We start from the raw sequence: 144,179 nt of genomic DNA on the forward strand, positions 1-144,179 counted from the left end.
CCGAGCCTGCTGAAGTAAATAAAGAGAAACACACACACACACCCCTGAAAAACAAAAGCAGCACCAGAGACATGTCACTGCAAGACATTAATGCGGACATTTGTTTGCTTTCATGCGTCTCCAGAACCCGTAAAACCAAACATTTTAGAAGACCAGCAGAATATCCGAACGTTTGAAGATGTGCAACATTTTGCCTGATTGTAATTTCAACAAACAGAACACAGAGAGGGGATAAAAAAAAAGAATTCATCTATTTTTCAGGGAGGAAAAAATGTGCTAAAGATTTGTTTGTTCCTGAGTTTGTCTCTGAGAGCCTCTCTGACAAAATGAGAAATGTTTAACCTCCAATTCTATCCATTATTTAACCTAAACTAGAAGTTTGGGTTAAATAATGGATAGAAACTGCAGGAAAGGTAACAGACAGGAAAGCGAAATGAAAATAAACCCACTTACTTTTTCCGATAAATGTTTCACACCCTGCCTTTGACAACAGATTATGTTCTGCCGTTTGCAGGCTGGTTCTGAGGTTTTCATGAACCGCTGAAGTGTGCGCGCGTGTGCGTGTGCACGTTTAAGGTCTGATGGTAATAAGTCTCATTATGACCAACCTCTAATCAGTAAAAACAGCAGTGTAGGTCAGTGTTTAGTCTGCACGGACATGCGCGAAAGCGCGACACATGCACATTTTTTATGTTTCACATGATCATTAGATTTCAACACGCACACATGTGTATGTGGGTCATTACACCATGTTGGGGTCTCGGAGGCCACCTCCTCCCCACGGCCGTGGAGGGCCTCACGAGCATGCACACACTCACAGTGAGGTCATTGGAGAAAGAGTGACAGCTCCAGGAAATGAAATACACCTCAAATTACAGCTAAACAACATTAACTAACACGTGAAACATGTGGCTTCGAATGACTCGGCCTCTCCATCAGAGCAGGGCGTTTTCTTGATTGAACCTTTCGCTCTTCTGTCGACTGCTTTGAGTCGAAAACAGCAGAGCGCCAAGGAGTCGAAACAAAAAGGACATTCTCCACACGTTAAGTGCTGCAGTGTTTCCACTGAAATGTTGTTTTCCCCTTTGCTTTCTTGTTGTTCCTGTCGGTGTCTGCACATATCGGCATAGTAGGAGATATCAGGGCATGTTTTTCTTGTTTTCTTCCCTCCGGAAGACGCCATCTGCTCCTGTTTAATATTAAAATGGAGTTTCACCATTAAGAAAAGCATCTGAACACGCAGGTTTCTGCTGGGTGTTTTCATATCAACACATGCATTAAGTTACTCTTTGACTGCTGTCAGTTTCTTGACATCACAGCAGCATGCTCCATCTGGAAATAATCTTCAAAAACATTATAGTCCCTCGCACACTTTAGTGTTACACACATGCAGTTCTTGGGCTGGGAGATAAAAGCTGTCTGCTGGAGTAAGAAAGTGCCTTGCGCATGGGAACTGGCTGGGAAGCAGCTGTTTCTCCACATGGATGGCATGTGAGCATGTCTACCGTCTCCTCGTAGAAACAGCACAAACACATCCAGCTTCTCTTGGTGTAAAACTATAGCAACGTTCAACCCCCCTCATGTCTGCATGTTGGGTTCGGCCCATTATTGTCAGGGATCTTAGGTCTGAACTCGCGGTTGGTTTCTGCTGCAGTGTTATTTGCCATCTCACTTCATATGGAGGTAGATTTGTGTCTTAATTATTTAATTAAAAAAAAGATAGCTTCAATCAAAAAATATATTTTCAATCAATAAAATTCACTTCAATCAAAAAAAAAAGATTTAAATCAAAGAAAAAAAGTGTTTGAATGCAAAAATTTATTTGAGACTCAAAAAAACGCATTTGAACACTGTTTTTCTTTGACGGAAATGTTTTCTTTGATAGTGAAGCAACTTTTTTGATTGAAGTAGTGTTTTTTGTGTTTGGGCCATATTATGGGTAGGACATTTGTGTCTTTATCATTTAATCAAAAATAAGTTGCTTCAAAAAGCAAAAAATATTTTCAATAAAAAAAAATCACTTCAATAAAAAAATATTTGATTGAAGTGAATTTTTTTTTTGATCGAATAATTAAGACACAAATCTACCTCCATAACTTCAGCAGTTACATTTTGTGTCATTGTCACGGTGCAAAAATAGTTTCCAACCATTTATCAAGCAAAATGCAACTCAGCTTTGTATCAATTAACTGCTGTGGAGGAAGTAAATAACTAGGCCAAGTGTCATTCAAGGGTTTCCAGACAAAAAAGACTAACCAATTAAAATCAGATAAATGAGGTGAAAATGAGGGGATCGCTGAGGGAATCTTTTCAACTGTTTACCTCGTGCTTATTCTTTCATATCAGAGATAATGTTTGTTTTTTAGAAGCAAAATACCCTTAAGTGACATATTTGTTTTGTCAGGCCTTATCAATAAAGCTGTTTCTGTCTCTCCAGAGACGAGTCAACCCTAGTCTTGTGGCCATTGGTCTGTTTCGGTTTGCATACAAAGATAACCGATTGACGGAGGACATATATCGCTCTTCACCTGGCATTCCAGCTGTCAGGGTTTGACACTTCCCCCCCAGTTTGAGTTTCAGTTCTGTCCCTCCTGTTTCCCCTTTGCCCTGATTGTGTCTGCACCTGTGTCTCGTCGTGTCTCGTTATCCCCTGTGTATATCTGGTCTTGTCATTCCTTTGTTGCCTGTCGGTCCGTACTGTTTGTTCCCTCCATGTGCTCCTGGTTTTTACGTGAGTTTATCTTGATCCTGCCAAGCAGTGCTTTTGTTTTTTTGCCTTTTGGAATAAACCCTTGTGTTTTTTTGAGAACTCCTGCCTCCAGCCTCCCTCTCTCTCCTTGCGTTTGGGTCCTCAACACCACGCCTTGTGACAGAACGGACCGACCAGCATGGACCCAGCAGGAGAGAGTGCATCAGCCCCTGCTCCGGTGATGGTCCCGGACCCCCCGCAGCCAGCGCCTCGGACCCGGGTACCCCCGCAGCCAGCACCCCGGACCCGGGTACCCCCGCAGCCAGCACCACGAACCGGGGTCCCCACTCGGGCAGCTCCGGGGATCCTCTGCCCCCCGACGCCGGCTTCCCGCATCCTGTCTGCCCCTGTTCCGGCTCCCCGCGTCCTGTCTGCTCCTGTTCCGGCTCCCCGCATCCTGTCTGCTCCTGTTCCGGCGCCCCGCATCCTGTCTGCCCCTGTTCCGGCGCCCCGCATCCTGTCTGCCCCTGTTCCGGCGCCCCGCATCCTGTCTGCCCCTGTTCCGGCGCCCCGCATCCTGTCTGCCCCGGTTCCGGCGCCCCGCATCCTGTCTGCCCCTGTTCCGGCGCCCCGCATCCTGTCTGCCCCTGTTCCGGCGCCCCGCATCCTGTCTGCCCCTGTTCCGGCGCCCCGCATCCTGTCTGCCCCGGTTCTGGCTCCCCGCATCCTGTCTGCCCCTGTTCCGGCGCCCCGCATCCTGTCTGCCCCTGTTCCGGCGCCCCGCATCCTGTCTGCCCCTGTTCCGGCGCCCCGCATCCTGTCTGCCCCTGTTCCGGCGCCCCGCATCCTGTCTGCCCCTGTTCCGGCTCCCCGCATCCTGTCGGCCCCAGTTCCTGAGGCGATCCTGGATGGATCGGTCAAGCCCCCAGACCGACCCCCTGACCAGCCTGCTGCAGTCCCAGACCGACCCCCTGACCAGCCTGCTGCAGTCCCAGACCGACCCCCTGACCAGCCTGCTGCAGTCCCAGACCGACCCCCTGACCAGCCTGCCGCAGTCCCAGACCGACCCCCTGACCAGCCTGCCGCAGTCCCAGACCGACCCCCTGACCAGCCTGCCAAGCCCCCAGACCGACCCCCTGACCAGCCTGCCGCAGTCCCAGACCGACCCCCTGACCAGCCTGCCGCAGTCCCAGACCGACCCCCTGACCAGCTTACCAAGCCCCGAGACCGACCCCCGGATCCGCCTGTTACGCCCCAAGGGCGACCCCCCGAACTGCCTCGCCGGTCTGCTCGGTCCCGAGGACGGCCCCCGGAACATTGGCCGTGTATGGTTTGGGCCCTCCTTCGGGCCCCCTCCGCCTGCCTTGGGTGTGGACTGTTGGGACATCTGGGATCTGTCCCATGAGGGGGGGGTACTGTCAGGGTTTGACACTTCCCCCCCAGTTTGAGTTTCAGTTCTGTCCCTCCTGTTTCCCCTTTGCCCTGATTGTGTCTGCACCTGTGTCTCGTCGTGTCTCGTTATCCCCTGTGTATATCTGGTCTTGTCATTCCTTTGTTGCCTGTCGGTCCGTACTGTTTGTTCCCTCCATGTGCTCCTGGTTTTTACGTGAGTTTATCTTGATCCTGCCAAGCAGTGCTTTTGTTTTTTTGCCTTTTGGAATAAACCCTTGTGTTTTTTTGAGAACTCCTGCCTCCAGCCTCCCTCTCTCTCCTTGCGTTTGGGTCCTCAACACCACGCCTTGTGACACCAGCACTTGTAAAGGCTGGATTATGTTTCTGCGTTATAAGGGACCTATTATGAAAAACACGTTTTTTTTTGTTTTAACATATATAAAGTGGTCTCCCCTCACCCTGACAACTCAGGGAAGGAGGAATGCAACTAAATTCTGCAGGGTCTGTTCACCCCGCCCGGAAGATCCTTCCAGTGTCATGTGGTTTCTACGAGCCGTTCAGATTTGTGCATTTTCGTTACGTAAGCAAAACGCAAACCACGTCTCGGTCTCCCCCGCTGCTGAAACCACGCCCAAAACTAACTCCGTCAGACGGAGCGTCCGCCATTGTTCAGCAGCGGTGGCTGCTGAACAGCGAGGGACTGTAGAAATTAGGTTTTGCATCGACACTTACCCTCATAAAAGGATCAGTACCAACAGCACGGACCCGGCAACTGCACACGAGTCAGCGGTAAGTGACGTTATTTTTTATGTTATTTATATTTGTCTACAAGTATGATCTTTGCATGGGCTAAGTATTTAGCTTAGCTCCGGGATCACTGCGTGTTACGGAGCTCTATTAATACCGTAATATATTTTTCAGTTTATGGTTTCAGATCTAGGCAGCATGGTGGCTTAGTGGTTAGCACTGTTGCCTCACAGCAAGAAGGTTCCCGGTTCGACTCCCAGGCCCGGCAGGGTCTTTCTGTGTGGAGTTTGCATGTTCTCCCCGTGCTTGCGTGGGTTTTCTCCGGGTACTCCAGCTTCCTCCCACAGTCCAAAAACATGCATATTAGGTTAATTGGTAATTCTAAATTGCCCGTAGGTGTGAGCGTGAGTGTGGTAGTGAGCATTGTTTGTGTGTTTATATGTGGCCCTGTGATGGACTGGTGACCTGTCCAGGGTGTAACCCCCGCCTCTCACCTAAAATGAGCTGGCATAGGCTCCAGCAGACCCCCGTGACCCCGCAAGGGATAAAGTGGGTATAGATAATGGATGGATGGTTTCAGATCTTCCAAGCACCTGAAGCTGTTCAACGACATCTTCAGAAGACGCACGGTCCTTCCTTGAGCCAGCAATAGTGCATACATGTTATTTATATACCATTTCTTTTTTTTTTTAACAATAAAGTGGCCATTTGTGAACCTTCAGTGTTGTGATTTCTTTACAGTTAACATGATTCATTTGTCTTGTAACATAAGAAATGAAATGATGAGGAATCGGATTAATAACTGTGGTGTACCTGTTTAGAATTCAATTAAATCTTCCTGTGTGAATTAGTGTGAAGACGAGGTGACCCGTTCCCCCTTCAGGTGACTAAAGGCTGATTTATGGTTCCGCGTTTCACCAACGCAGAGCCTACGGCGTAGGGTACGCGTTGATTTAATGCAGAACTGTAAATCAGGCTTTAAGATCCGTTTACACCGTGTCTTACTGCATGCGAGAGTCCGACTATCGCGTCGAGCTGCGTGACATCGGACGCTCTCTGTCCACACTGAAACCATTAAACTCGCGGCCAGTTAGGACAGTCCAATAGAAAATAAAGCAATGGAATTGATTTTGTCACTTAAGTTCGATCGCATCGCATGGGACACGCTTTAATAGTGTACGGAGCTGCTGCTCTTCTGCCCGGAGAGGCTTTGTTCCCTCCCCTGCTACACGTCATTCAAGCAGCCAATCAGTGCAGAGCCCCATTATCATAACCTCCCCTCCCCTCAGAATCACTCACAGAAAAGGAAGCTAGAAGCGGTAAAAATAGAGACATGGCCCACAGGCTGAATTTCTGATTTATGTAGAAAAAACAAGCTTTTGATTGTTTTTAAGACATTCAAGGCCTGTTTAAAATATACCATATGCCATAATAGGTCTCCTTTAAATCGACGCCGAGTGTGCGCCACAGGTTGCGCCGCAATGAGCACCCCACGGTGCACGCCACGCTGTGCCTGACGTGCACCTCCCAAAAATTGTAACTACGCGTCGAGAGGTCGCAGACCCAACACAGACCGAGAGGGCTGTGATTGGTTCGCTTGGTAGCAACGCATTTCCAGTTCCGGTTTGTGAAGCAGTAGTGAACGTTCAGCGCTCTTTTCTTCGTGTGTGTGTGATTTATTTTGTTTTGTTTTTTTGCACAATAGTTGTCCTTATTTCTTTCATTCACTGTGACCAGAAAAGTCGGATAAACCATTCAGGAAAAGATCGCGCTCCCCTAGCGCTCTTGGAGGGTACTGCACCGCGTCAAAATGGAGTGACAGAGAAGTCCGAAGGATTCACAACGGCGTCACGGCAGCGGCGTGTGCTCTGCGTTGGTGTAACGCAGAACCATAATCCAGGCTTAACACAATGGGTCCCAAATGCTCTGGTGGTTACAGTTCAGCATTTTAACGCCATCATACTGATCAACCAACTGCTTCACCTCGGCCCTGATGTTTATCTCTACTTCTGGATCATGGACTTTCTCACAGACCACTCTCAGACTTGTCAAGCTCGGCCCTCCTCCACTGTCACACTCCGGCCCCGGCCCCAGCACCGGCCCGGCTCCCCCAGGACAGCATGCTGAGTCCACTCCTGTACTCTGTCTAAAACCGTGACACCAGACCAATCCACTCCTCCAACTCCTCAATTTCGCAGACGACACAACTTTTTTGTTGCACGTAACACTTTCCTGTTTCTAACCAGTGCGAAATTAGCTTGAGAGACTATTAATGTTAAAAAAGAAGAATGTTTGGGCGGGTAAAGAGCTTGATAGATAGCCTAACCCTTGAATTTGTATGCAGTTTGTGTCCATTTACGGTAAAAATCTGAAGTAATTTAACTTGATTCATGCTTGTAAATCCATTGACAGATTTGGACAGGGCAGCAAGGTGGTGCAGCGGTTGGCATCACTACCTCACAGCTGGCAGGTTCCAGGTTTGAATCTCGCCCCAGGAGTTTCTGTATGGAGTTTGCATGGTCTCTCTGTGCTTGCGTTGGCTTTCTCCGGGCACTCCCGTTTCCCCTGAGCAGGAGCAGCATTTTTCTCTGTTGAAGGACAAAAAGTGAAGTAAAATATCTGCCTAACAAAACAAACAGAAACATCCTTAAAATTCAGAAACATGATGTGGTACGCCAATGGAAACAAGACAAGACAAGAAACTATTCAGTCATGGAAAAAAATCAATTAGGGTTTGGAGTGTAGTCATAGTTGTTTTGCACTTAAAAAAATACAGTGAAAACGTTGTAGTTTGCTCCAGCAGTTAAGCTAGAGACTGACATCTGTTCGCAGTGGGAAAACTGGATCCGATCAGCGACATGCTTTTATGTTGGAGACGGTTTTGGAACCAGTCTTTCAGCATAATCCTCTTCTCCGCCACTCAAATGCACACTCATTATGTTCAAAAGACGCTCTTATTTTTGCCAAGATTCAACTAAACACACCTAATTTGTCTCAGTTTGCATACAAGACCCTGCAGCTCAGTTACTGATTGAACTGCGAAGCAGACAGAAACAGATGGAAGTGGGTCTCTGACAGTAAATGGCACCACGATTCCCTTTTGAAATGAATATTTGCCGTCTTGACCACAAACTTAATCATAAATCAACACTGGAGTCACTGGGAGAAAAATTAGAAACGCAATCTTGAAAAGAAGAAAAAACATTGACATCAAATCACTTACTTAGAAAGTGGAGTTGAAGGGTTTTGGCACAAAAACTTCAGCTAAGATGAACTATCTTGAACAGAATCTGGGCTCAGATCCAAAGTTTTTGCCTTTTTCCTTTTTTTCATCCCTAATTTCTACACGCACATTAATATTCTGAGAGGTGAGTGCTGGCACATGGAGTAATCCTATTATTTACATAAAAAATGAATATCAACTAGTCTTAAGTTACCCTCTAAATCCTAATAAAAAATAAACCAAATGTGTTTTTTTTAAACGTATATCCCTTGAGCAGGTGCAGAGGGCATTTAGTATTCCTTACAAAAAATGTTGACTACACTGGCTGTGTGAAAATGAGACTTACTGTGAACCAAGTCATGAATATTAGTCTCAAACCTTCACACTTTTTTGTCTGGGACTAATGAGAATTTTTCTGTTTTTCCAGAGTTGGCACACTACTGTGTTTAAACTTACAAGTGTTGCTGCACAGCAAGCTTATCATCAGGAAATGTAAAGGAAGAGACTGAGGATCACAATGAGATATGTAAATCATAAAGTGAAAAAAATCATTAGTGTCTGTGTGCTTGTGTCAGTGTCTCAGCTTTTCATCTCAAAACCCTTCCTCACCTCGTCTATGTCCCTGCACACACATGCATAAGCATGTCTGGTCACCATAAGACATGATGTAGATAAATGTGAGACCCTACACACAAAACTAAAGCACACAGGAAAATATTAGCGCTGAAACACGGATGCACTGATAGAGATTCCAGTTCTGCCTTTCAGCAGCTTCGCATCTGTTGTGATGATAACAAGCGACTGCGACATGCAACCAAATTATACATACAGATACCTCCTCTACCTGCTTGCAGATTTTTTTCATCTAAAAATATGCCACAATGAAAAATAGATGTATTCAACCCCACTCAAGTCGAGAACTAACAGCCAGTCTCCCTGTTTACCTTCTTTCAAAGGCTATTGAATGGGCCGTTTCATAAAAAGTCACCGACTTCCTCACATAATAACCTTCTCAATATGAATCAGTCTGGGTTCAAAAGGTACCATACCACTTACGTCTCTCTGATTCTTTTGACGTTAGCCCAAAGAGCAGCAGCGAGAGCAGCGGGCACTCCTTTAAAGTGGCATGGCAAGAAAAAAACGTCATTATCTCATCGTCTCTCCACAGGGGTGCCCCAAGGATTGGTGCTTGGGCCCCTTCTCTTTGCCATCCATCACCTTCCTGGGCTAGTTAATCCACTCACACACCGTCTGATTTCACTGTTTGTTTATTTGTTTATTTATTGAGATCCCCATTAGCTGCAGCAGAAACTGCAGCTATTCTTCCTGGGGTCTTAACAAGAAAATGCAATACAAAAGAAAACAACATAGAAAAAAACTTAAAAAAATAAAAACACAGAAAGAGCAAGAAGAAAAAAAAAAATATGTATACAAAATCAAGATATCTTAAGGATCAAGACAAGAACAGAAACCAAGTCAACTATATCCTCCCCACATATACCTAATATATACCTCATATATATACATACACACATATACACACACACATATACCCATCATATAATACTCTATCATATTCAACATTCCAAGTCAAATTCTATATTATATTCACAGACATATATATATCTATATATATATATATATATATATATATATATATATATATATATATATATATACACATACATACACAAACACATCCACACATAAACAGTTATGCAGATGATACACAACTTTACCTGTTATTCATGTCAGATGGCCCCATGATCTCTGCATGAATCTCATGAAGCTTGTATGTGAAGGAGAACCAGCTTCAGTTTAACCTAAACTAAGACTGAAGCCCTGGTTATCCCTGTCCATCATTCCATCAACCACAATATCAACAAAATCTTCACCACTACTACTGTCACTCCTGTAATGGTTAAAAAAAAGCCTGAGTTTCATGATTGATGACCAGTTATCCTTGTCTGACCACATTGCTCATGTCTCTCAGTCTTCCTGTGTTGTGCTTCTGAACAAATAAAAAAATCAGGCCTTAGCTGACGTGCCACTCAACTCCTGCTACAGGCCATGACCACCTTGATTACTTCAAGGGCGCTCTAGCTGGCCGACCAACTTGTGCATCAAAACCTCGGCAAAAGGTCCAGTATGTGGCAGTACGTCTGATCTTTAATCAACCCAGTGGGCACGTCATACCTCATGTCAATGTTCTACACTGGCTACCTCAATCAAATCACAATCGCTGACTCTCAGAAGGTGAATTTGGGTTCCACACCTGCCTATATGAACTCAATTTCAAAGGCTTATGCCCTGTCCCAGGTGTTGTGCTCACTAGAAGATCAACCGGCCTACCACTCTCTTCACACACAATGATCTCAGTCTAGAGTGTTCACCTACCTCAACGGTGGAAGAAGCTACCAGTTGCTACAAGAGCAGAACCATCCATCCCTCTCTCTGCTGAAGAAGATCTAATCTACCGAGAGTACCTTCTGTTGTAAATTGTCTTAAACGCCTTAACCCGCACCTGAATGCTGTCTTAACTGCACTTACTCTAAAATTTGCCAAGTTAACTTTGACTTGGTTGCTTTCCTCTGTTGTAACCTCTTTGGATAAAAGCATCTGCTAAATGTAGTGCGATGTAGTGTAATGTAATGTAAAAATAGAAACCTGTTTCCTTGAGGAGAAGCAAGTGAGGTGTGTCTTTATGAGGTTGTGTGGTTGAGGTTTTTCTCTTGTTTAACAGAACACAGACTGTTTTATATTAAAGGAGACATCAACTGTATTCTGTGGTGTTTTGATTTATAGGTGGTGAAAGTATTTCCCTCACAGTTTCTGATCCAAATTCATAATCTCATTATTTTTGCAGTTTCATTTTTCTCAGGCCCTGTGTGGACCGATGACCCATCCCCGCCTCTTACAGCTTTCACTGCTTGGATTGGCTTCAATCCTCCGTTAGACTCGAGAAAAAAGGATGACATTAAAATGGATCAGCTTGCCTTAAAAGGATTTGGTCGGGGAATCTAATAACAGACAAATCAAGATTGGTCAATAGTCAAATATGAGAGGTGGAGATGTCTTCGCTTTTCAGGTCTAATTCACAGGCTCAAAACAAAAACGGATATTTCCAACAATTCATAGCATGTTCCGACTTGTCGAAATCTTTTAAATCCCATTTTGTAATGGCAGCTAAATCTCAACCAAAGGCTGAGATAATCCTTTTTACTTTAGAGAGCTTCCCGCAGAGAGGAAAATATATATTATTAAGCTGTTTTTCCATGCAGTGCAGCATTCATGGCAAATAAAATTAAAAAAAAATGGTTTGTGTATAATCAGCGAATTGATCCTTTAACCTTAAAGACAACTACTTTACATTCAGACTAAAGAAATTTCAGGAAAATAGCCCAGGGGATTGTAGGGATTTAGTCTGTATTTTCACAGAATGATAAATGTGTGTAATTAATGAGCTGCTTGATTTGTATTTATTTTCTTGGCCCATTCTGAAGTGAAGTATCTTTCACAGAGAAAACATATATTTTGTCTTTGCTGAGTGAAAATGGTAGCCTGCTAATAGTTTCTGTTTTCTTGCCACAAGAGTGTAACATGAGCAGAGAAAGGCTGGGTTTCCTGCGGCATTGTACTGCCACCGAGTCACAGCAAAGTGGTGGGAAATCACAGAGAACGTCGGGTACTCTGTCACATTTTATTTTGTAAAGTCGGCCGCTCAACCTCAGTGATTTTTTTTTTTCCCTTTTTTTTCCCCCAAGGTTGTTCTGATTTTGTCACGTAAAGACGTAATGTAGACAGATTTTTCAGTGTGTGGGTAGGTCACACTCACACAAACCCACAGGCCCTCGGCTCAGTCTCAGTCTCTTCCCGCCTACGGCGCCCCAAACGCTGAAGCTGCCTCGGTGCTTTGACACCTGAGAAGTCATGCTGATCCAGTTTATGAGAATGAGATTAGACATAAACTGGATCAGTACCAGAAAAGACATATTGCATTGGTTTTATAAGATCTTTTTTTTAAAAGTGCACGATTTTCAAACATATGCAGCTCACCCACCCACCAGATGCAATTAAACTCAAAAAACAATCCTCTCTCCCTGACTTTCTCTTAGTCTAGATTATGAATCATCATTCACTCTGACGATCAAACTGCGTAATTACCAGCCTCCAGCCACATTATCTAATCTGACACTTCACATCACAGCTTATGCACAGATGCATATTCACACCCTTGAACGCATGCAAAAGTTTTAATGCATTTCGACACCTTCCTTCACACACATACACACACAAACACACACCTATGATTGTATCATATTATTATAGCAGACACCTTTATCTGAAGTGACTTGTAAGAGAGGAACAGATCGAGAGGATACGTGAGGTTCAGTGTCCTGCAGGACCACTTGAAAATAAGGCTGGGAATTGAACTGGCAACCTTTAAATTGAAGGATGCTCACAATGCTGTCAGAGCTGCATCTGTTGTAATGTGCACCCATCTTTGTAACGAGGAGTGTTATCTCTGTATCTGAAAACTGGAGGAAAAAAGCCTGAAATTCAAAGTACATTTCTTGAGTAAGTAATTCAGATTTTCATTTTTTTAATTATATATCGAATTTATTATATATTGTACAAATTGCACTTACTTTAATTGTAACACTGCATGATTCAAAAGCTTCATCCATTTGAATGTCCCCAGTTTTTTTTCTCTTTTTTTTTTTGCATTTTGTTGCATCATCTCACAGCATCCATCAAGAATTACAATCAGTGCAACCAGCTGTACTACAGGGTGGCGGTCACCGCCGTCCACTGCAATGAAAGCAAGAGCCAGAAAACTGTAGCTTAATCTCATTAAATAGGAAGTAAGAGCTCAGCAAATTCTTCTCTTCTCTTTTTTTTCTTTTTTTTCTTTTCTTTAATCAATACATATAAACCCCCAGGAAACAAGTAGTCAGTAGTAAAAACAGCAGATGCCCTTCCGAGCATGTGTTACTGTCACCACATCCCATTTTTTTAATACATGAAATTAGCCAGAGCTGAGAAGCAAATAAAAATGTTTCCTGAACCCAAATAGGGTCCTCCAAATTTGCTGCAATCAGCGGACCAGTGAGCAGTGAAAGTGCTGCAGATGTGAGGCACTTCTGCAGCTACATGCTGCCCCCTACTGGACACGTCTGCTCATTACAAGGTTCAGCTGTCATACTCAATGACCCCGTTTTGTTTATGTCTGTACTCTATTTTTCTAAAATAAAATAAAGATTTTAAGACAATTTGAGTAATTTAGAATATTAGGAGAACATTTTTTAAAATTTCAATGAATATACACAACATAAATACATCTATACCCAATGTGCACACACACATATATACATGCACACGCAAGACTAAACTTTACACATAAATCCTGTTTAACATGTCTGAAAAGGCGCAAGTAAAACTTATTTAATCCTACCCCCTTCTCCATAATTACACTTTACATTCATCCGGTTTTCTGAGTCTTATTCATTTATGAAACAAAAAATTAAAAAAAAAAACAACATATAAAGTAATGCAGAAAGTAATCTCATATTAGTTTAATGCTACATTTTTTGATTTGATTTGATTTATTTTATTTTTGTACGTGTAAAAAAACAACACTTCAAGAGAAGTTTAAGAAAACAAAACAACAAAACAAAGAATTTCATCCTTTAGCACTTGATATCTTAATTTACATGTGCAAAACAGGAGTAGGAAGAAGTGTAAACTTATTTAATCCTTTCCCCATTCACTAATCATTTAACCCATATTTATAAATACTCACACACTGTACTCACACTGCTAAATAACAGTATTATTATTATTATTATTATTATTATTATTATTTTATACTGTAATTATACTCACACACATACCTTTACATAGTTTAATATTTCTATATATTTGTACACACATGCCCATATTAATATTTATATAAATATACTTATTAAGTTAGCCTCTATTAACTGCATCTGCTCTAATATATATATAATGTAATATATATATGTATGTATATATATGTATTTGTATATATATATATATATATATATATACAAATATATATATATATATATATATATATATATATATATATATATATATATATATATATATATATATATATATATATATATATATTTGAATATATATATATACATACCTACATATATACATACACATGCATACACACACATATAATTAGCTGCCCATTTCTGTACTTAAATATAAACAAATCTACCCATTACCCAATAGTGTTATATCAGGCCCCAAAAACTGGTTAATGTTTGGACATTGTTTTAATTCTGAATCCATTCTTTTCCATAGTTTAACTCCACTGACTGATATAGAAAATCTTTTCATTGTTGTTTGTGCAAGTCTTAAAATTTAGAGAACCCCTTAAATTATATCCCCCCTCTCTGTCATAAAACATTTCCTGCAAGTGAGATGGTAATAAGTTGTTCCTAGCTTTATACATGAATTGTGCGGTTTGAAATACCACTATGTCAAAAAATGTGATTATTTTAGAATTGAAGAATAAGGAATTGGTGTGTTCACGAAAACCAGCCTTATGAATTATCCTGATGGCTCTTTTCTGCAGTATGAATAGTGGTTGCAGTGAACTTTTATACCTATTTCCCCAAACCTCTAAGCAGTAAGTCAGATAAGGCAAAACTAGGGAACAGAACAGAATGCGGAGTGATTTGCTATCCAGGAATTGCTTTGCTGTGGCCAGAACTGAGATGCCTCTAGATACTTTGTTGTGGATGTGTTTAATATGAGATTTCCAGCAAATCTTGTCATCGATAATTACCCCAAGAAATGTAGTTTCATGTACTCTTTCAATGTTTACACCCTCAATCTGTACCTGTGCTTGATTGTTTTCATTGTTTCCAAATACCATCATTTTTGTTTTGTTTAAGTTTAATGATAACTTGTTATTGTCAAACCATTTTTTAATTTAGCCAAATTCTGAAGTAATATTGTCCAAAGGTTGCTGTAAATTCTCACCAGAATAAAATATGTTTGTGTATTTTAGAGTTGTAAATTCAAATCTAGACAGCCTTTCACATCCAACCACACCCACATACACAGTGCACCCCTCCAGCCCTCCAGCCCTCCAGCCCTCCACCCCCAACTGAAGCATCCCTGCCCCCCTGGGGCAGCAGGGGGCATGCCTGCCAGCCCACCCCAGCACAGGCAGACCCCCACCAGGCAGAGGAGACGGAGCAACAGGAGGCACCACCAGCCCCCTGTAACCATAACCCCCCATCTCTCTCTATCAGTAAAGAGTTTCTGTATATCTGCTATGTTTGTTTCTGGCTTCATACATCAGCTGAGCTGTTTGAAATTCTACCAGATGTGTGAGTTTTAGTAGGCAGGAGTTTCTAAATAACTCATTAGTGGGGTCCTGGAAACCTGCCTTATGAACCGTTCTGACGGTCGGGGTGAGGATTTGAAGGTGTTGCCCCAAACTTCCACACAATAATATTTGTATTTGATGATGATATTTGTATCATCAGCAAGCAGAACAAATTGGCGGCCAAAGATAAAGCCCAAGGTATAAAAGGAACCTCTTGCTATTTTAAATCTGGTCAATAAATGTAATATAAGAGTTGAAAATAGAAATAATTAAGAAAAAAATGTTGAAATAAATTAAACTTAAAAGGCAGTAAATATACAAACAACCAAGGTAATACAGAATGCAAACACATAAAAGTGTACCCGTACCAGAGTACCCTAAATACGACAGAAAATGACTCCAAAGGAGCCACAAGACCAAAACGTAACAAAAGCATCTTTAATAAGATAAAAGTACAGACATGCAAAATAACCATGAGACGAGGTATGAACTGACCCCCCAGAAACAGGGGGTAGGGGGGGATTTATGTCCAAATTCAAAATCACCACAACGTCATACCTTTGCACAGGAGCCTGGTGCATCATCTAACCATGATTACCATTTAACAAACCCAGATCCTGCAGGCTGCTTCATATCCCCCAGGACAGCTGGCTCCCTGCATGTTGGGGGTCCTCTAAAACGAGAGCTTGGACAGACCTTGGAAATTCCAGCAATAGCTGCTTAAAGCAGCTGTAAAGAGCACATAAGGTCAAAGAATCACAAAACGATCCTGCTTCAGCACAAATGACTGCGTCATCATCAGACTTGTGCAGACCTGGATGACAAGCTGATGGAGACCATTAATTAGAATCAGGAAACATCTAAAACATGCAGGACAGTGACATCCCTGCTTTACGGGGTTCAGTGTCCTGCGTTTCCCTGCAGGGGAGCAAGATAGAAAACAAGTCCATCTCTGAAACAGGCCACAATCTCCAGTCTTCTTTGAACAAAACAAATCTAATTTAACTACAAATCATCTGTGGGCAATTATTGGCTCTTCTCTTTAGCTGATACTTAAAACATGAGGTTTAAAAAGGTTTTTTGTGTTCAGATTTGATTTCAAGAAGTCATTTTGAAATAAAATCTTTAAGAATGAACCCTATAAACAAATTGTGGCTGTTTTTTCTTCATCAAAGGAAAAAAAGTATTCTTAGAATAGTGTTTCCATCTCATAAGCTTGTAGGGTTCATTCAAATGTTTTTTGTTTTTTTTGTTTTTTTTTAAAGAGTTTAAATACTTAATTTGATACTGAATGCAGCATTATATGGATATATAAATACAGGACTGTCTCAGAAAATTAGAATATTGTGATAAAGTTCTTTATTTTCTACAATGCAATTAAAAAAACAAAAATGTCATACATTCTGGATTCATTACAAATCAACTGAAATATTGCAAGCCTTTTATTATTTTAATATTGCTGATTATGGTTTACAGTTTAAGATTAAGGTTCCCAGAATATTCTAATTTTTATTTGAGTTTTCTTAAGTTGTAAACCATGATCAGCAATATTAAAATAATAAAAGGCTTGCAATATTTCAGTTGATTTGTAATGAATCCAGAATGTATGACATTTTTGTTTTTGTAATTGCATTACAGAAAATCACAATATTCTAATTTTCTGAGACAGTCCTGTATATCGGGGGCAGCAGGGGCTCAGGTGTTGGAGTTGGTCGTCCATTGATCCAAGGATCAAACCCTGCTCCCCCCAGTCATCTGTCGTTGTGTCTTAGGGCAAGACACTTCACCCTCCTTGCCTCCAGTGAGGCGTCGCTGGTGTGTGAATGTGTATGTGGTGGTTGGAGAGGCCGCTGGCACGGATTGGCTGCCACGTTTCTGTCAGTCTGCCCCAGGGCAGCTGTGGCTACACATGTAATTCACCAGGTATGAATGGAGTGAATGAATAATACACAACCATTGTAATGTGACCTTGGGTTCCTAGAAATGTGCTATATAAATGCAAGATATTATTATATAGATCTCGGATGTATGTGGTCTGAAGATCCACCAAATGGTGGCAGACTGGACTTCTCTTCTTCAAACCGATGTTGTGTTTATTTCTCTGTCTGCTGTCCGGCTCGTGACCTCCATTTGGGCAGCGTTTGGTCACTGCAGGTCATCACTCATGATGTCACAGCTCCCGGAAGTTCACAGGTCAAAGCCCGACCTCACAGGAAACCTGGAAGACAGACATTGGTTCTGTCTGTCTGTTTCTCCCTCACACACACACACATAACCTGAGCAACGCCAGGGCACGCAGAGGTGATCAGACATTTCCACTGAGCTTGCATGAGACCCGGAGGGCAAAACACAGTCAAGTGTGCGGAGCCAGCAGCCCACGGAGACCCTAAAATTGTAAAGTCAAACAATCAAACTAGTGGATGTGCACAGCTCTCTCGTAAAACATCAAAGAATCAACTTCATGATCAAGTCAGACTTTTTAATGGGGGAGACAGAACCTCTTCTGTGCTAAGTGTCTTAATACAGAGGCACTTTACATTAACACAAAGTAACGTGGAAAAACTTAGAAGTAAATCACATCTTCATCATTATGTTCATGTTTTTTTTTTACACATTAAAGCTCTGGATTTCAAAGATATACCCACACGTTTATAGATTTCTTACGAGCCTGCGAGTCCTCAGGAAGAACAACACTACTTGCCATTTGACCTCTGACCCGGGTCAAGTGGAGTTCTGCCTTCTGGATGGCGGCCGTGTCACACAGCTGGGAAATCCATACTGAGCCTCCGGAGAGTGTGGGTGATTGGAAACGCACCATTGTATATGGAAAAGGAGACCGCTTTCCAGGGGAAGAGAGTGCAAATTACGGAAAAGTACAGAATAAACAAATTCATCGATGTCTCTGTTTCATGAAAGGCTCCTCCTGCTGATGTGCCCTTGAGCACGACACGTAATCTCCGCAAGCTTTGGCAGTCGTGTTCAGGGGGTTAATTAACTGCTTGTACTTTTGATCTTCTGCTACTCATTTACTGGCGTTTCAGCTGACGCGTGTGTGTGTACGTCGCATGTTCTCGTAATGACCCCCCAAAAATGTGTTTATCGTAGCTGTTTTAGATACATAAATATGCAGATAATCACTCTTAGTTGTGGCATTTACAGAGATTTTACGGTACTGTGATCCCAATCATGTGCTGTTGGCACAGCTTGATTCCTCGAGTGTCAGCAGCTGCACGCAACAATGTACAAGCAAGAAGCAAGCGGAGAGGAGGGGGACTCGGGGAGGGGGGGGTTAGTGGATGGACATGTTTTCAGCTCCTCTGCGCTACAACAAGGGGAATGAGAGAAAGAAATGCAGAATGTACAAGGTGAGAAGACAAGAGAAGGTATGTTCAGTCCTTCAGGAGCTTTTGTCTTCAAAGTAGGTCTGCTCGATGCGCCTGCAGAAGGACAGCAGGTTGCTGTTGCTCTTGATCCTCTCGGCCAGCTCGGGGCTGGTCAGTCTGGTGGTCAGTATGGTGAAGAGGTGGCCGAACACCAGCGCGTCCAGCTCCGTGGGCCTAAAGCACACAAACACACCGCTGAGAACAACCGTCTCATTAACCATGCGTACCAAAGCCGCAGGGTACCAAGTCACTCAGGTGAACCCAGATCAGATCAATAAGACATCACATTTATAATCATAATCTGATTACATAAACACGGCTAATTGAAGACATTTACACATCAATCACATTAAGCTAAAGCCAACAGCAGTGATACAACGTGGCCTCTCTGCTTCAGATGAATAAACCTTGTTACAACCAAAAACGTAATAACGGCCAATAACGTAATAACTGCCAATAATGTAATATTTTGGCCATTTCAAATGTAATAAAGCCAATAGTGTAATAATGTGCCAATAATGTAATAAAACTTTTGAGTCAATAACGTAATAACTTTTTGCCGATAATGTAATAAGGCATTACATTATGAAAGGTTTTTTTTAATACCAGGCCAATAACGTAATAACCAGCAAATAATGTAATGCCATATTACATATATTCATCATTCATCAGTCATATTATCGGCAAAAAGTTATTACGTTATTGACTCAAAAGTTTTATTACATTATTGGCGCCAAAATTATTACATTATTGGCAGTTATTACGTTATTGGCCGTTATTACGTTTTTGGTTGTAACAAACCTCTTCCAACTGTTTTCCTTCGCACTAAACTACATAACACCAAACAGACTAATGCCTAGATCGAACTTCCAGTTTTCAGTCGGTCAAGACATTATTTATTTACATTTACAATTTTAAAAGAGGACTAAAAACCTTTTTTAGCAGAGCATTTTATGACTAAACAATGCTGTTGTTTTTTTTCCCTAGTTGCTGTTTTTAATTGTTTTATTCTCTTTTCTGCCATATCTTGACTTTTTATCCCTTTTATCTCTTATCTTGATTTTATTATTTCTGTTTGCTTTTAATTATCAAACTGTAGCACTTTGAGATTTTCAATAATGTAAAGTGCATTAAAAATAAAATGTATTATTATTATTATTTAACCACAAGGTGGCGCTCAGGTAAAAAGCCTCACATATAACAGCCAGGAGAAACCAATATCCACACATCTATCATGTTGCTGAACTGCTTCAGTTTTCTTTCTGTCACCGGACGTCACCGTACTGTTTTACTTTTATTACTCAGGCTCCTTCAGACAGAATACGTACTGTTTATTAAAGAAGAAGGGTTGTGTTCCCAGCCTCTGGGAAAGAGCCTGGCAGCACTGACTCACATCTTCATAAACCTGGAGCAGGAAAAAAAAGAAAACACAGTCAAGAGTCTGATGGAAACTGTATCCTGCTGTTTGTGTTGGGGAGACAAAAGAAAACAAACACAATAACCAAACTGGAACGTGAGATTAACAAAACATCTCGACCCGCTCTTAAAACGCAGTTTGTGGTGGCATTAAGTGGTTTGGAAAATTAGCTTCACATCAGACGGTCGTTGTTTGTTGCCACTAACTTGGTCGAGCGTTTTCCCTCCCCAGCCGATGGCGTTCATCTTCCTGCGAATGTCCCACTGCTTCTGATAGGCCAGGATGCTGCTGAGAGGCCACGAGTAAGGGCTGCTGTATCTGGGACGAGAGATCTACGCAACAAACACACATACAGAGGTGTCTTCAGTATTCACATTCATTACTCAGGTAGAAGTATAGATACTAGAGTTTAAAAATACTCCTGTAGACGTTTTTTACTCAAGTAAAAGTATAAAAGTACTGGTTTCAAAACTACTTAAAGTATAAAAGTAAAAGTAATGTAAGGGGGAAAAAAGCCATTGAAAATGAATGCATCTTAGTATAATGCAAATATATTAAAGAACCATATATATGTACTATTGAGCATTAACATGTGTTTCAGAGAGCAGAAGATATGATGACTAGTTGCCTATAAGTATTGTAATGGTGCAAAAAGTCAAACTTCAGAGGCATGTTATCATTTATCCTAACCTTTATTGGAATGTACATCCAAGTTTAGTTGCAGGAATCTGAGGGAACGGATGTAAGAACAAAACTGGACAAGAACATCTGAAACAACCACAACCAAATTCACTCTATCCGGATGGAGCAATTTAACTGGATAGTTTTTATTTAAAGGCTGAAATGAAATAGAGTAACAAGGCTGTTTTTTAAATGTAAGGAGTAAAAAGTACAGATAATTGCGTGAAAATGTAAGGAGTAAAAGTAAAAAGTCGTCTGAAAAATAATTACTCCAGTGAAGTATAGATAACCAAAATTTCTACTTAAGTAAGGTAACGAAGTATTTGTACTTCGTTACTTGACACATCTGCACACATATGAAGACCATCAGGAGTTCCTGTTTTAAAAAAAACAAACAAAAAAAACTTGAGTACAAACCTCAGTAGCCGTGGCATCATCGCACCACTGGATGTAAAGCTGCAGAGAGGACAGAGGACTTGAATGTTGTGGTTGCTGATGTCAGTTGGTGCAACACAAATGCAGGGTCTCATAAATCAGAGAGAAGCTTTTATACGGCGTTTAGGTTTTGTTCTTTCAGGCAGAGAATTTAGCTTCACATATTTGTACCTCGGCAGTGAGCAGCATGTTGTTGACCAGCTCCATGTACGCTTTCATCTCAGCTCTCTGGACGTCGTCCAAGCCGTCGCTCAGAGAGTGGCCCTGCCGACCCAAAACCAATAAAGACGGACAGAAAGGGTTAATTTTAACACTTTTAGAGTGTATCAGCCGTATTTACAACAACGTTGATGTCTGTTACGTCACCTTAGCTTTGGTGAACTGCACTATCGGCCCCAGCTCGGACACCACCTGGTTCCCCACATGAATGAAGGGAATCTTACCTAAAAAAAGAAGAAATAAAGGCAACTGTAAAAATGTGTTTCAGTAGCTGGCCCTTTCAGGAGCAGCTACAGAAAGGTCAGTGTGCAGAGAGGAGATTTTTGTCTCTTTGGGAGTGAGTACTGACCAGATGGTGACATGTACTCAGCATTTGATCTGTAAACCACCTGCACGGGAAGACCACACATCCTGAGGTAAGTCTGCAGGAGACAAGCAGAGAGTCCTAAAGCTGCTGCGCCAAAACAACTGGGATGCAGTGTAACATGGAAATAAAAACACAACGCAACGATATGCAAATGATATATGTTGAGTATGATAAACATGAACCACATGCTTCATTTGAAAGTGGAAAAAAAGGACTGTTGATTTAATGTTAGAAAAAGCATTTACTATCACGTACAATGTGCATCCTCTTCCCCCCTCCTCAACCTTGACTCTGTCGTTTTTCTGCTGAGTCAATGGAGTCAACAGTGACTGTAAGGGCTTTAGTGGCCTTTAAGGTGTCATAGTCTGAGAGTTGAAGTCCACAACTTTGCCCCCAGATGTCACCACAGCCATGTGGAGCTGTGTGCATACACAACCAGAGGCTTGATTTGCTGCCGTTTTGCACTTCTTCTAAGTCCGTCTTAGAGAAGTCTGTACGACTGCAGAATGCTATATGATTATTATTGTTATTATCACTGCGTGATAGTTTTCAGCCTCTTCCGTGGATCCAACACTGAGGTCTGTTCATTGACTGGTTTTCCAAAGTGGTCAAGAGGCAACGCTGTGATTTTCACTCTGGCGTTGAACCTGCTATTTCATCACGGTGCTAATAAATGTTTTCTTTATACATATTAGTAGAAATATTTCTAAATGAAACCCTTTACCATATTTACTTTAGAAAGACCAGGTCTGCTTAATTACCACACAGGTGTTGGCTTCAGGCGTAAAACCCCCCCCACACCGCCCACTGAAATGGTCTCGGGTGCAAATATAAATAAATAACATTTTGGACAAATGTGAAACACCTAAGGTGCTTTATAGGAACTAGATGAGGTTAAAGAGGACACTATATAACTGAATCATTTACCTTTCACCAAAGAAATTTCAAAAATGTCAGATATCCCACTAAAGACTAGCTATAAATTCAACAGGCTCGCCCATTTAATCCAAAAAGATAGCAAAATAAAGTATATTCATTCAGTTTTTTCTCCACAATCCTCCATCCATAATCCATACTTTGCATGCTCGTACATAAATACCAGCTACCATTGTATATAGTATTGTATTTCATCTTATATTATTTTTTATATTATATTTTTGCTTACTCTTCTGTTTTTTGTGCTGCATAACACTGCATAACTTTCTACATTCTTTCATTGTCTCCGTCCCAACTGCTGCGACACATGTTGCTCACATCAAAGTCAGAATAAGCATATATTTGACATCTTTTACAAATATCAATATAATATCTTATATTTCCACACAAGATAGATATTTGCCAAACAATGAAAATGAATGAGGAACATCACCTGAACAGCGAGCGATGAGGCGCAGTCTGAGAGCAGGACCTGATCCTCTGAGAACGACAGTCAAGAAACAGTGGTGTAAAAAAACACTGAGAACTCAGGTCTGTGTTTGTCCCCGAATAGTCTGACTTACCTTTAAGGGGTTGGTACAAGGTTGCAGTTTCTGGCCAAGGTTCAGCAGCTGTTAGTGTCAGAATCAGACACACACACACACACACACACACACACAAAACATTACAGCTCGTTAGCTGGTTTAATTCCGTTAACTATCTGCAGTTTGACCTGTGAAATGTAATCAATATTCTATCACAGTGACCTTAATTGTAAAGTAACTGCACAAACAGACGTGGTATCACACACTAAATGTAGCTTCTCCTTGGTCAAATGCTTATTCAATATAATATATTAATAAAAGATTTTTAAACCATTCAGGGAGCTTAGTTTAATGTCATTAGAGAGACTGTATTTCAGTACAGTCCAGATTAGTGCATTTAACTACTTTTTTTCCCCTTTTTACATCTATACTTTATACTGACTTTATTTAGAAATTAAGGAGATTATCCATATATATATATATATATATATATATCACTTTTTCTACTACTTTTAAATGAATTTTCCTACTCTTCCATCAGGAGTGACTGGGATTTACTGGATTTACTTATCCAAGCTGTCATTAGGTGAAAGATGGGGTTCATACCGAAGAAGTCACACATTCGTCGTAGAATTTTGCTAATTTAGTTCTAGTTTATTCACTCGCGCACAGATGTGCTGGAGACAGCATGAGCAAAATTAAACTTTGCTGAACGAGTCTGAAATGTGGTCATAAAACTTTGTACAGAATATAACTTCTCTTTTGCTCAGTAGATCTGACAAAATTACCAATTAACCATGAATCACTGTTATTTGAGTGTCATTTTCATGCCTGCATAATTGTCTCCAGCCATCAGAACAGTGAACACACATAAACTGCAATAAGACGGCGCAAAGCCATCTGCAAATTTCCACTACCGACATGTGTGCAATCTGTACACTTTTCCAGTGCAGCTATTACTCTTGTGTTTGTTATTCCAGGGTATATTTACTTAGTTTTCTCTGTATGTTTGTCTTCCTCAGGTGTGGGTGTGTATGTGAGCATGCGTGTCAATTTCAGGGTTGGTTTTTTTTTTTACATTACTAACATAGTTAATTTTTTAAGCACAATTTAATGATGCACATCAATTTCATAGTACTTCTCTATGCAATGATAATAAAGGCTTTCTTCCACACTTGTATGTTAACAGCTGAGTGAAAGTATTTCCATATTGTTTCTCACCGTTTGAAATTAGTTTGAAGAGTGATAAGAGTTCGCACATTGTCAATGGAATAATTTCCTTGCAGTACTCTTTTCAGTCTTTCTTTTTTGCCTTAAGGTCTAGCATATTTTATTATTATTATTATTATTATAAATATCATAACAGTGACATAAAAATGAAAAACCAGAGGTAATTAATCTAAATTATTTTTATAATGACGGATGAAGGTCCCTCAGTTGGACTTTCAAAAACCCTACACATATATATGTATATGTATATATTACATATATATATATATATATATATATATATATATATATATATATATATAATATATACATATACATATATACATATATGTAATATCAACATATATACATGTGTAATATATACATATATATATGTAATATATATATATATATATATATATATATATATATATATATATATATATATATATATTATGTAATATATACATATACATATATATACATATATGTAATATCAACATATATACATGTGTAATATATACATATATATATATGTAATATATACATATATACACATATATATGTAATATATACATATATACATATATACACATATATATGTAATATATACATATATACACATATACATATATATATATATATATATATATATATACATATATATGTAATATATACATATATACACACACACACACACACACACACACACACACACACACACACATACATATATCCATACATACATAAATATATGGATGATAACATGTATGTATGGGATCTTATCGATTGTTATTGATTTTTATTGGTTGTCATGCAGCTCCGGCTCCTGCTGCGTGTATGAGAGACCCTGTGTGTTCTCGTCTTTCATTTCATGTTGGACTGAGTTTAACATCATCTACAGCTGCACTTCAGGAACAGAGGTCATGGGGTTCACACTGAGCTGTTACATGAACATCCTTCAACACATAACACTGTTACTGAGCCACTTAGGACGCAGAAAATCACACGGTGCTTCACCAGAGATGGTGTTTGCTCAAAGGAAGTAAAGAGGTCGACATGACCGCTCTTGTTACAGTTTCAGCGTCCTTAAATCGCTCTGTTCACTTCTAACATATTGACCTGAGCTAACTGGCTAAAGTTAGCTGAATTTACCCCATAAACGCCCGGAGAAGAGTCCATACTCTACCTGCAATCTGCGTCACGAAAGCCTCTGCCGCAAGAGACATTGTGCTGTTGGAATAGACTTATTGCTAAAGCGGAATTAGAGTAAAAGATGTAAGAAACGACAGTTCATGTCAGATTAAGGACAAGTGCTGTCCTGCAGTCATGGGTAGGTCCGCCTGCGAATACTGTCCGTAGGAGAACATTATACTCCAAATGTGAGTTCCACTTTACACACGAACCACAGCCGCTGGCAGCGACATCTTAAAAAATCTTAAAGTTTAGAAAATATGTTTTCATTTTTACATTTTATTTTAAAATATCACATGCGTCCTTACAAGGTAGTGTAATTTTTTTGTAAACTTTGTTCAGTTTGTAGCCTATGGTTCCAGCTATAACCCTGCAATCACAGAAACGCCTCGTGATTCAATAATTCGTCCAACAAAAAAATCAAGTTGCGCCTTTAAATTTTCACCTAATTCCAAACAATCAGAAAAACTGAAAGTTGTTTAATTTTAAGACATTAATACTTTCATTAATCGTTTGCACTCAGCGGTGTGCATTTCAAGCCTGTTATTTACACTAATGCACCATCGGTACGCTGCATTGTTAGTTGACCTAGACAATTGCAAAGGCAGTCAAAAAAAGTTATTTGCTCAGAGAAAGTTTCGGCGATAAAACAGTAGTTTATGGTTTATCAGGCTGCAATATGTCGCGCTGCCAGTAGGGGGCATCCCCACTTCATCACAGCCAGATTATATACATGCAAGCGTTTGTGATGTGCATTTTTTGATGTGCATTTGTTTGAATGTCAACCAATCATCAAATAATTTAAAAATCCTTTTCTGTTCTTGTTTGCTTGCCAAGTAAGAAAACGGCTTACTCGGTTACCCCTTGCAAGACTAAACTGTGATAGGCAATGGATAGGCAAGCTCTGAGAAACTGAGGGCCTGTTCTCTGGCTCGGCTCATTTGACCCGAGCCTTAGTGCCTTGCAATGGATTTATTTATGGTATTATTTTGCGAATTGGTGTAATGTGTTTTGCCCCTGGGAATAAAGTAATGTTTAATTATTGATCTTAACTGAACAAAGGTTAACGTGAGGCTTGGAACAGACATTTAGTTGCCATGGTGTCCTATGGGTTTTACTGCTTCTCTGATGTGTGAAGTGTTTTCTTTGCTCATGCAGCCGCATGTACCTATTCTGCGGGTGTAACTCGACAGGAAGCTGCCAATTAACGGCTAGGAGGGCTCAATTTTCTCTCCCGCACATTGGGCTTCACAGATTCCAAGTCTCCTTAGTCTATTTCGACATTTTGCACATTCGGAGAGTCAGAAAGACTGGGGTTTTAATAATTAAAAGCAGCTTTACGGCTCAATTATCCGCTGCCTCCAAAATCAAATCTTCCAAGTTATTGCTGTAATGATTAAAAACTTTTATCACCGAGTTTAATTCGAAGGACATTTCAATTCCCCCCGCCAGGGACAATCTTAACATTTTAAATGCTCTTTAGCGGAGTCATAAAACTCCATATATTGGTCTTGGCTCACCTCCACTGACTCAATGGTCCGTTATAACCAAGATCGTCTAATCTACAGAAGATCACTCCTCTGTTAAAATTCTTCATACGCACGAATATATTGATATCCATTATTGCCCTGGCAGAATATTTCTATTCATAGCTTTGAATTTTCTTCCTTAAGAAAAAAAAATTGAGCATCATGAATTTGTTCCCCATTCTTGAACCATCCGTTGATCCTCAACCTAATGCACAAAGAAAGTACCGTATTGAAAATGGTCACAACACCGAAATATTCACAAATTTGCTGTTTCAAACATTTTTTACTATTTCCTCATCTATTTTATCAAAACATTTACACATATAAAATTCTTACACAAGGATTTTTCCCTTTTAAAAAAATGAACATATACATAAAAGGAACAGAGGAAGTGATCGCTACAAAGAATAAAATATGCTTCTAAATAATATAAGTACTGGTGTATAAGCTTTAATAGCATATTAAACTGGAATCAAAGAGAAAACATATTTTTTTGCAACATTACCAGAGAAGGCTAGTTTTAAACGCAAGTCAACAAACATTATTTTCCTAAAAAACCCTGTAACCCTGAGAAAATGAGCTGAATTTACAGTCCACGATGTGCGTTATAAAAATCTGTACCTCCAATTTGGCTGTTTTTAATTATTCACTCGTGCCTGGCTATCACCCCAAATTTGGACAACCTTAAAAAGACAGAAAAAAAGCATGATATGGCTACTTTCCTACAAAAAAGCTTAACATTTTTCATACCGCTATTTTGCAAACCAGTCTTCAATAGATTTTGGTACGTTTATTCCATTGGTTTCCGTCGTTTAAGCGCCAATTTTGTGAACTATATTGGTAATGTGCATATTCATAAATTAGACTATGTTCACTTTTAGGTAGCTATACTCTAAAACACTGCCTTGTGTTTACCCTGTAGAAATAAAACCCTGTTTTCTCCAAAAGACACAATCGATCCTTCATTAGAAAGCCTGACACTGTAACAGATATTTAGGCAGCAAGCTTTGCGCCATAGTGATCGGATGTCTAGATATAAAACAATTTCCTTTTTGTATACCAGGCAGATGACAGACCGGCTGCAACCGTAAAAAAAGGTTACCATAACTCAAAGACATTCATTGATTAATTAAATACATAACTGGAAATGGAATGCAACCTATTTTAGGTTACAGCCTTGTTTAACAGAGATAAAGAAAATATAAGGAATACATGTATGAATTCACAAAATTCTCTGTGGATCTAATGCATGGAAATTTAAAGCGGTTTGGGATTGTTTCAGGACGTGATCCTGGATCAATGAACAACGTCAGTTTTGGGGGGTGAAGGTGCTGCATGGCTGCGCTCAGACAGTTATCATGGCCTTCACGGGGTCGCTGCCAACAACAACCACCCCGCCGCCGCTGTCGTCGTTGCTGTTATTGTTGCTGTCCGTCGCTTTCTTGTTTTTGCTCCTCCCTTTCGTGTTGGGCAGCTTGTTGTCCTTCTTCCAGCGCATGCGGCGGTTCTGGAACCACACCTTGACCTGGCGCTCGGACAGGCAGAGCGTGTGCGCCACCTCGACGCGGCGGCGGCGCGTCAGGTAGCGGCTGAAGTGGAACTCCTTCTCCAGCTCCAGCACCTGCTGCCGCGTGTAGGCCGTGCGGAGCCGCTTCGGCTCCGGGCCCGCGTGGTTCGGGTTGACTGGGGAGACAAGAGGAAAAAGACAGTCAGAGAAACAGTCAATGGATTTTTCTTGTGTTGACAAAATTCAGGAACGCGAGTCTTTTAAAACGTGCTGAATGGATTCATTGCAAACATCTCCAGAACAGTGTTGTTAAAAAGAGTCTGCTCTGGGGGAGAATACACTAAATACAGACTTGACTTGAGACAGTCACTTATGTTTTGAACATTTTGTGGTTTTATTATGCGAGCTACATTTAAGAGGTTTGGGTTTTCCTATTTCCACTGCTATCAATTTAATTTCATATTATGGAAATGGACAAATTTAAATATGTATATAACACATTCATAATTCTATTACACGCACACACACACACACACACACACACACACATTTATATATATATATATATATATATATATATATATATATTTATATATATATATATATATATATATATATATATAATTTTTCTCTTTCTCTCGTTATTATTAATGGACAATAGAAGACTATCAATTTAGATATTTATATATATATATAAAGATAAGAAGTTCTCTCAATAAGATAATGTATGAATTGGCCTTTTAGAGTCTTATCTAAACATTGCTGTAGATATCTCTTTCTGAGTGTATTAATCTTCATTTGTGGTTGACTGGGAAGAGGTCCAAGAAACGATTTTTGCCTTTAACTTGCAGCTTTTTGTTTGTCCGCCTCGCTGAACATCACATACACACAATAGCGCGACACACACACGCACGCACACGCACACACACGCACACACACACACACACACACACACACACACACACACACACACACACACACACACACACACACACACACACACACACACACACACACACACACACTGGTAGGGTCATAAAACTTTACAGGGGCTGTAATTCTCTCTGGCACTCACTGAGATCGTAAATAACCCGACAACAAAAAAGGATGCTCACAAATGGACCAAAGAAAGAAAGAGAGAAAGAGAGAAAGAAAGAAAAAAAAGAAAGAGTGAAAGAAAAAAAAGAAAGACAGAAAGAGTGAAAGCAAGAGTGAAATAAAGAAGGACTTGCCTCTGTTAGATAAGAACATAAACAAAGGCAGCGGCCCTATAGCAGCAATTAAACGGACAGTTAAATCTGATCCCCGACTCACTGTGCGCGACGTGCACCTTCTTCATCCAGGGGTACACCACGATGGGCGGCTTGTCTCTGCCCTGGCAGGCCGCTTTCCTCTGCAGCTGTGCGGGCTTGGTGCAGGTCATCCAGGCCTGCTGCAGGTCAGCCCCGGGGAGCCGGTCCTTGGCGGCCGCGCCGGCGTGCCTGTACGGCGGGTAGGGCGCCCCTGGGTGCTGCTGCGCGGGCTCCTCTCCATCCTCCCGGCGGTGGCCCTGCACACAGTGTTGGTAGCCGGTTTGTTGTGGTGCGTACGCCGGCGGAGGGGGCTGCATGGGCTGGTAGCCCCCGCCGTAAGGGCCACTGTCCTGCTGGCTGCTGCTGCTGTAAAACCCCCCCTGATCACTAGTAAAATTACTGTAATCTTCTTCACAAGGCGGGAACTGCGGCTCGGCGTATTTACAGCTCACCACGTACGACTCCATGATTGATTTATAGGGAGGCTAGTAGGAGAATACTAATTTTTCTTTCTCTCCCCTCTCTCTGTATCTTTTTCCCCCCTCTGGCATCAAGCCATCCTGCGGCTGTCAAATAGACGGACGGCCGGCCGGGTCACGTGACCCGGCGGCCAGCCAATGGGAGGCGACGCCGAGCTGTTTCTGTCGGACGCAATGGGATAATTTAGAGGCAAAAAAGAGAAGAAAAAAAAAGTTCATACGGCTAATGAAGATTTGCTGACTGGGAAAATTACCACGATTAGACATCCGTGGACGCACTTTCGGGAGAAATAAATATCTATCTATCTATCTATCTATCTATCTATCTATCTATCTATCTATCTATCTATCTATCTATCTATCTATCTATCTATCTATCTATCTATCTATCTATCTATCTATCTATCTATCTATCTATCTATCTATCTATCTATCTATCTATCTATCTATCTATCTATCTATCTATCTATCTATCTATCTATCTATCTATCTATATCTATCTCTATCTATATCCATCCATCCATCCATCCATCCATCCATCCATCCATCCATCCATCCATCCATCCATCCATCCATCCATCCATCCATCCATCTAATCCCCACACCACACGCCCATTGGCACCTATTGAAATCGCTCGGACTGTAATTTATGACTTTTTGCTGACTTTTTACCCCCACAGATGGCCTGGGCTGAAAAATTAATGTGGTCCATATTGTCGGACCGCGGGCCCATATTTGGCCTTGTGACGAGTCAAAGGACGGACAATAGGACGCGGCCGGTCAGAGGGGTCCCAAATAAAAGAATGAGATAAAAGGCTCCCAGACAGTGACTAGTAGTTGTTGTTGGCTTTGTTCGGGCCGGGGTCAGGCCAGGGTGTCCACCGACATGACTCCTAGAGGAGGAGGAGCTGGAGGAGGGAGGGGGGGTGCATTGACTTAAAAAAATGATGCCAAAGTAAGCTGAACCGGAGAAAAATGCGACAGGGCTTCTCTTTAAAAAAAAATGAAGCTTGATTATGTTTAAAGAAATGGAGAAAAAAAGGGTGAAAGAGATAAGTGGGAATATGCTAAACGGAAGCCCTCCCACGAAGACAAAGTCACACTATAAGGATGCGCTGATACTTTGCCTGCACGTTTTTATATTACCCAAAAGTTATTTTTTTTAAAGTTGTATTTAATTGTAGATTCTGGCTGCGCATGCATGCCAATAACTTTGAAGAAATATCTTTGCAGTCGGGAGGCAGACATGCATCAATTAAATCCTTTCGGGATTTCTTGTTTGGCTGCAGCTGCTCTCTAAAAAGTCAGCAGATCTGATGCTCGGCCAAAAGCTGTTAATAATGCCTCTGATATTACTTCTGGCTTGTAAAGAAAAGAGGACGAGCTTGTTTTTTCTTGGCAGGGGAATTAAAGGAAGTCGCAGGCTTGGGATTGCTGACATTAACTAATGTTGGCTATAACTCTGATCTAATGAGTCGTTTTGCCCAAACCAGCTCATAATGAATGATTGATAAGACAGAGCTTCTTTTTTTGTCACTCAATACATCTTCAATCAGTTTCAAATATGGTCTTCGGTCATTTAAACACTCAAAGCCTATTAATATAAAATGCAATCTAAAAACAGCAGGCATCCATAAAATACTTTATTGGTAAACATAATGAGTTTGATGGAGGCTTTTCAAAGGGAAGACAATCAGACTGTCAAAGTTATCAAGATATCACACTTTTACAGAAGTAATCCAGACACAGTAGCTGCTTCACCCCATGAATGGATTTCAGAGGTAGTTTCATCCAAAAAGTGACACTTGGGCTTCAGTGCATCTCTTCATCAAGACTTGAAGAAATGTCCAAATTATTGATCTCCATGTTTTCTGATTTATTTAACTAAAGTTATGACATGAATTATAATCTTACACATGAACTGAATGAACAAATTGAATCAGTTGGGACTTTAATTAAAAGTGTAGTAAATAAGAACTATCCTGCTTTCTTATTCTTTAATCTTTATTGTGTGTCTGTGTATGAAATAATTAAACCTTTTGGAGTCATGTTGGGTTCAGAGCTACTATAAAGGCAGGCTAACAATGATTAAAATAAAATGGCGGAAAATTAGCATAATATGGCCAATGTAACTGAAGGAGACCACAGCGCTATAATGAATAAGATCCAGTGGCATAATCACATTTGATCCCGCCAAACCCAGTGGGGAACCCGAACCCGTGCAGCAAAGGATGACGAGTCAGCTTAAACTTTCCTGTCATCTCCCTGAAGGGTTTCTGCAGATAACGCAGCACAAATATCAAACAGATCAGGTTGCAGATGAAAGAGAGAACCGTCAAAGGTTCTGCTCCCTTCACAAAGGAACAGCAATAACCATTGCTTGCTTTTTTGTGCCTTTGCATTGAATTGTGATCGATGGCTAGTCATCGCCCATAGACTCCCCTAGAACCCAATCTGTGACTGAGGCAGCTCCACACACATTCGGTTCTACAGGGTATATATAGGCGAAGCTTCACTTCACGGCCGGCTGCTGATGACTTCTTTCTGTTCTTGACAGGGATTTACACTCATTTGTCCTCACTCAGAGAGATTTTAATTCCACCAAAGGCATCGTATTGACTAACACTGTGTCTGAAAATAATAACAGTACTTAAAAGTGCTACTCATTTCTAAGACGTGCATGTTCCTATTGGCCTTTGTCATTGTGTAATTTATTGAAACCATTACTGGCGCCCCTGCATGTAGCTCTTGACATCAATAACTCATTGCAGAACGGACACGCCGCGTTGATTATGATACATATGTGCAAATATGTAAAGTAGTGAGACCGAGAGGATGGCAGCCTCAGCGGCGCACACCGGTGATGGATGTCAGCTTTGTAAAATCTGTCCACGGCACAATAGGAGAGGGATTTACAGAGCCGAATCACAGGAGGTCTAGCTCATCCTCCATAGGGAAGACCTGAGATGCTGCATGGAGTCACATGGGGTAACGTGGGCCACGTCCCATAATCATGTTGTACCAGAGTGCCATAAATCACGTGTTTACGTTAGAATTCTGTTTATGATCTTATTTTAACTTCAGCGTTTGCGCCTTGGTTCTGTCAGCGAGAGCCAAGTTCTTTGTTGAGGCATGTGTGCTTAGGCTGGGAGGCACTTCATCACGACTGACTTGTTTTAATATGACAAATCCAGGTCTGTCACCGGGGGCTTTACTTTGGTCCAACAAATCTTGAACGGCATACATGGGCAACGTATTTTACAGATGTCAGGAGTTGGTAGTCGCTCCTCCTTCACCGGCGCTGAATTGCAGTCGGTCTCCTGCCAGAGTCGCTTGTAAATAAGCAGCAGGCCCGGTGTATAAGTGACCAGACTAAGCAGAAACTATGACATGGAATTTTTTTTTTTTTTACTTTTCAGGCTTTTGGTTTCAGATGAGGTCATGCCAACGTCCAAGCAACGCCAATCAATGTGTGCTTGTATCCCTAATATTGTATTTATTGGTATCCAACCTGAATTTTAGGCCCTATTTGATTATGTGTAGCTTCAATCAAATGCGTCTGACGATGATGTAGCAAAGTCCTTGGACAAACTGGTTCAGATGGGGCTGAAACTCATCTTCTGGCATCACCGTCGCCTGCAGGTTAATGCAAACCCTGGACGATGTGTTTTTAAGACTGCAGCCACATTTGCATGTACATCGGGTGGTCTTTTTATTTGAGCCTGATTGGCTTTAAATTGGACCAAAATGAGGTCACAGAGGTCAAAGGAGTTTCACCGTGACTGTAAAACTAAACTTCCCATCGGTGATGCTTCACGTCCCCTATAAATGTTTACAATGCAAGATCTGCCATCTGCTGAAACAGCAAGCTGCAAGTTTTAATCAAGGGTGTTTGGAAGAAGTGTGACGGTTGTGTGCAGGCTGCCTTGATTAGGCTATAGCCTATAAGTAAAACGATCAATTATGCAATTAATATGTAAAGCAGATGTAAGTAAAAACGTGTAGCTGATTTGGATCTCTGTGGCTGAGGGCGACTTGTCTTCTCCTGCACTGACATCTTTATTCACATACAGAAATATGTGGCGGTGAATTTTGCTGGCAGTCCCAGCATGAGCTGAGAGTTTATGTTACCGTTTCTTACATTTGGAGGATTGTTCTGTGCTTTTACTGACAATACTTTTTACTGTTTATATGTCCCACTAAATTCCCACGTCTGATTGAGCGACTGGCTGATGAAAACTCTTGTCTGAACCATTTGTTGATCTGAAGGGGAAAAAAAAGAGAAGAAAAGCTTGTGGTTCTGGTGAGAACAACAGCAAAACTTTGAGTAAAGCCTGATTGGTTTCACATTAAGCAGATGGAGATCTGGACACAAAAGGGTTCAACACTGAAAATCAACATGCCAGGGAACAATCCACAATGATTCGGTTGAGTAATGAAACTGAACCTTCTTGCAGGTGTACAAATGGACACAAATCCATTCACTTCTGACTATTAATCCATTCCCACTAGAAAAGGAGAAGATCCTTGACTGAAAACTTTCATTTTTCACAATTATTCCAGCTCAGATTCGCCCCCTAAATGGGGCGTTTTTGAAAACGGGAGTCATTAGCGTTGCACCTTTGAATGGGGGCTCCAGCTCTGAACTTTGCTGCACTTCTTTAGGAGACAACAACAACAACGGAGTGATGTTTCGGTTTCTCAAAGCGCATTCTTCTTTAAGAATGTAGCCTAGCTGCCGTCGGGTCGCCCGAGGGTCAATCGGAATCGTTGACCGCTGGTTCACCGTTTCATCAGTCCTGTTGCTGGACAGGACCTGGGCAGGGGCCCGCGCAGGGGCCCGAGCAGGGGCCCGAGCCGGGGACACGCAGAGTTCACGCGGCCTGTGGGAGCCACATTGTTCTGCGGGGCTCCTGCTCTCTTTCTGTTGCAGATCCTTGTTGTGCACAAAGCTACATGACATTAAGGGCATAAAGTGCAAGGGGGGGTCAAAAATTCAGTTTTTATAGACTGAATTGTAGACAATTATAGCATTTTTTCCCTGTTAAATTCATCATCGCCAGCCCATTTTTCATGATTTTTTCCAAATATCTACTTTTTCCACTCATTATTTAATCTAAAGCGCACATTTTAGTAGCCGCCCCTGCAAGACTGTGATGCTGTCCAGGTCAGAATTCAACACATGCACATGTATAATAAACCGCAAACCGGGCTCTGCTTTGCAGGGAAACAGCAGAAATGCGCCTCTCATTGCGAGTTCGTGGATATAAAGCCATTCAGTCGTGGCTTTTCTTTCTGAGGTCGTTTCACTTTTTCATCTTAGACAGGCTGACCGCCAGCTCACCCCTCCACCCCCGGCCCTCTGCCGGGTCAAAGCCGAGCTGGGTGCTGCTTTAACCCGGTTTAGACATTAACTTCGACCTCCAGCCCTGCATGGGAACCCGCATGCACCGTCTCGGGGAGCGCAACAAACCGCAAACAAAACCCGCCCCAGGAGAGGACATGATAAATCGCGAATCATTTGAACAATGCATTGTTCTCGCTGTAAAATATGTTTTAAATTGGCACAGTTTTTATTTACTTTTTAGGAATCGCCCTCTTATGGGTCAAGTAAGCTTCTGCAAATCATGATCAGATGTTAAAAGCACCCGTTTAAAGCCTGTGAATTATCAGAAGTGAATATTTTGCCGTATAAGGACCGTGTCAGAGTGAAATGATTCTCGTTTATCCGTTAAACTACTAATATTTCACTGTAAATAACAATAATTTGAGATAATTAATTCAAATAAACCCAATCATGTTATTGCATGTAATTATTGAGTTACTGTTATATTTTTCCAGCAAACACTAATTGGTGCAGAGTATCAGCTCTGCTGTTCTGCAGCCTTGAACACATGCTTCGTTGCCTTTTTCTAAAAACTGCTTTTATACCATTTGTTTTCCCCTTCAGTTGTTATGCGGTTATGGAGGAAAAAGTGCCAAAAGATCACTATCCCATTCTTACTCCTACTGCTCATATATCTAACTCTCACTTTTGTCTCAAACTGCACTCAGTCTAGACCCAAATGTTCGCAAAAACGTCCACAAATGTGGCCAGAATGAGACAAAAGCCCACAATTAATGGACAGATTATAATGTTAAAGTAGTCAAAATTAAAACGTATTTTAAAGCCAAATTTAAAAAAAAAAAGAGGAAGAAAAAAAAGCCAGTTAAAAGCAAAAAACCTTTTACAGGAGCCTCGTTTCAAGTGCAAAACGAAATGATTATTCTGTCATCGCGATGGGAGATTGTGGTGATCAGATTTCGGGGACTCGTTTCTGTTTACAACGTAAAAACAGACGTGACGTGGAAATCACGCGATCAGACGCACTTAAATCTACAGGCCAGTTATTACATTAAACGTCATGGGATCACATGTACTCTTGAAAAAAATAACAGAACTAAAGGGAAAGAAAAAGCAAGCAGGAAACTTAATTAAAGGGAAACTTAAAGGAGGTTTTTATGGTTGTGAATAAATGGACTTCATAATGCTGGTAATTTTAAAATGTGTATTTCGAAATAATAACTGTGTTCAGATTTCGACAAAATGTTACCAGCCTTAAATTCAGTCCAAATTTAGTCTGGCAAGTTTAATCAAAACCCAGCTGCATTTTATTATGAGCAGAAAATAAAGAAATATAATTTAAAATAACCCATCCTATTCATACCTTTGAATCCCGCTTTTAATTCGTGCCACTGGGCTGAGTAGCTATTGAATTTTGTTGCTGCAGAATGCAACGTACAGTACAGTCAGGGCTTTTCCAGTACCAAATGGATCTTTTGGAGTGATTTAATTAAAATCTCGGTCCACAAGTGGATTTCCGAAGCCGTCACTCAGCCGGCTCCGCGGCCCTTTTGGTGGTCCCCCGAACACTCCCCCCTCCCTCGGCCCCCCTGCTCCCTGGCGGACATAACTTCATATCTGCGCCAAATATGAAAACACGGCAACACTTACTTGCTGCGCGCTGGTCTCGCGTTAACACCGTTCCCGTCCCGGCGGCCGAGGCTCCGCTGCGTCTCCCGCAGATACGAGCCGCATTCTGTTGATTTCGGACAAATATCGGCTACTAATCCCATCTGGCCCGCCTGTCGGCTATTCTGTCTGAGTTATATTTTGGGGCTTGTCAAACGCTGGCAATAAAACACGCTTTATTACCGTCACGTGCTCAGCGTCTTCTCTTTTTTTTTTCTTCTTTTTTTTCTCGCTACTCCCACAAGGGTTCATAAATTATTAGGCCCTGCTCCAAGAGCCGCTTTATTCGATAATGGCGCCAAAGGAAAAAAAAAAAAGGGGGGATTTAATCTATAGGGGGACCTTGTGCTGTTGGAGAATACATTTCATTATTCTGGGGTCTTTTTAATGTGATGAGGAACCATTCGTCTATTTTTAAATTATTTCAATTGCAACTTCGATTTGATTGAATTCTTTTAGCTAAATAAAAACAAGGTGGGCTTTAAGAGAATTAACCACACATTGGTGCGTAAAGTGAGTTTGTGTGTGTGTGTGCGCGCGTAATTGCGCTCAGTCTCCCACGTCGAGACTCCTGCGTTTTGAATTGAGCACTTTCAAGCCGAGCTGACACTGGACGCTGTTTGCGTTTTCCTGCTTGTGTCTGGAATGCTGTTCGGAGCATTTGTTTCCTGCTTTGATTTCCGTAAATGGGGAGCAATAAAACCATAAAGGAGCGCTGTGAAAACAGAGCGCGGCTCTGTGCGTGTCATGTGTGTCACTGTGTCAAACTGGACGCTGCTGTGCTTGCTTTAGCAGCTCCGAGCTGCCGAGGACAATTTAGTGTCAAAACAAGACATTAAACAAAAGCCACACACCCTTTTAACTGTTTTTCTTTTCATAAAGAAGCGTATTCTTGATAAATGAATCTGGAAATACTTGCAACTCCTTTTGCTGCAAATTAAAACGTAAAAATGTTGGAATTAATCATTTAATTCTTATGCACGCAGGGAAATAAAAACGTTTTTCATGCACGTCCTTTCTGTCTTTAAATATCTTCTTCACCGAATTGTTCAGAAAATCTTAACAAACATCAGTAACAAACATTAAATCTCATCTGGCTATATCCAAGAAACCTATACCCCTAACCCCCAGCCCCCCTTCTTTTTTCATCCCTTTGTTTTTTAAATAAATGCTTTTTCTTCTCTCTGATGGGCTGTCTGATGCCTCATAGCCGCTCAGAGGTTAAACTGCACCCAGTCGGGATTAGTGTAATAATACCAACTCTCCAGCGGAGACTGAAACCAAATTCAGACAAATCCTCCGCAGAAGCGCCGAGCTGACTGAGACTTCTCCCTCAGGCCTCGAGCGCCATCTAGAGCTAATAAAGATGACTTACATCTTCATCTTCGGTGCAGACCTGGGATTCAAGGAAGCATCATCCTGCTATCTGTTTTAGACTCATATCACCTTTATGTTCTGCTTTTTATTGCGACAAAGAGAAAGTAGCCTATTAAAAGAGTATTCAACGGCATGCATGTTCTTTTGTCCTGTATGGAAGTACATGACTATTATTGAGCAGTTTTATTTCACCCACGCTACATGTCACCTACTATCTGCCTATTATCACCCGGAGATCTGATAGGTTGTAAGTTTTTGTTTCCTCTATAACAGTTCCTCGTATACCTCCTCACTGTCCTGCATGCTGTTTAATGTTTCACTATAAACACATCTATCATCGTCCAGGTCTACGCACGTCTGTCAAGGGCCCACTAATCTGAACCAGGTGTGTTAGAGCAGAGCAGCAACTACAGCTTGCACTGTGGTGTTTCCTGAGCACCAACTCCAGAACTGCAGTCCTGACTGCACCGTTTCCATGGTGCTAGCATCCCCTAGTGGTGGGTTTGAGACATAGCACCTTGTTCAGAATTAGCGCCATTGACAGCAGACATTTTTCATATTTCTCTGATTCAACAGTTGTTTTTTTTTGTGAAAAGCTAAATAAAAGAAAGGGATAATATTTGATTTTTAAAAAAGGAAGAAAACAAACCTTATTGAACATTGTTTTTGCTTTTCATTGGTTAAGGTTTACCTGTATCAGATGATGAAGGCCAGCTGCCTCGGGTTGTTCTGAAAAATAAATATCCAAATAATGAAGAAAAAAAATGTATTTAGTAAACTGGAAAGATATGGACTCAAATTTAGACTCAAAAATAAACAAAATCATCATTTTCAGTCTACATAATCAGTTCTTAGATTCAGACAAACCTGGAGCTTGTATTCAGCTTCACTGACATCCAGCTGGATCTGAGGTCTTTCCAAGGTCCTGCAAGGTCAGACAGGGATCTTTGAAATACGACACACAAACACATTTCACATATCTTTGTAACTCCTTCACTTTTTCAGTTGCTGTGTGTTTCTGCCAGCGTTGGACTCATATTCACTGTTTCCCTCAGTCTTTGCAGCAGTGTCTTCCCTACCTCCTTTTGTGTCTTTGTTTCTCTGTAGAGCACTGACACATAGATGCACATAAATAGACACACACACACACACACACACACACACACACACACACACACACACACACACACACACACACACACACACACACACACACACACACACACACACACACACACACACACACACACACACACACACACACACAGTCTTTGCCGCATTGCAGTAGGTTGTAAATACTCAGGGCCAGCTGAGCTTGACTGAGCAGCACCAGTGAAATACTGTCTTTGTTTCTCTCCATCTCTCACACCCCGCCTGCTGGCCTCGTGATAAAGAAGAAGAAATACAAAATTCAAAAAAAAAAAGGGGTGGGGGGGGTCGAGAAAATACTATCTCTTTGTTTCTCTGACATCCAGCCTGCACTCGTAAAAAAGTCACTGACAACAAAAATAGAGGGAAAGGATTCTTTCTCTGTGCTTCACTCCATCTGTCCAAGTGCATTTTATGGAGGGGGAATATAAACCTTGTATTCTGTTACATCCAGGCCTCCAAATGCATTAGTATGCATGAATTTAAAAAAAGAAAAGAAAAAGGTGGAATACTGCTAAACATAATTCTGAGAATTGAAGTATTTGTGCATTTCACCTTTAGAAAGTCTATTTATGCTCTAAAAAGAAATAAATCAGGCTGCTGCACATCGCTGAAGTCAACGAATGTGCAATGTGATGTGCATCATGAAAATACAATTGTCTTTATTGAGATAACTCTGGGATTTATGTGCAGATGGAATATATTCCCTCAACATCATTAAAAACTGTATCCCCTTAATATATATAGTTTCCCTGAAATCATAAAAATCCTCAAAATGTGGATAGCCTGCTGAGAAAAGATCATTTGTTGGGATCCCCAGAGGCGAAATTCAGAGAATAAAAAACCTTGGCAAGCAGCCTTGGTGTAAACCCACAAAGGGTCAGGGTCGGTGAGAGTTGTGCAGAGATGTAACCTCTAAGCTCTGTTAAAGTGTGTCTTATTGACTTACTGAGAACTGCAGAATACAGGGAGGCATCTGAATCTGTTATTCTTTATACGACCCCAAAGAATAATTGTTGTTCTGTTGCAGTGTAACACCCTTTCATGGCATTTACTAGACTAGACTAGACTATACAAATGCACCTAGAGAATTTCAAACCCACATGTGATCATCAACCAAATATAGGCTAAAATGATTAATTGCGTCATATGGATAAATGTTAATTCTTCGTGTCTGTGATCCTCTCACAGATGCCGTTTTACTGTTGGACCATTTATAAATGCAAAAAATATTGATGCAGATGACCTTTTATATGTGCAACCATGAGAACATATTGCATCATGACAATGACAACTTCCGATATTCTGGAGAGAAAAAAACGCAGTATTCTGAAAACACCTGCTGACATGCATGCGCCACCTGAAACCCCAGCCTTCTGCTTTATGGACGTCCACGAAATAACATCCAATAATCATCAGCAAAACACACTCTCATTCCTGCATCTCACTTTACAAACAGCACAGAGCAATGATTACATTTCAGTTCAGATGTCAGAGCTACAGTGTGCGTGTTGGTATACCTGAAGTGGGCGTTTCGTTGGACTCCATATTCCTCTGCAGCACTCTGATAAAGACAAGGAAAATCCTGCAAATCACTGAAACTGAAACATCAGCCAGAAATCAGAAAAAAAGACGAAGATTTAGCTGAGACATTGGGAACAAATAAGTAAACATGCAATATTTATGTATCTACAGTAGGCTATATTTTCTAACAGGTTGTAGGGAGCTCATAAACTTATTTCATGCCAGATGTGTAGAAACAGAAGAAAGTTTAAACGGTTCAACGAACAAATGGACGGATGAGTTTTGAAGAATGAAATAAATGTGTATAGAAAAAGATAGTTTTACGGACCGGAGGCGGCGGGTGCGGAGGTGCGGATCTCTCTCCCGTGAACGCGCGGAGCAGCTCCAGGAGACGCAGTCCGCGCGCGCACATGACAGTTGGCAGCCAATTGTGGCTGCTGTCGGCTCGTAAAAGCGTTTTACGACCTGTGTGTGTGTGTGTGTGTGTGTGTGTGTGTGTGTGTGTGTGTGTGTGTGTGTGTGTGTGTGTGTGTGTGTGTGTGTGTGTGTGTGTGTGTGAGCGAGAGAAGGAGCGAAAGAAAGGAGGTCTGTTGACAGAAAAGAGAAAAAATCGGGAATTTGTGATAGCTGCAGTCGAGAGAAAGCTGAAGAAAAAAGAAATACTTGACGCACAAAAGCGCACAACGCGCACACGCGAAACGCTGTATTCTCTATGTTCATTTTTTCCAAAGCGCTTTATAATTGTGCCGTTGTTTTTTTTTTATTTATCTGCTATATATCTATAACACAAAAAATCAGACCCCTGATGTTCAAGATATGAATCAAAGAATAAACAAATGCAACGCTCGTTATCCAAACATTAACCAAAATAGTGTGGGCCAGGCTCCTAATAAGTTCTCAGATTTAAAAGAAAAAAAATAACAAAAATCAAATAATTTTGTTCTCCATACATATACAGTTATTGGTCAGGCCGAAATACACCTACTTTTTCAGAAGAGTGGATCAAAACGTTATTAACACGCATGAAACCCGTAAAATCCATTTTGCGCCACTAGTTTGCACAAATAACACGAGAGAAAATGGACCAAAAGAGTTCTATATTTCAGGGAAGGCATGGGGAGAATAACGTGATGATATACCATGTGACATTAAAAGAAAATGGTCTTTTCTTTTCTTCTTTTCATTCTCTCTTTTTATCCCCCCTTTTTTGGCCTGAAACCGCTGTAAGCGCCCGTCTTCTGGTTTTGGTATTATTTGTGCTTGAAGCTGGGGTCACAGTATTATTTTTGCTAAACCTGCTTCCTAAATGAGGAAACATGGAAAATTCGACACAACATTTCACGTTTTGATTCAGAAACTGTTGTTAATATAAATTAGGGACCTGTTTCCTAAAATAAGATAGTCCTTTATTGATTTATAGAGGGGAAATTCGGGTGCTACAGCAGCTCAAAGCCGGACAACATGAACATGAAAATGTGCTGATGTCTTAATTTAATGTGAAACTGTTTTTTTATTCTTTTATTCTTTTAAATAAAACAGACTAATTTTAAGTAAATATGTACTTTGATGACGAGAACAATTCTCTGCCTTGTAGCAATATGATCATGCTTTCACTTTGATTTTCTCACGATGTGTGTGGCTGATGTTGTTATTCTGACTCCTTAGTGACCGTCATTTTCCAAAGCTAAATACATTATAGAAAATATTTGTTCCCACATATTTTTACCACAGACGCCAACATTCCTCGCAGCTTGGCGACCAGTTCTCATTCAGATAAGCTGAGAAAGCAAAAAAGCAAAACAGAAAAAACCCAACCAACCAAAAAAAAAAAAAAAAAGAAAAAGAAACGGAGATATAATTCGTTAAGCGTTTCAAACGTGGAGCAGCCAGCTGCCTGATCAGCTTTATCTTATCAAAGTGCTGCCTCTTCTTAGTGAGATAGTGAGAGCTACTACTGTCTTTTGACAGAGTTGCACACAGGCACAGTTGCACAATTTGCAATACTTACATGTTTTTGCACCGGGCTGAATGATACCGATCATGTTCTTTAATGCAGTTTAAAGTAAATACGCTTCCTTTTTGTATTTTGTATTTTTTTTGTATAGTAAAGTTTTGTATGATTCACTATACTGTTGATATATATTTAATATAACTACTGTTTATTGTTAGTAGTTTATTGATTTAAGGGCACATCATAATCTATTACTTTAAAAAACAGATTTTCCAGACAACTTTTAAATTCTTTACAAACTTGATCCCAATTTCTCCCTACACCCTCCTATAAATAAATAATACATTCATAAAACGCTCCAAGAGGACACCGAGTCAAAGAATGCCACGTTATGACTGTAATTCTCTCCCTACTATAAGAACCGACTATCTTAGTTTAGTGCCGTCAAGGTTCTCTGTGGTGACTACAGGGATCTTTTGGTGCCGTTAGAAAGTTTTATTTTGAAGTACAGCTGTAAAGCGGAAACAACGTCACAGTTGTCGCATTCTGCGCATTCAGGTCGCGGTAAATTAAAATGTGGAGTATACTACTCGGTTTGTTCCTTGATTAGATAAATTAATGTCGTATAAAGCAGTCGAAACATACATGACATACATTCTCTTCACTTTGTAGGATACTTCCTTTATGTTTTAATTTTAATAATAAAAAAAAACTAGACAGCAATTTTTAACTTCTCTTTGTTGCCTGATTATGCTCATTTTAATTCTGTTCATAAAAATCAAATCTTCAACATTCAATTTTTTTTTCTACAAATCAGCTTTCAGGTTTACCGTCATCTTTCTTGGTGAAGAGGCGGTGACTCTGTTCAAGTTTCTGTTCAAGTCATAATTACTTTAGACAGTTGAACAAAACCATCTTTTATTGTACGGTTTTATCTATCAAGACATCATAAATTGTCACCCATTCATACACCACGTCGGAACATTAAGCAAATACATCCTTAAAAACAACAGCACATGACATATTGGACTTCTTTTAAAAAGCAAAAAGTCAATAAGCAAAAATTCAAAATCAGTGCAATAAACTAAGTACACCCATGATTCAATAGCTTGTAATCATCTGCAATATCTTGAAATGCGCATATTTCGAGGAATTGGTATCATATTGGCACATATTTGTGTATTCACAGGTCTCTGCAGGTCTCTGCCACGGCCTTTATATCAGGTTGAGGTCTGAAGTTTCATTGGATGATTTCCAAAACTTGATTATTTTTCTTTACAGACAGTCTGTGTTAGAGTCGCAGGGGTCTTTGACATTACTGCCATCTTGCATGACCCAATTTCAGTCAAACTTTAGCTGTCAAAAAGATTGATGCACAGCAGGTTAAAAGAAAAGAATATTTCTTGGTCACCTCAACGACTGCAATGTGCTAAAATCAAAAAGCTGCAAAACCTAGTCCCAACCATTACCTCGCCACCACCGTGCTTGACAGCTGGAATGAGGTGTGTGGGCTGATAGGTCATCTTTTCTCTCAATATGGTGCTGTAGATTATAATGAAACATCTCCACTTTGGCCTCATCTGTTTGAGGGACATAGAACTTTTGATTTATTCACATGAGACTGTGCAAATCTAAGCTGTGCTGCCAGGTTCATTTTAAAGAGAAGAGAAAAAAGCTTTTTTCTGCCAGCCCTGCCATAGCATAGGCCTACTTGTGTTTTCTTTTTCGTGTGTCGTCATAAACTTTAACATGAAGTCTGATATGTAGCCCGTGGGTTTTTGTAATTTCTTTGATCATTGTGGATAGCGGCGTCTGTAAATCCCTTTTCTCACAGTAAAATGCTGATTTTCAAATTGTTTGCAAACATCCATATAACCCTAAAACCCTATAACCCTAAAAGAGTAAATGGCAGCAACAATTACTTCTCTCAGAACATTGCTAATGTCTTTCCTCTTTGGCATTGTATAATCACACGTTTTTATGCCTGATATCAGCAAAGGGGGAAGAAACCTTTTCTTTTATAGTGATGATCACACATGATGATCAAATAATAAAACACATTTGATTGACAGTATCTGACAGCTGATTAGATTCTCAACTTCAATGTGAGTTGTGTGCTTAGTTTTTATCTGTTATTTCTTGATTTTCATATAATAAGTAACTATACTGTGTAATATTTGATATGTCGTTCTTCAAATTGTTTTGAGATTCGGATTCTTGGATTCACAGTACAGAGACCCCATCTTTCCACAACCACTGAGCTGCAGCGCAACAACCAATGAAAGACAATACTTCCATCTAGTGGACACGGACTGTAACTACACATGAGAGCAACATTGCTGCGGGGGTGCTTTTTTTCCCTTTTTTGTTTGTTTTGAACGTTTAGAACCATTACATGATTGATGAAACTGATTTCTAGTGATTTTTAGGCCTTTTTTCCAGTTACACAAAAAATCCGTTTCTTTGAAATGACAGTTATCACCACATTTGATAGAATAGAACACCATCGGCTCTGTAGGCCTATCACTGCAGGCTTTTACTTGTCCTATGCTACGAATGCTGAATTATTAAACGTGGATTTTACAAATACTTACTCTGCAGAGATCCTTTTTCTGCTTAATTATAGGCTGTTCGTTTTCTGCAGTGGTATCACTTTTCAGCCCCTAATCTAAATGTAATCATTGCTTTAATTATTACAAGCCGCCGCATTTTCTTTTCTGCAGCACAATAAATAGACTAACCCCAATTTTATAGTTTCCTGTGAGTGCAGTTTTTAAGAGCGTTTTATTTTGTTATACATTTTCCACGTTTAATGGCAATTACAGGTCAGCATATGCCTGGTTTTACTTTCTTCTATTTTGCAACGCTGGTTTCTTGATTATAGGCTATTTGGTGTTACATTTCTCTGCTGCAGTGGATGCGAGTAGATACAGGCAAAAAAACCCTCATATTTATCAATGCAAATCAACACTGATGGATAACTTATGCACACAATACAAATAAAATTGCCAATGAACGCCTTATATGATTGCTCTCACTTTTTTTCCTAATTTTTCCTCTCAGATTTTATTTTTTTCTGTTCTACAAAGTCGTAGCCCATATTGTTGAGAGGAAAACTGAGCCTACGGGTGTATAGTTTAAACAGTGACACTGATAAGAGGGGATATAGAGCCATTTCTGAATGTTTTAAACAGATTTTATGACCGAAAAGTATAGCAGGCCTACATTACACTGAATTAGTAAAAAAAAAAACAAGGCTCATCTGGAAGGCAGTTTTAGAAAATAAAAAAACCAAACAAACAAATAGACACCGCCACATTAAGACTCACGTGCTCTATAGGAATAATTCTCGGTGTAATGAAATTTCCTGTGTTTTGTGTTCTCCTTAATACGTGACGGAAGCTGTCTGGTCTACTCCGCAGACAATGACTGTAACGTGTAGAAGGACAGTTAAGGCTCCAGGGCAGGAAAGGGTTTCCAATAAAGCCATATACTGTATAGTCACAAACACTGTCTGGCCTAAATGACTTTATGGCACCCCTGTGTGTGCGTCCCTGTGACTTGAGCTGGACGGAAAGTCACGTTTATTCTCCAACTGCATGCTGTTGCTTTATGACCCTGCAGTAGGATGAGCGCTGACATTATACGGCCGCAATAAATGAGCGAAACTATGAGCCGCTGCACTGACTTTGACAAAACAAGGAGGCAGAAATGTGTCTCCCAGGACTCAAACCCAGACTTCTACCTGAGAGCAGTGAGACACCTTGACAATGGAATATAATCATAATGAAACACCTAATAAACGGGATTACTGGCCTATAATCCAGGTAAATGTCAACGTGACACACTGCTTTTATTTTTCTCTTGTGAAATCATATCATAATAATGATGAATAGTATGAGAGTGTGAAGACGGTGTTGCTTAGAAACCATTTCTATGCTTTTCTGTGATGTTGCGGAGCAAATAGGAGACTAGGCCCACTGATTCTAGCATAAGCGGGCCTATATAACCTTTTAATATACTCGTATAGGTTTAATATTGTTCTTATACCCCTAAATAATGCAACCACTAACCTATACCGCCAGGAATAACCCTATATATAACTCTAAAAGCCGAAAAACGGTCGTAAATGGCAATTTTAATTGCTTAAGATCACAAAGATTTAAAGCAAAAATATAAACACAGATATTTCACAAGCAACACTCTTCTGGTAATAAGTATTTTATTTCATGTAAATAAAAAATCACCATGAGCAGCATGTTTCGAGTATGATTGGATGGATGGAGGCCTTGTTGAAAAGACCGACATGGACTCCGGTTAGTAGATGGCTGACATAGCCCTCTTTTTCTCACAGAAACAGTCTTATTTATCAACACCATCGTCTTGGAAGATAAAAAAACAACAAACAAAACAAAAAAAAAGAAACAAAAACACCAGGATATCTTTATGATATCCCTGCTATAACAGTTTAATGCAACAGTATTGTACCGTACACTTGGAAGTGGATAGGTTGTGCGTTGCGCCAGGTAATCCTCCTAAAATGTCTCAAAACTGGGATTGCATTGCTTTATTCTTGCAGTAAACAGAAAAACAACCAGCAGAGTGATGGCACACCATAGCTTAGCCATGACTGGTGTGTGTGTGTGTGTGTGTGTGTGTGTGTGTGTGTGTGTGTGTGTGTGTGTGTGTGTGTGTGTGTGTGTGTGTGTGTGTGTGTAGTGGAATATAGGCATGGGCATATCTGCATATCAGAGCCACAGTAACAACAGATTTATACATACATACATAGCAACAATGACAACGACAGCAAGGACAGTAACAACAAATATGCCTATGAGGCTACATGCAAAGTTTAGAAAAACAAAACAAGATAGATTACAACATGTTTCTCGTCCTTTCTGCTTCACACTTAAGGGGAGACCAGATTTTGCTGCAACAGAGAGACAATTTTCCAAAATTTGGAGGCAAACTGAAAGACAGGACACACTCTGAGAGCCTGTTTCACACACCTGACACACATTAGAAAGCATCTTGCACCTTTTGTTACATGTCTTTAAGTGGTTGCATTAGCTGCATTTATGTACAAAATGTGCACATATTTGACATATTTTGATAGCTGACTGGCTAATCCGGTGAACACACAGAGATTACAAATGAGGTTCTGAACTTTTATGAAAATAGGCTCAATAAAGCCGAGGAACATGTTGGAGCTCCTTTTTTAAATGTAGTAGCATTATTCAACTCTGCCTCTGAGATCACTAAAATGGTGAGTTAAACATTCATCATAACACAATTCTGCAATTTACAAAATACTGTTTGAAGCTAAATTTCACAGGACAAGTTTCTTAAAAAATAAAATAAAATAAAATGAAAATAAATAAAAGCAGCATATTTCACAAACAGTTGGGTCACAGATTTGTTTACGTCTCTGTTGGATCACCTTTCCTTTGAGAGCAATTATTTTAAAATGAAAACTTTACCAAAACTTTCCTGCTATGCTATTTTCACCTGGTAAACAGTTTTCTGTTTGCTTCATCATTGCTCATTTTCACCAGATAACAGATCTGGACTGCAGGCAGGTCTGTCCTTACTGAAATGCATTTAGGAGATGGTCCGGTGTTGTCTTGATGAATTAAGCAAGACTTTCCCTGAAAAAACCAGACAGAGCCAGCGGAGATTTAACCCCAGAACCCTCTTCATACTGTTTAGCATTAAAGGTGTGCAAGTTAACCATGTACATTAATGCACACACACACACACACACACACACACACACACACACACACACACACACACACACACACACACACACACACACACACACAGCAGCCTGATTGTTGATTGTTGAGGATGCAGCGTGGCTTCCAGGGATCCTTTCGGTTCTTTAAACCCCAGAATAGTTTCAGCTTCTCTTCAGTCCATCTTAAAGAGTTCATGATCAGAGGGGCCAACATTTCGCCCCTCTGATTTTGCTCCATGTTAGTTTCTTTAACTCAGGACAAGATGACCAAGATCAAACACTGGAGGAGAGCATGCAGCTTTCTCCTTTTGCACAGTCTGCTTTCTTATTTGTGGAACAAACTTGGATGGTTTGAAATTTGTGAAGATTTTCTACTTGTTTTTTTCCCCTCATGGAGCCAAAAGAAAAAAAAATATTTGAGCAACCAGTGTTGTCAGCACAAATGACTGGGAAGTGGTTTATGGTGGTTCTTAGTTTACATCGTGGGGCATGTGTTATTGAGGTGCAGCAGTAGTTTTGGCCGTCTCTACATATTTAATCAATGCATCTCTTCTGCAAAATCGCCGCTCTTATTCATGGGAAATATATTAACACCAACATAAACTTGCAATGGTGAAGTCATTGCCAAACTGTGTTCGGTGGCAAATATCACTGCATTAAATACTGACTCAGCCTTGTTCCTCTGGATATTTATCTCAGCTTCTGAATCTGCTAATGAAATGATGAACTATGGGTAAAAACTGATGAACATTTGTGAACATTGCACACAATTGCTTCTATGGTTACCTTTGAGCTGCCCGTCCTCTCATGGTGCAGGCTAACCTTGTTAGGTCTCCCACAAGGTTTTCTCCTGAGCAAAATAGACATTTTGTTTTTGTTTTGCAGTTCCAACTTAAAAAAAAAACTAAAAATGTATACAACCTTAAACAAAACAAACAAAATAGGAGTTTCTTCTTTCACCTGCATTGTAGAGTTTAAATTATTTGCGAAATCACAGCATCCCGGCCTTTATTTTATCCGTTTTATTGGCTTTGCACACAAACACGCAGACGCACCGAGGCCTGACTGTGCGCCTTGTTGGACGCAGACAAAGCCTGGCGATCTCATGGATTTCTGTTGCTGGGTGTCTCCGTTTCAAAGCAGGTTTGCTTGCATGCGCACAAACTTGCTCAAATGTGACTCCATATTGTGAAACACATTTCACATGTCTGTCACATTTCTGTGGTCATTTCAGCGTTAAGCCTCGTGCAGCACTAAGATGTTTTGCATACTTTAACACTTGAGTACACGACATGTGAGAGATTTGCATTTACGCGTGAAAACGAGTTTCTCTTCCTTGGCTTGTCTGCGACATATAGACGAGGGTTATTTGACTAATCGACCTTATTGCAAATTATGAAAATTTGCAAGTTTTAAAGTACTTAAAACCAGGCATATTAACAGGTTTTGTTCATTTCGATATATCACAGCATCCTCTCATATTCATGTTCACATAGTTGAGACTTCCTCAGTTTTTAGGCCATTATTTCATTTCTATTTTTCAAAAATGCAGCAGATTTGTTTTTCCATATGTTATAGATACTCCACCATGCAATTCCTCCGGGGATTCAGCTTTGATTGTTGCCTCAGAGTGAACTAAACTCTCATCGAGCTCACTTAAAGCAGCTTTCATTAGGACGGTTTCAGCATTAAATCATAAAACATGATTCCTATTTTGGCTTGAAGCACAGACACTTTATGTGAAGTCAAGTATGTGTCAAGTGTATCCAGTTGAGAGTTATGCAGCTTTATCAAAAGCAGATGTGTTTTAAAATGTGCAAGTCTCTGACATGAGCGCTTTGTGGGTCAGCTACTGAATATGCTGCTAAATCTTAAACTTTTATTATTTACAATACCTGCAAGTTGCAGACTGTTTTCATTTTTAAAACATGCAAATGGAAAGATTCTTCAGCAGAGTTCAGATTCATTCAAATGTCCCAAAAGTAATAATAGTATATTTATATCTATATATATATAGATATATAGTTACAACAAATCCTGGTCTCCCCCATCATGTTTTACCACTGCTGTTATCCAAGGCGGCCATTTAACTCCACAGTCCGTTGCTTAGTAACAGCTCATCATGGCAGTTGATGCTGGGCGCCTTGGAGCACTGCATTTCCTTCACCAGCTAAAACCTCACCACCTCCTCACGTATCCCTGGAAAAAAAAAAAAACATGCCCAGCCTCCGGATGCATCATTCATTTATACTCCTCCTCTCCCGGATCATCAGCTTCTTCATCTTCATCCGCCTGTTCTGGAACCAGATTTTCACCTGTCTCTCTGTCAGATTTAAGAGTCCTGCCACTTCCAGGCGCCGATCCCTCGTTAGGTACATATTATAGAGGAACTCCTTCTCCAGCTCCAGGGTTTGGTGTTTGGTGTACGGACACCGCTTTTTCCGGGTCGATTTGGCGTGGATCCAGCTGGCGGATGGATTTTCTGCAAAAGAAGAGATGGGGAACCATAGATTTAAACACCACTCACACAACTCACCGGTGTGTTTCCTTTGCTCCAGCCGGTGTGTATCTGCACGTGTGTGTGTGTGTGTGTGTGTGTGTGTGTGTGTGTGTGTGTGTGTGTGCGTGCAGTTCAAAGATGGAAGAAAACATACTCAGGAACAAACTTTATGAGCCCGCAACTTCTGGCTCATTAAGAAGAAAAAACATGCTCCAAATGGGGCATCATAAATAAAAAAGCGCTTCCAGTTCCCTCTCATCATTCTGTAATGTAGTATCTTTTTTTTTTTTTTGCAAAGGTTAAAACAATAACACTCTGATTCCAACAATTTCATAAAATATGACACTGAATTCCATTTAGTTTTTTTTTTCTTTTTAGATGAGTTTTGGAAGGATACTAGCGACTATAAAGCACTGTGCAAGCAAAGGACCAGACCGAGCGTCGGTTTTAGGAGTACTAAACCCTAAACTTAGAAGAAATTACTGACAAAAGTAGCTGGACAGCCAGCGGGCAGGAAAACAACGTGCAGTTCCAGGTTTGGTCTGGTAGGACATCTTTTGTTACTTTTCCTAAATCTTTTGAATAATCTATTTCATAAAATGGACTTCAGGTTGGCAAAAGTCTCCTAAAACCTGAAGTGAATGATCCTGCATGTTTACAGTGATTTCAAACTTTGTCATTTAGGCCTGCATTACAAATGTTACTTTTTTTTTCCTTTTTCCTTGTCTCCTTCCTCATCTCATCTCATCTTGTGTTTTTAAAGTAAAAGCTGTATTGATGAAACTTTCAAAACTACCTCACATCTTGTCTTCATTAACGACAGTCATTGGCAATCCTGTGGTTCCTTAACCCAAGATATCTTGATTATAATTACAATGTTTCTTTTTTCTTCTCTTTGCAAATGACTTTTTAATATAAAGAAATGCATAATCCAGATTAATGAAACAAAAACAAAGATTGAGAGTAGTTTGGACACACCAATGCTAACAGAGCTCGTCATAGTTTTAGGCACCCCTGCAGCCTTTTTTGTTTATTTCCTTTGGTATCTGCATTTAGTTTCCAGTCTCTTTAAGATACATATCCGGAAATACAAAGGCATGGCTTCTCTTAAATATAAATAGAAAGGAATGCTAATTAATATTGCAAACATGTGTATGCACAGTCTTCTTAAGGAAAAGTTAAATCTGTGCTCGGCTCTGAGTGAGGTCACACTTAACACCAACTTTTGCAGTAGAGATGTTTTGCTCTGAACAGTGTGGTTTTATTGTATTTCCATATTATGTTAAGTTTGACAGATATGGAGTTTTTCTATGTCTGATTTTTCCATCATTACATACATATTAACATGTTATGTTTGTATTTTAATGAAGTGACTGAAAAATACCTGTGAATAGTCTTTAAATCTTGATAAAACAAGACTATGGTGCCCAAGACTTTACCACAGAAGTATATACAAATGGAACGAATGACAAAATCCTCCAACCGACCTAAATTAAATTGCTTTTGTTATTATTCTATTAAATCTTTACTGACCTTTTTATTGCAGTGTCTTGACTTTTTTTTTCTAATTCTGTTATTTGTGTCCCTGTGAATGTCAAGCTTTCCGGGCTTTTAAACGGATTACACTCTCATTTACATTAACCAAAGTAGACGTTGCTCTGAAAACTAACTAGTATTTCTCGAGTAAAAATGCCCTTTTGAGTTTAAGAAGGTCTGTGTTCACTAAGGGGAATTATTATTATTTCGTATTAAGATTGCCTGTGTCTGTGCGTGTGTGAAAAAACCTAAACACTAACAAACAAAAAAAAAAAAAGTCTAGACTGAGTCGGATCAGAAAAAGCAGGGCCAGCCAACCTGCTTTACTCCTTTACTGACAAATTGCTAAATAACAATAGCACCTTAATTATTTTAATGGACAATAAAGTTTTATATTTTACCGTTTACAAGACATTTATAGGGCTATAAAAGTTACACACACACTCTCTTACATATAATCCGCCTCTCTCACACACACACTCTCTCCCCCCCCCACACACACAGACAGACACACACACACACACACACACACACACACACACACACACACACACAGACACACACACACACCTGTGTGTTCTTAAAGCTAATAAACATTCCTGAGTTTAGTGGATGTTTAGTGGATGTTTAGTGGATCTTTTACCCGGGTCGAGCTGCGGCGGCTGCTGTGTTTTCCTGTCTTCGTCCTCCAGTTTGGGCTCGGGTTGCTGCGGGGCTCCGCGGTGCTCGGGCTGGCCGCGGGGCTGCTCCTCCCCGCCCAGCCGCTCCAGCACCAGCTCCGCCGGGCTGCCGTGCGCCGCCGGCGGCGGCTGCGGCTGCGGGGAGCTGGCCGGCTTCCCCGGCTCGTAGGTCGGACTCGGCTCGGACAGCTCCCCCCGGGCGGGCAGGCACGCCGGGAAAGCGTTTGCGGCGGAGACCTGCGAGACCAGGGCTCCGTCCGCTGCCGGGGTGGAGCCCTCCCAGCAGCGGACGAACCTGCTCTCCGAGGCGGAGGCGAGGTGCTCGGCGTGCGCCGGCGCCTGCGGGCCGTAGTAGGGGTGGTGGTGATGCGGGTGGTGATGCGGGTGGTGGTGGTGGCCCAGGAGGTGGTGCGGGTGGAACAGACCCGGCAGGGACGCGCCGGCCGCCGGCTGCAGCTGCGGGGAGCTGGACGAGGAGGACGTCGGCGTGTTCGTCCAGGGGGAGAAGCCGTTCAGGCTCGCTTTGTTGGAAAAATGGGAGAAATCCGGGATGTGCGCGGCGCCGGGCGTCCCCTCCTCCTCCTCCTCCTCCGCCGCCCGGGCTGGCTTGGCGCAGGCGGCCGTCGATCCCTGCAGCGCTCCGGGGATGAAATGCGCTCCGTACGGCTCCTCCGTCTGCAGACCCATCATGGAATAATAATTCGTTAGCGACATGTTTATTTTATTATTTCAATAAAAAGACACTTAAGTGCGACTGTAAAACGTTAGATGGGGCTGGTATAGTGGCTTACATCCTCCCCTAAAATGGTAGTAATTTTTTTCCTGCCCTTACCTTCTTCTCGGCTGCCAATTGGTTACACTGCGGATCACATGATTAGACTGTATTTGGCGAGTATGGGAAATAAATCAAATCATTCTTGTGCGTCGAGAAATGAGATGGCAGGCCTGCTGCAGATGGACCTGGATGTAGGACATATATCCCCTCACTTCTCTAGTGCTTTTATTGGCTGAATAAAAAGAAGCATGAAACTGTTTATACGCTTGTTGGGAGTTTGTGTGGGTGCCAACATGCTCCTTTCTCCCCCTTTTCTCTCCTTTTTAGAATAAAATGGTTGTGATTTAGCTTCTATTTGGGAGGTCGGTGTTTTATTTTACCAGTCGTTAGATGATAAAAAAATATTATCCAAGGAAATCGAGTTTGTGTTTATGGTTATACTTAATTATAGAGTTTGCACTAACTTTGTATAACATATACGTCTTTCTGATTCCTAGTGTTTCATTTCATTTTAATGACTCATTCCTTGGGAAAGCACTCTAGGGGCTTACTGGTAGGTTTTGGTTGGCCCTGGTTAATATCTAGGGCAGTCTGGTGTTGGTTGTAAACATAGAATATTTATTTGGTCTGATTTATGGTAGAATTTCCCAACCAGCAGAAAATTCAAGTTGGAAGTCCCAACTATAAATAAATATTCCTCCATGTGCACAAATGTTATGCTAAATTAGGAGATTGGTGATTAAAGTCATGTTGTTCAGTCATGGGGTCGGATGGCACGATGCAGAAATGTTGTAGGCTATAGTGCGCATGTGTAGATGGAACAAACACACACTAATCAGCTCTGGGTAAAGAAAGCTGACGTTTAAATTTGATTTATCTTTATTAACTAATATAATTTCAGATTATAAAATTTGATTCAATTATTCAATGGAATTTATTTTTTTGGTAAACTGAGCATGGGGGGTTGTGTAAATAAATCAGGCTTTACTTACAATACGGTATTAAAATGTAAATCTTGAGCTATTTTTAGTTTAGGATGAGGTGGAAATGATGTGTTGACACTACAGCAGCTTTCTTAAAGGACATCGACCACTATATTTTTAAAGGGATAGAAACCACAACAGGCGTATATTAGGTGCTACATGTGCCAGCAGCAAGTCCTTAAAGCGTCCATCATACACTTTTAAATCCTTTCTCAAAATACAGCCAGTTCTGGAAGAAGATATTTCTAATGTGTCATTTAACACACTTTACTATATTTTTTTTTCAGTAATTAGCCTACTCTGATAATTATAAATGTGAACCAGAAAAGATCCAGGCTGCTCAGATGTACGCAAATGAAATTTTTTGTACATTATTTTTCAACCTCTGAGGTCATTAACGGCAACAAGTTTGGTGTAAATTAATTTAAAGGATTATTGATTATCATACTACCCGTGCTTCCTTATAAAAGTGGCAGTCCTTCATGTGCAGGCCTTTACATGGGCCTTGACCGCTCTATTGTGAGTTAATACCGCCACCTGCTGGCGGGACGCGGCACAGCAGCGCACCAGCTCCCCAGAGGACTTTACAAACGGAAAGCATCAAATGAGCCTGTTAAGAGCTGCAGATGTCAGCTATGAGAATGGCAACATATATATATATGTTTTATCATACATGATTAAGGCCTCCTGTCCGTTAGTTTCCTCCCAGCTGGATTTAAACCCTAAAATATGAATGAAACATGTTTCTTTTAGTGAGATCACGCTGTAAACTCCCTTTTAGAGCTACTCATATCTAAAACGTTTCTATTTTAGTTCTGTATCTGAAACAATCACCAGCACATGTTTGTATTTAAGTACATTTGAATTTAAGCTGTCAATTCAGAAGGGCTCTGCCATATAAGCATCAAACATTGCCTTTTTATTTACCACATAAGCAGCCTACTATCTCTGACAGCCGCTTTTAGCAGTAATATGATGTAACTTCACGAGTCCGAGTTTATAATTCAATTTAGCTGCACTCTCATGGATCCAGGCAGAGCAACGTCGACATCAATGAGTGAATGAAATGTGTCGTAACATCCTGTAGGTGGCGGTGTCATAATAAATGTCCACGTACGCGGAATGTTTGCTGTGTAAAAGTCACTCAGGGCTGCCGTATAAATTTATATGACACTGTATAAGAGGTGATGGGAAGCATCGCCAAGACTGCATTCCCCTAAAGTGATGCCAAGAGATGAATACTGTTGGGATAATTCATTAGTGACTAGTTAGTCTTAGATGAAGCTATCTGATTTGTCATTTATTTTTTCATTATGTATACATTATAGAGACCTGGCTCCATGCACCTATAAGGCCCACCAATGTTGTTATCACTTAAATCTGCAATATATTGCAGATGTTTATGTGTTATAAATCCTTTAGCAGTTTGAAATACTTTAGTTAAGGGATGATTTAGAGTAGTGGACACTATCTTCATGTTTCTGCCACAGCCACAAAATTAACTTCAGTCCAACTTAGTTACTACAATATTAACCCTTTACTGCCATACATACACAATGATAGAACAAACTACGTTTTTTGTACCAAGTGTTTATGTATTTTAAAATTAAATACACTCCCAATTTTGTCTTTAACCATTTCCAAGCAATTTCTTTTTTTTTTTTTTTAGCAATAGATCATTTTATTCATTTGTTACTTTATATTGTATAAAACATCTTTTTCTTCATGTGCTGTAGAGGTCACAGGGATCCATGCCTCAAATAGGATACATGCTGATTTTTATAGGACTACGGCGTTACTGTCATATTAACCCTAGAAAAGTAATTGTTGCTATTTGCACCATCAAATACCACAGCTGCGTCTTTCTGGTGGTCTATTTCTAGTTAATATAACCGTTTCTAGACCTTTATCTGAATGTATGCCAATCAAAACACCAGTGACAGGCAATAATGAAAAAAAAATAGAGATAACTCAGTTTGAAAAGTAGCTGGAAAAAAGGGGGGGGGGATAAAAAGTTGGATGGCTGAGTTATTGTTGGTCAGGAGGTTGAATTCCTTTACCTCCAACCAGACACACACAATCTCTCCTTTCATCTCCTTGTCTTCCTTGACGTCACGCACAAATACACACTCAAGCACGTTCCCATTCTCACACAGACTGAGTAAATGTGTGTGACAAAGAGAGAGACAGCAGACTTTCTGGATTGCCCCAATAAAAGTCATCAAGTGGAGGAAATGGTGGTTATGACGGCGGGGTGTGTTGTGATTTGTTCGCGGTTCAAGGTTTATTAGCAGCCTTGGACCCATTGTGTGTTTCTGCTGTCTGGACCCCTGTTGTTCAAAGTCAGGACCCTGGCTTGCAAAGAAGAAGACAGAACACAAGCCCGAGAAGCTCCCCTCCACCTTTACATATTTTATTTTATACAGCAGTTTGACAGTTCTGCTCTGTGCTCCGGAATGTTAACTCGGAGGTCATAAACAGCTGCTGGATAATATGCTTTGTAGTTTACAGCCTATTTAACTGTGCCTCTGGGTATACTCAATTTGTCGCAAAAGTGACTGTGCATGACATTAACGTCACTTTGATACTGTATGAAAACACAAAGACCGCATCCTTTCCAAGATATCAGGCAGCAAATGTGACACACTTTGATTTGAGGTGAAACATGTTTGTGTTCTTTCACGTTTTAACAAAATTTCTGCAGTTATACTGCACTTCACACAAAAACCTCACACTTTCTGTCCTTTCGGCTTTGGGTTGCAGTTGTGGTGTCACTCAGATTCACGTAACAAGGGGCTGGATAAGCTTTAATATTAACAAATGACATTTGCATTTGCATTCTGCCAATATTTGTTGATTTTTCACATTTTTGACTCGGCAGATATCTGTCCTCTCAGAATAAAACAGATTATCATGAAGATTGAGATTTTGTGATAAACATCTGCCTCACCAAACCTCATAGAGCTGGATATCAGATTAGCTGCGAGGCATTGACAGGAGTTCATGCTCATCTCTGGTGGCTGAAATAAAAGATAACAACAAGGTTCATTCAGAGGAAGTTTATCATGATGCAGAAGCAGTTCACAAAAAGACAATGTGCTGTTTAAAACGTCGTAGTGTTAATAAATATGTTTTATTATTTACTTTTGGAGAGGCTTCCCTGCGGTCAAGTTAGTTTCAGGCTGTACATTCAACATGCTCAATCTGAAACCTCTCCAAATTCAAGATGGATTGAAATATTATGGATACTATGGATTGAATATCTTTATATTGCATTTGGTTGACTGCTTCTGTGTGTCTGTTGTTTTTGTTTTGTCACATTATTCTTAAATGACCCTAAACAGAAATAGGATGGTGTAGATGGATGGGTGGATAACCCTGAGTGAGTAGCCTGCCTGAAACGTGCTTCATCCTGGTGGAAGAGTAGGGAAGCTGCCCACTCCCTTTTCAGTTGCACTGTTGGACGTTAGCACTCACTTTATGGAGTTGTGATGAAACATCAAAACACAACATGGTGGTTTAGACATCATTTGGAATAGAACCAGTCAATAATCAGACAAAGTGATGCGTGATATGACACAGCTTAACGTGGCCGACATGTTTTCTTGTTAGTTGCTGTGGCTGGTTTTGAATGTGTGTTTTGGAGAGACAGCTGCTCTTTTCTCTTGCTGCGTTCTGTCAAAGAAGATTTTACCTAAATGTATCCAGGCGGCCCGGCCTGCGTTCATCCCTGATGTAATATCATTTCACAACATATTAAATCTTATAAACAAGGAGTTGTTTAAACTGCAAGCTGGTCTCGATGGACGTATATAAGAAAATGCTGTTAAAATTGATATTGTAAAAATTAAACGGTTCAAAGCTGTGATAAATGCACCATTTCTCAGAATGGCAAGATCAATCAAAACTTTATGTCATTTAATGTTTAATTAAATTTTTCTCCTGTCAATCAGTCTTACAGTGAAAACGTGTGTGTGTGTGTGTGTGTGTGTGTGTGTGTGTGTGTGTGTGTGTGTGTGTGTGTGTGTGTGTGTGTGTGTGTGTGTGTGTATACTATAAATATTGACATTATCTTTCTTCCATTAGTTCATGTGACTCACATGCAGCATGGTGGTGTCGTGGTGGGACTGTGGGGTATTTAACTGTAATGTAATGATAGTGTTGAACTGCAGCCGGAGGGTTGAATGACACTCTGTAAATGAAGAGGTAATTCCTGATCCGATCCCCCGCTGCAGCTCTGTGCTGCTGTATCCCGGCCAGCTGCAGTGAGCGGTCAGTTAAGTCGGAGAGAGCAAAGCCCAGGCTGGTCTTATTGTGTTACCAAAAAAAAACCCACAAAAAAAACATATTTTAAATAATGATCATCATCATAAAACTTTAATAATGATGATGTTATTAAATGTGTTCACAGGATCATAAAATGTTTCTAAGTTACCAGATATATGATCAAAAACACCCATCAAGGCTGTGGATATGGATTTCTGCTCTAAATCTGGACCTGGTCTGGACCCAGACAGCTTATACACACAACGTAAAACTAAGAAACAACCAAGTCTGTTTTTCCATGCATGTGTGTGTTCTAAGACTCCTGGGGTAGCTGTAAATATGAAAGAGACACCTGTCCCCAAAGTAAACTTCTTGAAGTTTTAATTAAAAAGAAAAATGGGTTCAATGGCGTCTTCTCAGGAACAGTCCTTAAAAGACCAGGATGTGTTATCATCTGTGTTATTCTCTGTGTTCAACTGAGTTAAATGAAAATAAAATGTCTTCATAACTCCAAGGAAATTGCATCAAAACAGTCTTCCCTTCTCCACAATCTGATTAGCTAAATAAGGTGATATATCGCACAGATGCTTGTTGACAGGGACATGACTGTCTGCAGTCTTCAAGAAAGTAAAATAAAGAGAGAGGGCGGTGGGGGATGGTTGTTACACATCTTCCAGTTGCTTAGATGTCATTTGGACTAGTCCAGGCAAACACATTTGCTTGCTGACTACCAATATTTTTTAAGGATGATTATGCAGTGAATATCACATTTATAGTGTTTAATGGTCTAGATTAGAAGATGTCAGATGTTTCCCTCAAAAGCCAAGAAAACAAGGATTCAAAGAGGGTCAGTCATAATTCAAAGAAAATATGAGAATGGTGAAAACAGGTTTTTAAAATAGATTTTATTGATTCAATTCAGCAAATATTTAAGATTCCTTTTGACTTTCTGGTGGGGGGAAGCTCTAGAACAATGATGAATTTATCACTAAAACCTCATTCTCATTGTATTAATAACACCTGTGGCAAAACCTGAATCCTTCATGTGTCTGAGGAGATCTCCCATCTCAACTTTACAGGTGGGAATCTGAAAAATGTTGCAACATGGCCTGAAAACTGAAATGAAGCAGAACAAATATTCTGGTACAGAGGAAGTAATAGTTTCCATTTGTGAACTGGATTAGAGAAAATGTCTTAGATTTGACACTTTCATCTCTGCTACTTCTGCACCATCTACTTCATATAAACTTTCCCAAAATGTTAATATATAAATCAAATCAAATCAACTCAAATCAAATCAAATCCAGTTAAATTAAATCAAAACAAATCAAATCAATCTTGTGGAAAAACCTGTTAAACGCTCTTAAATATGTTCTTTCCCACTAGGTGAATAACTGGACTGAAACTGAGCGTCTAAGTTACCAAGAATAAGACCTGAGAGAGGATTCAGATTTCAGTAGATTTATTAAGCAGTTGAATGCAAAAGGGTCAGAACATACATCGGGCGTCTCGATGCAGAATGACAATGAAACAGAGGAATCATAATGATTTTAAAGCATAAATGATGATTCATCATTACGATACAGAAAAACAGAGGTAATCTTTTAGGGACGAAGTATCAGTCTGCAGACTGTTCTCTGTAAAAGGCTAAATTTGCTCCTCACAGTAGTTTTGGTTTAATCAAGTGGCACAATCAAATCAAATCAAATCTGATGTAAGTGTGAGTCGAAATGAAACATTTCCGTTTGCAATTTTTTTCATTTCTTTATGTCAATCTTTACAATTCAAAAAGTCAATTTCTTTTTTTTCTCTTTACGATCCTCAAGGTCATCTGTCTTCCCAACAGTGTTACTCTTTTAAAAACCTGATTATATCTTGGTCTAAAAGAATAAGAACAAATGAACAACTATAACATCAGGATTTCAGCGTAATCGTACACTGGCAGTTGCCATCTAAGCAGAACCCAATCAATACTACTACTAATCAATAATTCTAGCAGACAAGTAGTTGGTTAGTTGTGGTAACAGTTTATATAGTGCACGCTCCTCAAGTTCCACTTTGATTGTCTTCATGAAAGAGCTCTGTGAAAGGAGGACCTTGTGGTGTAAGAAGACTTTACAGTTATTGTCAAACAGATATATGTACCTAATCAATATGAGGCGTTGACTCATTATGGAGATGTCTTACTGTGTGCTGTCCAAATAGAAAGGTCAGGGACCCACAAAACAATGAGTTATCTTTTTAAAATTCGCATTAGATACTGACCCTATAACGTGTGTGATTTTGCTGATTGCGTCAGTGTCAATATGCTGATTAGTGCTGAGTGCTAATGCATAACAGATGACATGGCCGTCGCTCGGGAAATAACTGATGCTGACAGAGGCAATATCTTCAAGTTTGGTGTCATTTTTGCACATCTGCAGCAAAAATTGTGGAATAACGGCCACAACATTCACATTGCATTCACAAGTAAAACACTGTAATGAACATCCATCTGTACATTTGCTGCCAACTTCATCCTTTTAATTGGATGGGGGAGGGGGAGGGGTGCTGGGGCTGGAAAAAGAGAAAAATCAAGTCAAAGAAACTGCATTTAAGGGTTGATTCAGCATGAGAAGGACTGTTTCTGGATGTGCTGACTTTGTAGAAGTTCCAACCTGGAGATCTTTTGTAAATGTGAACGTTCACGCCGTGACCATGAAATAAACCCAAAGAGTTCTTGTCCTAGTTTTATGTTGGTTGACTGTACAATAGTATGTTGTCACAGCCATCTTCGTTGTTACAGGGAAAGCACAGCAACGTAACTAATCTGCTGTTGGTTCCTTCAGCATGTTGGAGTTGATTGGGGCCACAGGTGGATTAGCAGTCACTGAAAAACAAGGGTCTACTGTTAGAGACCAAATTTATTAAAGCTACCATTATGGAAATCATTATGATTCCTTAAAATCATTAATTTCTTCCTCATTTGAACCTATTTTGCTTTACTATAACTTGTGCATTAAAACTAGGTTATTTGGTAAATGGAAAAATCATAAACAAGCTACTTGAAAAAGATTTCTTTGATAGGACTACACATTGAAAGAATGGCACTGAAGTTAGGCAATCAAAGTGTGTAGAAAAGCAAATAAAGTGGGCTACTTGGTTACGACTTTAGTCATTTACAAAAATTCCACAATGTCATTAATTCCTTTGGCAAGTCCACATGCGTCCTGTGCCCAGTGTTTCCTATTGTCACCATTGTGAGTACAGACACAAAGTCTGTGTTTGAAGTTAATGTGTTGCTGATACAGTTAGTTTCAAGGTAATTTGCTGTCTCACACGATCACTCTAACATGTCACACACTGAGACTGAGACTGATTTTCTCTCACAGTTCTCTTTTTGGACATTATCGTGTCTGCCGCTGGGATAGTTACTTGCAGAGTCATGATTTAACACTTACACTGCAATATAAACCATAAAAAACAACGCCACTAACTATGGATACATTTATGGTTGAATATAATTTAAACTGATGAGGGACATTAAAATTCCCCGTATAAACATAAAAGTAAATAGAAATTGACTCAAGTTTTGGGTCAAACCCTAGTGGTTCTTTGCAGAACTGCACTTCCGTCTGCATGTTTTCCTTTATTGCCTCCAGCACGTAATTGGCTGATGTCAACGTGGGGTAGAAGGTCTAGACTCCTCCACTAATTCCTCCAGCCATCAGTCCACAGCATGTGTGGGATGTAGTTTGATATAAAACAACTTCATTTTTCAGTCTAAAACATTTGAGCCTAATGGTGCGACTGCAGCGCCTACTCATATCCTCTTTATCTCCCGCATCTAGCTATTAACTGGAGACTCTGTGGAAATACGTGTAATCATTTATATTAAAAAAAATGTGAAAGATGACTTTAATCTGCCGTGGTTCCATATACACCAGCTCTCAAAAGAAAGAATGAATGTGATCCTGGATTTGAGAAAGAACAGCTCAATCTGCCTTTCAAGGGAGATTACTTTTAATGGCACTATATCAATAAAAGTGAACCTACAGTACATGAGATGCATCAGAATGAGTTCATCAATTTCCCTTCGAGGATTGGAAAAACATTTTAGATTTTTTTTTGTTAATAAACATTTTTTGTGAATTAAACATAATCTAAACATCAAATTTTCTTCCGGAAATTAGAATATATTTGAATTGACTCTACTGGCTCTATTGTTTCGATTTTAACATACAGCATTCATAAATAAACATTTTTTAAATCGTTTAGGGAAACAGAAATTATGAAAAGTCCAGACAAATTGTGTATGTATCATGACATCTCCTGGACAAATAAAGATGTATTGTATTGCATTAAATTAACAGCAATCTTTAAATAATAATCTTTTAATAATTTTACATTAAATGGACTGGTGCTGCTCAGTGAAATGTATGTTTCTCTTAGTGAAAACGTAGAATACAAAATTGTGCGATTCACTTTGACGAGATCGGTCTTCATACTGTATCTTCCGGTTTCTCTCTGTTTTTTTCTCTCATACTTTTATCTAATCGTAGTCTTTATTTATTTCAATCTTTGGTTTGGAGAGAAGGGATGTCAAACAACAGGGACGCGGCAGTGATGTGTGAACGGGTCTGGTCAAAATTCCTGCCTAATTGAGTCCATAATAACCTTTCTTGTTTCTGTTGTGATATGATCATTCCTATATTTAAACAAGCCAAAATGGAAGCGAATTTATCAAATGATCAACAATAATAATAAATAAAATAGTAAAAAAAATACATATTTTTATTAACACTCAACTAAAATCCATTTATTTTACAGTCTATATTATTCTGAAGCAGACCATTGTCCACAATTGGCACTTGTCTAAACAGTTTAGGATTTTCGTTTGCAACAGATAAATAGATTTAAACTATATGTCTGAGAATGTATACACAAACCTTACACTTATAACTTCTGACGAATCAAAAATCCTTTCAGCGAAGCTGAGTAAAACACGCCTCAGTGGTGTCCTGCTGGATGAACTTAAACCCAATGAATCATTTAACATGAAACACCTTTGCTAATATATCTAAATATAAAACTGGCTTTTTAAAGCAATGGCAGCCTTATAACAGATGAAAACGGTGGGAATTGATCTGTTTTATCAATGCGTTGATCTTACTTTATTCTGCATAAATATCCTACGAATTGTCGGCCTATGTGTTTGACAGCATCAGGTGCCAATTTAATGTTTGCATTTTTTTGGTCATTAGGCTACAAGCTAAATAATGGACGAGTCATGGGTAGAAAAACAACGGAATACAACTAAATAAATGTCCATACTACTTTTAATAATGAACCAAATTTAGTGTTAACTTAAATCTGTTTTTTCATGTGTCTCAGATGAGCACTGTCGACTCCCGAGAGGTTAACGCGTCTTCCTCTGGTCCAGGTTCAGACCGGAGGGTCGGGCTCTGTCTGCTCGGATTTTCTGCTCTGTCACTCTGTGTTGATCCGATTTAGACTTGAATCCCGTGATCGTGAAAACGGATGCCTTTTCTCAGCGATTACATCGTGATCTGCAAACCTCAAAGGAGACTGGAACTCTACCTTGACAGTCGTAAAGCTGCATTTCATAGGTGATTTGAGAAAAATCAATCTGGGAAATATAAAGGGGGGAACTGTTCAAATTAAATATAAGAATGGACTCCATTGAAATTATGTCCGTTTTGAAACAGTGATATTATTTTAGTCTTATTACTGTTAATTTTCTGTTATCATGGGTAAGAATAAAAAATAATTATAAAACCCCAAATAAAGTTTAAAATGGTATCTTGTCTCTATTTTACTTTAAAAGTATATTTTCATACTAACTGCTCTTTTCTGCAGTTAACACTAATTAGATGTAGAATTACTTGCATTATAATATTTACTCTCGATAGTATAAAAATCGCTATAGACGCTACCGTCTTTCTCTCCCTATCCTTTTCTTAATGCTTACCAGGGCAAGAATGGGATCACTGGGGTAGAATCAGAACCTGGACAGAAGAAAATAAAATAGGTTCAGCTATTGGCGATATGTCATATGATCAATATTTGATAAATGTGTTTATCCCCACAGAATTCAACCGAATAGGAGGTTTTTCCCGGTCGAGGCCGAGCTTTGTCGGAACGGACATGCGCCCTTAAACTAAACGTTTTTCTGGCAATAACATACTGACAAGTCCAATAAATGGTCTGTCCCTCTATAACCAAGTGTTTTGGCCCATAAGGTCTCTGGCCCAGATATTATGTCAACATAGAAAGAGGAAACGAGGGCATCCTCGTTAAATAGGCCGTGCGAACTCCAGTTATGATGGGGATTAATATGATATAATATCAGCGTCACCAGCGACGATAATAATGACTACAAATGATATAAAAAGACATACAACCAGAAAAAAAGAATTGTGAGAATAAATGCTGTTTTCCAACATTATAAGGGACCAATAGAATTGTATCCTATACATTGTCAAGAAAATGTATAGGATTCAGTCCACTGAAAACATATATTTTGTTTTTTTATGAACAAACATAAATGATATTCCTAAAACATTTGATCATTTCTAAGGCTGTGTATTTTCTGTTGCCCTATTGTTTTTTTTTTAATCCACAAAAAGGAGACGCGGTTGTTTTTCCATTTTTATTCTCATTGAGGATTTTTTTCCCCCTTTTTTTTTTTTTTTTTACCTATCTACCATATGATTTCTGCATTCCGCACATGTACCCATGTGTGCTTTGTGCAGGAACTGGAAAGTTGGAATAGTTCTAGCCGTTAATTTTTCATTCAATATTTGATTTATTAGGGGTTAATGAAACGGAAAAAACATTAGTATCAGGATTACTCATCATTTATAATACCCTATGTATCAAGAGCATAGGTTTTTCTGGAGAGCCCGTGCATCTGAGAAAGAGAGAGCTTTATTAGGCCCATAACTCTTCAGACTCCGGAGGAAACTCTGAGCCCCAAAGTTTAAGGCCAACTACCTCCCTGCTGCAGCCAGACCTCAGAAAACTCCGTTTAGAGTCGAGAAAAAGCTGCGAATGTCGGAGTGAGATGTCGCAGATGAGATTTGGATAGTCCACAGGTGTGGGATACGGCTGAGTTCAGCTGGCTCCAACTTCTGCCAGTCGACAGTTATTTGACTGGATCATGAGTACAAAACAGAGTGTGTGTGTGTGCAGAGAGAGGGGGGGCAGTGAAATGCAGATATTTTGCACCCTTCTGTTCATCTGACATTGAACACTGGGAACAAAAGCAATGAAGAAAAATGCAATTCCGCCATCTACTGGCCAAAGCTGGAACTACAAGTTAAACGTTGCAGGTTTGAAGCCGGACGCGGCTGCTCTCCATCTGCTTCCTGACGCTGCTCACGTGATTTCCCAGTTTTGGCTCAGATTACTGAACAGAAATTACACAGCTCTTTTTGAATTGCATAAAATGTGATCAAAACTGCATAAACGTTGTTTTTTTTAACCTTTTTGAGTAAAATATTAAATATCACTCAAATATTGCATTTTTAAAGAATACAGTGTACATGGTCAGCATGTTTATTTACAGTTGGCAAATCTCATAATCCTCACAAAAGAAGCATAAAAAACAATAGTAAAAGCCACAGATAGGCCGTGAGTATTAAGCACCATAAAGAATAGTTTCTTTTTGTATGATAGTGCTGATGTTTTACTCAGAACCTCCAGTCGTGAGCTGCTCTCACACCATGTTTAAGGCAATTATTCATCTGCACTGGGATGTGCTGCCCTGCCAGTTTTGTTGCATTTTTCGGAATGTTAGGAGAGAGTCTTATATTCACTTTAATACCTCTTTCAGCTGTTATATAATCGATAAACATCAGGTGAACCTGTTCCAGCACCCACATAACCACATACCATAAAACTCCCTCTACCACATTTGACACCTAGATACACGCGGTCTGCTTCGGATCATGATGAGGAAGTGTTGATGTTGTTCTATATACTTTTTCTCTTCCCATCATTTTGATACGAGTCCATCTTGCTGTCATCTGTCCAATTAATTCATTTCCATAACATCAATCTTTTTTTAAATATTTTCTGTTGAAGTCTAATTCTGATTTCTTGTTCTTTCTTGTTCTTGTTTTAAAACCTCTGTATTGACATTCAGGAAGGTTTCTCTTAATGTTTTTTTCTGTGATAATGACAAACCTTCTCCAGAGTATTCTTGACTTCCGTTGATATTGTGAAAGTGTTTTTCTTCACCGAGGAACTGATTCTGCTCATCATCCCTGTTACGATTGTTTTTTATGGTCTTCGAGACCTCTTGGTGTTGTTGAATTCACCGGTGCTCTCAGTCTTTTTAAGAATGTACCGAATTGTTGATTAGGCCTCACCTAAGGTTTTTGCTGTATGTTATAGATTTCTGCGCATGTGCGTGTTTTCCAGCCTAATCATTGCCTCCTTAACTTACACTGATATCTCCTTGAACACCATATTGCTACCTACAATCGATCAGCTGCCAAGTGTCAATTCAACACCTTATATCAACTCCAGACATTTTATCTACTTCATGTGTCTGCACATAAGGAGACAATCAGCCACACCTGGACAAGTTCAGGTCTTATACCAGAGGCCTGGGACCTTGAGGGTCATCATGGGCAGTATTTTCTGCTGTTCCTAGGATTGCGGTTGTCAGGCAGATCATTGTTGTTGTACCTGGGTCTAGTCTGGAGGACACCGCTCCAAGTGCCCCAACAACCACTGGCACCATTGCTGTCTTCACCTTTAGTGTTTCTCAAATTTACTTCTTCTTCTTAATATTGCTGTCACTTGGATTGCAACGGCAATCCCCACTGCTGTCTTTGTTGGTTAGCCATCACCAGCTTGTTGGTCTGAATCTGAAAACTTTGACGTTTCATTCTCTACCAATCATGGAAGTAATGCCCCCCTTGACTTTGGGACTTCTCTGGTGAGGTAAACCTTGGCCTCGATCACTTTTCTGTTTATTTTGCTCCTATAATAAATGCCTCTGTTCTGTCATTCAGATCAACCTTTTTAAACCATTGGTAGGGATTTCCTAATAAAAAAATGGTGGGGAAGGTGGCTCAGTTGGTAGAGCGTTCGCCCATGAACCTGAAGGTCAGTGGTTCGAACCCTAGTTCCGCCTGTGTCCACCAAAGTGTCCTTGGGCAAGACACTGAATCCCCTGGTTGCTCCCGGTTGTCAGGCCAGCGCCGTTGTCTATGGCAGCTCCGCCGACGACCGGTGTGTGAATGTGTGCGTGTGTGGGTGAATGTTTGCAGTGTAAAGCGCTTTGGGGCTGTAGGAATACAGCTGGAAAGCGCTATATAAGTGTAAGCCATTTACCAATATGAGCCACTTCTTTGTGATGTTGATAATACATGCCCTCCCTTGTCCATATCTTTTTCCAAGATGCCCCCTAAGCATATATATATATATATATATATATATATATATATATATATATATACATATACACATATATATATATATATATATATATATATATATATATATATATATATATATAGGAACATATTTCTTTTTTTTTTAATAATTATTATCTCCTGACACTTATAATTGAAAGTGCGTATGCACTATGACTGTACATGTGTTACGCCACAGCTGAGAAATATTTTCTTAAACATGGATGTGACCAATAAACTCATGAAGTGCTAGTAATCAGTGGGTGAAGTGATGTCCAGGGGTGTATAAAATGCTTTCTGGCATCAAATCGACTGTATTTATTGCCAGAGTCCTTACAAACACCAGGAAACTGAACCATATCACACCGGTCATGAAATCACTACACTGGCTTCCAGTGAGTCAAAAGATAGAGTTTAAAATTTTACTGCTGGTCTACAAAGCACTGAATGGTCTTGGACCAAAATACCTGATCTGTTAGTTCCTATGAAGCTCCCAGACCCCTGAGGTTCATCTGGATCTGGTTTGTTGTGGTTCCAAGAACCAGAACTAAGCAAGGTGAGGCAGCGTTCAGTTATTCTGCTCCTCACCAGTGGAACAAACTTACTGTAGACCTGAGGTCTGCTCCAACTGTCAGCTCCTTTAAATCAGGCCTAAAAACATTACTGTTTACTGAAGCGTACTCTTATATTAAATACTTACCTGCTGTACTCTACTGCCCTTATTTTTAACAGCTTGTGCTTTTTATTATTTTACTTCTTTTCTTCTTTTTTTATTTCATTTATTCGTTATTTAAGCGTACTCTTAAATTAGCAACCTGTGCTTTTATTATTTTACCTTCTTTTCTCATAATTTTATTTCATTTTATTTGCTATTTACTGACTTGCCGCTTTTAATGTCAATGTTAAGCACTTTGAATCACCTTGTGTTGAATTGTGTTATATAAATAAACTTGCCTTGCCTTGCCTTTATTTGATTGAACATACTTCAAATTACGGTCAATAGTGGGGCTGCTTAAGTCCATTTTTGAGCCAAATCGTTCACTTCATGGTACAAGCACCAAATTTGGTACAAATGATGTCCAGGACATACCTTCTAATAAAAGTACGTTGCCCAGCTGAAAATCCAAGAGGGCCGCCAGTTTTCAAGATGGCCGCCTCGTGAAACGCCAAAAAAAGGTTTTCGAGGTAGAACTTGAATTAACAGAAGAATGTTAATGATCCAAGCATCAAAATGAATGTATTATGTCTGGAATAACTCAATGGTGTCAATTTAATTCCAATATGGCCACCAATTTTCAAGATAATGGCTATTAAATGACTAAAAAGTAGCGTTTTCGCGTTTTTTCTTCAGTTTTCTGCAATGATCTTAAGTGAAAATCTGCAGAATTCTGAGGGATGTTTTTTGTGTGAATCATTTGTGAAAATGTGTCCAAACTTTTGACTGTCACTCACCACACGCTCACACACGCTCACACACGCTCACACACGCTCACACACGCTCACACACGCTCACACACGCTCACACACACACACACACACACACACACACACACACACACACACACACACACACACACACACACACACACACACACACACACACACACACACACACACACACACACACACACACACACACACACACACACACACACACACACACACACACACACACACACACACACACACACACACACAGCAACACAAGCGTTCTTTACTGAAATAAAAGTACTAATTTAGCAATATAAATGATAATTCATTAAAATTCTGTGGTCAACATTTATTGGTTAGTAATTTTTTATAAGAGTGATGTCAAAGCACAACCAGGGCACACTGGTGACATCACTGCTGTGAGACTCAGCATGGGGTTCAGTGTCAGCTTGTAGTGTACTAACTGTAGTTGTAGTTTACTAACTGTTGTAGTGGTATACCATGGATGTATTATAGAAACTGGATTGGAGACTAAAAATGGCCGCCCATTCATTTCAATGCATTCTGCTCAGCCAGCGCATAAGCCGAAAAAATCTCTGACTTCCGGGTTTACTTCCGCATACAGCGGCCCATAGAGCATGCGCAGTTGAGTCACCTCCCATGATGCTCTGGGGCCTCCCATCATGCCCCGGGGCAATGACGCGAGTATTAATATAATATGTATTAATATAATATCTTAATTAATGTATATTATTACATGTATAGCATTACATATATTATTAATATAATATAATTATATAATATATATTAATATAAAACATCCGTGGAATGCACGGACACGGCTGTGACGTCAGCCGTGACGTCACGCCCAGAAAGAGACTTTTCTTTTACTTTTCTGGCCGTTATAAAACATTTTTGACGGATATAAAGTCCATGACTTAAAAATATAGAATACAAAGATTAGTAATTGCCGGGGATTACAGCTGGAGGTGTCCTGTGAACAGTTTTAGAGGCTTCTCTTTTACTATTGCGGTCTATGGGAAAAAAGCTTTCTGGGCCGCATGGGATTTTTGGTTGCAGTACCGCGGTTGGCCACTGGAAAAAATCGGCGCGCCTTCTGAGTGCCAGACCCGGGGGCTGTGGTATACTCACTGTAGTTGAAGTATACTTTAGTGTCCCAAATGCTATCTAATAAGCCCCTGTATAGACTCAACTAGAAGTTTAGTTAGTTGTAGTATTGTAGTTAGATAGCCACACCTGAATTGACAGGATGTGCCAGCGCGGGATAGCCGAGCCAAGGGTAACGGGGCTTTAGTTACCTGGATGGTGTACAGATCGCACAGGATTTATGGCACTGGATGAACGATCGGGCTAGGTGCAGGGCACCAGATACTTGAACCTAGTTGCATCCCATATTCCAATGTGCTATGATATTTTGTATGTTTGGGTGGTAAAAGGATAATCCCTTGACCTTCAACTGTATAAGATGTCTGCCGATAATCCATTGAGTTGTGCTACTAAAACTGACTGGAGCAAGTGTTGCCTCTGTCAGACAGATACAAAAGCAGCGTTGAAGTCTCCCCCTACCCGTTATGAGTGTAGTTCTGACGGCTATTCCATGATAGCCAAAAACATACCTCTATTTCAGGCAATCAACCTGTTGCCCATCAGGTTAGACACATCCAGATTGGATGATGGAGGTGGCATTGAGGATACATTGAGGCGAAACGGTGCAATGTATCACCAAAATTGTCGCAAAATGTTTAGCAACTACAAACTCAAGCATGCCACTAAAAGAGCAGCTGAAACTCAAAATGATCCTGGTGAAGGACATCAAAAAATTCGAAGGGCTAGCACTGAAGTACAGCAGTGTTTCTTATGCGAAAAGATGGAACCAACATCAGAGATGCGACAAGCCATGACCATGCAGCTGAATGAGAGGCTCAATGAATGTGCTCGTAGCCTTAATGACGGAAAGCTTCTGGCATTATTGAGTGGCGGAGATGTGGTGGCCCTAGAACTTAAATACCACTGGTCTTGCTTAACGGACCTGTATCACAGAGAGAGGGCACACATTAAAGCGGAAAAACAAGAAAAAATCCAGTCGTCTCAAGAAAAGGAAGCCTTTCATTTGGTGTTCTCTGAACTTCTGACGTATGTCATTGAGGCAAAAAAAACAAACAGTGATGGGCATTCTGTGTTCCGACTTGCTGAATTGGTTAGTCTATACAGGAAGAGACTTAAGCAGTTTGGGATAAACCTACCTGATGTGAATGCGACCCGACTGAAAGAAAGGCTTTTGGCAGAGATACCTGGACTTGTAGCCTACAAGAAACGGCGAGATATACTTTTGGCATTTGAAAAAGATGTTGGTCCAGTCTTGTCAGAAGCGTCATCCGATGCTGATGCCATTATTCTCGCCAAAGCTGCCAAGATATTACGCAGGCACATGGTGAATCACAAGTCTAAGTTTGAGGGCAATCTCTATGAGAGTTCAGTGCACGATTCCTTTCCTCCAGCTCTACTTCAGTTTGTCTGTATGAGAGCTTTAAGTGAAACTAATGTCTTTGTTTGTGAGTGTTTTTTTCATTTAATTCGCATTGTATCATCATAATATTCAATAATTTTGATTTTCTAAATGCAGAGTTGTATTTCTCATGTGCAAAAACACATATTTCAATGTATAAACCATCAGAATAGGACTATTCAATCAAAATATAGTTCAAACGCTGTTTCAAACCACTTCGAATGGCGGCCATTTTGAAAAATGGTGGCCACTTTGTTTGTTCAAGTGGGCAACGTACTTTTATGAGATAGTAGGTCCAACAGCACTTGTGTACCAAATTTGGCGCTTGTACCACAAAGTGAACGATTTTTCATTAATGTGCTCCACTACAATACAAAAAATAACCCAAACAAAACAAAAGCTGAAAGAATGAAAAAGACTACATCGCAAAGGCCTCTGGGAAAAACAACCCGTCCTGAGGTTACGTCGATGACGTAACCCGTGGGTGACGTCATCACGTTTCCTCACGCCGAGTGAACTGTGGTTGGCAGTTACCGCGTCAGTTACAGCGGCGCACCTGAAGCGTGTTTTCTGTTCGTTTGTCGTTCATTCGACCCAAATAAGGAAGAACGGAGACATCTAAATCCACATTAATGTAAGTATTACCAGCCGCTACTGTGAAAAGAGAAGAAGGTGATGATAACAGCAGGTTCAGCAGTGAAGGCTGTAGGTCGGGCTGCTCATGCTAGCGGTGAAGCTGTCATGTGTAATTTTAGTCTGACTCAGGACGGAGTTACAGTCTGATGTCCAGCAGCTTTTCTGCTGGCTGTTCCCAGCACAGTACTGCAGCCAGGAAGCAGCACTTGCTCTGTGATTGATTTCATGTGTTTTAATGTGACAGCAGATGAAAGCACACACCACTGGTTAGCCGGGTTGAGCTGATCACTGCTGTTTGTGCTGCAGATTCACAAGAAGACCTTCTCCCACCAGCATCTTTACTTATAAATGGGTCGTTTATGTGCAGGAACCACCGTGACTTTAACCCCGGGTCATTACTGCTCTGCTGCACAAAGGAGAGGCTGTTCAGACTTCAAACCAAATCCCCAAACATAATATCACTCTTCAACATTATCTACTTACAACCTTTAAAGTCAAGACAATCAGTCATTGTAGACGAATGCTGTTCATAATGCATGCTGCTGTCTTTTTTTCCTTTTACAGTAGTTTTTAAGGGTAGGAACATTATGAAATACATGGACTTGGGCCGACAGTGATGCCCCTGATAGATAGGTAGATCTTTATTGTCATTGTCATTATCACCATTGTACAACAAAAGTAAAAGTGCTCTCCAGTCAGCGCATCATATAAAATAACTGAAAAATAAATCAATAAAATGAAATAAAAACAAATAAAATAAATATATATATATCTAGACACATTCACCCTTCCACACACACATCAACACACGGACCCCACAAGAACCTTCATCAGCATACAATCATTTTTTGTTATTGCACATTGGCTCCTGTTTTTGTTAAGAATGGTTATTGCTGTTGGATAACTTGTACGTTGTGTCACATCCACACACGTCCTGTACTGCCAGAGTAAAAGCCCTACACTGCACTATATTTGTCAACATGGAGCAGCCCATTTTTGCACTTTTCTTTTCTAGAAATGGTCTTAAGACAATTTCACGATTACATAAGTAAAGCCACTACAACTGTAGGCATTGTGTCTTATTTTTTGGGCAGCTCTCTTAATCCACCCGTGATGTAAGTGTATAAATGGAATTGGAAGGCTTAAATCTGAAACTATATTGATGTGTTAATGATAACTACAAATACTGTGCTTTGTTCACCTAAATCCTGATATTAATGAGAGTTTTCTGTTAATTAGTGGACCTGGGATATCGAAGAGGAGGCTTCTCTAATTTGGAGCAATGGGGGCCTTGATATCCAGATGGAGGGTAAGTGAGGTAGAAAATAAAGAACCGGTAGGGTTATTATAAAATTGAAATTGACCTCAGGAGGAAGAGAAGACTATGTTGATGACCTGTGAAAACATGAAACATCTTATAATTGACTTTTATGAACTTTATTTTATAAAAAAAAATGGTTTAAAAAAATACGTATTTCTTAGAAATGCAGTGATATCGATTTACATTTGCTCAAAGCATACATAAAGGGGGAAAGATAAGGCAATAGTTCAATTATTTGATTTTACATTCTTTTAGCCTGCAATAACTAATCTCTAAGAAAGTAAAAAGCCTTGTTTTGAGATAATTCAAAAGTGTTACTTATTGTCTTCTTTTGCTAGTTTTAAAATTTGTAGTAAAGTACATTTTTCTTACCCCAGTGGGAGAGATATTTTTACTTAATATAAGACTATATTTAGGAACATTAGGCTTATTTCTAGAGGGCCTATTTTTGTGGTGTCAAAATAAAACTCAATTTTAGCTTCTTCTTTTTTTTTATTACATGTATCTGAGCTATTCAGTGATGCTCAATTTGACCTTTTGAGGAGAGTATAGTGAGTAAGGATGTGGAGGACTCATTCTGATCATCACCTGCCTAATCCGTCATTTCAGTTTTATCAGATTTGAACCTGGTTGCTGTAAAAGACAAAAAGAAGCTCAAAAATAATAATAATAATAATAATAATAATAATAATAATAATTAATTAATAATAATGTGTGCATTTTTGTCCTCAATCCAGACAAAACCGACCACAGTTGAGCAGCTGGAGAACCTGGATAAGGTACTGACCAAAGATTGTTTCTGTTTATGTAAACCCGCATCAGATACCCACAAGCCCATTTCTGTGCTGTATATAATCAGCAAGTCCCGTGTTGAGTGCAACATTATTGAATTAGAAATTGACCAAAACTGAACACGAGGCTGAAATTCTCAGTTCTACTTGGCACAGTTATCTAATTCATTTAATGAATCATCCCTCATACTCATAGGTCAGTCTTTTGATGAGAAAAACATATCAAACGTGTATAAATACCTGATCTGTGAATTGGCAGTTGGTAAAATGTAATATTTGATTATTTTGCTGTTTGAGTAACCTTTAATTTCCATCATTCCTTTCCAGGATATTAAAGAGCTGGAAGAGTTTAGAGCCAAAAACCAGCGTCTTCAAAAGGTAAACCCAGTAAAGCATTAGAGATGTTTGCAGTGAGATGTTCTTTGTTTATCCTCATTGTCGTGTCTATATTTGTGTCCAGCTGTGGGTTGGCGGGTTGCTCCTCTACTCCTCTGCCCTTTACCTACTGATCTCTCTCATCGTCTACTGTCTCTACCTGCCTGAGGAATGGCTGCAGAGGCTCACTATGGCGCTGCCTTTTTTTTTGTACCCTTTGCTGTGAGTGTTGTTTTTCATAAGTATTCAAAATCTTATGCAAAATATTGGATTTATATGATGCAAAATGTATATTCCAACATTTTTTCATACCTTTAAGTTGCTTTTGATTGCTTTAATTAGTCTGATGAGCACGTTTGTATGAAAGATGAGTGCGTTTGAAAGTTGACAGATTTGAATCTGAAGTTAGTGATGAGTAGCACCTCGACTGCTTTGTCTTAATATCTCTGTCTGTGTCTTCTCTAGTGTGTGGTTCATCAGGAAGCTATTGATTTTCCTCTTTTCTAAACGCACTGAGAGAAACAGTAAGTTTTCTCCAATACTTATATCCGTCTATTAAGTTACAAGCTTCTTTATCATTTTCCGGTTTGTGTTTGCAACATAACGTAGAAATTTACATTTTGACCATTTATTATTTCAATGTTGCTTCCTATGGAGCCAAATCAGGGCCAAAAGTTTTGCTAATTTGAAAATAAAATTTGAACCTGAAATTTTTTTTTTACAGTTTCAGTTTTATTTTTTTCAGTATCAGATCTTTTTTTCAGTTTCAAATCTTTTTATTTCAGTTTCAAATCTTTTTTTCAGTTACAAATCTTTTTTTTTCAGTTTCACGTCTTTTTTTTTCAGTTTCACATCTTTTTTTTTCAGTTTCACTTCTTTTTTTTTCAGTTACAAATTTTTTTTTCAAGTTCAGACTTTTGGCCCGGATCTGGCGTGGGGGGCGTGGCATCAACTGAGAGGGGCGTGGCATCATGAGTGACAGCAGAACAGAGAAGGCGGGGGACGTTCCTCAGTCACGTTGCCTTCAGGAAACGTAGGTTGCAGAAGTTATCAGTAGAAGTATGATTCAACACTGTATATACACCATATTCACGTGATTGGCAGTGGAAAAAACTGATATTAGTGACACATTTCTGTTTAAAAAGCTGTTTTAGACCGTACTTGGTAGTATGTGGAAGTGGGAAATGTCAAACTTTAAAGTGTGGCTGTTGAACTGTACAGTCTGGCATTTATTGCTTTTATACTGCGATTGGTGCCTAAAACAGCCTTTCAAACAGAAATGTGTCACTAATATCAGTTTTTTCCACTGCCAATCACGTGAATATAGTGTATATACAGTGTTGAATCATACTTCTACTGATAACTTCTGCAACCTACGTTTCCTGAAGGCAACATGACTGAGTAACGTCCCCCGCCTTCTCTGTTCTGCTGTCACTCATGATGCCACGCCCCTCTCCGTTGATGCCACGCCCCCCACGCCAGATCCGGGCCAAAAGTCTGAACCTGAAAAAAAAATTTGTAACTGAAAAAAAAAGATGTGAAACTGAAAAAAAAAGATGTGAAACTGAAAAAAAAAGACGTGAAACTGAAAAAAAAAGATTTGAAACTGAAATAAAAAGATTTGAAACTGAAAAAAAGATCTGATACTGAAAAAAATAAAACTGAAACTGTAAAAAAAAAATTTCAGGTTCAAATTTTATTTTCAAATTAGCAAAACTTTTGGCCCTGATTTGGCTCCATAGCTTCCCCTTTGGTAGTGCACGACTTTTATTCAACTGTTTGAATTGTTCTTTGTAACTTTGCTACATACTCTAGAGTGTTGAACACTGCTGCTGCCTGACCCTTGGATTTTTAACCTATGAAACGACATTCATCTTTATCACTACATTTTATCGCTTCAAGAGTGCACAACTACAGTATAACAATAACTGTAGTTTAGTGACATAATACAAAACCCAGCTTTAGGATTTCTCACGTATAACCATTTTCAAAAGTATGTGACACATTTTCATTCCAGACGATGGATGAAAATGAACCTGAATCATAAAAATTAGTTGATTTAATTGTATTTCTGTATTTCTTTTTTAGATTACAAACTTGAAGATTTGAAAGCTGCCAAGAAAAAGATTGTGAGTTTGGAGCCTCCCACAGTTATTAATTTAAGTAGAGAATTTTGGTGTCAAGGGTTTCATATTAATGTCATATTGTATTAACAAAGTAAAGAATAGTTAATTTTACATTATTTAAGTATCTTCCATGTGCTCTGGGTTTTGTTTCCAGCTGGAGGAAGTGATGGAAACAGAGACGTACAAAAATGCCAAATTGATCCTGGAACGTTTTGATCCTGAAGCTAAGAAGAAAGCTGTGAGTGCAGCTTCCCTGATTTTATTTTAAATGTGATTTTATTTATTTGTTTATTTTTGTACATGTTTTGGCTTTTTTTTCATGTAGGAATTGGAGTCGACTCCAGTGCGTTCTCAGATAACTCCCAGGCCAGGTCAAGGTACGGCATGCATCACCACTGAAAGCTTGTTGAGCGGCTTTAGATGTTGCTCAGACCAGATGTCAACAAGACTCTTGGTGCAGTCAAGGATTTCTCTTTGAATCATTGGCTCTAATTTTTGTTTTTGGAAAAATAAGAGTGAAAAATATACAGTGAGATTGTGTTGTCTTGCAGAGCTTCGACAGAGGGGCGTGGCGTTGAGACCCATGCCCATGGGCACCCCAGGTCAGATGATGATGACACCCCCACCTGGAGCCCGACCAGGACCAGTGGCCACACCCATGGGTGAGGGAACAACTCAATACTTTACATTAGCATGATTCAACACCGTAGTTTATGTTACAGATTCAAGCCATTCTAGATTCAGTACGAATGAGCACATTTCAGTATCTTTGTGCAAAAAGAAAGCAGAAGTAAACTTGATCGCAGAGAAAACTGTACATGAGTTCTTAATTATATGTTAAAAGGTTTAGTAATGAATTTGGATGGTGAAAATAAACGGCTATGCTGCTTAACCTGTTCCTCCACTAGCAATACAGGATCTTAATGAAAACATTTCAAATCTTGTGTGAAATAAGTAAATGTTATTCATATTTTTTCTGAATTAATATTTATCACGGATAATTTTATAATGAATAAGCCTCCCTCCCTTCCAACTGAAAGGGAGATTTATAAAACTATCAGGGATCAAGTTTATGTACAGTGCTAATTCAAAAGAACAGTCATCTTAAAAAACCTTGGATAGAATACAAGTTCAGTGCAGTACAATTAAATACAGTCCAGTTATAATCTATTTGCGATCAGTTCATTACAATTGAATCCCGATTCAAACTGTATATATCTGTACAGCGAATGTCTGTCCACTCCATTTTTATTACTCGTTTTATTAATGATTTTGAAAGCTAACACAGGTTATTTATACACCAATAAGTTTCTGAGCAGTCTCTGACTAAATTTGTCAGCAAATAACTTTGTTCTCTTTGTTCTCTCTCAATAACACACTTCCTTAGAAAATACAATTTTTTATTTATTTATTTATCTTTTGTCCATCAGTTTTATTATCTGTGGAAATTGATAGTAAATCCTGTTCATGGGCAAAGAAAATATGTCAAAGAAAAACCACCTGGGATGAACTCCAAGTCCTGTTGCCTTGACTTGATGTTGTTCCTCCGACAGAACGTGTTCCTTTTTCAGCTCCAGGAGGCCCACCGGAGAAATCTGCTGCTTCTACTTCTGTTCTGCATGGAGCCGTACCAAGGACCCCCTGCTCGCCTATTCCAGGTGTAGGTAGGTTAAAGAGCCTTAAAACTGGCCATAAATACAAGTGTTTATAATGTGTTTGTTTCAAAGGGGTAGGGAGGGGTGGGATATAAGCGGCATATAAAACGACTTTACCTTGGAGGCCACTCCCATGAGGATTTTGATTTCCTGATTCGTAAGACTGGTTTAGACAATGCCAACTAAACCTCATCTTATAGTGAAGCTGTCAAAATACAGTCAAGTGTAGTGTGAGGTTGATTTAAAACGTCTGAATTTCAACAGAGTTGTAGATTTTTCTATCTCTGTGTTGATTTTCATCCGTGGTTGTGTGTTTTTTAAAAATTTTTTCCAGGGATGCACCCCCCAGGTCCTCCATTAGCAAGGGCCATTCTGCCCAAAGATAGGGGAGCAATGGACCGAGTCATTGAGTATTTGGTAGGAGATGGTCCACAGAACAGGTGAGGCCCTGTTAAATTTACCCACATTCATGCATTTCATTGAAAACAAATGTAACAGAAATGTTTATAAACTGCAGAAATGAGCCAACAAGAGATCAGCAGAGCTTTATTTATGGGTTCCAAAGAGCTAGTTTGGTTAATTAATCAATTTGAGCACAGAATGAGCAAAATAATGTAACAGAATAATTTGATCTAAATCACATTATATAGTTATTATAATTGTTTAGCTAATAGGAGAGTTATTCATGGTGATTGAATGTGATTTGAATGGTTTGTTAGTGGATCTCTGAATCCTTCTTTTCATCAGCAGTTCATTGATGCATTCTGCTACTGCTGTCACAGTAGTGGCAGCATTTCCACACAACCTGAATGTGTGTAGTGATTAATACAAAAATGGGTGTGGTGATGTAACAGGCCCCTTTGACATTAATGTCACCTCTTACAAGTAATTTGAATACAAGTTATAGGAAAAAACAAGCTTGACAAACAACAGCTGTTGACCCTAAAATAGAAACCCAGACTAAAATAGACGACAGACTTTTTCTGGCAGATAATCACTTTCTCTCCAACCCGCTGTCCCTGCTTGTTCTCTCCAGATACGCATTGATCTGTCAGCAGTGCTTCTCTCACAACGGCATGGCCCTAAAGGAAGAGTTTGAATATATAGGTGAGATCTGAAACTTCCTGTGGCCACCTGTGTTAAGGGAGGAACTGTTGCATGTAGACTTCCTGAAATGCAGAAACGTAGCAAGCAATTTCCCAAGTAACACAGAGCCCTGAAGAAACCTGAAACCATATCATTGGCACACAACCAAGAAGTCCATAATTAATAATATCATTATTAATTGTCTTTTTAGAAGGAATTCTTGACCAGTATCAATACTCTACTTGTTTCATTCTGCACTAATAAGTTGCACTCCCTTTTTTAATACCTTCGCCTTTTTTCCACATCCCCCCTTCTCTCTGTCTCCCACCAGCATTTCGTTGTGCGTATTGCTACTTTCTGAACCCGGCCAGGAAGACACGGCCTCAGGCTCCCAAGCTCCCAGAGTTCAGCTATGAGAGGAGACTCCGAGCAGAATCCCGCTCCCCTGGACCGGCCCCGCGTGCTGGGACAGACACAGAGGAGAGTGCACCCCCCTCTGGAGGTACTGGGGAACACAACATCCAAACAAACAGGGGACTCTATCTTGATGCAATAAGATGGTTTTATTTAGGAATAACAGTTAAGGTGGAATAAAATCAACCACGGCAGGAAGGGAATTACAAAAGGAGACACTTTTTTTTTTAATGCTGCACTCCTCTGATCTTCCAAGCTACAACTAGCTTGGAGTAATTTACTCCAAGCTTTAACTTGTAACTTTTTACCAATGAAATGTTGTCATTTATGATTAGCTTTGTAAGTTGGTATCTACATTTTTCACTTTCACCAGTTTGCATCTATTCTCTTGCTCGTTGTCATGGATGTGTCTGTTCACAGAAGTAACCATATTTATTATTTAATTGCTAACAAATGATTTGTTTTGGTGTCTTAAGGATTGCAGGGTGTCACACCTGCACGACACTGAATGCCTTGTAAGCTCTAAATCAGAGAGCAGCTTCAGTATCACTTCAGTGTCTTCGGAGCCACATGGGAGCAGCAACAGTTAATCATGTGTTTTAGTTCCTCAATGCTTCACTCTGCCTCCGTTGACGTGGTCATTAACACACGTTTGGTTGCACGTTTCCAGTGCAGCGTTGCTGATCGGTGGTTTTAACGGTGTGATCTTGCCCCTAGCCAAAGCTCCAGCTCCATGGAATTTGGTCCACAGTTTCCAGATCCAGCAGAGTTCAAAGAGCCCTCAGAGCCAACCGCTGCAGAGTCCAGGTTCCTCTGCCCCTTCTCTCCTGCACTGCCTAGTCCCGGATAATTTAAGCTGATTGCAATTAATTTGATTCCTCCTCATTCCGTTTTTTGATCTACTGTTAAATGCATCAAATTTTTGAATACAGCCCAATACTTATGCACACTCCTCCCTCTAATCGTACTTAATCAGTTCTTGGTGTTGTCAGATGCTGGATGTCGGCAGACCAGACCTGGGTTAAATTTCTACCGATGGTGGCAAATAAACTCCAATGTAGCCTTTTAACTTCGGACATTTACTGAAAATTGAGCAATTCCATTGACATCAGATGTAACCAGTTACTTTGAAAGATTATAATATAAAGAAGTTCCAAATACTGGAAATATGGTAAGACCAGTTTGACTCAGATCTGGTCATCACTGTGTGGACAAGATAAGATAGATAATCTTCCCACACGATTGACTTTGTTTCTGACCCCTTTGTGGAAGTTCTGTTACAACATTAACATTTCCTTAAACTGCTTCTACATACACGACTATATTGAGGACAAAAGACTAAATATCTTGTCCAGAAACATAAAACCAGTTAGAGGTGCTAAATATTTTACACACATTTGAATTTGATTCTTTCCATTTAAAGTCACTCCATGTATCAATACCATGTCCATGGGCAGCACGTCCCAAGAAATAAATAAATAGAAAGACGGTGCAAACGCCACCTCTAGAGAAGGGAGGTATCATTAGCGCAGTTTTGTTAGTGGCTCCTTTGATACTCCAGATTTATTTACCCTCATGTGGTCAGGAGTGGTATTTCAACCCCCATTTAGATGAGAGATGGGTTTATTTAAATGTTTTCTAAACTAAGGAAAGTTCGAGGGATTGTCTTAACAATGCAGAATATTTGAGTTAGTTTCACACACCTGCATCTCTACTGATTGTTGAGCTGGTGACGTGGATTGTGATTACTTTCCTCCTCCCTGAAAGAAAAATGGAAATGGGGCTCAATTCTTCCTTTCAACACAGCATTGACCTGCTGTTATTATCCGTTTACTGGAATGAATAGTAATCGTGAATCAGAATCAACTTTATTTGCCACGTTTGTGCAAACAAATAAGGAATTTGATCCAGTGTGATTTAAGTGAATCATCCTTATCTTCTGAGGGCCCAGCAGATACATATCTTGGGTTATGGTAGGCCTGCATGCTCTTTACCTTGTGTCGGTCAGAACAAACGTGATGGATCGATCGTCCACATCACTGACCTAATCTGTAGCAACCAATCATCTGTCGTGATCCAAACTCTTCACCCCTTCAATTTGTCACCTCTTTGTTTTGTTGTGAAAACCTCTAACTCGGACATCTTCTCCACAGATGAGAGAGAGATTGCAGAAGATGAAGGACCTACCAAAGAAGTAGAGAGTGAGAGCCAGCAGGAGGAGCAGCAGGTGCAGGAGGAGGAGGCGGCAGCAGCGGCAGCAGAGGAGGAATCGGAGGAATCAGAGGAATCAGAGGAGAAGAGTTCCTCCGAGACTAAACCTCAGCCGTCATAGTTGGAGTCCAGAGAGGAAGAAGAGGCACGTAGCAGTTCACTCCAAGCAAAAGGTGTTGGCCATGATAGATGGATGTCATTTGATTCAATATTGATGGACAGGTATTGTTATGGATAGTAGTTGCCCAACAGTGTTGCCTAAAAACATCCTGATGTTTAATGGTTTTAAGAGCTTGACTTGTCCACTGGAGTGGTGTCAGATACATGATTGTAGTTTTACGCTTAAGGGTGTTTCTTGATGCTGTTTTATAGTTTAATCTTCTGTAATTTATACCACGAGGTTGTTGTAGGTTTAACACACTTGTGTTCTTCATGATTTGGTAATGAAAAGGTTTAGATCGAACAGCCGGTTCACGCACGGTTCGGTCTCGGTAGCAAACCTGTCAAGAGAACTATGTTAGCTGTATAAGTTAGGTTTCACAGAATTGCTGCGGCATTTTCATCTTCTCTATTTTAACCGTCATATACGATATTTGAAGTCAGTATAGAAACATCTAGCTCCAGTATAAGTTTATTAAACTCTCCATTTAAACTGATGCATGTGCACCTTTTTATCCTGATGAATTTTTAATGTTGTTTTTCTTAAGTGTGAAAAGCTCATATCAGATCTGCAATATAGAAATGAACAGTATACAGAAAACTGTCCAGCTCAGTGGAAAAGCAAGAAGGAAGAATAGATCAAGTGTATGAGTATTACCTCCAAAGAAGAAGCAGAATGAAGTTGAACCTTTTTTAGAAAGATGTTAGGAAAAAATATTTCCATCACCTTTTATAACGCAGGGACTTCGGGAGTAATGACCCTTGTTCTGACATCAGAGGACAGAGGTCCGGTTTCCCCGTCTACACGGCAACATTTTCTAAAAGTTGACAGTTTATTTTCCTTGAAAAACTGTGCTTATGTCCATCTAAGGCCAAAATAGATGTATTAGGGTACATAGTGTTGGTTTTTTTTTCAATATCACCATGTGTAGACAAGGAAATGTCTTTTTGAGGATTGGTTGTGTTTTAGATCATGAATAATATTGAGTGAAAGCAGTCGCCTAATTTCAGAAAATGCATAATAGAGAAGTCAAGTAAGTTAAAGCGGCAACCTGAGCAGTTTTGGCTCAGTGGCTCCCCCTACAGGTCTGGAAATGGTCACTCCTTTTCTCTTCCATCAATACTTCCCCGAGTCTCCCCCCGCAGCTCTCTGAGCTGGGCTCGTCATTGATGAGATCTGACATTGTGCTGTTTTATAGATATAGACAGTGTAGAAATGAAGTCTGCTTGAATATCTGAGCGTATAAGCTGAGTCACGGGCCGTGACGACACTGGCAGCTGAGGTTTTGTGTCTGCAGAGTTTCTGTATTTGGATCCTTTACTCTAGAAACTACTGAGCAGCACTATTATCTTACAGAAGTAACTTAGCTGTTTTTGTCGTAGTAAAGGACACATAGACCTACACATTTAGATAAAGATACTGGTTTTAATCTAAATTTGCCAAATGAGGTTTATTAGCCTGAGGAAAACGTTTGTAGAAACGAGCTGCTTTAACAATAAAGCTGGCACTGAACAAACTGAAGAGCAAGGAACTGGTAAACTGAGCTGTACGTTCTCTTTATTATTGTCCATCCTCTTCATTAGGAGACGTTTTAGGAATGTAGCGTTTTCCTAAATTTGATGATTTCACTTGTACTGTTTATTTATATATTTATTTGGCCATATTATGTTTTAACTTCAGGTATCTCTGCACTTGTTTTAAACATTTAGAAATAAGATGTACTTGTCATTGTGCTCGCCAGGATTTAAGGAATGAATGATTACCATTCTAAGAACGATTTAGTTTTCCTCTCTGTGCTTTATTTCATTTTAAAAGTTCATTGGGTGCCAACATAGTGTGTGCCTTGTTTACGGCGGCTATATTCATCAGTTTACCATGTAACCTGTGCTTTCTCTTGGTACTGCTGTTGGGAAAGGACATTAATGGGTTATTTAGCCGGCGTGAACACAACCTTGAGTGTCTATGCAAAGGTAAAAACGTTGTCCCCCGTGTCGCACAGGTCTGGTACAGGAAGTGCAGTCGGCCCAGTGCTCAGCATGGTCTGGTGTGATTGATAGAGTAATATAGGAAGGGGTTTTTTTAAGGTTTCACATTATTTCTGTATGCGTGGCTAGTTATTAGCTATCCTGTAAAACAAAATCAATCAGAAGTTGTTGACGAAGGTCCGGTGATGCCTGAAGAAAAATGGGTTTTGAACTGACTAACTGAATGTTTAAAGAGACTTGTGTGTGAGTTAAAAGTCTTCAAACTTAAATCGCAGGTTCACATTTTGAATTTTTTTAATGCTACTTGTATAATTTCTGTTTTTGAGGTTATTAACATAATATTTAATTTTCCCAGTTATGAAGTTAGGGTTGTAATTTCCCGTTAACTGACATGCGAGTACACGTGCCGCTGGTACTGGGGAGATTGTTTTCAATGTTAAAATTCAAATGTGGAACTGTATTGAACGTCTGAAGAACATCTCTGATGTTTCGTCTCACAAATGTCTCATCTTTACCCGTTTACTTTTCATTTCTAGATTTCCTTTTGCTCTGTTAGGTTTATGAAGTGCATTTCTGCCAATACAGTTTGTAAGTGTGTGCACGCCGCGCCTAATAAAGTTTTTCAGCAGCACAAATGAAATAGTTTTTATGTGGTTATTATGCCCCAATGCTGTCACTCACAAGGCAGAGGTGTCAAGTAACAAAGTACAAATACTTTGTTACCTTACTTAAGTAGAAATTTTGGTTATCTATACTTCACTGGAGTAATTATTTTTCAGACGACTTTTTACTTTTACTCCTTACATTTTCACGCAATTATCTGTACTTTTTACTCCTTACATTTTAAAAACAGCCTTGTTACTCTATTTCATTTCGGCCTTTAAAAAAAACTATCCAGTTAAATTGCTCCATCTGGATAGAGTGAATTTGGTTGTGGTTGTTTCAGATGTTCTTGTCCAGTTTTGTTCTTACATCCGTTCCCTCAGATTCCTGCAACTAAACTTGGATGTACATTCCAATAAAGGTTAGGATAAATGATAACATGCCTCGGAAGTTTGACTTTTTGCACCATTACAATACTTATAGACAACTAGTCATCATATCTCCTGCTCTCTGAAACACATGTTAATACTCAATAGTACACATATATGCTTCTTTAATATATTTGCATTCATTTTCAATGGCTTTTGTCCTTAATGGCTTTTTCCCCCTTACATTACTTTTACTTTTATACTTTTAAGTAGTTTTGAAACCAGTACTTTTATACTTTTACTTGAGTAAAAAACTTGAGATGATACTTCCACTTCTACAGGAGTATTTTTAAACTCTAGTATCTATACTTCTACCTGAGTAATGAATGTGAATACTGAAGACACCTCTGCTCAATAGTCAGTTCCTCATGTTTTCCTTTTAATTATGATGTGGTTGAATAGAAAGAATTTCTTCTTTATAAGGTCGGGTTTAGGAGCTATTTATGAAAAAAGCAAAACAAAAGAAATTCATTGACGCGTCAAAAGATCCAAATAAACAAATGGTATGGTGATTTGGCTTTTACTTCTTCTTTTCCACATCTAGGTACACAACTCCTAATAAAAAAAACAGTATATGATGTTACTGATACATTAAAATACAATATTTCTGCATAAATACACTTAAATGTGTGGTCTTGTTTGAAGAGAGTCACAATCCCAAAATAAATCAAGTTGCATTTAGCTTGTTGAAACACAGGCAGCAACAGCACAGCTGTGACACTTCTGTTCTCTCCACGTTTAGAATGCAGTCAAGGCTGCGCATTCAGCAAATGACCTTTTCCTTGACAAGTATCTGATGCTCAGTAGTTGAAGCAACAAATACAAGTTTGAGGTTCTCAATATTAACGCTTTCCAACTCCCCACATTCACCGGCAGCTCTGCCTGCAACAGACCTCGTTTTCTGGGGATTTTATCATTAAACCTCACAACCTTCACATGAACACTGAAGTAGAAAAACACTTTCACCCCTAAACATATCTTTAAAAGTCAAATGAATGTCAGGCAAAAACAATCAATCAAACTTCCAGGTAGGAAAGATTTGCCTGCACTTAAAATGAGCAGATCAAACAATCAATGAAACTGCTCCTCAATGAATAAAAGTGGAAAAAAAGGAAAATAAATCTAGCGTTTGTATCAGTGTTACATTCATAGCGCCATCTGGTGTGTGACAATAGTCACAACTATTGAAAGATGGAAATAAAATGTGTTACTGATGAAAATGCCATCAAGTTTGACCCATTTAGATGGAGAGGCTGATGATGAGACTGATGTTACACAAGAGTTCTGGCACAGCAGGGGAATAAAAGACACACCAGTCCGCAGATAAACCCCCTACTGGGGCATCTCCACCTCCACCTCAGTACACGTGTCCTCCTTTAGGAGTCAGACCCATATTTCAAGTTGAGCTCAATCAGTCTCCCAGCAAAGACGGCGGTTGTCCCGATGAGGCACACGCCCATGAACACGCACAGGAGGATGTGATCTAAAACCATGGCGACGAACTTCCACTCTTCTGCAGCCTGGAAGAGAAGACATGAGGCAAAACTTTGGTCCTAGGGTATCAGCTTCTCTGAAGAAGACACTTTATCAGCACAGAAACACTGTCACTGTTCAAGTTACTCTGAAGACAGCAAAGCATTTCCCTGAAAGTTCCCTGAGTTTAGAGGTTTGCAATGATCATGATGACCTTTGATCTTTGATCTTTGGTTTGGCTTGCAGGAAATGACACGTGGAATATTTCACTAATACGACGCAGAGCCATTATACAATCTGATACATTTGACTGTAACACTTGTGTTTGGGCCTGTCAAATCCGGCTTGTCGTCATTTTCAAGGCACACAAACTATGATTTTTCTTTTTTCAGGTCAATTATTTACAACAATGAGCTTGCAGTATCCGAGTCAGAGGCTGAGAAATAAAGGTTTTAGTGACATTTCTGAGGCAACCCTGAGGATGAAGGATGGTGTGTTAAATGATGCAAAGGTTTCAAAGCCATAATTGGATTAAAATAAATAAAAACAGCTTAATCAGTGTGGCAAAGTGGTAAAACGCTTTGGAAGGAGCTGATGATAAAATGAGGAGTGTAGCACCCTATAATGTAATAATTTCCTGAAAATGTAATAACGCCTGAAAATGTAATAAAATTTGCACTTAACTCAATCGAAAATGTAATAAAACCCAATAATGTAATAATTTCCCCAATAATGTAATAAAATATCCTGACGGATATTGTAATAACATTTTTACCGATAATGTAATACCTTATTACATTATTGGGAATTTATTACATGGTACTCAAAGTCTGCAATTTAACCCAATAGTCATTCTGGTGTTTCAAATCCAGTGTATATAACATTCTTAGATACTTAACACACAAAATGTAGAACTCTGGACTGAAAATGAACATATATATTACATTATTTGTCAAGTATGACATTATCAGTTTTGGAAAAAAAAAGAAAAAAGACCCACCTGAAAATGTAATAAATTCCCAATAATGTAATAAGATATTACATTATCGGTAAAAATGTTATTACAATATCAGTTATTACATTATTGGTGAAGTTATTACATTATTGGATTTTATAACATTTTCGATTGAGTTAAGTTCAAATTTTATTACATTTTCAGGCGTTATTAGATTTTCAGGAAATTATTACATTATAGGGTGCTACAAGGAGAGCTGCTATGACGGACATTCAAATGTTTTCTTACGTTGTTGGATTCCTCTTCTGATTTCATGGTCTCAGCGATGTACTTCACTCCTTCGATGGCACTGCGGACGTCAGGGTTTTTAATGATGGGAGACTGGTAGGTGACACTGGTGGGCGTGGGGTTCCCTGTAGATGACACAGCAAGCTTACTAGATCTGCAGTCATGAATTTACGGTGTTCAACGGATTCAATACGTGTGAAACAAATATGCCTGACTTGTCACCCAGCAGACCCGCTGTTCGTCTTATGCTCAGTACTCGAGTTGAAGGGGGATGAGGGGGGATGGCATCCCCCCTGAAATAAAAACGGTCAAAATCATCCCCCCTGTAAAACTGCCATCCCCCTTTCCATCCCTTATGTCATTTCATCAATGAATGTGGTTTTACTGCTATTTCAACATTTAGAGTCATCACCAGAAAAATAACACCAGAAAAATAACTTATTTAACAATTTTCACCTGTTTCAAGTAAATTTTCACTTGAAATAAGTAGGGAAATCTGCCGATGGGACAAGATTTATCTTCTCATTACAAGCAATAAAATCTTGTTCCACATGCAGATTTTTCTACTTATTTTATGTGAAAATCTACTTGAAACAGGTGAAAATTGTTGTTTTTTCCAGTGATGAGTCTTGTTTTAAGTGTCATGAGATTTTTTTACTAAAATGAGACATTTTCACAAGACAAATATTCTTGTTAAGATTTTGAGTTTTTGCAGTGATCCCTTTTACTTGAAGGACAGAGTCATATTGATAAGTTCAGAAAAGTGTTTTTTATATTTGTGTTTTGATGTATTTGATGTAAGCCCAGTGGATATTTAAAGCTTACAGAAGGCTGCATTTAACTGCTGCTATGTCATTCCTGCAGTATTTCTGCAGGTGTTTTGGTCACTGCTATTATTTGTAAAATATTATATTATTTGTAATCAGCACAAATTATCTGTCCCCATATGATAAAATCCACCACCCCCCTGATTGTTTTTTACAACTCGAGTACTGCTTATGCTACAGTGTTTAGTTGGACGTGTCTTGCCTGAGATGTCGGAGATGTCCATGTCAGTAGGGAAAAGTCTCTTCTGCCGGACCTCCTGGCTGGGGCGCTTCATTGTTGAGAAAAACATCATGTTGGGAATGGTTTCAATGAAGACCTGACAAGTGAGAGGAAAAGTGATTTTATGAGTGATTTAAAAAAAAAGAAAAAAAAGGGCCACATTTCTTCATTCATAGTGTTAAAAACAGCGTCTGAACCTTGCGGACCCACGCAGGCATGGTGTGTGTGCTGGGCGAGCGGTGGTGCGTGTTGATGACGATGACGGTGATGATGATGGAGGCGATGACGAACACCATGGTGAAGAGCATGTATTTCCCTATGAGAGGAACGGCGCTGGACGTGGAGGGGATCAGCTCCACAATGACCAGCAGGAAGACAGTCAGAGACAGCAGGACGGAGATGGAGAGAGTCATCTTTTCACCTGGAAGGATAAGTTAGGAGAGAAAAAAAAAAACCCTGTACGTGACTTTCATTTCCCTAAAATGTGTCCTCATGCAGGGTGTTGCCTCTGATTCAAAGACAAACAGAAATGTATTTATTGCTTTTTCAAGGATGTATTTACGCAGCAGGATCACACCACACACACATATGTACGGAAGAGTATTAGGGCCAGGCAAGAGAAAAAAAATTTGAGAGTGGAAGATTTTTTTTTTTATTGTGCACTTCGAGAAAAAAGACGAAATGTCGATAAAAAAGTTGAAATGTCGAGATTGTTGAAATACAATTTCGAGAAAAAAGTAGAAATTTCGTGAATAAAGTCGAAATTTCGCCTTTTTTCTCAACATTTAGATTTTTTTTCGACATTTCGGCTTTTTTCTTAACATTTCGACTTTATTCACGAAATTTCAACTTTTTTCTCAACATTTCGACTTTATTCACAAAATTTTGACTTTTTTCTCGAGATTTCGACTTTTTTCTCGAAATTATACTTCAATAATATTCTCGACATTTCGACTTTTTTCTCGACATTTAGACTATTTCTTAAAATTTCGACCTTTTTCTCAACATTTCCACTTTATTCACGAAATTTTGACTTTTTTCTCAACATTTCGACTTTATTCACAAAATTTTGACTTTTTTCTCGAGATTTCGACTTTTTTCTCGAAATTATACTTCAATAATATTCTCGACATTTCGACTTTTTTCTCGACATTTAGACTATTTCTTAAAATTTCGACTTTTTTCTCAACATTTCCACTTTATTCACGAAATTTTGACTTTTTTCTCAACATTTCGACTTTTCTAAACATTTCAACTTTTTTCTCAACATTTTGACTTTTTTCTCAACATTTTGACTTTTTTCTCGACATTTCAACTTTTTTCTCGACATTTCAACTTTTTTCTTCAAGTGCATAATGAAAAGAAAATCTTCCTCCTCTAAAATATTATTTTTATTTTTCTCCTGCCTGGCCCTAATACTCTTCCGTACATATGTGATCCAGGCCAGAAAGCTAAAAAAACACTCAGCTCCATCAGCACCAACAGTTGCAACGCCAGCGTTAACGCTTTCGACAGCTTGGCCGAAGGACGGGGGCGAAAAGAGGCCATTGGGATCCCCTTTATACCATGGTGGTCTGTGCATATTAAAAAAACCCTTGTAACACCTGCCAATGTAATAATGCCCACAAACGTAATAAACCACAAACGTTATAAAAATATGCAGCTTTTAATGTAATAATCCTGCAAATGTAATACATTTCCCACAAACGTAATAGTCGCTGCCTACTACAAACGTAACACGCGATTTCCCACAAATGTAATAACTATTACGTTTGTAGAGATTTATTACGTTTGTGGGGAAGTGAAAATCTTCAACTTTCAATGTTGTAATAACTTCCCACAAATGTAATAATGCAATGAATAATGGTTGTTGGTATGTATATATATGTTACGGTTAATATAGAAAAACGGTTATTTTGCAAACTAGCCGGTGAATGTGTAAATTATAATAAAACCCATCCGCACTCTCGCAGCCTGCCCTGCATAATTAATGCTGTGGATGTGTCAGACCCCACACTTTTTCGGGGAGTGTAACGTTAGGCCATTCAACTGAACTGTAGGCTATTCTGTAGTAACTGGACTCTATCTACCAAATGAATTACGTTTGCTTAGTTTGTTCTGGTTTAATCAATTTGTGCAAAAATGGAGGAGGAGGAGAGACCTCATCTCATCATGCGCTTCGGGTTTGCGCGATTCGGGTTTAGGAGCTTCACCTTCCATGAGAGAGACGCAACAACTGTTTGTCTGTTTTGGAGGTGGCAAAGAGAAGAATAGATATTTCCTCACAAAGACTGTTACACTGGATATTTGCGAGTACATTACCCAGACCTATGGTGTGCCCAAATTCAGAGCGCACAAAGCACACAGAGCGCACAGAGCAGAGAGCGCTTTGCCACCTCGGTGGCAAAGCTGTATTCTGGGGTGCCAATGACGTGATCTGTAGTTTGCATTATTCGTTTTGGAATACTCAATTTAGATATATAGGGATTTGGACTCAGAATAATGGCTATAATTGCCACGGCATGCCGGAGCATCAAGACTGGAGAGATGATTAAAAATGATGTCCGAGCTGTCATGTTAGTATATGTCCAAAATAACACAGAAAAGCTTGTCGGATTACGCTTTAAGTTGTCATCCATCCATTCAATACACGTAACTGACATTGATGTACTCCTCCACCTGAGGCAGGACTTCTCCACCCACCCGGAGAAGGCATGCCACCCTTTTCCGATGGAGAACCATGGCCTCGGTCTTGGAGGTGCTGATTCTCATCCCTGCCGCGTCGCACTCGGCCGCAAACCGCCCCAGCACATGCTGGAGGTCCCGGTCTGATGAAGCCAACAGGACAACATCATCCGCAAAAAGCAGAGATGAAATCTTGTGGTTCCCAAACCGGATCCCCTCCGGCCCCTGGCTGCACCTAGAAATCCTGTCCATAAAAATTATGAACAGGACCGGTGACAAAGGGCAGCCCTGCCGGAGTCCAACATGCACCGGGAACAAGTCTGATCTACTGCCGGCAATGAGAACCAGACTCCTACTCCGATCATACAGAGACCGGACAGCCCTTAATAGAGGGCCCCGGACTCCATACTCACTGACCCCCCACAGAATGGCACGAGGGACACGGTCAAATGCCTTCTCCAGATCCACAAAACACATGTAGACTGGTTGGGCAAATTCCCATGAACCCTCGAGCACCCTGCGGAGGGTATAGAGCTGGTCCAGTGTTCCACGACCGGGACGAAAACCACATTGTTCCTCCTGAATCCGAGGTTTGACTATCGGACGTAATCTCCTTTCCAGTACCCTGGCGTAGACTTTCCCCGGGAGGCTGAGAAGTGTGATCCCCCTATAGTTGGAAAACACTCTCCGGTCCCCCTTTTTAAACAGAGGGACCAGGGACCAGGGTTTGCCACTCCAGCGGTACTGTCCCCTTCCTCCATGCAATGTCGCAGAGGCGTGTCAACCAAGACAGCCCTACGACATCCAGAGACTTGAGGTACTCAGGGTGAATCTCATCCACCCCCGGTGCCACCGAGGAGCTTATGAACCACCTCGGTGACCTCGGCTTGGGTGATGGATGAGCACGCCTCCGAGCCCCAACCCTCTGCTTCCTCAGTGGAAGGCATGTCAGTCGGGTTGAGGAGATCCTCGAAGTATTCCTTCCACCGTCCGACAATGTCCCCAGTCGAGGTAAACAGCTCCCCACCAGCACCGTAAACGGTGCCGGCAGAGTACTGCTTCCCCCTTCTGAGGCGCCGAACGGTCCTCCAGAATTTCCTCGAGGCCGACCGAAAGTCTTCCTCCATGGCCTCCCGAACTCCTCCCAGACCCGGGTTTTTGCCTCCAGGACCGCCCGAGCCGCGGCTCGCTTGGCCTGCCGGTACCCATCTACTGCGTCAGGAGTCCCACCGGCCAACATAGCCCGGTAAGACTCCTTCTTCAGTCTGACGGCATCCTGTACTTCCGGTGTCCACCACCGGGTTCTAGGATTGCCGCCACAACACGGCACCGGAGACCTTGCGTCCACAGCTTCGAGCCGCCGCGACAATGGAGGCAGAGAACATGGTCCACTCGGACTCGATGTCCCCCGCCTCCCCCGGGATCCGAGAGAAACTCTCCCGGAGGTGGGAGTTGAAGATGTCCTTGACAGAGGGCTCGGCCAGACGTTCCCAACAGACCCTCACAATCCGTTTGGGTCTGCCCGGTCTGTCCAACCTCCTCCTCCGCCAGCGCATCCAACTCACCACCAGGTGGTGATCAGTTGACAGCTCAGCCCCTCTCTTCACCCGAGTGTCCAAGACTTGCGGCCGAAGGTCAGATGAAACGACAACAAAGTCGATCATTGACCTCCGGCCTAGGGTGTCCTGGTGCCACGTGCACTGATGGACACCCTTATGCTTGAACATGGTGTTTGTTATGGACAAACTGTGACTAGCACAGAAGTCCAACAACAAAACACCGCTTGGGTTCAGATCGGGGAGGCCGTTCCTCCCAATCACGCCTCTCCAGGTATCACTGTCATTATCCACGTGAGCGTTGAAGTCCCCCAGTAGAACAATGGAGTCCCCAGTTGGAGCACCATCAAGTACTCCTCCCAGGGACCCCAAGAAGGCCGGGTACTCCCCACTGCTGTTCGGCCCGTACGCACAAACAACAGTGAGAGACCTTTTCCCGACCCGAAGGCGCAGGGAAGCGACCCTCTCGTTCACCGGGGTGAACTCCAACACATGGCAGCTGAGCTGGGGGGCTATAACCAAGCCCACACCAGCCCGCCGCCTCTCACCCTGGGCAACTCCAGAGTAGTGGAGGGTCCAGCCCCTTTCAAGGAGCTGGGTTCCAGAGCCCAAGCTATGTGTGGAGGTGAGCCCGATTATCTCTAGTCGGTATCTCTCAACCTCACGCACAAGCTCCGGCTCCTTCCTCCCCAGCGAGGTGACATTCCATGTCCCCACTGTGAGGGTTTTGGTCCAGGGATTGGGTCGTCGAGGCACCCCGCCACGACTGCTACCCAGCCCACATTGCACCGGCCTTTCATGGACCTTCCTGCGGGTGGTGGGCCTACAGGAAGGCGGGCCCACGTCACCGCTTCGGGCTGAGCCCGGCCGGGTCCCACGGGCAAAGACCCGGCCACCAGGCGCTCGCCAGCGAGCCCCAACCCCAGGCCTGGCTCCAGGGCGGGGCCCCGGTGACGCCGATCCGGGCGACGTAACGGTCCTTGATGTATTCCTCCTCATGATTGGCGTTTGTGAACTCCTAAACCCGCTCCTAAACCCGAATCGCGCAAACCCGAAGCGCATGATGAGATGAGGTCTCTCCTCCTCCTCCATTTTTGCACAAATTGATTAAACCAAAACAAACTAAGCAAACGTAATTCATTTGGTAGATAGAGTCCAGTTACTACAGAATAGCCTACAGTTCAGTTGAATGGCCTAACGTTACACTCCCCGAAAAAGTGTGGGGTCTGACACATCCACAGCATTAATTATGCAGGGCAGGCTGCGAGAGTGCGGATGGGTTTTATTATAATTTACACATTCACCGGCTAGTTTGCAAAATAACCGTTTTTCTACATTAACCGTAACATATATATACATACCAACAACCATTATTCATTGCATTATTACATTTTTGGGAAGTTATTACAACATTGAAAGTTGAAGATTTTCACTTTACGTTTGTAGTAGGCAGCGACTATTACGTTTGTGGGAAATGTATTACATTTGCAGGATTATTACATTAAAAGCTGCATATTTTTATTACGTTTGTGGTTTATTACGTTTGTGGGCATTATTACATTGGCAGGTGTTACAACCCTTCAAGTGGAGATGAGGTTAAAGTTCAGGTTAACTTTATTAATACCCGTAGGTAGATTTGTTTTGCAGTAGAAGGCATCTCACGATGAGGTGGCCTTTTCCGTCTTATCGAGGGTGCTTCTATATTAGCTGTGGATCCCTCACACCTCACACCTAAGTTCATGAGTGATGTTGCATTCTGATTGGCCACATGTCTGGAGGCTTGACCTGCTTAAGCTCACGATGTTGCAGTTTAGGTAGTACTGTGTTAAACCACAGCTTCAATCACTGGCTCAATGATCCTGCAAACACGCCAACATTTCACATCAAGAAGTCAAATGAAAGTTTTTTTGCTTAAAATAAGACAATGTGACTATAAATTTAGGAATATTAGGCTTATTTTGAAAGGGGCTGTTTTTACAGTTCAGAATCTGCTCTGTCTCTCGTATTTACAGCCTTCCATCATGTTCAGGCTGTTTCTGATGTTCTTAGACCCGGCTAGATGTACGCACCAGAATCAGTAGGGAGGTAGAAGACCAGTCCTGTGAGAAAAGAGAACAGCATGCAGGGAATGATGACATTGACGATGAAGTAGAGCGGCAGCCGCAGCATGAGGAAGTGGTAGGTGATGTCCAGGTACGGGGTGTCGGCACAGCAGGTGTAGTAAACCCAGTGTTTCCAGCTCCGGTAGTCCTTCAGCACCCATTCACCAGACTCCATGAAGTTACTGAGGTCGGGCCGGTCACTGTCCTGAAACACACAAGGATCCCGGCTCTCAAACATATACGCTCAATCCCAATACACCCCCTACTTTCTACCACTAGCCCTCCCTCACTATCACTACCCCTAAAAAAGAAGGGACAGATTTTAGGGCCCTTGAAATCTTCCCAGGGGCTTGTCCCAATACTCCCACTACTCCTACTTTCAGCACCACCACTAAAATCAGAAAGCTGAGAGCCAAAAGCTGTTTTAATTTCAGCTGTAGTGCTGTTAATATGCCACTTTATTAAGTTTTAATATTTTTTCAGGCGTAAAAGTAACCGTTAAGATCCCCAACCTGGACTCAGTTTATCCAAATAACGCCTGTTAAGAAATTTGACCCAATGTTTTCGGAGATGAGAAGAGCCGCCGGCTCGGAGCAGCAGCAGCCGGAGTACAGACGTGATCGTGCTGCGCCGTCGTCCCGGGGAGAAACCTGCAGCTCTGTGGAGAATTACCGCTGGCTGAAATAAATCATTTAGGAAGATAAATGTTGGTTTAATAGATGAAATCTAACAGTTGTAGCTACGCCTGTTAAGAAATTTGCTCCGAAAATTTCAAGATTTCTGCCTGTCTGCCGGCTCCGGAGCTGATTTATGGTTCCGCGTTAAATCGACGCAGAGCCTACGGCGTAGGGTATGGAGTATTTTTATGCAGAAACTAATTCAAAATATTGATTTTATTCACTAAAAAATAAGAAATGTCCGCCACGTTTTTTTTTTTTTTGATTCAGTCCGCAAATGACGACGAAAAGCATTCTTGGAAATTTTTCTGTCCCTAGATTAAACTAGTGAGCATCAGAAATCCCTACATCCGTAGGGACAGATTCATAGCCACTACACTAGTTTTCTTCACTAGCCCTAGGTGGAAAGAGGAATTGGGACACCACTACCCTCACGGGAACACGCGAAATTTAGGAGTAGGGATGAAAACTAGGGGTAGTGATAGTATTGGGACAGGGCCTTAGTCTTCTTTACGTTCAAGTATTCTGCAGAAGAAGGAAAAATGAGAGGCTTTTACTGGGTTGATGACGACCAGCAGTCCATCGTACGTCCAGGTCCCGAGCTTCATGCTGCAGTTCTGCAGGTCGAACGGGAAGTGGAGGACGATGATCTCGCAGTAGCTCTTGAAGATGGCGGGAGGGTTCCAGGTAATCATGCCGGTGTACTCCAACTGGACTTTAGTCTCGTGGATGATGGCAAAGTCGCCGTCGGCGCTGCAGAAAGGACGGAGGAGAGCAGGGAAGATGAGTGGCACAAAGGAAGGGATTTCTCAACATAAAGCTAATAGATCATTTGTGTTTACTTGTTGTAGAGCACCAGGTCGGGTTTCCAGATGTCAGTTGAAGGGATTCGGATCTTTTTAATGCCGCCATAATTATCTGGATTCCACTTCAGGTTCACGTCGACCCATTGCTGAAAGGAAAATAATGTTTTTCATGTACTGACAATTAATGAGCCTGATTTCTGATATTTTTAAGTTTGTTGCTCACGTTTTGCACTAACCTGCTTGAGACGAACGTTACTGGTCACAATCTGGTTGACTTCATCCTGAGAGAAGAAACAAGTCAATCAGAAACATGTCTGTAAATATTTAAGCACAAGTAATCGCTATTAGGTCGTCACCATGACAATTTAAAGTAACCAAGATCAAATATAGAGTTGAGGCTTAAAAGATTATTTGGCAGCATACACACTGTACATCTACACTCGAGGGACGGTTTAGAAACTGGCTAAATATATAGAAACCCGTTTCCTAAACTAGTTTCCCATGACACATCTTTGTGTCATGGGAAAAAAGAATTGTGTCAATTTTCTTTTGTAGTCCAACGATGTGGCTCAGGTTTGGAGTCAGGGGATCATGAAACTAAATAAATACATAAGAAACAAATACAAAATACACGAAAATCAATTACAATCACAAATGTTAAATAATCACATTGTGTGAGACCTATTGAAAATAAACCACATGAATATAATTATATAATTAATATAACATATATATAATTGAAGTTAGTTAGTTTGAACTAGAAGAGGCCGATGTGTTAATCTCAATCAAATAAGGAGAAATACAGTGTTATAAATATCCTAATGATCATGTTAAGACGTTTCATTTCTTACAGTGCTTTTAAGCCATGGCGCTGGACATGTACCGCTCCTAGTTTTGCTGTTTTATCACATTTTTAAAGACATCTACATTTATTTTCCAGTCTCTTTAAGGTCCAGACACAGAAACTCCAGGAACCTGTCTTTTCACAGGGCCAATAATCAGCCAACCGCTTGTCTATCTCTTAATGATGTCATCGCATTTGCAGTCTGTATCTCCTAAAGAAACTGAAAGATGAATAAGCACAAGAAAACAAGGCTAGGGTTGCCTTGGACTTTTGCACAGCACTGTGCAAAGGTGTTCTTGAATATGATCAGTAGTGGAAAAAGCTGTGCTGGGGCAGTTTGAATGTAGACCTTTATAATCAGGTCTGTGAGGACGTGCACGGACCCGGCACGTGCGACCTTACCACACTGATGAGCTGTATGAGCTGCAGCCCCACGGTGACCACGACGGCCTCGCTGAAGTGGTTCACGGGACGGACCACTTTGTTGTAGCCGGTGAACAGGTTCTTCACCAGGTCCGTCTCATCCTCCAAGCAGCATACTGGCCCTGTAGCGGAAAAACATGAGCACACACAAGCATGTGACCAACAATCATGGTTACAATTTTTTTTTGTTACTCAAATTTTGATTGAGTTTTCACATATTTATGGACAAAAACAATACTGAAAACAAATGACATGTAAGAATAACAATAATAACACTAACACAGTCTGGAGATTAAACTGTTCAGTTCACTAGTCCATGTAGCATCTGTTCAGTTGGTGTCATATATACATATACATATACATACATATACATATATATAAACTTTATTTGCAGACACTGGGTCCAGAATACTCCATGTTGTCTCATATAAGCGTTCAATTTTTCCCAAATTTTCATCAAATACATTCTCTTTCATTCTCAGTATAAATGTCATTTTTTCCATGGCATGGATTTCCTTGACAATGTCCAACCTCTGCTCCTGTCTCAGCGCGTTACATTGAGCCAGTTCCTTCTTACGGCTTCCTTGCTTGCTGCAAGTAGCACTTTAGTCAGTTTTTTTTCATTATAACTGTCTCAATCTTCCCGAGATACATCACTGGACAGGTGTTTGGTATTTCATACCCCATAACATTTTTAAGGACTGAGTTAACCAAGTTTTGCCAATACAAACTAATTTTTGTACATTTCCAGAAGATGTGTGTATGATCTTGGTGTTATGAAGTACAGAGTAAGGTTCTTCCAGCAGAACTCTCTCCATATTAAAGAATTTGTTGATGTACATTGTGTCTCACACATATGATACCACTCCTCTTCTTGTATTTGATTTTTTAGCTCTGCTTACCATTTTGCTTTTATATGAAGCGTTGATTCTCTTCTGCTCTCTGTCAAAGCTTGATAAAAAGCAGAAATAGGCCAAGACCCTTTCTGTTTGTATGATTTCATAATAACTCCAATCACACAATTTGTAGATTTGCTTGGTCTTATCTCTTTTGTAAAATAGTCTCTCAACTGCAAATATCTGTAAAAGTCTTTGTTTTCGAGACTGTACTTTTTTTTTTTTTTTTTATATATATTTTTATCCCGGTTTTGTCCCTATTTTATCACCCAGTGCTCCTACCTAACAGTCCTGGGCATTGCCATCCTCTACCAACCCCAGGAGGCCCCGCACTGAGCTCAGGTCTCCTCCTTACCCCGAGGAGTGAGCAGGCCGCTTCTTTTCACCAGACAGGGTGGGGCTTCTCTGGCCGGACGTAGCGCGTGGAAGGATCACGTTATTCCGGCCAGATCCTCCCCACCCCATCTGGAGCCCCGGTTGGCCAGAAGGGGCATGTATAGCCCAGGACTGTGTGCATGTTTTTTTTTGTGAGGGTAGCTCCCATTAGCACCCCAGGGGAACACGGGGAGAACATGCAAACTCCACACAGAAAGATCCTTTTGCCAACCCCACCCAGGGTGTGGGCACCTCGAGACTGTACTTTGTCTTTAGATCCTGAAAGCTTAGAAACTGTCCACCTTGAGATACTGTACTGTCGCACCTTTGTCCCTGTCCCTGGCTTAAACTTTGGGTCATGCACAAACCATCCCAGAGTGCATACATCCCTCTTAATTTCGTATTTTCTTACAGTGTTCCACATTTCAAGTGTAAATGCTACTATTGGGTTCATAGCATGGTAATCATGGTTACATTTTATAGTCGTACTAGAGTCTCATCTTTGAGCCGGGACGTGATGGGGACGTAGAGTTCAACAGGTGCCGTCAGTCTCAAGCTGGCAACCCCTGTAAAATCTGATCGGCCCTGAGGTGAGCAGATTCAACTCACTGTGATTTACACACCAAACACTTCCTCGTCACACAACCAGCAACCTGGAGCAGAAGGACAGGAAAGGTGAGAGCAAAGAGGACGGGAACAGCAGTCGGGTGACCTGCATTCCTTATTGATGAAAAGCCTGAACTGAATGTTTGATGAGACACCTGAGCGCTGCAATCAAATCTGTGAGTCATAGGAGAAGCCGTCTTCCTCACATCTGGCTCACTTTCACCTCTGCTACAGAAGTTAAAAGGTTTTCTAGCAGTTTTAATTCCTGCCTCCACGAACCAGGCGTGTTGCTTCCACCCCTGAAACATTAAAAGGAGTAGGAGCAGTAACAGGAAAGCGTGCTCTTCAGAAAACAAACATACTGGAGCCTCGTGGGTAAAACATACTGAAGTTATTAAATGTTTTAATCTGTAAGCAGTTATTTAACCCCTGACCGATGTACGGAGTAGCTCCTCCGTGCCAGGAGACGTGTCCTGCATCCTGCAGGCGTGACTCAGTCTCAGAAAGGTCAAGGTATTAGTCCGCATCAAGCCAACTAAACCACGCAGGAGATTAGTGGAACTATTGTAATAAAACATGTCCAAGTTCAGACATCAGCACCATTAAGAACCAGATTCAATTCCCACTCAGGCGCTCTTGCGGTTTCTCTATCATTATGTCGGCAAGAATTGTTCCCTGACTTCAAAAGACTGACAGAAGTGATAATTCCAGTCTCGGGTGTGAAAGAAGAGCGAGAGCTCAGCCTCCAGAACAAATTACAGCAGCCGCGCGGAGCCGTCTGTCGGGGGCCAAGAGTGCAACGTCTAATGACAGTTGCTGCTGCAGACGTCCCCCCTGAAGCCAGCAAGCCCCGCGTTCACCCCACCAAGGAGATACGTGGGATTTCACCCTCAAGTCTCATCTTGTTTCAGCACGGTTTATATATTGTGGCTTGTTTACGATTCACTAAATCCGTAAAACTGCACTCATGAAGGCATAACTAGGTTTATTTTCACTTAAATCAAATCAGTAAAATAAAATTATGCTGGCAAAGAAGGCAAAAACACTGTCTTTGTTTGAATCTTGTTGTTTTCTTTGGACGTGTGACCTATTACTGTAAGTGAACCGTTTCAGATGCAATAATATAATTCATGTTTATTTAGCATTAAAAATAGTTTGCCATGATAGAGCGGGCGGAGTCAGTTACCTTCTAACCGGAAGGTCGATCTCCGGCTCTGTCACACGTCCCTGGACGTTTTATTGCAACGGCTGCAACCTGGAGCCCTGTCTTAGTGCTCGGTAGTCGGGTCATCACCCTTGTGACGGATGAATTTGACTTTGCACCCTTTTCTTGCACCTTTGTTAATGTAATCATAGAGAACATGCCGCGTAGCCTTGTTTAATACGACCCGGCAGACAGTTATACGAGCCAAGTCACATCCTTTGCGTGCTATTTTGGGGACTACGTTGGCAAGCTGCTCTGACTAGACCAGGATCTTGTTTCATGCAGCCAGCAAGAGCAAAATGTGTACAAACACAACCATGTACACTCACACACAAACACAGGCTGGTTTGGTTTCCTTTCAGTGCTTCTATCTGGATGTTTCCCAGAGATCGGGGGGAAAGTGGGGTTCTTGCATGAAGTTCTGACTGTCTGTGGTGATCTGTGCCTGTCGCCGGCTACTCGCACGCTGTCTGTTGTCACGCTGGCGTGCTTTGATGTGGCCATAAGCAAAAATAGAGCAACGGTGAGACAGGGGAGACATTTGGAGTTGTCAGTCACTTCTCATTCTTAAGTTTGGATTGTTGTTGAACGGTCCCTGCAAAATGAAGCAGCCTCTTTCCCTTTTCTGCCACTTTGATTTCCAAACCCCAACAAAAAAAGGGCGTTATTGTCTCTCGTTTTCAGGACAGATTTCTGCCAACGGTGCGTTTCCCCAGTGAAAATAAATAAATGTGACAAAAACAACCTTAAAACGTGCAGGATGTGGGAGCGATGGTTAAATCAACTTTACTTAACAACTTTCACATGTTTTTTACATCCTGAAGGCAGAAAAAAAAGCAAGGTGTAAGAATGTAACCACAAAAAATGGAGGTAACTTATCCAGTTGTCTGTGCTGCAGCGTCTACATTATCAAGATTAAGAGGCAATGCATTCTGGGAAAAAAGGCTTTTTTCTTTTCTTGCATTATTACAACTTTTGACAGGTTGTTCGTATTTCTGGTTAATTAAGCAATAAAAGTTTTGTTTACTACGCGGTGAAATGATGCGACATGGGAAAAATAAAATTTAGCAGCGTGAGAGTGGTCGTTGTGCTGTTTATGTTTATCTGTAGAGTTGTGGGTTGTCTCCTGTAAACAAATTTACTTTTTAAGTTAAACTCAGCTGATAAACCGCGTGGCTATTGTGGTGGATGATAAAACTAAGTAAATTAATCGGTTCACTCCTTCACAAATTTTTCATCAGTAACTTTGTTTGCTGTAGCTTGTAAAAGCAAATGTTATTCCACAGATTATTAGTTGATATTTCCTTTAATGTCTACACAAAAATGTAAAAGTTTAGAAACACAGGTGAAATACACTATATGGCATCTCTACAGGTATAACTTTAATACTTTAATGCAGCATGACCTTCGTCACTGTAAATGTCAGTCTCGTTCTGAATCATCTATGAAAGAAAAGCAATCTATCCCATATCCTGTTATATTGCCCATCCTTCCTACTAAAGATCAAAGTCAAAATATTTTTGATCATTCTGTTAAAAGTTTGAGCTATTTCTTTACAAAGGCTGCACAGAAAACAGTTGGACGACTTTCTGGTTAAAACCCTGGTGGACGATTCCCAGCTGTCGCCATGTGGACGGCAGGAAACACCTGGGTTAGGACATCAGTGCATGAAAGAACACTTTCAAAATCCAATCAAAGTGTATGAAAACTTTTCATAACGCGTTCACATGGTTGATCCACTGGACTTCAATGATTGAGTTAATCTTCAACTAACGTGCGATGGATCAGGAGAGGACGACTGCTATTCCCCGCTTATGCCCTTTCTGCCTGATTTGATCTACAGTTAATCCTAAAATATGTTCTCTGTGATTGTGCCAAATGTTTAATGTCCCACGTCAGTGGCCCTGGTGAGTCGCTGCGTTGTTTGAGCTGCAGGTTTCACCTCATCATCAGACTGTTGTGTCAGTGTCCCTGGACAAAGAAACTAAACCATAAGGCCTCAGTGATGAATATAAATCACTCTTGAAGAGCAGATTTGATACCGTAAACTCCTTAAACACTAAGGAATTAAATAATATTTATTGTGATTAGCTAACTTTAGGTTATCTGAAGGACAAATATTTACCTTTTATCAGTGGTAAAGTAGTGTTTTACACAAGAAAGCAGCATAAAGGACTATTTCTCCTCCAGGTATATATACACACAACAATTATAGTTTACATAGACATCTCTGAAATAATACCACCTCTCATTAGACTATTCAATACGATTACAGTTATCCCCTTATTTGTCAGGTCGTCATGGGGAATATTTGAAGTCGCTGAGGCCTGACTAATGGCAGGGTTCAAGTTTTCCTCTCTGGATAAACATGTTCTTTATGAAAAATTACAAATGTTTGTGCATGTTGACATCCTGACATTAAATAAATCATACTGACATTGCACCGACGTCAACCTTGGTTTCAGAAAGGTGCTTTCTGACCATGATTCAGTCATTTGTGAGATCAGAATCAAGACAATCAAATCCCTTGCTTTTAAAATCACACATGCCATCCTTGTAGGGGGGGGGGGAAACAAACAACTAAACAACGAACATTGCTGGGAGTTTCTCTTCTAAATAGTTGGAATGGCAGATAATCAATTCAGACTTTAAGAAACAACAATCCGGCATCTCTTGCGTTGAGTTTCCAGGATCTCCTCGGTCACCGTGATCCCCGACACTCGATCGATGGTGTGTAGCTTCTCTCACGGAGAGCAGGACTTACCAGAATAAACAAAGAGAAGTCCTGCCAGCAGGATCTGGACTTTAGGAAGGTTCATATCTCTTTCAGCCCTCAAATCCACAGCATCCGCTCAATAACGTCCTGTTTACCAGTTAGCTGGTCACGGTGGAACCTTTGCCAGAGTTTACGCACAAGCGTCCGTGCGCTGAGGCTGCAGCAGGCGCTTCAGAGTCAGGTCAGTGGTGGGAAAGCAGATCTGCCAGTATGTGAATCCTGAGCTCTTGTCTCTCATGGCAAACGCCAAAACACCTCCCCCACTCAACAGCATCCCAAACTCTCAGCACACTTCAGGGAGACAGCTGGGAGTTGTGTGTATGAGTGTGTGTTTGTGTTGAGTATACACAAGTCAACAGACTTATTATATTTCATACTCATGAATGGCAGGCTGTTCTTTGGGGAACGACTCCAACGTATCAGCTTTATCGGTGGGACAGAGACGTGGAGAACAGCAATCTGACGCTTTAAGACCCTTTGGGGGACAACATAAGGTAGAGGTGGGGGCAGACGGGGGGACAGCTGAGACCGGTCACTGGTGAAATGAGAAGCATGCCCACACATCCCGCTACCTTGTAATATGCACGCACACATGGCAGCTTGAGAAGGCATAACAGGAAACTCACTGGGGGCGGGGGGGGCGTCATATTCAATATCTGACCAGTTAAAAATCTGGTAAACGTATCAGAGTTCAAAAGTTCTCCTCGGTTCTGCCCCGGCCGCGAGCCTTGATGTAAACAACTACCAAAAATAGCTGTATATCTATATCTATATTTACATTGATACTAGCGGTGGGACGATACGGGTAACTCACGATTCAATACTGTGGCGATAGGTGGCCCACGATAATATCACGATACACGATATCTACGATATTCGATTTCATCAACGATATATCACGATATATGTGACTGAAAAAGAAAAAATACCCATAAAAAGGAAAACGTCTGTAGTTATGCATTTATTCAATGCCAAAACTTCATACAATGTACAAAGAAAGTGCATTTGTATAGAGCCTCACTGCCTCCTAGGCTTGTAAATGTAAACACTGTACTGCTGGACAAATTGAAGTGGTTGAACAATAGTGTGGTGACAACAGTGTAAATCCATTATGTGTGTTGTAATAAAATATCAATATTTGCCGTCAGTTTATCGATTATTTATTGCGACAAAGTGCGCAACAATATATTGCAATATCGATTTTTTCCCCCACCACTAATAGATACATATTCTATATATAAGTATATGTTATACATGTTTCCGGCACACGCACACGCGTATATGCACATACATTTTTATTCTATTCTTTACATTTCTTTTCTATTCATATAAATTCTATTTATCTTTTATATGGCTGTTGGTTTTTGGGGTGTTTTATTTCTCCTTTCTTGGTTCTTGTATACGACCGTGCTGAGTGAGTGAGATGGAGATGTCAATTTCCCCGAGGGAGCCTCCCAAAGGGATTAATAAAGTCGTCTGAATCTGAATCTGATAACTGTTCTGTCTCCTACGGATGTACAGATTTGATGTTAATGTTGGATATCAGGACTGATATTGTCTTTAAAAAGCAGGGTTGACTCTCTGATGATGGGGTACACCCAAGAGACCATTTTATCCACCTCACTTCTACATGCATGATGCACACGACCACACATGTCAGTCAGCCCTGCATGGGGCAGCAAAGGCAAGGACAAGTATGTTAACCCCTTGAAATGTACTTGCTTGCTGCATTAATTTATCATAAAATGTGAATTGATCTGCCACTAAGTCAGAAACACGATAACACACAAACAATTATTCCTCCTGCCGTTACTGAATAGAGACATTTCTTAGTGCTGCTGGGAAAAGTGAACCAGTTAATTCCATGGGGTCCATATTCTTTTATTCTTGCCTCTTTCTTTGAATAAACAATCAAATAAATCAGTACATCCATTTCTATGGTACAGTTTGTTTTAGAGAGACAGGAAAGGCAGGTCTTTGTGGTGGACTGCCGACCTGTCCAGGGTCTATCCCTGTCTTTCGCCTGTAGTGAGGTGGGGGAGGCTCCGGCAGACCCCCGTGACCCTGCAAAGGGTTAAGCAAGAATAGAAAAGGAATGAATGAACACGGTAGCTTGGTGGTTAGCACCTGTGTGGAGTTTGCATGTTCTCCCCGTGCTTGCATGGGTTTCCTCCGGGTACTCCGGTTTCCTCCCACAGTCCAAAAACATGCATATTAGGTTAATTGGTGATTCTAAATTGCCCGTAGGTGTGAGTGTGCATGGTTGTGTGTATCTATGTGGCCTTGCGATGGACTGGCGACCTGTCCAGGGTGTAACCCCGGCCTCTCACCTGAAAATAGCTCGGATAGGCTCCAGTGAACCCCCGTGACCCTGCAAAGGATGAAGCGGATATAGATAGTGGATGGATGGATGGATGGAATGAATGAAATGTCTACCCTGATGCCTTATTTGTCTTCCACACATCAGTGGTATTTAATATATGTGGGGTATTGATTGATATTGGGACTCAGGTAGGTGTTTACTGTCTACATTACAGAAGTACCTCGTTCCAGTGTTTAGGTGTTGAGATCTACAGCTGATCGGTGCCCAAGGAACTGCCGAGTTTCCAGCGATCGTCTGTTTTCGAATATCCTGTTTCAGATGTTGTCAAGTTGACGAGGTCGGAAACGACCACTGACACTTGGTCAACACTTGGTCAACGCCATAGACTGTAACCAACAATGGAAGAACCACCAGGTCATGTGACTGAAGAGCCTCTTGAAGCCTCTTTTTCTTCATACTGAGCGCAGCAATGTTGGAATGGAAGTTTACAGGAATCCAACCACCTGTCAAAGACCGCTTGGGCTTCCAGCTCCTTCAGCTGATCCCTGACGAAAATAGCCATGGAGTTACCGGCAGATGCTTACAGCGTAACATGCTGTTTCACATCTTGACTTGATGATTCATTCTGATTGCATTTAGCCGATGCAAACTGCACGTTGCTTTGGTAAGCTTGGTGAGCATGGCAGTTACAAATGAGGACGCAATAGTGGGTTGCTTTTGGCTGAGCCGAGGGTCAGTCAACCATATAAGAAATAAATGCTTTATATGTATATTCTCTTGATTTGGTACAACAAATTCTTCCTCCTTGGAGTTGTCGTGGGTGTGAAATCTGGCTATGGAGACAAAAAACAAACAAACAAACAAACAAACAAAAAAGGATTTTATTTTTTTAACCAGGCTGAAAATATGTTTGATTCTGCTGGAAAATTGAACATTTTCACATGGGAGTCAGAGGAGATTGAGTCGCTTTTTGAGCCAACCCCCAGAAGTCAGTTGGTGAACAGTTTTTGTTACTTCCTACTTGCTTCTTTTTCTTAAAAAAGCCTTTTTTATTTCATAAATAAAAATGGGGTACAAAACATTATGGATAAAATGCATACTGTTATTTGAAATGTATTATTGATATTTATTTTATTCTAAAACAATTAACTTCATTGTATTCAGCATGTAGATGAACCCACACTTTTTTTCTTTTACTTTTTACTGTAAATACAAATACATAAGAAACTGTACCTTTGTTGATGTCTCTCTAAGGATAAATGTTAAGCTTTACAGTGTTATTAAAAAGGTGAAATGTGTACACACATAAGTTTGGTAAAGTAAAGTAAAATAAGCATGCATTGATATGTAATGTACCACAACTTGAGTAAGTGCTGGGAAGGTTTGAAAATAGAGCTTGAAAGTACTCAGAAGAACGAGTTCTTGAGATTGACCAGAACAATTTAAATGAACAAAGCCTATTTAAAGCTTATTAATAATTTTGGATTACCAATTTGGAACAAGTAACAGTTTTAAGGCAACTCTTTATACTGATCCCCCTTTTCTTATTTGCTTTTCAGAATTTTAAGATCTTGTCTTATATATAATATGCAGGAAAATAGTAATGAAAAAGAATTTGATGAATGTTGTAAAGAGCCAAATTTAGAGAGAATACTGCAGATGTTGGAGGGGGCTCCACATCAGCTCAGACCATCAGGTTAAAGTCTGGTAGATTGAAGGGATTTCATGCATAAACATGGTGATATTTGGGCATCATCATCAATAATACCCACTTTTCTCCCAGATTGACAGACGTTGACCGGGAACAGCTGAGCTTCTCGCTCTCCCGTCCACACTAGATGGCGCTATGAGACTGTGAAACAGCACAGCATCTGATCACAGCCTGAGTATGTGCCTTGGCTTCTCTTTACTGCTTTGACGACTAAAAGCCAGACAGCACAGTACCCGCCAGTTAGTTTCCCTCTTCCTTTCTCTCTCTGTTAGCCTTTCTCTCCTCTTTCTTCCCGTCTGTCAGTGTCAGCAGTCTCATCTGCCTCAACACGGTTTCCTTCCTTTGTTTCATTTTGGGAGACTCACTGAGCTCTATTTTTTTTCCCCTCTTTCCCCCTTTTACATGAATAATAGCAGGCATCTGTCACTGTCTTTCAGAAACGTCAAACCTTTGGCTGAGTTATATAGTTGTTTTTTATTCAAATCTACTCCATTCTTGAATATCCATAATTCTACTATCATACACCAATGATGATTAATAAACAAACTTCATTAAATACTTCACAGACACCATGCATACCTCTTTTACATTTTTATCAGTGATTTCTTTTTAGGTATTTCGCAACACACAACTAGTGAGAAGAGTTTGTGTTTGATTGAAATGTGTTGGGATGCTCTGAAGTGCTGGAGCTCCAGAGATCTGGAGATCTGGATATCTGAAACTCTGAAGCTCACGGTGTTGTCTCACGATCCTGCTGAACTGAACTGGCTGCACAACATAAAACAAAATAGCTCTGAAAAAAACCAACAACAGAAAAACAAGTGTTAGGTGGTTTTTAGAGAGAAAAGGGTAGACCCTTGGGTCTGATGATGAATTAATATGACTGATAACCATTTACATTAATCTTCGGCACAGTTCTCAGATTCAAGGCATAAGAATGTCTTGGAGGGGTGGGGTAAAAATGATCTAACCCCACCCCTCCAACATCTAAACACATTAAGATTACAGAATCCATTGACTGTGATTTATTGAAGATCGTTAAAAAGCCTTTTAGACGTGCAGATTCTGACCTTTGATGTGCTGTTAACAAACTAAAATCTGGTGTGAGTTGAAAAAGGAAGTCTGTTTTTGTGATGGCTCCATCCCAAAACAGGCCGGATGCTCCAAGAAGCAGAAGTTTAACTGTGGTGCGTTGGTGCCGTGATTGTGATGCTTGAGGAGCAGAAGGTGATGAAGAGTGACGTCATTCTGACTGTATATTATTTTTTCCACTTAAGAACACATAGAAACGCACTTCCTCCGATTCCCTCTGATTAAAGGACACAGTGGCAGACGGGGAGGAGCTTCCCAAATATTTCCAAAGAGTGCTAGAGAAAGAGAGAGCGGAGGAAAAAAAAGGAAAACGTGATAACCCACTTTTTTGATATGGATGCGTTGTGATGTTCCACATTGTAAAATCTCACCTAGACAGATGTCCCCGGGGCCTCGTACGTCTGCTCTTTTCTGTCGGTCTCTTGATCTATTTCTGTTCAGCCACCTGTCTTCTTGTTTGTTTACTGTGGAAAGGAAGACCTGTACAGACAGAAATGTTGTCAGAAGTCAGCATGTGGTCAGGGTGGCAGCTTGTTCATCGGCGCTGAGTCAAAACTTTATCCAACAATTGTCATTTTCTTCAGTAACCCAGTATTGGGTTACTGAACACAAAAACCAAAGTGCTATTTGGTTATTGGCAGATCCGATATAAAAATGGTCTCCCGATTTATATAACACAGAACATTTGACACGTCACTAAAGGTCTGACATACCATAAGAGTTCTGTTGAAATGTATAGATTGTAGTGTGCTATAAAATAAAACTAAAATAAGGCTACAAAGCCTAACACTGCGACCTGTGTCAGTTCTAAATAGGCTTGCCACCCGTCCCTTGAAATACGGAATTGTTCCGTAATTGGAATTAAAAGTTGCGTTCCGTATTGAACCAATAAAGATACACATATTATGCTCTTATTTATTGATGTCATAATATACAGGTGAAGGTCGGAAAATTTGAATATATTGCAAAATGTCATTCGTAGTAAATTCAACTTAAGGTGAAACAAATATTATTTCCCACTACATGCAAAGTGATATATTTCAAGCCTTTATTTGTTATAATTTTGGTGATTATGGCTCACAGTTTATGAAAACCCCAAATAAAAAATAAATTAGAGAATATTTTATGAAAATAATAAACAACTCGATCATCAAAATAATAACAAATAAAGGTTTAACATATCTTGCTTTGCATGTAATAAGACTAGGTAATATATTTTCACCTTTTAAGTTGAATTATTGAAATAAATGAAATTTTACATCATATTCTAGTTGAATTATTGAAATAAATGAACCTTTACACCATATTCTAGTTGAATTATTGAAATAAATTAACTTTTACACCATATTCTTCACCTGTAGGCTATATTATACATCTGGGCTGATGTGGACATACGTAGCATAGGAGGCTATTTCAGTTGCTATATGGTTGGCTGTCTGTACAGTCATGCAAGTTCAATGCTATTAAAGCACTTTAAACTTTAAATCAAAGCATTTTGTTTTTTCATATAAAATAAACAAATTTTTATGCAGTTTAGAAGTTTGGGGGCTTTTTTTTGGCTCCTGCGCTGCTGAAATCAGGGCGTCCCTTATTTCTATTTCTGAAAGGTGGCAACCCTAGTTCTAAACCAGGCTGAGATCGCAGCTCGAACGTTCAATTGTGGCTCCGTGTTGAAAATAAACCCTTTTTTAATTTGTAGTGCTGGAGCCAGGCCAACATACCATTATCTTATTTTTTACGAGCCCACTGGAGGCCGGCGGCAGCCATGACGCCTGACCTCATGGCTGGTCTGCTTGCCACGAGACTGACTGTCAGCTTGGCAAGGCATCGTTTGTTAACAGCTGGAAGCTGTAGGGCTAAATACTGTGTAACCTTGAGGAGTTTGATGCCAATGTTATGTATATGTTCACCCCCACAGCGAGCATAATTTAGATGATTTCCCTGGAGCACATTAGCGATGCACGGTGGGTCAGCGCGTTTGACCCGAGCCGTCAAACTAACAGCGTGTGGCAAAGAATCAGAAGAATAACTCAGAGAGAAAACAACAAATGGCTGACAAGGCTGATCTTTTCATCTCAACAGAAAACTCAAAGTGCAAGTGAGAAACCAGGGATGGAGAGAACTTGGGTATAAAATCTGATTAAAAAACAGGGAGTGAAAAAAAACTAAACATGAAAGACATCCGTTCATCATCCAGTGATGATTAAAAAAAAAACACGCGCACAAAAACAAATAGCGAACCCTAACCCTGGAACAAACGCTTTGCTGGCAACAACAGGCGAATGAAATGTATTTCTGAACTCATCTCTTTAGTTTTAAGGGCTGAGAAGTTCAAATGAATGACACTGGATCAGTACACGAAGACATCCAAAGAAGGCCATGATCAAAGAGGTTCCTCGTCTCATCTGGGCCGAGAGGCGACCGATGTGACTGATGTTCCCGCTCAAACATCTAATCAAGCACTTTGATTGGGGCTTTGCCGGATTCATAATTATTGACATAAACTGGCACTTTAGGTTACACAGAATACACTTGACTCATTAAATCTATGTAAATCTATGAGCAGATTTGCACATAAATCACCCGAACGTACTCCAGACTTACTTTGGACTCACAAATGCTGCGTAAAGTATGGATTTAATTGTAAGAACACGCGTTGATGTTTATAAATTCCACTCAATCTCAACGTGGCGGCGCTCTCCTGCTGATCATTAATTAGCATTAATCCCTACCCAGGGACTTCCACGTAAAGATATCTAGGGGTTCATTTTCATCCTGGGGGACAGTGTCTTAAAAACAAAGAGGGGAATAAAAATATAAAAATCAGATGGTGCAGCAGAGGTGGCTCATTTCAACTGAAGCGGTGCGAAGAAAGAATATTCTGTTTTGCTCTGTTGGTGCAGGCCACAGCGTGTTGTGTTGTATCAGGGTGCTTTGTGGCAGCCAGTGGATTTAATGCTTTTAAATGTCTTTTTTCTCATTTTCATCTTATAATTAAAACACGTAACTTCAATTGCAATTTCCCACAAAAATAAAAGTCTCAGCTTATCTTATCTCATCCCATCTTGTCTTATCTTATCCCTTACATCATAAAAATAACAAACCACATCACAAATAGATGTTGAAAAGTCTGATAATGAATAGCAATATACATGTGCACACTTTATCCATCTCCTAACATTTTTCATTTATGTCAAAACGCATACATTTTGTTCTCCTAATAGAAGAAGCTCAAATGAGGGAACACTAACATATATGTATACCGGTGTATATATATATATATATATATATATATATATATATAGGGGAGGGAAGGTGAGTTGGGAGGCGTTATCCGCAAAACACAAAAGGTAACCTGTGACCTTCAGAGGGCCAGGAAGAAAAAAATATTTACACCGGGGCCAAACACCATGACGTTACGCCACTGTCTGAGTACGAAATAAAAATCAAGTAGTAATAATAAATCAAATAAAATATAGACCATGAATAATTAAAGTAAAGTCAGGCTATACTGTATACATAAATGTGCAATGTTCTGTCAAAATTTGAAGGTTGTGCACCGTGGAAGTGGACAAATTCATAAAGTAGTTTTAATGAGCAGAAGCCCGGGGAAAAGGGGAGCAGAATCTGAAACATTGGTCGTGTGGAGCGATGGTTTCAATATCTGTACAGATACGTGCGGATGAGGAGTCAGAGCCAGGGGTGGTGGACCGGGACATGACCGGCCTCACTGAAGCAGATTTCATCCATAAAATATATACCGAAATCCCAGAATTGTGAGATTAATCACATGACAGTGATGTCAAAGACGGATGAGAGTCGATTCCACAGTTCAGACTGAAGTTGGAAAACATCAGATCCCTTTCAGGATCACTTATTAAAGTGACCCAGGCCTGATATGAAAACAATGGATTTCATGTCATTTGAGCTGCTCAAACACTGAAAAAAAATACATTTTGATTTGGCACTGCCTGCAGCCTGAGCATAGCCTAAGACGTTTAGTCTCTTGTTAAAACTTGTTTGTATAAGGTTAAAACAAACGTGCAAGAAAACAGAACACAGTTGAGGTCAAGCTGAAGGTTCAGCAGAAGGTTAAGCTGCAGGTGCAAATGCAGTTTAACTCTGGGATAAACTGTAAACCTAATCAAAACCAGTGACAGTCCAATTGTCCCAAGGTTGTCTGGAGAAATTCATTATTACATTCATTTTGCTCATTCTCTGCATACAATCTGTACAGTTTGGTATGGAAGTCTGAAAAAGGGTCTCAAGGACTCATTAATAACCATAAAGAGCATTAATTTCCTCCACTGTGTTCATCAAAACAGATGACATGAGGAAAGTCAAAAAATAAAAATAAAACGGAGCAAGAGGAGGAAAGAGTGAAGATTATGGGCACGGAGAATTCAGATACATGCTTCATTTACTAGCAGGCTGCTAGATTGGAAGAGCCAATCCAGGATCGTGGTCAGTCTGATTATTACGATGTTTGTCCCTAATTCCTGAAAACTAACATATGATGACAGGATTTAATCCGAAAGCAACCATATTTGATTTCTTTGTAAGATGTAAGGCTGCTTTTAGCTGTCATTTCCTTTGTTGAGAAAAAGAAAGCAATCAAGCTGCAATCATGGCTACAACACACCTCAACCAGTCAACCCTTGTAGTGGGACTTAATGTAATACGCGTTCCATCTGTTGCTGTCTGAGCGATGGTCCTGCAGTAATGGTTTTCACCCTCTGAGGCTCACTAAAGCAATTCCCAGATAATCCCCTTTTTTGTTATAGATGTTTGGATAAAACCTCCCAGTGGCTACGAGAAACGCCATGCCCGAACATGAGAGCTGGCATCAAAACCAGTCAATAAATCCTGGAAACATAGCCATGCTACGTGCTGCGGCTAATAGCATGGCAACTTCGGAAGAAGAAAAACAAAAAACAATTCCGTCTTGGGACTTATTTATGTTGTGTGTGTGTGTGTGTGTGTGTGTGTGTGTGTGTGTGTGTGTGTGTGTGTGTGTGTGTGTGTGTGTGTGTGTGTGTGTGTGTGTGTGTGTGTGTGTGTGTGTGTGTGTGAGAGAGAGAGTTTTTTTTTCTCATTCCACACGGCTGAATATTTATCATTCTAATTTTTATTTATTTAATTCCAATCTCCTTGGCACAGAAATCAGTCTGGACCTACTGCAGATGCTGAAATTGACTCCTAAATGTCCTCTTTTTTATTTCATTCACTTTTCCATCAATAAAGTTTTATGATATCACTCAATACCTTACAAGGTGAAATAAAATTATGTTTTTTAAGATTAAAAATGACGGCTCTCTTAAGAGGAAAGAAATATTTTCATGAGTAAAATGTATAAATAAGTCCATTGATTAAAATAACATTTTAAAGAAATGCTTTATATTGTGACTTGTGGGGAAAATGTGCTTAGATTTATACATCTGATGAAAAAAAACCCAACTACTTTACTTTCATTGGGCCACAACAGTTCATCTCCCGGAAGGGGAAACATTTAATGGTATTTCTATACAGGACACCTTATATTGTTGTCTGTCGTTCTCATTCTCTTTTTTTTAATGTAATCAGTTTAACGTTTTCTCTCTCTTCCACTTCTCTGCTTCTGTCCTTCCTTCTTTTTCCATTCACGGTCTCTGTTTGCGTAATCATCTCTGCCTCTTTCCTTCCCTCCCTCTGTCGGCACTCTAATCTAGTTGTCAGTCATTTTGTCATTGTGCTTCCAAAATCTCATTTTCTGGGCAGGAATCCATTAGCACAGGGCTTCTCTGCTATTACCTGCCAAATTACCAGGCTGTCCCTGACAATTAGTTGGGAGACAGGGGACACCAAGCTGTGGTGGACATGGCCATCCCGACAACTGGGAACCCATCCAGACACTCGCAAACAGGGCTGATAAAATAGGGCTTCTCCATCAACGTGTATTTCTCAGAATTAATCAGCAAAGTTTGACAATATAATTGCAACTTTTAAATTTATGTCAGCTGTATGATTTATACATAGCTTATCAATACTTGGAGAAAAGAAATATTACAGTAACCTTTGACTGGGCAGCTCTTCTGGTCAGGCTGTGAGCAGAGGCTGTGGATGTGTCACCTTGGTGAAAGAGCAGTTCAGACTTGCTGATCAGACGCCAGTGAACTTTGAAATGAATATTAAAAGCCTTCCGAAGAGGATTGCCAGTCATATGTTACCATGATGGAACAATTTCATCTAAGAGAAGCTGAAAATAAATGACTTTGTGTCTCTGTACCATAATCTACATTTTTAGTGGGAGAAATGATATGCATGAAATCTATTTAGCATCTTGTTTTGCCATTGTTTTCGTTCTCCGTCTGTTCCTTACAGCGATGATGGTGATAACAACTGAATTGGATTGGATTGTACTTCAATTAAACATGTTTTTTTCTCTGTTTTGTGCCCCGAGATTACATTTGTTGTGAATTGTAAACTATATAACAAACTGTTGGAAGGAGATACCAAAAGTTCCTCAGTGTAAAAAGAGCTTTTGTTACTTTCACAAGTGGGCTGGACCATGACAACCCAATGCTTGCCAGGACCAGCAATTTACCCCTCTGCTTCATCCCCTCCTGACTGTAAGAGGCAGTAAAGTGTGAGATGCGTCTTGGGGCCGGACACACCAACCCGACGGCCGACCGTCGGCAGGAAAGCAGTCGGACTGAAAGTCAGCTCCCGTCTGCCCGAGTCGGTCAAAGAAATACCCCCAAACACACCAACCTGACGCCGATTGGAGTGCACATTCTGCACCTGCGTGATATGTAATAAATCCACATAACTGCAGGCTGTGATATTGCCCAAAAAGAAAAGGAAAGAAGAACAACTGGAAATGACTGATCGTTTTAGTCTGGAGTTTTGAACTGAGCCCGCTGTCATCAGTCAGTGTTTTAACTTCTGATAGAAATCAAGAAGGATCGAATATACGATGGCTAATAATGAAAATATACTGCCATTCACAACACAGTCAAACACAATCCAAATCCAAACCAATGCCATGATAGAGTGTAGTGTAGCGTCTGTGCCGTCACTGTTTATCTAGTATTTTAACCATTGTCATTTCCAGTTAAGTCTGATTCGCTAGTCAAGGGCTAGCACTCCACCAATCAGATTGGTCATAGAGGCCGACGGCTAGTGGCCAATTGTACATGTCAAATTGGCTGAAATGAGCGGCAACGCCGACAGACTACTGCACTGGACACACCAACCCGACTTGAGTCACCGACATCGCCCAACTGCCGGGCGGCGGATGGCCGAGTATTGGGTTGGTGTGTCCTGGCCCTTAAGATGCGCGTTAAGACTTGATTCAGGTTTTTATGTAAACAGAATGTGACCTTTAGGCTAGCATTGAGCGAGGTAGATAATGTCCAGTCTCACGGTGTCCAGCAGATTTCTATTTGAAAAAAATATTATCCATGATTCCAAATATTGACTAAATAGAACAGTCCAATAAATATCAGCGTCCTGAAGGGGGCAGGAGAGTACATTGTATCTTTGAACAGCAACACAAGAAGCATTTTCTTCGAAGGACAGTCGAAAGCTAAATCCAATTAAGAAATACCAATAAACTGTATTGTCAGATCAATCATTGATGGCTGAATGTGTATTGAGGAGGGACACAGTTGCCAGCTCTCTTTTGAAAATGTTAGAGACACAACATGACACACACATGCCTCCAACAGAGCGTGACAAGTAAAACCTTTTAAGTCTTAAGGAGATTGGTGAACTAATGTTAACAAGCGATCCATACTTAGTCTTCTGGGCTGTGTAAAACCTCTGAGGAGGTTTTCCAGGACCAAAATCAGAACTGATAATGTTGTACCTTATAAATCCAATGGTCTTTATAAATGAATTCTTCCAAGTCCATAACTTTAAGAGTGAAGAATTAAAACCATGCCATTATCCCAGTTAGCCTACAGTATTTAGTCAACATTCAGCAAGACAGTAGTCACCCCCCCCGAAACATGTACCTCCCTGCTAAATACAATGAAGAAAAAAAGAAGCTAGAATCGGGTAGATTAGTTGGCTGGCCTCTCAACCTGCCAGCTTTCCCTCTGACAGCCACCACCAACTCTCATAATGAGGGATGAGTTTTATTTTGGGACAGTGAGACTAATGTGAGTGTTTCAGGCTGCAATGACCATCCTGAATGTCGGGGTTAGGTTCCCAAATCCTCCCAAATATTCCACTCAGTGCCTGGCAGAATGATCATTAACCCTGGACCCAACAACCTTTCCAAACAGTGGTCGGGGTCTCTAAAGCAGGTCTTCCTTTCATGTCTTTGGTACTTCAGAATAGTTTTACCATCATGTTTCCGTTTTCTGGTTTGCCGCCTACCTATGGCGGACCGCAACATCTGGCTCTCCTCCATCTGCCAACACCGTGGCCTAAAGACATCCGATGTGTTTTCTGAGAGGAAACATCTTTTCAGAAGCTGACGGTCTTCGGACACGACCTTCTCTCTTCCATCATGTATTCATCATCATATTGCATGTGGCTCGCTGACATGAGCACATCCTCCGCTGATTGTGCTTATGTCTTCCAGGTCCCAGTTCTTAAGGTTTTATCCCCATATTTAACAAAACCACATGGATCAAAACTCCAACAAACATCATTGCCAGACATGGAATCAAACAAAACATCAAATGAACATCTGTTGTGAATTTCAGTAATCTCAGGAGCGTGTTCGCACCGAAGAGCCTTCGTCTCCAAATACGGTTGGACTAAACATAGTACTTTTAAATTTGAGATGGCTCTCAAACAAGATTCTTCTTGTTAACGAACTGATCTCAGACATTAACACTGATTTCCGCGTTACTAAGTGGAACATGGCTGAGCACAGATGGGACGGGCTTCCCCTCTGAACTCCATTTTCATCTCCAGACTTGATGACAGAAGTGTAGGAACAGCAGCTCTCACTGCACGTCCCTCGGTTGTAAAAACATTCATTTTGGCAAGTATATTTCATCGGAATATCCTTCATTTCTTTTTAGAAGCCCCCACTCAGACATGCAGCCGTGGTCTAGCTGTCTCTCCAGCTCTCCCTTCAGGAGGGTTGAGCAGAGGGCTCTCAGCATTCCTGATATGGTGGGAAATGATGATGGAGCTGTGTCTTGGATGACCAAGGTGGAAGATGACACAACAGAGGTGTGACAGGAATGTTGTGGGTCCATGCGGGATAAAAAGTCGGTGTGGACAGGGGCAGGAAAGACTGATGCAGGGTTTAAGCGCTCAGTTCATTGGTTCTGCTCCGGTTTCCCATCAGTGTTAGATCTAGTAATACGTTCAATATTATTTTTATCATTAGGGCCCGAGCACCTTCAGTGCGAAGGCCCTATTGTATCTGTAGGAATTTTTCTTTCTTTCTTTTTCTTTTTCTTCTTCTTCTTCTGACGAAAGGAGGGCCTTTTTGCCCCCCTAAACGTGCCCAAAAAGTCACCAAATTTTGCATGCAAGTCAGGCCTTGCAAATTTTTTTATATTTAATGGTTTGCATTAATAGGCGTGGCAAAATGGCTCAACAGCGCCCCCTTGAAAACTTTGTGCCTCAAGCCCCACGATACGGTTTGACGTACATGCACGAAAATCGGTACACACCTGTACCATGGCACAACTTAAAGAAAAGTCTGTCGGCCATTTTGAATTAGTCGTGTCATTTTGACGAAATTTATGCCATTCCTTCGACAGTTAATACGGCCCGAACCGTAACGTGCCCCCAAGTGTGTTATACATCCAAATGTGCGTCTCCATCCTCCGACACCACGCATTACTTTTCTCTTTCAACAGCGTTACCTCGGCGACGCTAGACGCCAAAAAGCGCACCCACCCTTCATCTGATTGGTTCAGACAGAAAAAACTTTGCGCCTCAAGCCCCATAATACGGTTTGACGTACATGAACGAAAATCGGTACACACCTGTATCATGTCGCAACTTAAAGAAAAGTCTCTTGGCGCCATGGCCGAAACCGAACAGGGAGTCTGCCATTTTGAACATTCTGAATTAATCACGTAATTTTGGAGCAATATATGCCATTCCTTCGAGAATTAATACGGCCCGAACCGTATCGTGAACCCAGATGTGTTATACATCAAAATGTGCGTCTCCATCCTGCGAGTACGCGCATTACTTTTCTCTTTCAAAAGTGTTACCGTGGCGACGCTAGACGCCAAAAAGTGCGCCCCCCTTCATCTGATTGGTCCATATTTGATAGTTCTCCAAAAGTCACCAAATTTTGCATGCAAGGCAGGCCTGGCGATAAATGTGATATTTCATGGTTTGTATTAATGGGCATGGCAAAATGGCTCAACAGCGCCCCCCGGAAAACTTTGTGCCTCAAGCCCCACAATACGGTTTGACTTACATGAACGAAAATCGGTACACACCTGTATCATGTTGCAACTTAAAGAAGTCTCTTGGCGCCATGGCCGAAACCGAACAGGAAGTCAGCCATTTGAATGAATTGTGTAATCTTGGCGCAATTTATGCCATTCCTTCGGCAATTAATACGGCCCGAACCGTATCGTGCACCCAGGTGTCTTATACCTCAAAATAAGTCTCCATTGTGCGACGACGCGCATTACTTTTCTCTTTCAAAAGTGTTACCGTGGCGACGCCAAATAGCGCGCCTCCCCTTCATCTGATTGGTCCATATTTGATAGTTCTCCAAAAGTCACCAAATTTTGCATGCAAGCCAGTCCTGGCAATAAATTTGATATTTCATGGTTTGCATTAATGGGCGTGGCCTAACGGCTCAACAGCGCCCCCTGGAAAACTTTTCTCTGCCATAACTTTTGAAAGGTCTGACATAAAGAGTTGTGGGTGGTGTCATGGGACTCGGTATTGAGTCCTTGACCATAATTGGTGAAAATTAGCCCCGCCCCTTCTTCTGATTGGTTGTTCCGATTTTCTGCTATAACTTTTGAATGGTTTGACATAGAGAGTCGTGGGTGGTGTCATCATACTCTGTATGGACTCCTTGACCTTCATTGGCCTGAATTAGCCCCGTCCCTTCTTCTGATTGGTTGTCCCTTTTTTCTGCTATAACTTTTCAATGGTTTGACATAGAGAGTCGTGGGTGGTGTCATTTCTGATATGCTCATGGGGGGCGGTGGCCATGAGTGCGAGGGCCTGTTCATCGCTGCTTGCAGCTTTAATTAGGGCCCGAGCACCTTCAGTGCGAAGGCCCTATTGTATCTGTAGGAATTTTTCTTTCTTTCTTTCTTTCTTTTTCTTCTGACGAAAGGAGGGCCTTTTTGCCCCCCTAAACGTGCCCAAAAAGTCACCAAATTTTGCATGCAAGTCAGGCCTGGCGAAAAATTTGATATTTAATGGTTTGCATTAATGGGCGTGGCAAAATGGCTCAACAGCGCCCCCTTGAAAACTTTGTGCCTCAAGCCCCAGAATGCGGTATGTCGTACACGCACGAAAATCGGTACACACCTGTATCATGGCGCAACTGAAGGAAAAGTCTCTTGGCGTCATGCCCGAAACCGAACAGGAAGTCGACCATTTTGAATTAGTTGTGTCATTTTGGCGAAATTTATGCCATTCCTTCGAAAGTTAATTCAGCCCGAACCGTAACGTGCACCCAAGTGTGTTATACATCAAAATGTGTGTCTCCATCCTGCGACTACACGCATTACTTTTCTCTTTCAAAAGCGTTACCGTGGCGACGCTAGACGCCAAAAAGCGCGGCCACCCTTCATCTGGTTGGTTCAGACAGAAAAAACTTTGCGCCTCAAGCCCCATAATACGGTTTGACGTACATGAACGAAAATTGGTACACACCTGTATCATGTCGCAACTAAAAGAAAAGTCTCTTGGCGCCATGGCCGAAACCGAACAGGAAGTCGGCCATTTTGAACATTCTGAATTAATTGCGTAATTTTGGAGCAATATATGCCATTCCTTCGAGAGTTAATTCAGCCCGAACCGTATCGTGAACCAAGATGTGTTATACATCAAAATGTGCGTCTCCATCCTGCGACTACACGCATTACTTTTCTCTTTCAAAAGTGTTACCGTGGCGACGCTAGACGCCAACAAGCGGACCCCCCCTTCATCTGATTGGTCCATATTTGATAGTTCCCCAAAAGGCACCAAATTTGGCATGCAAGCCAGGCCTGGCGATAAATTTGATCTTTCATGGTCTGCATTAATGGGCGTGGCAAAATGGCTCAACAGCGCCCCCCGGAAAACTTTGTGCCTCAAGCCCCACAATACGGTTTGACGTACATGCACGAAAATCGCTACACACCTGTATCATGGCACAACTTAAAGAAAAGTCTCTTGGAGCCATGGCCGAAACCGAACAGGATGTCGGCCATTTTGAATAAATTGTGTCATTTTGGCGAAATTTATGCCATTCCTTCGGCAGTTAATTCAGCCCGAACCGTAACGTGCACCCAGGTGTGTTATACATCAAAATGTGCGTCTCCATCCTGGGACAACACGCATTACTTTTCTCTTTCAAAAGCATTACCGTGGCGACGCTAGACGCCAAAAGGTGCGCCCCCCCTTCATGTGATTGGTCCATATTTGATAGTTCTCCAAAAGTCACCAAATTTTGCATGCAAGCCAGACTTGGCGATAAATTTGATATTTCATGGTTTGCATTAATGGGCGTGGCCTAACGGCTCAACAGCGCCCCCTAGAATACTTTTATCTGCCATAACTTTTGAATGGTTTGACATAGGAAGTCGTGGGTGGTGTCATGGGACTTTGTACTGAGTTCTTAAGCTTCGTTGGCCTTAATTAGCCCCGCCCCTTCTTCTGATTGGTTGTCCCCATTTTCTGCTATAACTTGGGAATGGTTTAACATAGAGAGTCGTGGGTGGTGTCATGGGACTCTGTAATGAGTCCTTAAGCTTAGTTGGCTTTAATTAGCCCCGCCCCTTCTTCTGATTGGTTGTCCCGATTTTCTGCTATAACTTTGGAATGGTTTGACATAGGGAGTCGTGGGTGGGGTCATCAGATTCTTTATGGAGTCCTTGACCTTCATTGGCCTGAATTAGCCCCGCCCCTTTCTTCTGATTGGTTGTCCCTTTTTTCTGCTATAACTTTTGAATGGTTTGACATAGGAAGTCGTGGGTGGTGTCATGGGACTCTATAATGAGTCTTAAGCTTCGTTGGCATTAATTAGCCCCGCCCCTTCTTCTGATTGGTTGTCCCGATTTTCTGCTATAACTTTGGAATGGTTTGACATAGAGAGTCGTGGGTGGTGTCATCAGATTATTTATGGAGTCGTTGACCTTCGTTGGCCTGAATTAGCCCCGCCCCTTCTTCTGATTGGTTGTCCCTTTTTTCTGCTATAACTTCGGCATGGTTTGACATAGGAAGTCGTGGGTGGTGTCATTTCTGATATGCTTATGGGGGGCGGTGGCCGTGAGTGCGAGGGCCCGTTCATCGCTGCTTGCAGCTTTAATTCCTTTTAATATCTTAATCTAGTTTATCCCTTTATCTACAGTATGTGTTTATTTAGTTAGAACTGTTTAGTCTTCGGTCATTTCTCGCCACTGCAGTTCCCGTTGTTCTTGTTACGTCTATGTGGGTTTAAGTGTGTGTGTCCTGGTATGGTGTTTGTGTGTATGTTCTGGTCCACTGGGCTCCTGCGGTGGTTAGTAGTTGGATGTTTGGGTTGGGGATTGGTTGGGGGAGTATTTAGGTAAGGTAGTTGCTGGTGGGGGCATGCACAAGTGTACACACTACACTACTTCTTTCATGAAAGTTTTTAAATTATTCATACATTATTCAACACCTCAAAGGTACGGGCATTTCTGCACCAGTGCTCACATGTGGCATTTTGGGGAGTTTCTAGCAATTGATTTACTTGATTAGATATGATGATAATAGAAAAATGAAAACTGAAAATGAAACACTTTTAAGGTAATTGTGAACCTGTGCATATAGGTTTAGCCTCCCCTTCAGTCTCATGCTGACATTTGATTTAACCACATTTAATAAACCCAAGTAAATATGCAACTACATGAACCAGAGGAAAATAAATCTGCAATAAACAAAGAGGGTAAAATTTGATTTGCTTAGAATGAAGACAGAGAAAAGTACATCGACATTCCACCAGGAATGTCGCAGCCAACCTGCAGCCAACTATTTTTGGCAGGAATTTCAATCCACAATGAAGGGGAACTTCTCTTTCTGCAAGCTAGAAGCAATGAATTGAGACAACGAAGAACCAAAGATGTAAAATGACTCAGAAAAAGCAGGGCGAGAGGTCATTTCATCCAGCCATATCCAATTGGCACGCTCAGTCAGTTGGAATCAGTTCTCTTAACGTCACCTTTAAAATGCATCACACTGCAGCACACACACACACACACACACACACACACACACACACACACACACACACACACACACACACACACACACACACACACACACACACACACACACACACACACACACACACACACACACACACACACGACCACGTGACCACCATTTCTTCTGGAAAACAACGTCGGTGCGGATGTATGTGGGAGACACCATTTGTACTGCTTTTGTTGTCAGCAAGGTAAATAAGGATTTTCATCATGTTGTTGTCCCATTCCACTTTAAAATGATATCAGCCCGTCGTTAAGAGCCGACCCATTCTCTTCTGTTCTATTGCACTCAATCCCAAGACATCGGGCGAGATTGATGGTACAAACACTCCATCACCTCCCTCCCGAATCCAAATTACACTTCAGGTATAGCAAAGGCAATGGGGTCAGCTTGTAATCTGGTGGAGCGTAATCACTCTCCTGCATAATAGAATCGCTTTGTGCTGTAATAATAATGCGGACAAGGAGACACCCGGTTGCCTGGACAATCCCTTATTTGCGGGAGACATTTCCATTTCAACTTTCTCGTTATTTAACCAGTGACTTTATTCACAGATGCTTACAATAAGGAGCACAGAGCAAAAACATATGGCTCATATAAGCTAAAGTTTCTCATGACGGATAGCCAGCTGTCTGGGATGGGTCATGTTCTGTGGTGGCTGAGGACAAAAATAAAGAATCATGTGTGTCATTACTGATATAATACCTCATTATTATCATCAGAGTTACTATTGGGCTGCTTATTAGCTATTAATGACTCATACATTCGATGTCTGAATCCTGACGCAAAAAAACGGAGCAAATGTGAATGTTCTTTAGCCAGTCTGCTATAGAAATAGGAGGTGGTTGTCCTTCAACTTGAAGGTCACCAGATTCAGTCCAGGGCTCTCAGATGAGCACGTATCAGTGGTAAACTACAGGCTCATCTCATCATCGACAGATCAACCCGTCGTGACTCAGCAGTAATTTTTGCTGCTCCTATAGGCTGCTCTACTCATTATTTAAATGAGCTGGTTGTGCCTTGTTCGTAAATCAGGACACTTTTAGGACTTTGCCCACACAACCGAACGCCTCCATTGGTGGGTTTGTGATTTGCAACCACTTGATAATTTACCCCCGGATGGTAAATCTTCTGTATTCTGCCCTCCGTGGGTGTCAATTATTATGTTGCTCAGACCTCTCTCCGGGTATATCTTCCTGGATGAGTGTGTAATCCACTCAGCAATCAGCAGCACTTCCCCAAAGAGATATGTTTCCGTGTAATTGCAACTCTTAAACTTATTTCCACTTAGCTGTTGCGGATGTCAGTATAACTGCTCTTTAACATCAAGGTCCTTTGTTTGAATCAGTGGATTATGGGTAGAGAAGGGCGTAAAAGAGATGAGCTCACCCTAAAGAATGTCATTGATTTCACGTCTTTCCTTTTTCAGCTCCTGTCTATAAGATTAAAAAGAAAGTTAAAGCCAGTAAGGGAATTTATCGGAGTCTGTTGTTGGAACAGGTTAATTCAAAATTCCTTCGGCGTTGTTCCCAGCAAGCAGCTTCCACACACCGAATATGAATCCATACTCAGGTTTTACAAAGCGCTTTATATTGTCTATCATTGACTTATTCACACACACACACGCACGCACGCACGCACGCACGCACGCACGCACGCACGCACGCACGCACGCACGCACGCACGCACGCACGTATAGCATAACTATTATATACGATTTTACAAACCACTGAGCATGCTTTTGTCCTTCTTTGTATTAGATGGAAATCATCATGTTTGTAGGATTCTTTGCACCTTTTCTTCCTCCGTCTGTCTGTCTAACACACATTTGATGAATTGGAACTGTTAAATAAAAGATGTGAAACTGCAACAGATGTTGCAGATGGTGTAAGTAAAGCTTTGGTCTCTGAATGTTTTCTTTCCCTTTCAGCCTCTAGCTAGGGGCTGAACAATACATCAAAAACGTTGTGCAATCACATTATCAACATGCACAATACATCAACACCACAAAAACATACAGTAACAATATTGCGGTAAACAGAAGTGCATTACTTTCTGAGTGCCAAGCATTCATGCTGTAAATGTCAATAATATATTTGACCAGTCAGATAGAGCCTCTCCGGCGGAGATGGCAGTGTAGATGCTTATTTACATGGTGGCTGTTGTGATGACAGTGTGGAACCGTGGGAGCAAGGAAAACGTAGGAAGAGAAGTGAGGGGTCACCCTCTAACTGCAGAGGAGGCATTTCTTTATGTATCATAAGTAAAAGCACTGTTGCAATTTTCTGCCATAATAGTGCATATTTTCATATTGTGCAGCCGTACCTGAATAACCAGGATTTTTTTTAAAGCGACGGGAGAAAATGAAAATGTGCTTTTCATAGAAGATAATAAAGCATCAATAAAGTTTTAGATCATTGAGAAACACAACAGTCACCGACTTTGATGTTAAGCTGAAACTTTTATTTGTGAATTCACAAACAGAAAATAACATTTTAAAGGAATTGTGTTTGTCAGTTTCCTAAACAGACTTTTGTGATTAACAACAGTACGCTCTGATGAACCTCTATGTCAATTTGGTGTCTGTGATTTTCAGAATAAATGATGACTAATTAATAAACTTAGCTGTTTGTGTCAAACCTTGGAAAAACAAAACATTAAATGTTACACCACATCTAATCTAATCTAATCTAATCTAATCTAATTTAATCTAATCTAACACAGTGTTGTAGCAATGAACCAAGTTAACTTCCCCGACAATGAAGTCGACAGATAATTAAACCAGAATATCTTCTTAAAACAATAAAACATTTATATGCAGAAGCCTGTTAGAGGGAAAATAGTTCAAATAGATGAACATGCTGCCCCGCCTACTGCCAAGAAGTGCGTCACTAAGTAGAAATCTAACTTCATGCTAAGTTGTTGGCCTAAAAAAGTAGCACAGAACAAACAATTTCCCACAATGGAGCTAAAATGTGTAGAAAAACACACACCGCATTAACCCACATCGTAGAGAAGATGACACAGATACTGCTGAGCTGGTGCTCAGATTTCTCACTTCCAACTCTATCCATATTTAATGTACCAGAAACCAATCCTAACTTACATTAATTCGAGTCCCTGTAGTACTAACAGAGCACTCAGTACATGTCCCATCTTTGGCAACCTTCCAAAGAAAGAAAAGCCTTTAAAAAAAAAAAAGAAACATTTGGTAACACTTTTAGACACTTTATGATATGCTGTATAGTCTTATCAATCATGCATGATCATTTGCAAGGGATCTGATCAGTACCAAAATCCATTCAGCTGCATGATAATGGCCCTTTAAACATGCAGCCAAAGTCATTAAGAGCTGGAGGAGTGACACGAACAACAAGGAGTCTCTCAGCAGATGGTCTGGTGCCCTCAGAGCACTGATCTCGGTCTCAGTACTCACTCTGGGATCACATTAAGAAGCAGAGGCAAATGAGACAGCCGCAATCCACGGAGGAACCGAGAGGTTCTTCAAGATGTTTCCAAAAGTTCTCTGACCAAGTACTTTCAAATAGCTAGTGTACGCATTTCTACTAACTGTGGTTTCACTTCAGTGAAATGATAGTAAACCGTTTCTAGTATAAATCTTCAAAGCAGATTCACTTTACTATTAGTCCCTAAAAACAAAACAAAGCAATCACCGGGCAAGGGAAGAATAAAGCCCTGCGTTTTCAAAGGACAAAAAGCGCAAAGATTATAAACAGCTGTCAGATTGGCTCCAGATCCAGAAGTGCATTTGGGCACAACCGCGGATATTTATCACTCTCAAAGACAGCACAAATTTTCCTTTAAAGAAATGTCTGATCTTCTTTCTTTTTCTCAGCTGTGTCTTTATATGAGTGAAAAAGGAAATTAAAGCTGAGTGCTGCGCTCCCAACACAGTGATCTGTGTTTTCATGGGGGCCCTCTTTGATGCTGTAATGATCCCAATGTGGTAGGATATTATTATCCAGAGAGACAGCAAGTGGAAAGAAAAAAAAGAGATGCAGAGACCTAGAGGAACAGAAGTGGTGGAAGTGAAAGAAAGTCAGGGGGGTGGCATGTTAGAAACTGTCAGAACAAAGGAGCAGTTAGTGTGACTCTTGAGCAGATGAGCAAAATGCAATTTTAACGTGTAATCACCGTATATGTGACACAGAAACTAAATCTGCATCATGTTACTAATATGTAATATTTAAAGTTCTTCTTGTATGACCAGTAGAACATGATCATTCCAGTCAGCATTAACACCGGAGAGACCGGAGAAAAGTTGGCACGTGGGAGTGATCGAAGGGATGAAAGAATTAGAAAGGTAATGTGGAGTGAAACAGAGGCAGGAAAATAGGGAGAGAGTCTCTAGAGTGCAGCAGTCCCACAGCAGCTCTGTGATGAAAAGCTCTGCATATGAAAAGAAATCTGCATGGCTGCTTCAGTGTACACACAGAAATGGAGAGCAGCCATCAGAGGGCATCTGCTGTTTCCATTACTGCTAAATTACTTTTGATTTTCTCAGCAAAGAACAGGAACTTCAGCGCAAAGATTATTTTTCTTCAAACATTTTTATTCATTTATAATGAATTATGGAAAGATACATACTGTAAACTATGTGTACACACAGACACACATAGGCGTACACACACTTCAGTGCAGCCTCTTTCCACTGCGTCTCATTCACAAGTTACTTAGGCTCACATGCAGTCAGTACGTTTACATGAACTAACAGAATGTCGAATTGTTGCCTTAATCCGACCAATATTGAAGTTTTAAAAGCCATGTATACACCTTGGTCGGGCTGGAGTCAAACCGAACTGAACCTCTTGAGATGGAGTTTTTAGAGCCAGATAATGCTCCTAATCCGAGATATTCCGGCATTTAAACGCAAACCAAGTTTAGCCGAGCTACTGACTGCCCCGGGACTCCCCCTTCTGGAAGACACCACGGAAGCCAGAATATCAACACAGTAGGAGAAGAAGACGAGCAACAAAGAAGGAACCGGAAGAACGCCGATGCAAAAATGTGTTTGGTGCCACCTAGCATCGCGGAGTTGAACGCACCTCATTCAACAATCGATTGTCTTCTTGTGCATGTAATTCGATTTCTCTGAAACTCCAGTTTAATCCTTAGCTAGATTGTTGCCAATAGGTTGATTTAGATGTGCATGGAACTGCTCTGACTGATAGTGTTTGTTGAGTTTAAATGGAGGTATATAATGTTAAGTATGGGTGTGATGATTCACATTGGAGGTGTTTGACTCTTAAGGCTTCACGCAGATGTCAGCCAAATTACAAAAATGTAAATAAAAACAAATAATGATTAGCAAATAATTTGACATATTTTCAATTGAATATGTTACAAAGACAAGATTTCAAATGTTTATTGCAAATATTCACTCATTGTCAACTAGATGCCTGCTACATACATACACAACAAAGCAGAGACCCTGGCATGTTTATAGATGCGTTACATCACCTTTCCTTTTAAATACACTCAATAGTCGCGTAGGAACTGAGGACACTAATTGTTGAAGCTTTGTACTGTAGGTGTACTACAACTTCAGTTTCTCAGTAGTCCAGGGACTACTTCATATTTGTGCTTCATAATGCACCTCACATTTTTAGTGGGAGACAAATCTGGACTGCAGGAAAGGCCAGTCTTATACACAAAGCCACGCTGTTGTAAAACATGCAGAATGTTGCCTGGATGGCAGCACATGTTAATCCAAAACCACAAATGTGCCCCTTAGCATCAACGGGGCTTTGTACCTGGAGCACTAACACACCCCCATACCATCACAGATTCTGGCTTTTACAAGTTGCGCCGATAACAATCTGGATGGTAATTTTCCTCTTTAGCCCGGAGAACACAACATTCATGATTTCCAAAAACCGTTTGAAATTCGGAGTCGTCAGAACACAGCACACTTTTCCACTTTGTGTCATTCCATCTCAGATGAGTTCGGGTTCAGATCAACCGGCAGTGGTTCTGGGTGCTGTTGAAATATGGCTTTTACTTTGCATGGTAGTTTTAAATTGTACTTGTAGGTGTAGTGACGGATTGTGTTAACACCATGACTTTTCTGTGACTGTGCCTCAGCCCTGTTCCTTTAGAGAGGGATGTTGGTTTTTGATGCAGTGTCTCCTGAGGGATTGAAAGGCCGCAGGCATTCAATGGTGTTTTACCACCTTGCTGCTTTCATGCAGAAATATCTTCTGATGATATTATGGGCCGTAGACGATGTAGAGAAATGTTGTTCTTTAACTGTTGGACTCTTTGCCCACATATTTGTTCCCAAAGCGGTGAACCTCACCTGATCCTTGGCCTGTGAACGACTGAGCCTTTCCTTTTAGGTAAGTGCAAGATACCACACGGCCCGCCCACTCACTATTAACAGAGGGATTCTCTCTAAACAAATAAAGCAGTTCAGCAAAATAAGACAACCTAATACAATTCTCTATGACTACTCAAAACCTAAATAATACAAATATAATGCCTCAGGTGCAAATTGACAATAAATTCATATAAATTAGCTATGCAATTTCCCCGGTTACACCTCGTGCCTTGGCCCCCTCCCGTAGTGGGAATGATATAAACACCCCTTTCCACTGCTTCCCCAATGGGTGTGGCAGACAGAACACAGAGGAAGTGTCCAAACTGTACAAACTGGTTTATGGATACATTACAAATGAAAGATGGAAAATTAAAAGCAGTGGGTACCAAGCCATATCAACAAAAATTCAAAACAGAACAGGACCCAAGACAGTGAGCAGCACACATCGCTAAATATAAGTCTGGAAGTTATTTGTATAGTAGATCTCACGTACTGGGCAATTGAAAGTGCTTTACATGGAACATATGCCAAGGTGCAAAAGAAACATTAAAAGTACTGCCTTAAAGAAGAGCGATTTTTGGACGTTAAAAGTACATTTGAAATAGAATTAAAACAACAAATCAAAGCTGCAAGCAGCGATAAACGGGCTCTCGCACCCTTGTGCACGTTCAGGCGTGCTGCAGTGGAAGTGCTTGTATGACTTGCATGTAGATTCTTCAGGCCTGGACATTTAGCGGATGACACCAGCCACGACTCGCTATATTAAACCATTCAAAAGTTATGGCAGAAAGTAGGAACTATCAGATATCGACCAATCAGATGAAGGGGCGGGGCTAATTTGCACCAATTATGTTCAAGGACTCAAAACCATGTCTGATGACACCACCCAAACCATTCAAAATTTATGGCAGAAAATAGGATCTATCAAATATCGACCAATCAGAAGAACGGGCGGGGCAAATTTGCACCAATTATTTTCAAGGACTCAAAACTGAGTCCGATGACACCACCCACGACTCTCTATATCAAACCATTCAAAAGTTATGGCAGAAAGTAGGAACTATCAGATATCGACCAATCAGATGAAAGGGGGGCGCGCTTTCTGGCGTCTATTGTCGCCATGGTAACGCTTTTGACTGAGAAAAGCAATGCCCGTCGTCGCAGGATGCACGTTACGGTTCGGGCTGCATTAACGGCCGAAGAAATGGCATAAATTGCGCCAAAATTACACGATTAATTCAGAATGGCCGACTTCCTGTTCGGTTTTGGCCATGGCGCCAAGAGACTTTTATTTAAGTTGCGACATGATACAGGTGTGTACGGTTTTTTGTGCATGTACGTCAAACCGTATTGTGGGGCTTGAGACACGAAGTTTTCTAGGGGGCGCTGTTGAGCCATTAGGCCACGCCCATTAATTCAAACCATTAAATATCACCTCATTTCGTCGGAAGAAGGAAAAAAAAAAAAAAAAAAACCCAGAGAAAAATGAGAAAAATTCCTATAGATACAATAGGGCCTTCGCACTGTCAATGCTCGGGCCCTAATAAAACAAAATAGGACAGATAAATGCACAAAGTTAAAGTTCCATTGCAGTTTAATTAACAATTGTTTTGATAGGCAGCAGCAAACGTTTTTAACTTTGATTTAAAATAACTATATTCAGCATATCTGTAGATTTCGGGGGGGGTTTGTTCCACATGTGAGAAGCATAAAAACTGAATGCGGCCTCCTCATGTTTAGTTCTGACTCTGGGAACAGAAAGCAGACCTCACCCTGATGACCTGAGGGCTCTGGCTGGTTTGTAATGAACCAGAACAACCAAAATGTATTTTGGTAGTAAACCATTCACAGCTTTACAAACCATTTCTTTGACAGACAGACGACTTGAGTTATTTGATCAACTTTCTTGGTCTTAGTGAGGACTTGAGCAGCAGCTTTCTGAACTATTTGCCTGACGGACTTTTTTGGGAGATCTGTAAGGACGACATTACAGTAGTCCAGTCTACGAGAGATAAATGCATGGACAGGTTTTTCTAAATCCTGCTGAGACATCAGTCATTTAATCCTTTACATGTTCTTTAAGCGATAACAGGCAGATCTCACAACTGTCTTGATGTGACTCAATTTAGGTCTGAGTCCATGGCTGCTCCTAGATTCCTTACTTGGTTGTTGGTTTTTAAGATAACTCTTGCAAGCTGAGTGCTGATTTTCAAGTTTTTTCCTTTGCTCCAAAAACTATTATTTCGGATTTGTTGTTAAACTGAGGGAAATTCTGCCGCGTTCAATCTTTGATTTGATCAATACTCAAGTGTTTGAGTCGGACTGTTATGTTGATTTGTGTGTGCCCTGCATAATTATTATAACATGTTTGATTGTTTTTCAATATTTAAGTGAGTGAAAGCATGTACAAGAACAGCAGAGGCCCCAAAGTGGTGCCTTGGGGAACTCCACAGGTATTTTTTGTTCACTCAGATTCAGAGTTGCTTACTGTATAAACACAAAATGTACCTGTCTTTTAAGTAGAACACAAACCATAGAACTGTATAAAGTGGCAAAGTGGCACATCTGAGTACAAAGTATTCCTCTTTGACTGCAAAGTACTTTGCCATAGTCCTGTCTCGTCAGATATTATGATGGATGAATGCAGCACTGAGATCCAGTAGTGTTGTTGCTATCTGTGTTCAAGTAGATGTCACTGAAGACCTCAACGAGGGCAGTCTCGGCGCTGTGGTGGGGCTGAAAGCCTGACTGATATCAAAACAGTTATTTAGCAAAATGGGAGGTTTGATATCAGCCTATAACTGCTCATGAGTGATGTGTTTAAGGTGTTGTTTTTTGAAGAGGCACCCTCAAACCCTGTTGTTTAGGGTTTGAGGGAACACATCGGAAAGCAGAAACATATTTAAAAGATCGGAGGCCAGACAATGTGAACATTTTTGAAAAATCCTATTGGCAGCAGGCTTTTAGCCAGCAAGCCATCCATCTCTTGGGCAAACAGTTTGAAAAATTGACAGCTTCAATTTTTTAACTGGGCAGGCTGAAAACTGTTTAAATTTGAGCCTCATCGGTAGGCCAAGGTGCTACTGTATGATTGTATATTCTGTAACTGGACCCTGTTGCCCTGTGGCCAGCCGCTTCGGAGCAGCCAGAAACACCCACGACTTTTAGAGTCGAGCGTGATAATGTACTACATTTTCTTTCCTCTGGACGGTCTCGTTGCAGATTCAATGCAGCACTGCGTGGGACACCAAACAACTCCTGTATGTCAAAACTGATCAGAGCAGAGATGCATCGATTGACCAGCCAGGGGCGGGAATTTATGATTTTCAGCGTGTTTTGAAGCCTATTCTTGTAATACACTGAGCCATATTGTACATTGGCAAACGGGCCTGGGAAGCTGGCGGGAACATGTGCATCTTATGTCAAAGTTACCCATGGCAACCAGTTCCTTCAGCTGATCCATGCCAGAGGAGCTGCAGAGCTGCCAGTGACTGCAGCAGAAAATCCTGTTTTAGATGTTGTTTTTGTGGTAAACTCAGAAATGACCACTGTGTTTAGCTGGGTTAGGATAAACTGCCAACTGCCTGCTAAGTTTCATAGGCAAAGGGCTGGTTTGAAGTGTCCTTTTAACCTGCCGCATTTTTGTCCCTCTTAGTTTTACTCATTGGAGTATTTCCATGTATTTGTTGATTAACTACATCAGCCTGGTCAGCCTTTATTTTTGTCATTTGGCAAAACAGCATGTTAAACAGTAAATGATTGATTAAGGGTGATGGAGTTTTGACGCATGATTAATATTCTGTTTCTGTGATATTATTCTAAGACTTGGTCTTACTTTATTTTATTTTTAGACAAGCTAATTCCTCTGAGCATCACCAAAATCCAAAGAAGGAATTATATTTTCAGACTGCACATTTTTCTGATGGTGTCAAGGTGTTGTAAATTTAGCTGTAAAACTGCGAACAACAGAGGTATTTGAGTGTTAAGATGTTAAATGGTGCAGCAAAAAGATATTTTTCATATGCTACAAAATAAATTCATATAAGCCACATTTTTGGCTGCAAGAAATTGTCTCTCCAACCCTCCAGCCCCCGCTGGACACCCTGTGTCAAAACCTGACTAAGCTGAGTGTCAAGGCAGCAATGGGTTGATTTCAAATGACATACTGTATGATGTCTTTTAGGTTTTTTAGACCCAGTCATGACACTCACCTGTTTCCAGGTAACTTGCTCACCTGTGGAATCGAAAGGTTTTTTGTTGTTGTCTTTTGAGAATTCCTAAGCTTTCCTATAGTCTCTTCTTGCCTCTGTCCCAGCTTTGTTGGAACATGTTACAGTCAGACCTGTCATTTAAAATAAGTGAAAATTTGAACAAAAAATCAATCAATCAATAAAATGTATCAGTTTGAATATTAAACATCTTTAGTAATATCGCTACATAAACCTCAGAACTAAAGGCTGGAGTGAAGTGGCAGGGTTAGTGAGTGAATCCTGGAAGCATTGCCTTCGTGTGGTGGACAGAGGCTGCTTCTCTGTGTTGCATGGTAACTATCAGCTAGACATCTCAAAATCAGAGGGAAGCCATCTAAATGGAGTGCTCTCAGAAGTCTGCAATATTCCACTAACTACCTGCATTTCTGACAAACAGAATGCACCCAGATGCTGTGGGTAGCATGTCACCCGGGCAACGCATTGACGAGTCCCGACAGCTTACAAAGGCACGGATGTGGGTGTAAATCACAAAAATGTCAGGAATATAATGTGATTATGCGGGAAATGCTGACCACCAATGAATTTCAGAGATTTGATTCAGCACCTGAGCCCAAAATACAACAGCAGAGGAGAGAGGTTTCAGGTGATGTTCTGCCTCCAGATTTTATGTTTTCTTTTTTTCCTTTGTTTAAAGTCATATACAAAAACTGGTGATGGCTGGTCCCCATGATGCATTCAGCTTTACAAGAGACATTTGGACATCTGATTATCGGCTGATGTCCATTTTATGTTTGGTCACTCAGTTTTTTTAAATTTTTTGGATTTCCAGTGCTTTACCTGCCTGGTGTTGGAGAATGTTTCATGTATTTATACCATTTAATAAACAGCAAAATACTCTATTGCTAAAGTTTTTCTTTGTGAGATATGTATATATATATATGTATATATATATATGTATATATATATATATATATATATATATATATATATATATATATATATATATATATATATATATATATATATATATATATATATATATATATATATATATACAAAGAATATTTTTAGTTTGCTAATCCGACATATGCCTTTTTTTTCTTTTTTGAGTGAATGATGTTGAGTTACGTATATGGCTGTTGTAAGTCAAGAGCTACTTGTGCTTAAAGTTGTCAGAATAAGTACTTTGCCCTTTTTCTTTCTCTGCAAGGTTGCAGTAATTATGAGTGTTTTTCACCGAAAAGCAAGCAGCATTATTATTCCAATTGGAGCTGAAAAATCACCCAGTAGCACTTCATAACAGTATGCAGATTAGAAAGAGGACAGAGAGCAAAAGAGAGTCTCATCTGAAAAAAAACAGAAGCTCTTATCATGTTTTTTCCACCTCTCTGAGTTATCGCTGCATCCCCAAGGTCAACAGCTAAATAAATGTCTCTATGGGGGAAATTTGCCAACATTCTGCAGAAATCTTGTCCAATTATACACTCTTTTAAATTCAAATGGCTTGCCACCCTAACCCCCCTCCCCACCATGTCTACACACTTGTTCTTTTTGTTTTCAACTCTAAGCAATGCAAATATATTCACAAGTGCAAGGCATTTTTACATTATACAACTTTTCAAGTGCAGTGCAAACGGCTACAAAATGGTAGGCCAAAGAAACAACAGTAAAGCATAGCTATGCTTTACTGTTGTTTCTTTCCATGTTGTTTCTTTCCAAGTTGTTTCTTACTGTGCTTTCTTTCCATCGCTTATAATATTTGAGGCAGTTGTTCATTTATATCTTTTCTATTTATTTTTCCCCTCACAACTCGATATGATTTGCTGATGTCAAGTGGCGCTTCTTGTTCTGAGGTCTGTGACAAACATTGGTGGAGGTACCACATAAATGAATTAAAACGGTGGCCTTGGACAACAACTCTCTGAGCACCAAATCTTGCCTTGTCTTCGTATTTTTTCTTTTCCAAATCCCAGCCTGAGTGCTTTAGTAAAAGTTAATCACATAGCACGGAAAAGACGGGCAATTCACTCCTATGCGAGGGCAAGGACGGGACAAGACTCTTTCTGTGCTGCAATCACCTTGGTGTCCACAATGGATGTGTTCATCTGGCTGCTGATTTCCAAAGCTTTCATTTCAGTAATGACTTCAGAGAAGACCATTCCTCCATTCCTTTTTTTAGTCACATATTCACATATCCTGTACGCATGCAGTCTCAGGGGAGTCTTTTCGGGCTCGCCATTGCTGTACATCACCCATGCTGTGTGGCGTTGTATTTCTCTGCTGCTTAACAGTTATTTGTCGACTCTGCTAAGCATAATATTAAAGTTAGCATCAAACAACTTCTCATTTGTTGTCTCACTTGCTCCATTATTGAACCGTGTTGTTCAGGATGCTCCCAATCTTTCTCCAGCTTTAAAACCCTCCGGCACTGTTATGAGGTTCCCCTTAAGCTTCACATTCAGATGATACAAGATTGTAGAAACTCTTGTCCTCACAGTGGCTCATGGATTTCAAACTGTACCAGCTTTATTGTTTTACATGCAGTCATACAATACTGGTAAAACAAAGAAAGTAGCTGCTAGAGGTTGAAATCCACTTGCCACTAGGGGTGGCAAGTAATAAATGGCAAAATACTCAAACATAACTGTTCAACAGAATGAAATGTTCTATTTTATTAAATAAGGCCCGATGCCCAAAATACCTTTGTAAATTTAGTTCTGTAAAATATTTACCTTTTCACTTACACATAAATGTTTATTCTTTACATTGCAACCCCCACACTGTAAAGTTTTGTAAGACAGTCAGAGGATTGTGAGGATACTGCAGCATTTTCCTGCTCTTTTCTCTTTGGACAGCAAGAAGAAGTTTGGCCATCCGCTCCATCTGTGCTGTCTCCAGTCTTCCAACTGCCCTCAGCGTCTCCGGATGCAAGCTTTCACCAGATTAGGTTTTTTTTTCTTTTGAAATGCACGTGTTACTGAGGGGGTTTTAATTCCTTCCAGTTTGAGTGTTTTTGTCTTTTATTTTCTTCACTACACAAAATAACCCCCGGTTGGTGGATTGTGAGTGTTTATGTCCAACCCTGTTGCCAACACAGCTATATTTGGGATTTCAGTGAAATAAGTGAAGGCTCAATTTAATCCGTTAATTTATGTGCACACATGTTGCATTTAGTCAAGTCAAGGACAATGCTACATCACTGTGGGCTATGCGGATTAAACAACACACGATATAGCCAAAACAAGTACATTATTTTAGTTTCAAACCGGGTAGAGCTCATGAATAAATGTATTTAAGAAATATGAAAATAACACTTAACTACAATTTACATTAATTACAGTATATTTGGCAGAAACAAACATTTGCACCGAAAAATTGCTCTCAAAGCAAAAGGAAAAACACATAATGTGAACCTTTGATGAAGTATTTAAGTCTTGGTCCTCAATGAGCCTTTCTTTTTCTTTTCCACCCCTGGACTTCTTGTTCCCCCCCCCTCTCTGCGGTACATATTCACACAAATGAACAAATAAGACCTGCCACTCACTCAGACAGAAAACCTTGTAGCTTTCTAAGCTCAGCTGAATACACTTGAGCATACACACCTATAAACACAAATATACTCACACCCTTTACACGATCTTTCCTTCTCCAGTTAATCTCTCCTTTTAGTGTCTTCTCCGTGCTATTATGTGGGGATTTTCCCTCTGGTGGGAATTCCAGCGGCATACACACTGAGAGGCCATCTAATTAGCCATAGATGGATGACTTCCAATACAAGTGAAATGAGCAAAGACCTGCGATCGGACAAATCGTTTCAACCCCGGCATGAGAAAGAGCCCATATAGCCATGCTAATCTTAGGGAGCCACAACACATTTGTGTCACGAGGGTGCGTGTGGGAGGGCAAAATAGGGGTTTTAACTCTGTGATTTTTACATTTCTTTTTGCTTTCTTTATTGAAATAATTGTACCATGAAGCTGCACTCTGGTCACCTGCAGAGCTACGTGAACAGCTGCAGTAAACCTGTTAAACCAGACCGTTTCAGAAGGACAAGAAACCATCCCATGCAGGCCGGGATCATCCTTGCTGTGATGTTAGAGTGGATATTGGCAGCTTAGAGCAGTTCAACTGCATCATAAAACTACGTCAGATGTATTTGAAGATATAATTAAACTGCACTTTTTGAAAAGTAGGCAACACATCATACAAATATACTATTCAAATTCACTGATTTACAGAAGTATTATTTTGTAATTAATATTATAATATACTGTCTTTCATAAGAAGTCAGATTAAAATGTATCTTGACTGCCTAATAAGGGAGTCATCTGTAATTAAATTAAAAATAACAATAATACATTTTATTCATGGTGCCTTTCATGAAACCCAAAGACACTTTACAACAAAAACGATGAAACAGCAATGGATGAAATCCACATGTAACACTTGATGACGGGGAAATTCCACATTTCAAGGTGTAACAATTGAATGAACTGGGAACTATGTTACATGTTACATTCTTTTATAAACAACTGTGTTTGTCAGGAAGCGAGCGAGGTAGCGCTGGCCTTCGTGCTTTCTTGGGTGGTGAAAGTCTTTTAAAGCAGAATTAGCAGACTGTGAACCATAAGAGTGATCCTTTAAGAGCCCCAGAAGCTGTTAGTGATCCTTTGGCCCCTATCTACTCCTCTAAAGCACTGTTTAATGCCCCCTCTACCTATATCCATCCATTGTTCACTTTACTCTTGGTACTCGCCTTTAAACTTATGTCTTTCTTAATGACTTGGTCTTCCTGGCTCCTCACCCATTACTTTATTCTTAATTCATCTGTTCTTTGACCTCTGTCAGACCTTCTAGCCAGGCGCCCATGATGGACTGAACATGATGGATGCATCATGGCTATTACTGCTGGAGATTTCCCCTCCACTCCCCTTTCGCTTGTGCTGCTAGTGGCGGGCCCTTCGTGGCTTCTTTACTCTATATTGGTCTTTTTATTATTTTCTCTGTGCCATTTGCACTCACACCCTCCCTCTACCAACATCTAATTTTCTCTCTCCTCACCTTCATATAGCTGCTCACTCAGAAAGTTATCCCTCTGTTCGCCTGATGGAGGTGGCGAGGAGCTCTTTGTTGACTTAGTGAAGTAATCTGTACGGTGACGTGGGGAGTTCTCCTGCGGCCAGGACCGCCAGTTTGAGGCTGCACAGACAGCAAAGGCTCTCAGCTGAGAAGGAGAAGGAGCGGATGGTCATTTTTCTTCCTTGTTTCCGATGCAAGAAAATCCAGCCGTCCAAATTAGTACAGCTTTAGGTATTTTAGTGGAATAGAATAAGGTATGTCAACAGATAACCACTCAGTGCCGTTACATGCACATCTAAAACAAGCCATTGGCAACACACTAGCTAAGGATTAAGCTGGAGATTCAGAGAAATCCAAGTATTCATGCGCGCAAAGACAATCTGTCTTTGAATGAGGCGGTTCGACTCCGAGACGCTAGGTGGCGCACTTTCGCGTTGCCATTCTTCCGGTACAATTAGTAAACAAGCGTGAAGGAGTCATAACGGGAGACTGTCATTACCCGATGTGAGTCGCTACCCGATTTGAGTTACACATGCGCAGTCGCGTCCAACATGGTCAGCCATTTTGGAAAGCAACATACAGCAACACCACTTGGACAAACTACAGTTATGTCGCCAGACTTGATAGACAAGATCTAAACACACACTTGTTTTGATATACACTACTCACAATAAGTTAGGGATATTATTATTTACATGATTGCTTTTCCTATTTGGTCTGAATTTTAATGAAATAAGTAAAAGTTCCCTTTGATATTACTAATGATGAATGAGAAGAAACATCATTTTCAACACTCTCTACTTCTCCACTGACTGACTGATTTCCTGCTGAAATGCACAGCGAAAAGTGGCGCATGCGCGGTAGCGACTCACATCGGGTAATGACAGTTTGTCCAAGTGGTGTTGCCGTATGTTTCTTTCCAAGATGGCCGATGATGTTGGACTCCGCATGTGTGACTCAAATCGGGTAGCGACTCACGTCGGGTATTGACAAGGACAACAACATGCGAAAAATATGGACGCTAAAGATGCAGCAGCGGCTAAGGTGTAAACATGGCTTTTAAAACTTCGATATCAGTCGGATTAAGGCAACAATTCGACTTTCTGTTAGTGCATGTAAACATACTGACTGACTCCTCTCAATGTTTTTACACTTCGTGGGTAAAAGAATTCGACAAATCAAATTCGACAAAACTGCTATTTTCAGGAAAATAATTGAAAGTAAATAGGAGGTAAGGATTTCTCTGAAACTCTGAATCTTGACTTCAGCTTAAATTGCTCGTTCCTTGACAGTTATGCCTGGTTTGCTCTACAGGATCCACAGGTTTGCATGATGTCTACAGTTCACCCATCTGCTGAGATGAGATAGCAGAAAAAAACTTATGTCTGTAACTAGTTTTATTGAGATTTTTCTACTGATTTTTTTTCTTCTTAGTTGTTTGTTTGCTGTGCAGCTTTAGGGATGCTTCTGATATCTGTAATGATTGTTAACTATGACAATTGTTACAGGCAATAATAGCTAATCAATCTTTGAAAAACCAATCTAATTCCCAGAATGAGACCCTAAAACCCAGGTAAGTTAAAGTATAGATCACGTTTGAAAGAGAGGGCAAATACAAGTGCAGCCAAGGACACAGCAGGGATATATCTTGCACACATTATTATGTGTTTCACTGAGAAATGGCATAGGAACATATCATCAACTCCGCTCCCTGGCCAGCGTTCCGACTCTGTTGGCGGACAGAAACTAAAAGCAAAGTGGAAAAAGTCAAAAAGGCAGGATTAAAGTCATGTTACTGTGAAGGAATCTCTGCTCCTCAGATATTAAACTGTTAGCTGTGAGTTTCCATTCATACTGCCGACCAAGAAAAGTTGACCCATTTTATCTTGATAATCCACGTGTTTGTGATCTCTAATGTCTTTTTTTAAATTGGTTAAGATCTGAAAACAATCTAGTGTGTACTGAGGCTGAAATTGCATCCCGGTAGACTCTTTTCTTCTTGTTCAGGTCACTGGAGATGCAGGACTTTATTTATTTTTTAAAGTTATTTTGTTAAGTACCTCTCTGCCCTGGTGGGGATGGCGTTCTCCTGACGCAAGCTAACGTTCACCCCTGAGCTTCTTCAGCTGCTCGTGTCACAGTTCTTCAGGTCACAAGGAGAAGACATCCGTCAACATTTTCTATACTAATCTGAGTCCATCCTCTGTTACTATTGGCGCTTTTATACTAGTACTTACTCAGCGCAACTCATCACGCCTCGTCTCGCCTCCACCCACCTCGTCCTCGTTTGTTTTTAGACACCCAGATGAGAAGTGGGCGGGTTGGAGCGAAGATGCTGTGATGTATTTGATTGTGATCTAAACGGAGAAGACAACAACACTAAAGATGTAGAACCTGGAGGAGATGATATATATGTGCTGCTGGATCTGTATGGAGCCAAATCAAGGCCAAAAGTTTTGCTAATTTGAAAATAAAATTTGAACCTGTAAATTCTTTTTTACAGTTAAAATGTTTTTTTTTTGGTCTCAGATCTTTTTTTTTCAGTTTCACTTCTTTTTTTTCAGTTTCACATCTTTTTTTCAGTTTCACTTCTTTTTTTTCAGTTTCAAATCTTTTTTTTTCAGTTTCAATTTTTTTTTCAGTTTCAGACTTTTGGCCCCGATGTGGCGTGGCATCAACTGAGAGGGGCGTGGCATCAACTGAGAGGGGCGTGGCATCATGAGTGACAGCAGAACAGAGAAGGCGGGGGACGTTCCTCAGTCATGTTGCCTTCAGGAAACGTAGGTTGCAGAAGTTATCAGTAGAAGTTTGATTCAACACTGTATATACACCATATTCACGTGATTGGCAGTGGAAAAAACGGATACTAGTGACGCATTTCTGTTTAAAAAGCTGTTTTAGACCGTACTTGGCACCAATCGCAGTATAAAAGCAATAAACTATGCCAGACTGTACAGTTCAACAGCCACACTTTAAAGTTTGACATTTCCCACTTCCACATACTACCAAGTACGCTGCCATTGCCTATTGAATCAAATTGCTGCGAGCCGCTCTTGTGCTGATTCCCGC

The 144,179-nt window shown here is 40.6% G+C and overlaps 5 protein-coding genes across 8 annotated transcripts; 1 reads left to right on the forward strand and 4 right to left on the reverse strand.

The window, feature by feature from the left end:
- Positions 1 to 17,894: 17,894 nt before the first annotated feature.
- mtx2 (metaxin 2) lies at positions 17,895 to 25,951 on the reverse strand. Its single transcript, XM_061745525.1, has 10 exons — positions 25,790 to 25,951; positions 23,431 to 23,478; positions 23,301 to 23,347; positions 21,914 to 21,986; positions 21,712 to 21,788; positions 21,517 to 21,609; positions 21,328 to 21,366; positions 20,436 to 20,561; positions 20,141 to 20,217; positions 17,895 to 18,986 (listed from the first exon to the last, which is right to left on the reverse strand). Exons 1-10 carry the CDS (start codon positions 25,827 to 25,829, stop codon positions 18,827 to 18,829), a joined length of 780 nt encoding a protein of 259 aa, XP_061601509.1. The 5' UTR covers positions 25,830 to 25,951; the 3' UTR covers positions 17,895 to 18,826.
- A 1,710-nt stretch (positions 25,952 to 27,661) lies between these two features.
- On the reverse strand, positions 27,662 to 42,053 carry LOC133463492 (homeobox protein Hox-D4b-like). 2 transcript variants are annotated; one of them, XM_061745055.1, is made up of 5 exons: positions 41,992 to 42,053; positions 41,660 to 41,703; positions 39,858 to 39,915; positions 39,682 to 39,719; positions 27,662 to 29,006 (listed from the first exon to the last, which is right to left on the reverse strand). In XM_061745055.1, the coding sequence occupies exons 2-5, from the start codon at positions 41,685 to 41,687 to the stop codon at positions 28,669 to 28,671; spliced, it is 462 nt and encodes a 153-aa protein (XP_061601039.1). In that variant the 5' UTR covers positions 41,688 to 41,703; positions 41,992 to 42,053; the 3' UTR covers positions 27,662 to 28,668. The 2 variants fall into 2 exon arrangements, with proteins under 2 accessions (XP_061601039.1, XP_061601038.1); XM_061745054.1 differs by lacking the exons at positions 39,682 to 39,719; positions 39,858 to 39,915; positions 41,660 to 41,703; positions 41,992 to 42,053 and adding an exon at positions 30,145 to 30,714 and having other exon boundaries at positions 27,664 to 29,006.
- An 8,218-nt stretch (positions 42,054 to 50,271) lies between these two features.
- LOC133463607 (homeobox protein Hox-D9b-like) lies at positions 50,272 to 54,857 on the reverse strand. Its single transcript, XM_061745223.1, has 2 exons — positions 54,034 to 54,857; positions 50,272 to 51,836 (listed from the first exon to the last, which is right to left on the reverse strand). The coding sequence occupies exons 1-2, from the start codon at positions 54,782 to 54,784 to the stop codon at positions 51,592 to 51,594; spliced, it is 996 nt and encodes a 331-aa protein (XP_061601207.1). The 5' UTR covers positions 54,785 to 54,857; the 3' UTR covers positions 50,272 to 51,591.
- A 19,130-nt stretch (positions 54,858 to 73,987) lies between these two features.
- On the forward strand, positions 73,988 to 86,897 carry lnpk (lunapark, ER junction formation factor). 3 transcript variants are annotated; one of them, XM_061745253.1, is made up of 16 exons: positions 73,988 to 74,114; positions 75,356 to 75,425; positions 76,175 to 76,216; positions 76,556 to 76,606; positions 76,689 to 76,825; positions 77,069 to 77,127; positions 78,692 to 78,732; positions 78,884 to 78,967; positions 79,055 to 79,106; positions 79,281 to 79,391; positions 80,283 to 80,393; positions 80,719 to 80,824; positions 81,421 to 81,491; positions 81,802 to 81,972; positions 82,602 to 82,691; positions 84,038 to 86,897. In XM_061745253.1, the coding sequence occupies exons 2-16, from the start codon at positions 75,399 to 75,401 to the stop codon at positions 84,214 to 84,216; spliced, it is 1,332 nt and encodes a 443-aa protein (XP_061601237.1). In that variant the 5' UTR covers positions 73,988 to 74,114; positions 75,356 to 75,398; the 3' UTR covers positions 84,217 to 86,897. The 3 variants fall into 3 exon arrangements, with proteins under 3 accessions (XP_061601237.1, XP_061601238.1, XP_061601239.1); XM_061745254.1 differs by having other exon boundaries at positions 80,301 to 80,393; XM_061745255.1 differs by lacking the exon at positions 82,602 to 82,691.
- A 748-nt stretch (positions 86,898 to 87,645) lies between these two features.
- Positions 87,646 to 106,184, reverse strand: chrna1 (cholinergic receptor, nicotinic, alpha 1 (muscle)). The gene is made up of 10 exons (XM_061745104.1): positions 105,973 to 106,184; positions 100,107 to 100,249; positions 99,097 to 99,141; positions 98,897 to 99,006; positions 98,612 to 98,807; positions 97,345 to 97,582; positions 91,232 to 91,455; positions 91,017 to 91,131; positions 89,988 to 90,112; positions 87,646 to 88,791 (listed from the first exon to the last, which is right to left on the reverse strand). The coding sequence occupies exons 1-10, from the start codon at positions 106,025 to 106,027 to the stop codon at positions 88,648 to 88,650; spliced, it is 1,395 nt and encodes a 464-aa protein (XP_061601088.1). The 5' UTR covers positions 106,028 to 106,184; the 3' UTR covers positions 87,646 to 88,647.
- Positions 106,185 to 144,179: the final 37,995 nt, after the last annotated feature.

The sequence above is a fragment of the Cololabis saira genome, chromosome 17, assembly GCF_033807715.1.
Source record: "Cololabis saira isolate AMF1-May2022 chromosome 17, fColSai1.1, whole genome shotgun sequence".
Taxonomy (NCBI): domain Eukaryota; kingdom Metazoa; phylum Chordata; class Actinopteri; order Beloniformes; family Belonidae; genus Cololabis; species Cololabis saira.

What these genes read in the sequence shown, in the direction of transcription:
- mtx2 (XM_061745525.1), bottom strand. Translation starts at nt 25,829, where the DNA reads ATGTCTCTTGCGGCAGAGGCTTTCGTGACGCAGATTGCAG. An exon ending in CTTGTACCAACCCCTTAAAG is followed by an intron (nt 23,348 to 23,430) that starts GTAAGTCAGACT and finishes TGTCGTTCTCAG; the next exon opens with AGGATCAGGTCCTGCTCTCA. An exon ending in GAGGGAAAACGCTCGACCAA is followed by an intron (nt 20,218 to 20,435) that starts GTTAGTGGCAAC and finishes TTCCTGCTCCAG; the next exon opens with GTTTATGAAGATGTGAGTCA.
- LOC133463492 (XM_061745054.1), bottom strand. Translation starts at nt 30,589, where the DNA reads ATGGAGTCGTACGTGGTGAGCTGTAAATACGCCGAGCCGCAGTTCCCG. An exon ending in GAAGGTGCACGTCGCGCACA is followed by an intron (nt 29,007 to 30,144) that starts GTGAGTCGGGGA and finishes TTGTCTCCCCAG; the next exon opens with TCAACCCGAACCACGCGGGC.
- LOC133463607 (XM_061745223.1), bottom strand. Translation starts at nt 54,784, where the DNA reads ATGTCGCTAACGAATTATTATTCCATGATGGGTCTGCAGACGGAGGAG. An exon ending in GCCGCCGCAGCTCGACCCGG is followed by an intron (nt 51,837 to 54,033) that starts GTAAAAGATCCA and finishes CTTCTTTTGCAG; the next exon opens with AAAATCCATCCGCCAGCTGG.
- lnpk (XM_061745253.1), top strand. Translation starts at nt 75,399, where the DNA reads ATGGGGGCCTTGATATCCAGATGGAGG. An exon ending in AAGCTGCCAAGAAAAAGATT is followed by an intron (nt 78,733 to 78,883) that starts GTGAGTTTGGAG and finishes TTTTGTTTCCAG; the next exon opens with CTGGAGGAAGTGATGGAAAC. An exon ending in GGAGATGGTCCACAGAACAG is followed by an intron (nt 80,825 to 81,420) that starts GTGAGGCCCTGT and finishes TGTTCTCTCCAG; the next exon opens with ATACGCATTGATCTGTCAGC.
- chrna1 (XM_061745104.1), bottom strand. Translation starts at nt 106,027, where the DNA reads ATGAACCTTCCTAAAGTCCAGATCCTGCTGGCAGGACTTCTCTTTGTT. An exon ending in TGCTGGTCGTCATCAACCCA is followed by an intron (nt 97,583 to 98,611) that starts GTAAAAGCCTCT and finishes TGTGTGTTTCAG; the next exon opens with GACAGTGACCGGCCCGACCT. An exon ending in GGACATCTCCGACATCTCAG is followed by an intron (nt 90,113 to 91,016) that starts GCAAGACACGTC and finishes TGTCATCTACAG; the next exon opens with GGAACCCCACGCCCACCAGT.